Here is a 144,179-nt window from a genome sequence, read left to right as displayed (position 1 = left end):
GGACTCTCCTCTGTTGAGTGATTCCAGTTGCTTTTCTATTCCTTGGACGCTTATTTCGATGTCAGCCATTTTTTCGTTCGTGCGGTGACTTAGAGAAGGAACTGTAGTGCGGTCTTCCTCTGTGAGTCAGGACAATCTGATCAGTTTGGAGCTCGGTGTACGGTAGAGAACTGGTACCAGAAGATCATGTGACCTTCGACCTCTGTCGTATGACGGTGAAGTGGTCTGTTTGTGCCAAGCATTTGTATGGAATCGCACTGTAAGATGGGTCGACGCAGATGCATGACAGAACGGCGGAAAGGAGATATTGTGTTTGGATGTGCCCATGTTCGTCTATTTGCACGCGGATTTTTGAACGTATACTGTGTACGAACATTGTGAATTACCTCGAAGGTAACGGTCTATTGACACACATTCAGCTACGACTCAGAAAATGTCGTTCTTGTGAAACACAACTAGCTTTTTATTCGCACGAAATAATGAAAGCTATCTACAGGCAATCGCACATTGATTCCGTAGTTATAGATTTCCAGAAGAGTTCTGACACCGTTCCTCACAAGTGACTTCTAACCAAACTGCGTGCCTATGGAGTATCGCTTCAGGTGGGCGACTAGATTCGTAATTTCCCGTCAGAAAGGTCACAGTTCGCAGTAATCTGCGGATAATAATCGAGGAAAACAAAAATGATTTCCGGCGTTCCCCAGAGAAGTTGTAATTAGAATGTTTAGGTTTTTATGTTGGTAATGTCACGTAGCGCTCTGTATGAAAATCACTGGCTGTGCTGTGAGCAGTCTGTGGCTGGTTGGCATTGTTGGAATATTCGCTATTGTAGTGTTGGGCAGTTGGATGTGAAAAGCGCGTAGCGTTGCGCAGTTGGAGGTGAGCCGCCTGCAGTGGTGGATATGGGCAGAGAGATGGCAGAGTTTTGAGAGCGGATGATCTGGACGTGTGTCCGTCAGAAAGAGTAAATTTGTAAAACTGGATGCCTAGCAGAGTTATTGCCTTCAGTAGTTAGAATCTTTTATGTAGCTGGCAGTGTTGGCGCTCGCTGTATTGCAGTAGTTCGAGTAACGAAGATTGTTGTGAGGTAAGTGAATCAGGACAGGTATAGGTTATTGTTATTCAGGGCCTTTCTTTTGTAGGGATTACTGAAAGTCAGATTGAGTTGCGCTAAAAATATTGTGTGTCAGTTTAGTGTTGATCAAAATAAGTAAAGAGAGAAACATCTGAGTACATTCAGTTTTGCTCAGCTGTTTGAAAATCAAATAATGTAAGGGGTTTACCAGCAGAGTAATTCATTAATTTTTAGAAGGGGATGTTTCAAAGTGTTGAAGGCCCTCTGCTGTTCTAATCAACGTAAATGATTTAGGAGAGAGTACAAGCAGCTCTCTTCGATTTTTTGTAGATGATGCTGTCATTTACTGTCTAATAAAGCCTTCAGAACCAATTGAAAAATGACTTACACTGTTGCGAAAAGTGGAAATTGTCTCTCGGTAAGGAAAAATGTGCGGTTATCTACATGAGTACGAAAAGAAATCAATTAAATTTCGATTATACCGTAAATCACGCAAACTGAAAGGCTGTTAATTAGACTAAACACCTAGCAATTACAGTTACGAAGAATTTAAATTGGAAGGACCATACAGATAATGTTGTGGGGAAGACAAACCAGTGACTGCGTTTTATTGGCAGAGAATTTAGAAAATGCAACAGGTCTGCTGAAGAGATTGCCTACATTACGCTTGTTCGTCCTATGCTAGGGTACTGTGATGCTGTATGGGATCCTCACCATATAGAGGTGAAGGACGAAATCGAAAACATTTAAAGAAATACAGCTCGTTTTGTATCATCGCGAAATAGGGGAGATAGTGTCCCAGATATATAAATGAGTTGGAATGACAATCTTTAAAACAAAGGCGTTTTTCGTTGCGACGAGATCTTGCCAAGTGTCTGAATGTGAAAATATTTTACTGTCGTCAACCCATATAGAAGAAGCACGCCCGGTTGGCCGTGCGGTCAAACGCACTGTTTTCCGAACGGGAATGCGTGCCGGTCGCCGGCACGAATCCGCCCGGCGGATTAGTGTCGAGGTCCGGTGTGCCGGCCAGTCTGTGGATGGTTTGTAAGACGGTTTTCCGTCTGCCTCGGCGAATGCGGGTTGGTTCCGCTTATTTCGCCTCAGCTACACTATGTCGGCGATTGCTGGGCAAACACTTTCTCCACGTAAGCGTACACCGTAATTACTCCCCCACGCAAACATTGAGGTTACACTCACCTAGTGTGAGACGTTCCCGGGAGGGTCCACTGGGGGCCGAACCGCACGATAACCCTGGGCTCGGTGTGTGGAGGCGGTGAGGTGAGCGGACTGCAGTGGCCTGTTGTGGGGTTGTGAAGAACTGACGGCTACGGCGGAGACGAAGCCTCTCAGTCGTTTCTAGGTCCCCATTTCAATACAATACAATAGATATAGGCGAAATGATCGTCATAATTAAATAAGAGAAATCAGAGCTCGTACTGCCGTAAGGCAGCGGAAGGAGTAGACGGTTATGTGTATGCGCCGTTACTTTGGTTTTCACATTTTGACATGGTTTTTGCATTTTTATAAATATCATTTTCGAGTATGTTACGATTATTTGAATATAGGTCCCGACCCGAAATTAGTCATCGAGTAAATAAAAAAAACGGAAATTTGCTACTTTGGCTTGTTTCTCGTTGCACTGACTTACAGAACTTGATGACCTAAAATTATTCCAGCATGCTGGAAGTTCCCTGACAGGATTAGACGCTGTCGGTGAATACATGTCCATTTCAGCCAGTTTCCGAGCGAACATTGCGAAGAGAACTACATGCAATGGAAATTTGGAGCAAGATGCCTCACAAAATATAATTATTCACAGCGGTGCATAAAGCATAATACAGAAACAGTATTTAACTCGGGGCGTATAGCGTGGTCAGACCGGCCACTATTTTGCCTCATTTTAAATGGTAAGGCGTCCAGTGCCCGGTGTGATATTTAACCAACAGTGTGTGGACGGTGTACCTCAGGCCGTAGATGGTTCTCTGATGTTTTGAGGTGTTGCAAGCAAGAGAAACTCCAGCACTGGTCGTATATATTTGAAACGGTTTTTATTATCGCATGTCGATTTCAGTCACCGAGATATCATATTCAGTGATAAAATAAAATAAAAACACACAAAGTCAAACCTGAACGATCAATGCACAAACATATGTATCAATTTATGATAGAGAATATTGAGTTTTACAAGGTAAAATACATACCAAGATTAAGTCCAGTGGACTCATATAATCATGCACAAAATATAACTTCAAACTCAACGAACAGTCGATGACGCAGAGCACTCATTTCTGAGAGTCCTTCGTAGGCTGGTTTGTTCCCCAAGTTAAAAAATGAGACGTCCATCAGACGTTAACAGACTTTTAAGTGACCGCTTATTTGGAGCCACGATAGTTGCTCACAATATGAGAAGGTTTTCCACATATTTTATCTGTACTCATATCCGTCGCTGACTTGGTCCTCATTGTATTCGGAATCAATCGTAACATCAAACTATGTTACTATATTTTTCATAATACACATTTCTTAGCATAAAAAGTTAATATTAACATCACGAAAGGCTCACTGTATCAATACATTTAGTGGTCAGGATGTGCAGGTAAATACTTGTAAAATGGTTTGTCCGTAATATAAACAATGGTCTAGTTAAAGAATAAACAGCCTTTCATTTGTAATTTGTCTACATTATCGTGTATATACCTTGTAAAGTGGCACTGAAATAGATTTATTGGGGTTTGACACGCAGAGGGCATAGTTGTATGATCTTGTTCTGACTTTCAGTTCCAGGGGGACAAGACATTTTAATAAGAATTAAATGACTGCTACACTTTTATTGATGATATCATGCTCTCTTCAACACATATTTTTAGGAAATACTATTGTATTCGAGCATAAGCAATTCGAAATTACTGTTAATTCAATTCAACAACCTTGTTGCCACAAGGTGCGTTCGTATTATCTTGCACTATGTTTTATGGCAATATATCATTAACTCTATAATTCCGATTTTTATTTAATATAAATCTCTGAACAACCTATTGCCTTCCACTATACAAGTGTATTACACAAAGAGAGAGCTCATGACGTCCCCCTCAAACATGGAGGTTAGCTGCGTAGGTTTTTTGTAAGCAGGTGGCTCAGTTTGAATCTCACGTGCTAGTTGGCATGTTCTTCACTATAAGCTCCAATGTTTGACGATACATTTTGTGCATAATTATATGAGCCCACTGGATTTAGTCTTGGTATGTATTTTATCTTGTAAAACTCAATGATCTCTATTGAAGAGTAACACATTGTAAGATTCCCTGCCATTATTATATACCCTCAGCTCACAAAAAAATTAGTATAATTCAAATAGTCAGGATTAATAGGGTACTGAAATGAAATATTGTCCTTTTGAGACTTAGTTTATTACAAATTCAATACGTGCATTCTAAGAACTAGCATGCAGATAAAATTATATAAAAAATCCACCAAACAAAATACGTGATGACGGATGATGTTGATGGTTGACAAAGTTAATAAAGCGGAAGGGAGTCAATCTAAAACGATGTCTCCCGCAAGGTAGTGGCAACAACGCATTCTGACTATTGTGAGGTACTGACCGAGATTATGAAGCACTAGCTGAACATTAGTACAAAATAGGTTGGTTGAAATACAGGCTTGCAGGTCAGACGAAAACTGCCATTAGGCCCAGGCTAACGTCTGCTCACCACTGAACGACCCAACGAGTGATGTAGAAACAAACAGTAGCAGAGCAGCTGCAAAGGCCGCGGCCAGTCTACCCTCGCTCCGAAATGTGCCGAGAATCAAGGCTGGCGCACCGAAAGAACCAATACTGTCTTCTTTGGCGGCTCTCCGCCAATTTGTCGAACGCACAACGTACTTCGACCAAATTGCCCAGTCTGTCCTCTATCGTGGACATCCACCGAATGCCACGAAAATCTCTCCTCTCTTCCCTCCTCGACACCAACTCCTCGTGGAGTCGCCAAACATCGTCCCTCCAATGGCCGAGCTGCATTCACAAATTGCGCCAGTGGCATATTTATAACACCATGCCAGAGCTCTCGCCAAGACACAGCATAGAGGTATTCCTCCAATGAAAAAGCTTGCCACCATAATCTAGGCTCTCCCCTGCTAAACCTGACGCCAGAGAAACGTGCGTGCATTCCACACCTGCGGCAGACAATGCTCTCCTTCCCAGGGCAAATCATAAAGCTCTGTCGGTCGCACATCCGAGGTGGACAATAAGCCTTCAGAATGCAAGTTGCTGGCCATTGTCCTCCTGAAGACGAGGCTGCCCTCATGGGCCACCATTATGGCGAGGTGCCACCTCCATTCACAACCAAAGCGGTCACAGGCCATATCTCCCTGCCATCCTCAACAACGCAGAAAAATTCTAGTGTCACAATTATTATTGGTAGCAGCAAACAAGCTCTTGTCATGCCCTGTCATACCTACAATTACTCATCAAATGTGTGTGAATTCCTATGGGACCAAACTGCTAAGGTCATCGGTCCCTAGACTTACACACTACTTAAACAAACTTGTGCTAAGAACTACACCCATCCCCATTTCCGAGGGAGGACTCGAACTCCCGACGGGAGGGACCGCGAATTACTCGTCTTGATGACTCGCTACACAGCAGAGATAGCCGCAATGCCTCTGCAGGAACTACGTAATTAACAATAGGTGAAAGATGACGTGCCCGAACGGTCGCCATCTTTCAGGTATGTTAGGTTTGACTTTGGGTGTTTTTATTTCATTTTAGCGATGAAGATGATCACTCTGCCATCTCCTCGGGAGGTATAAGTAGGGGGAAGCAATATATTCGATACCTCATCCAGAAACGCACCCTCTCGAAACCTGGACACCGCGATGCAGTGCGCCTCTCTTGCAGAGTCTGCCACTTGAGTTTGCTAAACATCTCCGTAACGCTGTCACGCTTACCAAATAACCCTGTGACGAAACGCGCCGCTCTGTTTTGGATCTTCTCTACCTCCTCTGTCACCCCGGCCTGGTACGGATCCCACACTGATGAGCAATACTCAAATATAGGTCGAACGAGTGTTTTGTAAGCCACCTCCTTTGTTGATGGACTACATTTCTAAGGACTCTCCCAATGAATTTCAACCTGGCACCCGGCTTACCAACAATTAATTTTGTATGCTGCCTATTCAAATTTTGCACCATTCGCAAAATAGTGGCGCTAGTAGCGCCACAATGAGGATGCAAATCAGGTTTGCTTTAAACACGCGCTTTAACGTTCGTGAGCGTTTGTTACCTTTGAGACTGGACAGGATGAGTTGATGATGTCTTTAAGCCGACAAAGACGCCATTATCAACATCTGATGGTTCAAATGGCTCTGAGCACTATGGGACTTAACTTCTAAGGTCATCAGTCCCCTAGAACTTAGAACTACTTAAACCTAACTAACCTAAGGACATCACACACATCCATGCCCGAGGCAGGATTCGAACCTGCGACCGTAGCGGTCGCGCGGTTCCAGACTGTAGCGCCTAGAAGCGCTCGGCCACTCTGGCCGGCTCAACATCTGAGTTTGAACGAGATCGTGTAATTGAACTTTGAGAAGCTGGATGTTCCTTCTGCGATATTTCAGATAGACTTGGCAGGAATATAGCTACTGTACATGCTTGCTGGCAGCGATTGTCACGAGAGTGTACGGTCGCAAGAAGACCGTGCTGGAGAGAGCCGCGTGGCACTACCGAGAGAGGATACCATCGTGTTTGGTATCGCTCCGGCGGATCGTACTGCATTTGCAGCAGCAATTTGCGCAGTTTCTGGCATCATTGTGACACAAAGAACTGTTACAAATCAGTTATTCTGAGGAAACTCTGAGCCAGATGCCCTGTGGCGTGTATTCCACTGACCCCGTACCATTGTCATTTGCGACCTCACTGATGTCAAGCGAGGGCTCATTGGAGAGCAGGGTGGAGGTCTGTTGTGTTTTGTGATGATAGCTGGTACTGCCTCGGTGGCAGTAATGGCCGATGTGTTGGTCAGGAGGAGGCCATTTGAGGGCCTTCAAACAACCTGTCTGCATACCAGACACACTGGACCCATACCTGGAGTTAAGGTCTGGGGTCAGATTTCGTACGACAGTAGGAGCACCCTCGTTGTTATCCCACGCACCCTGACTGCAAATTTGTACATCGGTCTTGTGGTTCGACCTGTTGGCTGACGTTCAAGAACAGCATCCCAAGGGGTGTCTTCCAGCAGAATAACAGTCGCCCACAGGCCGCTGTTGTAATTCAACATGCTCTACTACAGAGTGTCGACATGTTGCCCGCTTGATTGTCGCATCTGTCTCCAGTCGAGTACATATGGGACATCGTCGGACGACAGTTCCAGCGTCTATGTATTGACCGGTCAAGTGCGTCAGGCACGGAACTCCATTCCACAAACTGACATCAGGAACGTGTACAACACAATGCATGCATGTTTGCATTCAACATTCTGGCGGCTACACCGGTTATTAATACACCAACATTGCAAATTTGCAGTGCCTTATCTCGTGCTTACGTTAACCTGTAATCCTGAAATGTTAATCACTTAAATATGTTACCTAGACAAAATTTCATTACTCTAATTAGTATTTAGTGTTGCGATCTTTTTCCGTTCGTGTATTATGGAACAACCCAAAAACACTGTGCCATCATTAAGTGATCAAATCATCATTTTGTGAACAACTTTTGGGAGCTATTTGAATATCCAGAAAGAGTCAAATTACTTCGTGTGTCATCAGCTTCGCGCCAATTGACCATCTAACCAGGTGGTTCGCGTCAAACGATTCAGAGTTAGCTAGGACGGCGGAGAATCAAATAAGTAGGATTACAGTGCACGTATAAGATCGGTAAATAATCTGCAAGCATTCCAGATTATTACTGAATTAAGGGAAGTATAATCTCGCTCGTGAAAGATTAATAACTTTTGCTACTCAGTTGCGAAGTGCCAAAAATTGTTTTTGGACCAGTAGGAACTACTAGTGATTCCTATAGGCGTACATGTTACCACGCGACATTGTTGTTCAGTTTGATATTTTATCTGAAGAAATGTGCAATATAAAACATAGCTGGCATACCTATACATTATGGAACTCATTATTTCTTCGTAATTCCGTTAAAGTCTCACATCAAAAGCAGCGAAGACAAGATCTACGTGCTGGGACGATGAACATCACTTGAAGACGTCGTATTGGTGGACATATTCGAAATTCTGTGTTTTGCTTTGACGCTGTAAGACACGTCTAGGCCTGTCACACGTGCCATTTATGGTAACAAAGAGAAGAGAATACCGCTGATGACTGGCTCTTTCCATGTTCATTTGTGATTGAGTGAATCGCTGTACTGCACTTCCTATCGGTTTCACTCCTGTGTGACTTATGCTATTGAAGTCCTTCCTTTTTCTGAAAATTTTAATCCTTTATTGGGCAGCGTTGCTGTCAAGCAACGTCAAAATTGCACACTGTTTTCTGTGATATCTGTCAATTTTCGTCTCATGGTTATGCTCCCTGTTCCAACGACATTCTGTTCTGTCTGGTGCAAAGTTCATGAATAGTGTGCATTTTTGGCAGACGCAGAGGTAGGTCATGTGGGAATCAGGTACTGGTGTAGCATAAACTTGTTATTTCCTAAGATATGTGTTCCGTTCCATTACAATGCTATATGCTTCTTTGAGAAGGCCTTTGTCAGAATGTAGATGACTCCTTATACCGGAAGTTTTCGGCTGAAATTGCTGATGATTTTTGTTCAAAAACTTAGCAGTGTCTGACATCGAACCTGTAAACCAGTGCACTACCCCTGAACTACTTATCATACGCAAAAATATCTGTATATCATTCTGCAACGTCTGAAGATGGTTCTCAAAATGGCTCTGACCACTATGGGACTTAACATCTGAGCTGGCCGTAGTGGCCGAGCGGTTCTAGGCGCTACAGTCTGGAACCGCGCGACCGCAACGGTCGCAGGTTCGAATCCTACCTCGGGCATGGATGTGTGTGATGTCCTTAGGTTATTTAGGTTTAAGTAGTTCTAAGTTCTAGGGAACTGATTACCTCAGAAGTTGAGTCCCATAGTGCTCAGAGCCATTTGAACCATTTAACATCTGAGGTCATCAGTCCCATAGAACTTAGAACTACTTAAATCTAACTAACCTAAGGACATCACGCACATCCATGCCCGAGGCAGGATTCGAACCTGCGACCGTAGAATATGAAAAAGATTTATGTTGTGTTTCTTTGATCATTCTAAGGCCGTTTCGATTTTACACGAGAGCCGTGCAGGTGCCATTCTAAGTGAAACACTGGTTCAGCATCAGGAAAGATAGCGTTACATCAGCTTTGCTTTCCACACGTGTATACATAGCTCATAATCACAAAGTCTAGACTGTCACTCTCCGCCGTGAAAATCGACAGTACAAACATTGTTAGCCGCTTGTACGTTGTTGACATAAACTTGTTGACTGCAAGCAAAGAACAACTTCTGTTGTTGATCATGAAAGTAAAGAAAGAGTGAGAGGTTATTGCCGAGGAAAAACAGAAAAAAACATAGTGACTGCAGAGCACACTGATGCTAATAACAACGCCGAAGAAACTACAGGAGTAAAAAATTGTATTATTTCATAAATTAGGTCTTCAAAGGTGATTGTCATTGGTACATAATCCGACAGTTTGCACTAAGAGTTGCTATCAGCTACCAAAGTACCTAGAAGAGTAAGAACATCAGAATGTTAACTGAATTCATAATGATCGCTAAGAATTTTTCCCCACAACTGACTTTGGTAATCAATGTGGACTCTGGAGAAGGGCAACTAGGGATAAATAGACAAATTCTAAGTTAAGTTTTAGGTCATTTACTGATCCAGAAACAGCATAAAGCATCTCAGATCCGATCATACCAAAAACTTTTGCATAAGGACACAATGCTGAGAATATGTTTAGTATACTTTGGCTTCATAAGCAAAAGTACTAGGGACGATGAGCCACCGAAGAGGAACTGGCGACTGTCGAGGGATAGACAGCACCAAACGAAATAAAAATAAATAAATAAAAAAATAGCTGACCTGAAACAAATTAAAGAAGAGCTGATCCATCGAACACCCAAATCGCCTTCGGCTACACTAGAGAACTGAGCTAATAATTCAGATTATTTTAGGAAGAAACGAGGCTTTAGCTACACAGTAATTCGTATCTTTCAAATGGACCATTAGGTAACAATTAACTGAAACTGAAGAAAGGATTACGATAGAGGACGGATGGATAGTTTTGAGATACGAAATAGGAAGGCAACAGAGGATCAAACAGACAAAAAAAAAATAAAAACAAGGTCCCGTAAAACACGAGACTTTAAATTTAATCAACTAAAAAACATGAAATATAAAAATGGAGCAAATGAAGCAGTAAAAAAGCAATTCAGACGCCTAAAAACTGAGATTGAGAGAAAATACAAAACAGCAAAGCAGAAATGGCTAGAGGAGAAATGCAAAGCTGTAGACGCATGCAAGAGTACGGGGAAAGACAGATGCTGCCTGTAGCAGAAAAGAGAAGCATCCGTATGGTTATTAAGACCTCAGTTGGTAAGCTAGCTTTAAGCAAAGAAAGTAAGTTCAAGGAACCTACGGAAATGCAGCCGGGTAACGTCCTTGACAACCGCGGATATTTCAACAGGTCAACATCCCGTCATTTGCACAGCACGAACTACACGAGAGATCGTGGTGCATGGCAACTCACACCCTTGGTGGGCGAGTAAACGAAGAAGCCAAAAGACGACGAATGCAGGGAGACAACGCACACCTTTAGCATCAGCACTCTCAGGGTTCCGTACGAACTTAATTCTGTATGTACAGTTAATGGCAATTACAATAATAATTTCGTTACCTCCATGAGGCCCACAGCGCTGTTTTCGGTGCTCAAGTCGATCCCGTGTGACTTCAGGAAAGCATTTCACACCGTCTCACACTGCAGCTTAGTGAAAAAAATACGAGCTTGTCAAGTATCGGAGCAGATCTGCGACTGGATTTAAGACTTCCTTGCATATAGAACTTACCACTTCGCTGTTAACGGAAAAAAATCGACAGATGTAAAGGTTATTTCCGAAGTACCCCAGTGAAGGGTGATAGGACCGTTACTGTTTACGGTATATATAAATGATCTAGAAGAAAGCGTCGGATACTCTCTAAGGCTGTTCGCAGGTGATGCGGTTGTCTATAACAAAGTAGCAGCGCCAGAAGATAGTAACGATTTGCAGACTGACCGCCAGTGAATTGATGAATAGTGCACGCTCTGGCAATATAAACTGAACGAAAATAAATGTAACATTTGGCGCATACGTAGTAGAAGAAATCCAGTACTTTACAGCGACACTATTGATGACCAACGCTGGAAACAGCATCTACCGTAAAATATCTAGGAGCAACTATCCGTGGCGACCTCAAGTGGAATGACCATATAAAACAAATAGTGGGAAAATCAGATGCCAGACTCATATTCCTAGCAAGAATCTTAAGGAAATTTAACTCATCCACGAAGTACGTGGCTTATAAAGCGCTTTTTCGGCCGATTCTTGAGTATTGTTCATCTGTCTGGGATCCCTGCCAGGCAGGACTGATAGAAGAGATAGAGAACATCCAACGAAGAGCGGCGAGTTTCGCCACGGGAGCGTTTACCAGGCACGAGAGCGTTACGGATATGCTCAACAACCTCCATTGGCAGACACTACAAGAGAGGCGTAGAGAACCACGGAGACATTTACTATAGAAATTTTCAGGGAACTCTTTCTGGAAAGAGTAGGACAGCATGCTATTTATTCCCCCCCCCCTCCCCCCCCCCCCCCACACACACACACATATGTCTCGCGAAAAGACCACGAGGAAAAAATTCGAGAAATTAGAACCAATACAGAGGCTTACCGACAATTATTCTTCCCACGCGCTCTTCGCGAGTGGAACAGCGGTGAGGGCTCAGTTAGTGGTACGAAAAGAGCCCTCCTCCACACACCTTTAGGTGGCTTGCGTAGCATGACGTGGATGTAGACTTGCGTGTCTCTAACCTACACCAGTTAGCCAGCCAGGGAAAGGTGAGCTACAGCTTAACGCGGAATCTGAACCACTTGTATCTGGAGGCTCCTTTTAGAGTTGAGAGTTGAAAACTAAGATAAAACGAAGACCGAAAAATTAATGGTGTAACCGAGATTCTGTCCCGCAAGCTCTTGGTTGCCAAGTACACGCCTTACCGCTAACCCACCAGGTCGGACATTTATAGACAACTTCATCTATAGGTTTTATGTGTACGTTTGCGAGTATCAAAATGAGTGACGGATACGGCCCTATCTGTGGACTGCGCTGATTTAGAAGCTTAATTTTTTTTACACCACCAAGGAAGCCTAGATCTCGGTATTTGACGTAAATTTTAACTTGATACCTATACTCGTTCCTGACAAAACAATGCTTTAACAGACAGACAGACAACAAATGGCAAAAAAATATTCGCATTTAATTACAAATTCATAATTTTCGGATTTTTTTCCTTTACTTGCATTGTGCAGCGTTGATTCTTGTCAAATTTCATGATTCTAGGTCAACGAATGTAGCCTATAGATTTTGACGAGTGACCTAGCATGTATTAAAATATGTTACATAAATAGGCGTACCTTTTGAGCGTATTTATTTAGAAACTTAATTTTTTTGCACTGCCAAGGGACCGTAGACCTTATTGCCTGAAATAAATTTCAACTTGATACTGATACCAGTTCCTGAGAAAACGTGGTCTTAGCAGACGGAAGAGAATAAATGACAAAAAAACTATTTTTATGTGAAATAATTACAAAATAACAATTTTCAGATTTTTTGCTTCAGTCGTAATGTGAAACCTTGCTTCTTGCCAAATTTCATGATTCTAGGTCAACAGGCCATGAGAGTTTGCGAGGATGAAATCTGTTACATAAATGGCCGCATATTTTGATTGTATTGACTTACAAGCATAAATTTTTCACACCGCCGAAGGACCACAGACCTTAGTGCCTGAAATAAATTTGAGTTTTCATACCTCTACCCGTTCCTGCCAGACGGGCAGACAGATGGACAGACCGCAACTAAGTGATCCTACAAGGCTTCAGTTGTTAACGACTGACGTCAGGGCGCTAAAAATAATCAAAGTCAGACGTTATCGATAGTGAAATATTAAAAAACAACGGGTGAGCAAGTAGTGATAACTCTGTCCCTCTGCTGTTTGACCGGGAAGGTGGAGTAGTATTCCATGCAGAACTGAAACAAAAAACCTCCGTCTTTAGAAGCTCACTTACTAGTTTAATTTCAACAGTTTCCTTAACCACACTATCCAGCAACTTGAGGTGCATGCCAAAATCTCTGTGTTATTTTATTGCATCGGATGTCCTGCAACAAAGCAGTTGCTGCAATAATAGGTATCCAGAATGAGATTTTCACTCTGCAGCGGAGTGTGCGCTGATATGAAACTTCCTGGCAGATTAAAACTGTGTACCGGACCGAGACTCGAACTCGGGACCTTTGTCTTTCGCGGGCAGGTGCTCTACCATCTCAGCTACCCAAGCACGAGTCACGCCCCCTCCTCACAGCTTCACTTCTGCCAGTACCTCGCCTCCTACCTTCCAAACTTTACAGAAGCTCTCCTGCGTACCTTGCAGAACTAGCACTCCTGAAAGAAAGGAGAGCTTCTGTAAAGTTACCGTACTGATCTGAATGAACATCTTGTAGTTGAACAGAACTATAACTGAGAGCTCCACCCTCCTCCCCAACGCTCTTCCCCCTCCCCCTCTCCCCAGAAAAAAAATTATCCACCGCTCTGGTATACTTTGCTGTACACTAAAGAGCCAGAGAAGCTGGTGCACCCGCCTAACGTCGTCTAGGGCCCCCGCGACCACACAGAAGTGCAGCAACACGACGTGGCACGGACTCGATTAATGTCTGAAGTAGTGCTGGAGGGAACTGACACCATGAATCCTGCAGGGCTGTCCATAAACCCGTAATAGCACGAGGGGACGGAGATCTCTTATGAACAGCAAGTTCCAAGGCATCCCAAATATGCTCAATAATGTTCGTGTCTGTGGAGTTTGGTGACCAGCGGAAGTGTTTAAACTCAGAAGAGTGATACTGGAGCCAATCTGTAGCAATTCTGGAAATGTGGGGTGTCGCATTGTCCTGCTGGAACCGCCCGAGTCCGTCGGAATGCACAATGGATATGAATGGATGCACGTCATCAGGCAGGATGCTTACCTACGTGTCACCTATCAGAGTCGTATCTAGACGTACCAGGGTTCCCATATTACTCCAACTGCATACACCCCACACCATTACAGAGCCTCCATCAGCTTGAACAGTCCCCTGCCAACCTGCAGGGTCTCTGAATTTATGAGATTGTCTCCGCTCGAGACTCGTCCGACCAGGCAACATGTTTCCAGTCATCAACAGTCCAATGTCGTTGCTGAAGGGCCCAGATAAGGTGTAAAGCTTTGTATCAAGGGTACATGCGTGGGACTTCGGCTCCGAAAGCCCATACCGATGATATTTCGTTGAATGGTTCACATGCTGACACTTTTTGATGGCCCAGGACTGAAATCTGCAGCAATTTGCGGAAGGGCTGCACTTCGGTCATGTTGACCGATTCTCTCCAATCGTCGTTGGTCCCGTTCTTGTAGTATATTTTTCCACTCGCAGCGATGTTGGAGATTTGATGTTGTACTGCATTCCTGATATTCACGGTACGCTCGTGAAATGGTCGTAAGGGAGAATCGCTACCTCGGAGATGCTGTGTCCCATCGCTCGAGCACCAACTGTAACACCACGTTCAAACTCACTTAAATCTTGATAACGTGCCATTGTAGCAGCAGTAACAGATCTAACAACTACGCCAGACATTTGTTGTCTTATTAAGGCGCTACTGACCGCAGTGCCGTAACGATGTGGGAGACCCGCACCGCTGTACTAGGCAACGTCCTAGTGGAGTTGGTTTGCCATTGCCTTCCTCCGACCGTAATGGGGATGAATGATGATTATGAAGACGACACAACAACACCCAGTCATCTCGAGGCAGGAAAAAATCTCCGACGCAGCCGGGAATCAAACCCGGGACCCCATGCGCGGGAAGCGAGAACGCTACCGCAAGACCACTAGCTGCGGACGACGGCACAAATTGAAAAGAAAAATTAAAGATACCCTCAAGCCTCGAAACATAATTAAGGCAGTACCAGAAAGAATTATTCGATCTGGTAAGTCTATATTTCTGAAGCTAGCAAACATATACAATGAGTTTTGTTTTTTGATGAACGGGAAACTCAAGATCTTTTTTGATACTTTTTCATAGGTGTTCAATCTGCCCCCCTTGAGATGCACAGCATATATCAATGCGGCACTCTGCAGCGAGCATGTCTTGAGTTACAGCTTCCACTGCTGATGCTATACGATATCTCAGTTCATTCGTTGTTGTTGGTAACGGAGGCACATAAACAGAATCTTTTAAAAAACCCCACCAGAAATAATCGCATACAGTCAGGTCCGCTGACTTTGGAGGCCAATAATATAAGACTGAATCATTTGGTCCAGTGCGACCGAACCATCGTTCAGTAGGTCTTTGATTTAAAAATTCCCGCAGTTCCAGACTCCAGTGTGGCAGTACCCTATCCTGTTGGTAAATGAAGTCGTTCGAAACAGTCTCCAACTATGGGAAAAGTAAGTTCTCAAGCATATCTAGATGTGTGCCTCCTGTAACAGTGTTCTCGGCAGAGAAAAGTGGACCAGACACCTTTTCCCTAGAAACTGCACAAAACATATTAAGTTTTGAAGAGTCACTCTCATGCGATCGTCTAATGCTCTGTGCCATAGGAGGATCACCATGCCTAGTACGAAAGTCACTCTGAACAGTTATTACTGACCCGCACTGCGCAAAACGTAGAACAAAAACGCTTTCTGTTGTCCCGACACCATTCTTACTGGAACTGAAGTGGACACACACTGCTGCTATCTAGGAGGAACCATGTAAAAATGGAGAGTTTTCCCTTTGCAACAATACATTGTTCACACACGTATCACAAATAACATAATAGTTCTGATTTTTTTCAATGGAATGATTCTTTTTGATACATCATGGACATTTTGGGTAGGAAAAAGAAGAGTTGATCAATGGAGGCCGACAGACAGCAGACACCTGACACAAGTAGGTGTGAGTAATGTCAGACTTAGCTAAAGGTCCATGTGGTGGCCGTCCACATATTCCCAAGAAGGTGCCTGCTAGTGGGACTACACTTTGTCTGCACTCTCTCCTACTGACCAGACTGGCATTGGTGACCCCACCAGGAGCAAAGTTCAGTAGATCACTGAGACACACAAACCCCCCACCACCCTACCACCATCACCACCACCACCACCAACGTTGAGGTGGTAGTCCGTGGGGAGGATAAGTGGGCAAAATTTAATTTACAGCTAATAACTGCCATATCTTAACGTGAGAGACTTTACACCCACAAAAACGTAACAGAGAGAGAGAGAGAGAGAGAAGGGAAGAAAATTTGACTACATAGTTGTAGAATGGGGGAAGGCGGGGAGGGGAGTGTGGTTGGACCACGTGTCCACCCTCCTCCTCCCCCCCTCCCCGTATCTACGCTCTCGATTTAAACATAGGTTCCAAGGGAGAGGTAATGGGCGTGCCCCCGTGAGCTGCGCCTATTGTAACGGACAGATGAACAGCAGTGCGGCCAAGGCCGAGCAGAGTGGCGCGGAGGCTGACCTCTGGCCGGGCCGGCGTTTAGCGGTGCGTTTCCTGTGCAGCCGCCGCCGCTGTTACCAAACACGACGGCCTCGCTGGATCGCGGAGCCAACAGCGGCCCAGCGGTTCTGAGGGTCACAGTTTATGTTTTGTGAAGGTGGTTCGCTACGTCTCATAAATTTAAAAAGCATCACAGCTCATCACCAAGAGCTGCTGATAAATACTTCTTCATCACAACCGGTTTCAGTCCGCAGACCATCATCAGGTGCTTCAAGAAAGTTAAATCAACTTTCCCTGAGGTAGCGGAAGTCATGGGAAAGCGATATGCACATATACATATGGCGGTAGTATCCTGTACATAGGATATAAAAGGGCAGCACATTGGCAGAGCTGTCATTTGCACACAGGTGATTCATGTGAAAGGGTGTCCGACGTAATTATGCCCCCACGACGGGAATTAAAAGAGTCTGAACGAGGAATGGTAGTTAGAGCTATACGCATCGGACATTCCATTTCGGATATCGTTAAGGAACTCAGTATTCCAAGATTCACAATGTCAGGAGCGTACCGAGACCATTAAATTTAAGGCGTTATCTCTCACCACGGACAACGCATTGGCCGAAAGCCTTCACTTAACGACCGAGAGCAGCAGCGTTTGCGTAGAGTTGTCAGTGCTAACAGACAAGCAACACTACGTGAAATAACCGTAGAAATCAATGTGGGACGTACAACGATCGTACCCATTAGCACACTGCAGAGAAATTTGGCGTTAATGAGCTATGGCAGCAGACGACCGACGCGAGTGTCTTTGCTAACAGCACAACACCTTCAGCGCCTCTCCTGGGTTCGTGACGATATCGATTGGACCCTTGATGACTGGAAAACCGTGACGTGGTCAGATGAGTCTCGATTTCGGTTGGTATGAGCTGATAGCAGGGTTGAAGTGTTGCATAAACCCCACGAAGACATGGACCGAAGTTGTCAACAAGGCACTGTGCAAGTTGGTGGTGGCTCCATAGTGGTGTGGGCTATGTTTACATGGCATGGACTGGGTTCTCTGGTCCATCTGAACCGATCATTGACGTGAAATGTTTTTGTTCCGTTATTTGGAGATCGATTGCAGCTATTCATGGACTTCATGTTGCCAACGGTGGAATTTTTATGGATGACAATACATCATGTCACGAAACCACAATTGTTGTTCGTGATTGGTTTGAAGAACATTCTGGACAGCTCGAGCGAACGATTCCGCCACCCTGACTGCTGACATGAATCCCCTCGAACATTAATGGAGGGTCAGTTCGTGCACATATTCCTGCACCGCCAACACTTTCGTAATTATGAGCGGCTACAGAGGCAGAATTGCTCAATATTTTGCAGGGGACTTCCAACGACTTGCTGAGTCCATGCCACGACCACACCATATTGGGAGGTATCCCATGACTTTTGTCATCTCAGTGTCTGCCCAATCCATCAACAATGTGCAGACGTTGCAGGAGCATCTGACCAACGCATCTGAAGCAGTCCGAACGCAGCCAAGGTATTGAGACGAAGAACTTAATGATTTGCGGTAGACCAGTTAAGTTTTCCGTCAGCGTCGGAAATAATATTTTTACTAGCGACTAGTTTCGAACGTTTCCGTTCATTCTCAAACTATGTATTTAGTTGTAACATTATGGTCTATGAGAAACATATCATACGGACACATAATAAACAAATGGAGGAGCCTGTCAAGTACGTTTTTATGTTTAAACAACTAATGACGACTATCCAATTTCGAGTGTAACGCCAGTCGAATTTCGAGTGTATCAAGACAATCGTAATACAGTCACGTAACATTTGTTATATTGAGCTGATGTAAAAAGAAATGTATTACGTACAGTGTAACATTACAAATGCAGGTATGTCACAATTGATTTAGTGCACTGCTGTTATCTGTGTCACAAAAAGTTTGAAAATGTTGTATTTCACGTTTTGTTAATTACATTGTACCTTCTAATTTAATTAATGATTTGAGAACAAACGAAAATGTTCGAAATTAGTCACTAATAAAAATATTATTTGCTACTCTGACGGAAATCATAATTAATATATTACAAATATATTGCGTTGCTGAATCTAATTTCACACAATGTTGGAATTACGGAAGTCCTTAAGGATTTGCCAGAGCGGTGATAGCCACATGCAGCACTGCCTATGGTAAACCTTTCTAAGTAACAGACAGATGGGAGTGAGAGGACAGACTGAATCATATGTCAGGAGGTAATGGAATGCGGACATATCATTATAGGAAGCATTCTTCTAGTTTTGAACAATACCACTCCCGTAGGAATAAGTGACACTTTCTTTTAAATAGCATGTATACTCAGAAGTATGCGTCACTATAAAACCAAATCCTTAGTAAGTACGTTTCTTTTAAACAGTGGGACTTTAATGGCACTGAAAATATCGAAAGAAACCAAAACAAAGCTCAAAAACAGTTAAACCTACGTAGCAAAGTAGAGAAAACTTTAAACGGAACCATTTTCTATTAGGCCTAAACGCGATTGTTATGAATGTCAATTGAAATACATAATTAACTGTAACTATTCAGTTTTATTGATCTTCCACTACACGTTTCGGAGGATTATACCCGCGCATCAGGTGGATTTATTTAAATTAAGGAGATATAGACGTTTTAACAGACGATTTTTCTGCTGCCCACTCCACTACTCTACTATAGAAAGAGTATGTGGAATCAATACCATTAAAAAAATAGCTTGTGAACATTGACAGCAGCGCCACCGGTTTTCCAGAAATCGTAAATATAAATCCACGAAGATGTGGAAAAAGATCGCTAAACAGTGATCGTTACAGTTATACGAGTATTTGTGTTGAAAGTAGAGTATACTTCAGTTCCCTTATTGTTAGTTGATACGGATGAGATGTTGGTTATTTTCTAGTAAGTTAACCCGTGCTCGTGAGCCTGTAGCACTCTCAGTAATGAGCTACATAATTGTGAAGTTGCTCTCGGCTTCTTCAGACAGCCTCGAGCAAAGCTGGTGACTAATGCGTGAACGCGGAGTTAATTGGAGAAATAGGACGGCCAGCCGGCTATTCTGGGCGAAAACAGTCCGCGGACGATTCCTCGCACTGTCTGTGGTCCGGTGCGGTATCTGAGGATCATTTCACAGTGCCCAACTATCCTCGTAGTGGTTATCTAACTAAGCTGCTGCAATAAAAGGTGCGAGGCACTCTCTCACATCTTTCTCATTGTTTCCATTTTTACCGAAAGTTTCATCCGTGTCCTTCTCACACAGAGATTAGACGAGTGTGTTTTACCCTCTGACTTACAGGGGATGGACAAAATAATTTGAAAAGTGGTAGTCATTGGACTGTTGTGTTTGACAGTCAACAACGCAGGTAAGTCACGTGTCGCGCTGGGCTGTGTGTGTTCAGTAGGCACTAGGCATCAGTGCAGGTTGTTTACGAGTAGTGCACACTTCGTATTTGCATTCGGAGGCCGAGGTCGACGTGCGATGAAAGACCTTACAGAGTTCCAAAGAGGGCAGATTGTGGGGGCCCGATTAGCTGGAGCGTGAGTAACCAAAACAGCAACTTACTGAATGTTTCAACAGCAACTGTTTCAACAGTCTTGACAACCTACAAAAAAACACGGAAAAACATCATCGTGTAAACGTAATAGTGGGTGCAAATCAAAACTAAATGACAAAGATCGTCGTACGCTAATACGAAATATTCATGGACGAGCTGCTATACCGAAATCATTAGTGACGACAACGAACCCAAAGAAGCGAAAAACATGGTGTCAGGAGCATAAATCCTGAACGGTTAACCAGTGGAAAAGGATCATATGGTCCGACGAGTCAACGTTTTCGTTATTTTCAACGTCCGGCCGGGTTTACGTCTGGACAACGCCAAAAGAAGGCTACAATCCTGATTGCTTGATTCCAACGGTTAAGCGTGGAGGTTTAAGTGTTATGTTGTGGCCAGCCATATCATGATATTCTACTGGTCCCATCATTACTCTCAAAGGCCTTGTTAAACCAACGATTGTGTGAACATTTTAGGTGATCAGGTGCAGCTCATGATTCAAACGTTGTTCCCCAACAATGATGCCATACTTCAGGACGATAATGCACCCATTGACACAGCCAGGACAGTACAATCGTGGTATGAGGAGCATGCAACTGAGCTTCAGCGTCTTCCCTGGCCAGCACGGTCCCCGAACTTGAACATTATCGAACCCTTGTCGGCGGTATTGGAGCGCAGACTCCGGAGCAGATTTCCGCCTCCCTCGTCACTGCAGTAATTAGAAGAGGTTCTGATCGAAGAATGGCGTATCATTGCACTGGATACAATACAATCATTATACGCCAGTATTCCAAGAAGAATCGCAGCTGTATTACGGGCAAATAGGAGTCCATCCCCTTATTAACAAACCATTCCCTAGTAAGCACCCGCAACACAACGTTGCATGGACTCGAATAATGTTTGAAGTAGTGCTGGAGGCAAGTGACACCATGAATCCTGCAGGGCTGTCCATAAATCCGTAAGAGTATGAGGTGGTGGTGACCTGTTCTGAACAGCACGTTGCAAGACATCCCAGATGTACTCAATAATGTTCATGTCTGGGGAGTCTGGTTGCCAGCAGAAGTGTTTAAACTCAGAAGAGTGTTCCTGGAGCCATCCTGTAGCAATTCCGGCCTTGTGGGGTTCGCACTTGGTTCAAATGGCTCTGAGCACTATGGGACTCAACTTCTGAGGTCATTAGTCCCCTAGAACTTAGAACTAGTTAAACCTAACTAACCTACGGACATCACACACGTCCATGCCCGAGGCAGGATTCGAACCTGCGACCGTAGCGGTCTCGCGGTTCCAGACTGCAGCGCCTAGAACCGCAGGGCCACTTCGGCCGGCGGGTTGGCACTGTTCTGCTGGAATTGCCCAAGTTCGTCGGAATGCACAATGGCCATGAATCGATGTAGGTGATCAGAAAGGATGCTTACGTACGTGCCACCTGTCAGACTGTATCTAGGCGTATCAGGGGTCCCATATAACTCCAACTGCATACGCCCCAAACCATTAGAGAGTGTCCACTAGCTTGAACAGTCCCCTGCTGACATGGATTCATGAGGTTGTCTCCATACCCTTATACGTCCATCCGCACTATACAGTTTGAAATGAGACTCGTGCGACCAGACAACATATTTCCAGTCATCAACAGGCCAATGTCTGTGTTGACAGGCCCAGGCGAGGCGTAAAACTTTGTGTCGAGCAATCATCAAGGGTACACGCGTGGGCCTTCGGCTCCGAAAGCCCATATCGATGATATTTGGTTGAATGGTTCGCACACTGACACTTGGTGATGGCCCAGAATTGAAATCTGCTGCAATTTGCGGAAGGTTTGCACTTTTGTCACGTTGAACGATTCTCTTCAGTCGTCGTTGGTCCCGTTCTTGCAGGATCTTTTTCCGGCCGCAGCGATGTTGGGGATTAGATGTTTTACCGGATTCTTGATATTCACAGTACACTCGTGAAATGGTCGTACGGGAATATCCGCACTTCATCGCTACTATCTGTTGGCTCCGACGTCGTCCAGTAGAGTGGTACCATGCAGCTATACAGGCCCTTCCAGTAAGGTGGCGTAAGGTCGTCACATTGAAAGAAAATTATGTTGATAACTAGGGTTTTGTAGCCAAAAGAGTGGGGAATAATATGATATAGTAAAATCCTGAGAAAACCAACACGCTTTCAGAAAAAAGTTGTATTACTTATTGAACGCTCCTCGTACAAGTATGAAGTAAGAACTAAAGAAAAATGGACTCGTTATATTAAACATTATCGATAATATCAAGTGAGAGGGGCTGCTGCAACTCCACAGTGCCCATGAGGGAATCTCCACTCTGTCCATACTTCGTTGATTGGGAGGCTCTTGAGAAATGTGTCAGCTGCCCTAATCTGTGTGCTTTACGGTTGCTTTCCTCGCGACGAGTGTCTGCCTCTGGTGGAATTTTGATTGTACAATTATGAGCAACTGATAGAGAAAGCTGCTGTGTTGGAGAGAGCGCTCTTGCAAATTAGAACAGTACAGTGTGTGACGTGACTGCATGCAGTCAGATGACCTGTGTACGGACACCTAAGTTTTCAGAATATCTGGGTGTCCAGTTATGCTGGCTACTGTTGCGATATATATAGGGATCGTATCAACCCCTTCCGCATCATCTACAGCCTGAAGATGGCGCACTGAGACGCCGAAACTGGTTGCAACAAAATAAATAAAATCATAAGGATGGCTGTAGGCGTTTTATTTTCGTTGCTTCAGTTTCCTGAGGGTAGCACAGTACACTTCAGAGTTGAACGTTCCACCATGAGGGAGACATCAAACAGAATAATTCTTTCACAGTCCTCGAAGACCGTCGCCTGAATTTTCCGGCTGAGAGTGCGGCTTTGAACTTTTTTTGGAGGAGACGTAATGTGGCGCCATTCCATGGATTGCCTTCTTGTTTCCGGTTAGAACAGATGAACCTTAATGTTATTCCCTGTGACGATATTCTACAAAAAATTGTCGCGATCAGCCTTGTAACGCGCAAGCAGTTGCGCACAGATGGTCCATCATTATGCCCAGCGGGCATACACCTTTAGGTATCCCAACTGGTGGACGAGTGTGTCAGTGCTACCAACGGAGACGTCCAGTTGTGCAGCGAGGTGTTTGACTTTGACCTGTCGGTCACGTCGAATGAGAGTGTCCACACGTCACAACATTGCAGAAATCACAGCTGTGTGCGACGGGCCAGCACGTGGGAGATCGGACAGGTTCGCGCGACCTTGTTGCGATGATGAGAGACGTCTCGCTCACGACTCACCGTGCTTTTGTTTACTGTCTGGTCTCCGTAGACGTTCTGTAAGCGCCAGTGAACACCTGCGATGCTCTCTTTTTTAGCACAAAGAAACTCAATGACAGCTCTCTGCTTGGAACGCACCTCTGTTACAGATGGCTTTTTGAATGCTACGTATAGCGCCGCCAGTTATCGGAACGCCAGGAAACCATAGGGGCTGCAATGCGAATATTCCACGGTCTCATTACAAATTCCGCATATTTTCAGCCGAAGCTGACCGAGAAAAAAATGTGCTGCATTACTTACTGAACGCCCCTCGTACAACATACAATGTTTAAGCTTAATATCAGTTGCCTTCACCTAGTTAATAACAAAGATACAAAAACCTTTGTATAGAACTGGGCGCTACACAGTTCCAGTGGCTTGGTGTGTAGCTGTTGTGCGCATTCTCACATTGGGAGCTGCACGCGAAGTTGCAGGTGAGAGGGGCACTGTCGGTTCCGCAGTGTCTGGTGGAAAGTAGATTTTTTTTTCGTTTTTTTCTCTCCGCGTGTTGTGCTTAACCGTGTACCGTTTTTTTGAAAGACATTTGAGGAATAAGACTATTATCTTGCTTCCAGTTATTCTATTTGATTCACTTCTTCAGTTCTTTTATTTTTCAGATAATTTTAACTACAAGTTTGCATCCCCAAGAAGGAAGTTCTGTGACTGTAAGCTTAATTTTTCACAGCTGTCTCTCAAAGAGAATATTGACAAAAGAGGTCATTCAACACTTGGTATCCTAGTATCAGAGACAGCATAGGTAACAACATGAAATATATTGTCAGCTTTAATTCTGTATGGTTCGAACGGAAAAGTTGGCTTTGCGGCTGTGTAGTAAAAAGTGCATTGTTTTGCTTTCCCTGTTTGCAGCAAGGAGGTGATGTCACGTGGACAAAAAATGGTTTTAGAAATATACACAAAATGAAAGAAAAAACTAATAAACGTTGAACTCAGAGAAGCACGTTGATTTCACTGTCACTTTTAGGAATGGTTAGTGTTAAGGAGAAACTTGGTTAATCACACAGACTTTCAATGAACGAGCATAATATAAAGATTAAAAAGGATTGTAAAATTTTGTCCAGGTTAATATACTGCATTCTCTTTTGTGAAGACATTGAAACTCCTTTACGTTGACATGATGAAAAAGACGGTTCAGTAAAATAGGGGGTATTTGGAGAACTACTCATTTTTGTATTCTAAATAGATTCAGATTTGGATAATCACTTGAAAACCGGTGCCACCTTCAAACACTATTCAGAATGAGTAAGTTGGTTGCCTCTAAATACCCCCAAAAACAAACGTTTTTCGTATTAGGTGCACTGTGCTGCCACTTACTGCCAGGTGCTCCATATCAGCGACCTCAGTAGTTTCTAGACGTCGTGAGAGTGCAGAATAGGGCGCTCTGCGGAACTCACGGACTTCGAACGTGGTCAGGTGACTGGGTGGCACTTGAGTCATATGTCTGTACTCGAGATTTCCACACTCCTGAACATCCCTAGGTCACACTGTTTCCGATGTGATAGTGAAGTGGAAACGTGAAGAGGCACATACAGAACAAAAGCGTACAGGCCGACCACGTCTGTTGACAGAGACCGCCGACAGTTGAAGAGGGTCGTAATGTGTAATCGGCAGACATCTATCCAGACCATCATACAGGAATTCCAAACTGCATCAGGATCTATCTCATGTACTCTGACAGTTGGGTGGGAGGTGAGAAAACTTGGATTTCATGGTAGAGCGGCTGCTCATTAGCCACACATCACGCCAGTAAATGCCAAACGACGCCTCGCTTAGTGTAAGGAGTGTAAACATTGGACGACTGAACAGTGGAAATGCGTTGTGTGGAGTGGCGAATTACGGTACACAATGGGGCGACACGATGGCTGGGTCTGGGTATGGCTAATGCCTGGTGAACGTCATTGCTAGGGTGCGTAGTGCCAACAGCAAAATTCGGAGGTGATGGTGTTATGGTGTGATCCTGTTTTTCACGGAGGGGGCTTGCACCCCTTGTTGTTTTGCATGGCACAATCACAACACAGGCCTACATTGATGTTTTAAGCATCTTCTTGCTTCCCACTGTTGAAGAGCAATCCGGGGATGGCGATTATATCTTTCAACACGAACGAGCATCTGTTCATAATGCACGGCCTGTGGCGGAGCGATTGCACGACAATAACATCCCTGTAATGGACTGGTCTGCACAGAGTCCTGACCTGAATCCTATAGAACACCTCTGGGATGTTTTGGAATGCCGACTTCGTGCCAGGCCTCACAGACCGACGTCGATACCTCTCCTCAGTGCAGCACTCAGTGAAGAATGGGTTGCCATTTCCCAAGAAACCTTCCAGCACATGACTGAACGTATGCCTGCGAGAGTGGAAGCTGTCATCAAGGCTAAGACTGGTGCAACACCATATTGAATTCCAGCATTACCGATGGAGGGCGCCACGGACTGGTAAGTCATTTTCAGCCAGGTGTCCGGATACTTTGGTCACATAGTGTAGTAGATAAGGACGGGAACTGAAAAAGACTCTTTTGTAGCTCTCACGCCTAATGACGCAACAAACGTTTCGGAACGCACTTCAATGGTTCTTTTTCTATGGTACGTACTGAATGGAGAAATATCTGAGCGTTTTTGGAGATTCTTTATTTCAGAAAATCAAATTTCAGATGGCGTATCAAAGAACGGATTTTAGAGTAATAGGAGATAATGCTTCACGGAAATGGACAAAAACTGATAGGTCAGACATTTGTTATGCAAATGTCATGTAAGGCAAAAAAGCAAGAGTTCAAGCCAAAATCCAACCAGCTTATAGTAATGCGTTTTTCATTCAATGTTATGCACATCACGTAATTTAATAATGAGAAATACAGCAAATATTACGCAAAGCGAAAGAATATTTTTTTTTCTAACATTCTGGCTATTCCAACACTCTTCTCAAGATCACCGCAACATGTGTCCATTCTTAAGAAGCATATGGACGTCAGCATTCCAGTCCATCTTTTACAAGTTGGTACTTAAACACACGGATCAGAAACAGAACTTCATGAAAATTTCCAACCTTTAAAAAGCAACCTTACTGAAAATTAATGAACATCAAAAGCAGATTAAACCACAGCAGAAGCAACAGGAATTTTAAATTACCTCAATGATGATAATTTCAAGTTTCGGTTAGGGTTTTTCCAAAAGATTATGCTTCATTTTGAAATAGCTTAGAACCAATTGCAGTCTCCAGAAATTAGATAATGGATATAAAAGAGAATTCGAAATTGCTATAGCCGTCCAGTGTGGCCGAACGCTAGGTGTTTCAGGCTGGAACCGCGCGACCGCTACGGTCGCAGGCTCGAATCCTGCCTCTGACATGGATGTGTGTGATGTCCTTAGGTTACTTAGGTTTAAGTAGTTATAAGTTCTAGGGGACTGATGACCTCAGATGTTAAGTCCCATAGTGCTCAGAGCTATTTGAACATTTTTGAAACTGCTATTTTAAGAAACTCACTGTGAATCCTTCAAAGACACTCTTGATAGAAGGAATTATGTCACTATATATGTGTTGATATAATGGAGAGAGATACTGCCAGCAAACCCTTAGCAACGGCTAAATTGTTAAGCAAGAAATGCTTCGCTAGTTTTAAGAATGATCATCCTACAGAAGATATAGTACTGACCACTGAAGCACATCCGATGAGCAGTAGTCTGCAACACGACACGTTAACAGGACGTGTAGAACAGCGGAACCATAATAAATTATTTAAATGGCAGAAAGGTAGCGTACACTTGGGCCCAACAGCGTCCTCTTCTATGTGACCGCACAGATCAGTGTTACGCAATGGTCGGTCAGTGCGGAGTCGTCAGACGAAGTGGAGACGTGACGGGCATGGATGTGTGTGATGTCCTTAGGTTTAAGGTCTGATGACCTTAGATGTTAAGTCCCATATATATAAATAAAACACATTTTTAAATAAAAGATAACCTTTATTACATACTATTATACAAGGTCATATCACCAACAATTTTACATTTTATATCAATACCTCTACCACGAATAAAAATACAAATACACTCCTGGAAATGGAAAAAAAGAACACATTGACACCGGTGTGTCAGACCCACCATACTTGCTCCGGACACTGCGAGAGGGCTGTACAAGCAATGATCACACGCACGGCACAGCGGACACACCAGGAAACGCGGTGTTGGCCGTCGAATGGCGCTAGCTGCGCAGCATTTGTGCACCGCCGCCGTCAGTGTCAGCCAGTTTGCCGTGGCATACGGAGTTCCATCGCAGTCTTTAACACTGGTAGCATGCCGCGACAGCGTGGACGTGAACCGTATGTGCAGTTGACGGACTTTGAGCGAGGGCGTATAGTGGGCATGCGGGAGGCCGGGTGGACGTACCGCCGAATTCCTCAACACGTGGGGCGTGAGGTCTCCACAGTACATCGATGTTGTCGCCAGTGGTCGGCGGAAGGTGCACGTGCCCGTCGACCTGGGACCGGACCGCAGCGACGCACGGATGCACGCCAAGACCGTAGGATCCTATGCAGTGCCGTAGGGGACCACACCGCCACTTCCCAGCAAATTAGGGACACTGTTGCTCCTGGGGTATCGGCGAGGACCATTCGCAACCGTCTCCATGAAGCTGGGCTACGGTCCCGCACACCGTTAGGCCGTCTTCCGCTCACGCCCCAACATCGTGCAGCCCGCCTCCAGTGGTGTCGCGACAGGCGTGAATGGAGGGACGAATGGAGACGTGTCGCCTTCAGCGATGAGAGTCGCTTCTGTCTTGGTGCCAATGATGGTCGTATGTGTGTTTGGCGCCGTGCAGGTGAGCGCCACAATCAGGACTGCATACGACCGAGGCACACAGGGCCAACACCCGGCATCATGGTGTGGGGAGCGATCTCCTACACTGGCCGTACACCACTGGTGATCGTCGAGGGGACACTGAATAGTGCACGGTACATCCAAACCGTCATCGAACCCATCGTTCTACCATTCCTAGACCGGCAAGGGAACTTGCTGTTCCAACAGGACAATGCACGTCCGCATGTATCCCGTGCCACCCAACGTGCTCTAGAAAGTGTAAGTCAACTACCCTGGCCAGCAAGATCTCCGGATCTGTCCCCCATTGAGCATGTTTGGGACTGGATGAAGCGTCGTCTCACGCGGTCTGCATGTCCAGCACGAACGCTGGTCCAACTGAGGCGCCAGGTGGAAATGGCATGGCAAGCCGTTCCACAGGACTACATCCAGCATCTCTACGATCGTCTCCATGGGAGAATAGCAGCCTGCATTGCTGCGAAAGGTGGATATACACTGTACTAGTGCCGACATTGTGCATGCTCTGTTGCCTGTGTCTATGTGCCTGTGGTTCTGTCAGTGTGATCATGTGATGTATCTGACCCCAGGAATGTGTCAATAAAGTTTCCCCTTCCTGGGACAACGAATTCACGGTGTTCTTATTTCAATTTCCAGGAGTGTATTATCATCATGTAAAAGCTTACAGGACTTCCTAGTCCTAACACATAATGGTTTATCAATAAAAAAAATTGTAGATGTTTCTCCAACACCACGCACTTGAGACATAGTCATCAAGAATGTCCGATAACCGAGAACATCACGAGGAGGAACCTGCTCCAACGACGTAGCAGTAGACTTAGTAGTAGAATCAATTCGAATTACTGCAACAGTGAACCAGCACTGACCAACTGGATTATCAGTAACAGACAAAGTAAAGTCAAAACGACCTCCTCGAAACACAGTCTGTCCCTTTAGTACATCAGCTAAAACGGACGAACTGACATTCATGTTATATTCGGTCTCCACATCTAAGATAGATTTTGAACCACTCGGAAACGTGAAACCAAGTGCCACCGTGCCGCGTCGACATCACAGAGCGAATAATCGGCATGCGAGTGCGTTCGAACGGGGCAGAGTGATTGGTTTCCGGGAGGCGAGTCCGCTGTTCCATGACACTGCAGCCCATACAGGCCACGCTGCTTCATCAGTGAGGCGTATGTACAATCATTGGAGCAAAGACAGCCTTAACAGTGCCGACAGGGCACTGGACGATACACCGTGACCACAGCGCGAGACGACCGCCATCTTGTCCGCTTGGCTGTGATCGGCAGGACAGCTTGACCCACAAGTTGGTGCGATGCTGGAGCACTGCAACAGATGTGGACAAGTTTGCGTCGACAGTGTGACGTCGTCTTCTGCGGGCTGGACTGGTAGCACGCACACCATAGCGTCAGCTGCCATTGGCGTGCTGAGTGGCAAAATGTAGTGTTTTAAGACGAATTCCACTTCAACTTGTACAGTACCGGCCGCATACGCGTTCGACACCACTGTGGTAAACGTAGTTGGGCAGATCATATTGTTGAGCGGCATAGCGGACAAATGCCAAGGGTGATGGTTTGGGGCGGCATTGCCCATAACACGCGATGTTGCCGCCTACGTCTTGAGGGCAGTCTGAGGAGCTACCGCTACATCAGGGAGATCTTACAGCCCGAGACACTGCCCCTAATGCAGGCCATTCCACCTGCCATACTTCAGTACAACAACACTCTGCCCGTTCGCCTACGATGTCGCCCATAGAACACGTCTTGGATATGAACTGTCGGCTACATCTGCATCTACATCTACATGGATACTCTGAAAATCATATTTAAGTGCCTGGCAGAGGGTTCATCGAACCACCTTCACAATTCTCTATTATTCCAATCTCGCATAGCGCGCGGAAAGAATGAACACCTATATCTTTCCGTACGAGCTCTCATTTCCCTTATTTTATCTTGGTGATCGTTCCTCCCTATGTAGGTCGGTGTCAAGAAAAAATTTTCACATTCGGAGGAGAAAGTTGGTGACTGGAATTTCGTGATAAAGATTCCGTCGCAACGAAAAACGCCTTTCTTTTAATGATGTCCAGCCCAAATCTCTCTCCCATATTTCGCGATAATACAAAACGTGTTGCTTTCTTTGAATTTTTTTCGATGTACTCCGTCAGTCCTATCTGGTAAGGATCTAAGGATCCCACACCGCGCAGCAGTATTCTAAAAGAGGACGGACAAGCGTAGTGTAGGCAGTCTCCTTAGTAGATCTGTTACATTTTCTAAGTGTCCTGCCAATGAAACGCAGTCTTTGGTTAGCCTTCCCCACAACATTTTCTATGTGTTCCTTCCAATTTAAGTTGTTCGTAACTGTAATATCTAGGTATTTAGTTGAATTTACGGCATTTAGATTAGACTGATTTATTGTGTACGTTCAGATCGTCCTCCAGCCACAGAGAACTAGCCTACAACGACGTGGCAGGGTATTCCCCAGCAGCACACTCAGGCACTCTTTGAACCCTTGCCGTCATGTCTAGCGGCTCTGACTGCAGCAGGTGGTGGCGCTACTCCGTAACGAATTTCCATAGTTAGACTGCACGTACAGGCCTGTAATGCTAATCAATTTTGTAGTGTCATATACCTAATCGGTGGAACCAGTTTCAGCCGGCCAGAGTGGCCGAGAGGCTCTAGGCGCTGCAGTCTGGAACCGCGCGACCGCTGCGGTCGCAGGTTCGAATCCTGCCTCGGGCATGGCTGTGTGTGATGTCCTTAGGTTAGTTAGGTTTAAGTAGCTCTAAGTTCTGGGGAACTGATGACCTCAGAAGTTAAATCCCACAGTGCTCAGAGCCATTTTTTGAATAAATTTCGTTGTAATCACATCTCTAGGTCTTGGTGTTTCACTTTTTCAAAACAGTAGTGTATATTGTAAATTTGATGGTATTCATGAATATTACAAATAACTGAGCTGCTGAAATTTATCTTGGTAAAGTATCTAGACAATGCTCTTAATGAAATTACGAAAGTGATTTAAAATCCACTTCACAGTTCCCACAGCTACGTCAGAGGCAGAACGCTGTTTTTCAACATTGAAAAGAATAAGAACTTTTCTGAAAAGGTCTATGATTTCGCAAAGTCTTAAATACACTTGCAATGCTTTCAATTTTCTCGGATGTCATTCAGAAATCAAAGATACAGTTAATGATCTTTTTGTACAAATTAAAACAAGAATAATGGACTTCCCTTTTACATGAATAGACCGTCCGCCCCCGGCAGCTGAGTGGCAGCCGGCACGGTAACTCAGCGTGTTCGGTCAGAGGGCTTCCCGCTCTCTGTAATAAAAAACTTGGGCAAACGAATCAACGTTCAACTTGAACGGATGTCTTGTGACGTCCACCCAGACCAAACGCAACGAACAATACAAAGAAAGAAGTGGTCAGCGCGACATAACGTCAATCCTAAATGCCCGGTTTCGATTCCCGGCGGGTTCGGAGATTTTTCTCTGCTCAGGCACTGGGTGTTGTGTTGTCCTAATCATCATCAATTCATCCCCACTGACGCGCAAGTCGCTGAAGTGGCGTCAAATCGAAAGACTTGCACCCGGCGAATGGTCTACCCGACGGGAGGCCCTAGTCACCCGACTTTTACATTTTACACTCCTGGAAATGGCAAAAAGAACACATTGACACCGGTGTGTCAGACCCACCATACTTGCTCCGGACACTGCGAGAGGGCTGTACAAGCAATGATCACACGCACGGCACAGCGGACACACCAGGAACCGCGGTGTTGGCCGTCGAATGGCGCTAGCTGCGCAGCATTTGTGCACCGCCGCCGTCAGTGTCAGCCAGTTTGCCGTGACATACGGAGCTCCATCGCAGTCTTTAACACTGGTAGCATGCCGCGACAGCGTGGACGTGAACCGTATGTGCAGTTGACGGACTTTGAGAGAGGGCGTATAGTGGGCATGCGGGAGGCCGGGTGGACGTACCGCCGAATTGCTCAACACGTGGGGCGTGAGGTCTCCACAGTACATCGATGTTGTCGCCAGTGGTCGGCGGAAGGTGCACGTGCCCGTCGACCTGGGACCGGACCGCAGCGACGCACGGATGCACGCCAAGACCGTAGGATCCTACGCAGTGCCGTAGGGGACCACACCGCCACTTCCCAGCAAATTAGGGACACTGTTGCTCCTGGGGTATCGGCGAGGACCATTCGCAACCGTCTCCATGAAGCTGGGCTACGGTCCCGCACACCGTTAGGCCGTCTTCCGCTCACGCCCCAACATCGTGCAGCCCGCCTCCATTGGTGTAGCGACAGGCGTGAATGGAGGGACGAATGGAGACGTGTCGTCTTCAGCGATGAGAGTCGCTTCTGCCTTGGTGCCAATGATGGTCGTATGTGTGTTTGGCGCCGTGCAGGTGAGCGCCACAATCAGGACTGCATACGACCGAGGCACACAGGGCCAACACCCGGCATCATGGTGTGGGGAGCGATCTCCTACACTGGCCGTACACCACTGGTGATCGTCGAGGGGACACTGAATAGTGCACGGTACATCCAAACCGTCATCGAACCCTTCATTCTACCATTCCTAGACCGGCAAGGGAACTTGCTGTTCCAACAGGACAATGCACGTCCGCATGTATCCCGTGCCACCCAACGTGCTCTAGAAGGTGTAAGTCAACTACCCTGGCCAGCAAGATCTCCGGATCTGTCCCCCATTGAGCATGTTTGGGACTGGATGAAGCGTCGTCTCACGCGGTCTGCACGTCCAGCACGAACGCTGGTCCAACTGAGGCGCCAGGTGGAAATGGCATGGCAAGCCGTTCCACAGGACTACATCCAGCATCTCTACGATCGTCTCCATGGGAGAATAGCAGCCTGCATTGCTGCGAAAGGTGGATATACACTGTACTAGTGCCGACATTGTGCATGCTCTGTTGCCTGTGTCCATGTGCTTGTGGTTCTGTCAGTGTGATCATGTGATGTATCTGACCCCAGGAATGTGTCAATAAAGTTTCCCCTTCCTGGGACAATGAATTCACGGTGTTCTTATTTCAATTTCCAGGAGTGTATTTTTTAATGAATATACCAAGATTACAGTAAGGTTACTTTTATCAATTTCCTGAGTAAATTTTCTTCTTATATATATATATATATATATATATATATATATATATATATAAAATCCCGGAACCCCGCTGCTTTCAGCTACATCTACATCTACATCCACACTCCGCAAGCCACCTGACGGTGTGTGGCGGAGGGTACCTTGAGTACCTCTACCGGTTCTCCCTTCTATTCCAGTCTCGTATTGTTCGTGGAAAGAAAGATTGTCGGTATGCTTCTGTGTGGGCTCTAATCTCTCTGATTTTATCCTGATGGTCTCTTCGCGAGATATACGTAGGAGGAGCAATATACTTCCTGACTCTTCGGTGAAGGTATGTTCTCGAAACTTTAACAAAAGCCCGTACCGAGCTACTGAGCGTCTCTCCTGCGGAGTCTTCCACTGGAGTTTATCCATCATCTCCGTAACGATTTCGCGATTACTAAATGATCCTGTAACGAAGCGCGCTGCTCTCCGTTGGATCTTCTTTATCTCTTCTATCGTCCGTAGCACGTGGTCGTGCGATAGCGTTCTCGCTTCCCACGACCGGGTTCCCGGGTTCAATTCCCGGCGGGGTCAGAGATTTTCTCTGCCTCGTGATGACTGGGAGTTGTGTGCTGTCCTTAGGTTAGTTAGGTTTAAGTAATTCTAAGCTTTAGGGGACTGATGACCATAGATGTTAAGTCCCATCGTGCTCAGAGCCATTTGAACCATTTTTATCTCTTCTATCAACCCTATCTGGTACGGATCCCACACTGCTCAGCAGTATTCAAGGAGTGGGCGAACAAGCGTACTGTAACCTACTTCCTTTGTTTTCGGATTGCATTTCCTTAGGATTCTTCCAATGAATCTCAGCCTGGCATCTGCTTTACCAACGATCAACTTTATATGATCATTCCATTTTAAATCACTCCTAATGCGTACTCCCAGATAATTTGTGGAATTAACTGCTTCCAGTTACTGACCTGCTATTTCGTAGCTAAATGATAAGGGATCTATCTTTCTATGTATTCGCAGCACATTACACTTGTCTACATTGAGATTCAATTGCCATTCCCTGCATCATGCGTCAATTCGCTGCAGATCCTCCTGCATTTCAGTACAATTTTCCATTGTTAAAACCTCTCGATACACCACAGCATGATCTGCAAAAAGCCTCAGTGAACTTCCGATGTCATCCACAAGTTCATTTATATACATTGTGAATAGCAACGGTCCTATGACACTTCCCTGCGGCACACCTGAAATCACTCTTACTTCGGAAGACTTCTCTCCATTGAGAATGACATGCTGCGTTCTGTTATCTAGGAACTCTTCAATCCAATCACACAGTTAGTCTGATAGTCCATATGCTCTTACTTTGTTCATTAAACGACTGTGGGGAACTGTATCGAACGCCTTGCGGAAGTCAAGAAACACTGCATCTGCCTGTGAACCCGTGTGCTACGAGCCGCCACTGCATACAGTTGAGATTTACTTATATACACGAGCCCTGCTGACCGGTTTTCGGCATTTTGCATCCGTTCTGCAGGTAAGGTCAGTCTGCCCCGACACTAAGAAACCAACATTTGCATAAAATGCCTGTATTCCCATTGAACTGCGGATTCACGGAGCGGGATCAGTAAACCCAGCCTTTAGTTGTGCCCTGTTACCGCACCAGTCCTACAGTCATGTGGCAGCTGTCCAGTGTGACGTCCACGTGACGGTCAACACGCAGCTCACGCCAGTACGCGATCAAGGTCTTTGCCGTCGACGCCGGCAGCGGCGGCGGCAGCGCCACGGCACAGTTCTGGCCAAGATCCCAGGAGCAGCACTAAATCTGCTCTAAGCGACGGCGTCGGTGGGTATGGGCTCCCACACGCAGACCGAGGCACACTTCCTTCAGATGTTCTATTCACTCAGTCGTGGCTTAGAATATACTTGACGCAATTAACTGCATGGATGGAATTACTAGTATTCCTCTTATAGCTTCAGTAGTCAGTACAGAACCCAGTAAGTTGTCCTCGACGGCGAGTGCTCATCAGAGACAAGAGTATCGTGAGGAGTGTTCCAGGGAAGTGAGACAGGACCTCTGATCTACATAATGATCTGGAGGACAGCGTAAGCAGTAATCTGCGGCTGTTTGCTGACGATGTAGCGTATGGGAAGGTGTCATCGTTGAGTGACTGTAGGAGGATGTAAGATGACTCAGACAAAATTTCTAGTTGGTGTGAAAAACATAGAAAAAGTAAGGTAATGCATATGAGTAGGAAAAATAAACTCATAATGTACGAATGCAGTATTCCTAGTGTGCTGCTTGCCACAGTGACGCCGATTAAATAGCAAGGCGTAACCTAGCGTTGCACAGCAATATGAAATGGAATGAGCATGTAAGGATTGTAGTGCAGAACTAGACCTATATCTCTAACGTCGATCAGTTGTAGGATTTTGGAACACGTATTTTGTTCGAATATAATGACTTTTCTGGAGACTAGAAACCTACTCTGTAGGAATCAGCATGGGTTTCGAAAAAGACGATCGTGTGAAACCCAGCTCGCGCTATTCGTCCACGAGACTCAGAGGGCCATAGACATGGGTTCACAGGTAGTTGCCGTGTTTCTTGACTTCCGCAAGGCGTTCGATACAGTTCCCCACAGTCATTTAATGAACAAAGTAAGAGCATATGGACTATCAGAGCAATTGTGTGATTGGATTGAGGAGTTCCTAGATAACAGAACGCAGCATGTCATTCTCAATGGAGAGAAGTCTTCCAAAGTAAGAGTGATTTCAGGTGTGCCGCAGGGGAGTGCCATAGGACCGTTGCTATTCACAATATACATAAATGACCTGGTGGATGACATCGGACGTTCACTGAGGCTTTTTGCAGATGATGCTGTGGTGTATCGAGAGGTTGTAACAATGGAAAATTGTACTGAAATGCAGGAGGATCTGCAGTGAATTGACGCATGGTACAGGGAATGGCAATTGAATCTCAATGTGGACAAGTGTAATGTGCTACGAATACATAGAAATAAAGATCCTTTATTGTTTAGCTACTATATAGCAGGTCAGCAACTGGAAGCAGTTAATTCCATAGATTATCTGGGAGTAGGCATTAGGAGGGATTAAAAATGTAATGACCATATAAATTTGATCGTCGGTAAAGCAGATGCCAGACTGAGGTTCATTGGAAGAATACTAAGGAAATGCAATCCGAAAACAAAGGAAGTAGGTTACAGTACACTTGTTCGCCCACTGCTTGAATATTGCTCACCAGTGTGGGATCCGTACCAGATAGGGTTGATAGAAGAAATAGATAAGATCCAATGGAGAGCAGCGCGCTTCGTTACAGGATCATTTAGTAGTTGCGAAAGCGTTACGGTGATGACTGATAAACTCCAGAGGAAGACTCTGCAAGAGAGACGTTGAGTAGCTCAGTACGGGCTTTTGTTGAAGATTCGAGAACATGCCTTCACCGAGGAATCAAGCAGCATATTGCTCCCTCCTACGTATATCTCGCGAAGAGACCATGAGGATAAAATCAGAGAGATTAGAGCCCACACAGAGGCATACCGACAATCTTTCTTTCCACGAAAAATACGAGACTGGAATAGAAGGGAGAACCGATAGAGGTACTCAAGGCACCCTCCGCCACACACCGTCATGTGGCTTGCGGGATATGGATGTAGATGTAGATGGAGAGTTGACTTCAGTTTATTGGAAGAATTTTAGGAAAGTGTGGTTCATCTGACACGGAGACCGCATATAGAACATAACCCATTGTTGAGTACCGTTCGAGTGTTTGGGATCCGCACCAGGTCGGATTAAAGGAATACATCAAAGGAATTCAGAGGTGGGCTGCTAGATTTGTTGCTGATAGGTTCGAACAATACGCAAGTATTTCAGAGGTGCTTCTGGAACACAAATTGGAATCACTGCAGGAACGTGTTTTTTTTCTTTTTTTTTTCTTTTTGAGGAGCTCTATTGAGAAAATGTCGATAATGTGTATTTGAGGCCACCTGCAGTACTATTCTACTGCAGCCAACGTACGTTTTGTGTAAGAGCCATGAAGATTAGAGAAACAGGGCTATAGTACGGAGTTATATTGACAGTCTTTTTCCCTCACTGTATTTGCGGGTAGAAATTACTAGTTGTGGTACAGGGTATCCTCCGGCACGCACCATACGCTGGCTTACGGAGTATCTATGTATTTAAAATGCAGAAACATTTTTCCAAATAACTAATTCTAAATCTACTTTTAACCTAAAACAAATGACCAGTTATATATGTAATTTGTGTGGTGATAACAGGTGTAAAATTTAAACTTTCATAATGAAAAATGTAATTCTTATTGAAATATCCCAGGCTACTGTGTAGTGGTCAAATTAATTTCATAGAGAATGTTTGGTCTTCATCGGTTTACATCATAGCCCCATGGACAGCTGTAGAAAGAGAGAAATAGATTGATCAAACTGGTACAGAAAAAACTTTGTAGCCATGAGACCATCAGATTCAATTTGACAATATCATGAGAAATGATAGACTGCTACTCACCACATAGAGGAGACTTTGAGTAACGTACATTCACAACAAAACGACTACTAAACATATGAACTTTCAACCTAAGGGTCTTCTTCTATTGTGCAAAAGACACACGCATTCATGCGAGCACAACACACACACACACACACACACACACACATACACACACACACACACTTCAGAAATGACAATTGAATAACCTATTATTGGCCGGCTTTATGAATGGGATCTTGAACTTCAGCCATGAAACAACAGCAGGAACTGCTAAACGGCTGTTGGTAACCTAACTGTCGTACAGTGGCAAACGAGGCTATACTTTCACTAAGTTTCCACAGTTTAAGCTAATAATCCTGTACGCGATTTACGTCGTCAGTGAAACTGTCTCTCTCTCTCTCTCTCTCTCTCTCTCTCCTGTTCGTCTCTGCGTTGCTGGTCAGTTCACTGTGTTTACTCAACTCGTCGCTTAATGGCACAGGTCCTATCATCATCCTGAGCCAAGGTGTGGCCTATGTAGCGTAATCAGAACGTTGACAAGTTGGGCTGTGGTCTACTAAGTCATCTTTAACGGAGTTCAAAGGATAAAGTCTCCTTGGTAGCTTAGCACAGGTGATACTGAAACGAAGAGGAAAGGTTTCCGCATGTCCATTCTTACGATCGATTGTCCTTAGGATTTCGACTGTTCCCTTAGTTAGTAAAATGAAACACCTGCGCCGGCCGCGGTGGCCGTGCGGTTCTGGCGCTGCAGTCCGGAACCGCGGGACTGCTACGGTCGCAGGTTCGAATCCTGCCTCGGGCATGGGTGTGTGTGATGTCCTTAGGTTAGTTAGGTTTAATTAGTTCTAAGTTCTAGGGGACTTATGACCTAAGATGTTGAGTCCCATAGTGCTCAGAGCCATTTGAACCATTTTTGAAACACCTGCAGCCTTAGTTTTGATGTTATTTTATTATTTGACAATCAGTTTCGGTGACTCAATACACCATATTCAGACCTTAGCTGATACTGACGGGATGACCTTCGATCGTATACACGACCCCGTCAGTGGCCAACATCTATGAACTGGCTTCCGTAGAATACTGTAACAGCGATGTTTGTCTGGAATTATTGACGGTTGTAGACACAACGTGTCATTCATAGATGTCGACCACTGATGGGATCGTGTATATGATCAGAGTTCACCCCTTCACCCCCTTTAGCATACTAGAGCCTGAAGATGGCGTATTAAGTCACCGAAAATTGATTGCCATATAATAAAATAACATCAAAACAACGGCTGCTGGTGTTTCATTTTACTACGTAAGAGGGGAGATGTTGTGATTCTCAGGAAATCAATAATTGTGCAAATTTACAGATTCAATTCAGAAACAGTTTCCTCAATAGTTTAATCTTCCTATAAAGCAACTAAATCCGTCCTACATCTTTCGATTCCCTTGACTAACCACTGAGCCATATGTTTTATAGAAACTAGAATATTCGTAGTTTGCACAAAACAGATGCCTCATTAAGTCTAGCCAAGGAGATCGAAAGATATAAGACGAATTGAGATGCTTTACAGGGAGTTAGTTGGGAGGATACAGATACTCTTCATATCGAAAAGCAAACAATCTTTTACGGGAACTGTGAGACAGGACACTAATCGGGTATGGTATTTTGTGTGAGTAATACTCCAGCTGCCAATGTATCTGGGTTTACGTCAATGGCTCCAAGCATTGGAGTATTAACAACAGATATGAAGTTATGTAAAATGTCATTTGTCAGCTGCCATGCGCCCACAGAAGGAAGCACGTCCCAAGTGAAGAATGTGTTCTATGCGGAATTGGAGGTAGGCATGGATTCGATCCCGAATAGCAATTGTCAAGTCGTACCGGTTGATATGAATGCTAAAGTGAGAAGAGAAGACGTATTCCATTTAACAACCGGAAAAAGTAGTTTACGTGAACTCAGCAACGACAACGGCATCAGATTCATGACCTTGGCAACATCAACAGAACATTTCCAACGGAAGCATATACATAAAGGAACTTGGGTGTCACAAAATGATAAAACAGTTAATCAGATAGATCAGTCTACACTTGACGTCAATTGAAAGAACTGGATGGTAGATGTATACACAGCACTGGGTGCAGAATGCGGGAGCGATAACTTCCTAGTAAAATTTCAACCCACAGCCAGAGTTAGAAACAATCTCAAGAAATTAGTACGTTATCACGTCGATGTGCTCAAAGATATTAAAGACAAATTTCAAGTCCAGCCCAGCAACCGCTTTGAATTTCTGTAGGAAGAGAATTCACAACAGAACCCAGCAGAAGTGTGGAAAGAAGTCAAAGGTGCAGTAAATGAGGTCAAAGGAAGCAAATCAGGGGCAAGGTAATTTGGTTTGGGGACTAAAGCATTAAGGCATTATCCAAGAGAAGGGAAACTAAGTAAAGCTGGCTACGAGGGGCAGATTTTGCGCAAGACAAAGCAGAGTTCGAAGAAGTACAGACAACTATCCAAGCAATACTGAGGAGAGCAAAGAGAATGCACGACAAAGGAATGATTGAGGAGGATCAGCAAGATTTCTTGGGACAAGAGGCGCAAAAGAAGCACCTTAAAGTTAACTTCTTTATGAATGGACCCAAGAGCCACCAAAAATTCGGCAAGAACAATAATGTGCCATACTCACCAATAAGCATTGGGTAAACAATCTATATATTCAACAGAGCAAACAATACAGGTTGGTGGTAGAGAATTTGAAAGAACACATGGTTTACTTAATTTAATATTACAAAGAGCCCAAAAATCTGAAAATTTTTTACAAAAGACCTAGGAATGTGTAGCGATATCTTAAATTTGAATCATGTGAATTAGGAAGCCGATGGGAGGCTGAAAAGCACAAGCAGTGTGAAATACAAAACAATTACTAAACCGACATTAGGTGCCAGACATAGCATCCCACTACTGTCTCGGGCGTCTCCAGACAGATTATAGACGTATTCCCAAGGAAACTGTCTCTCTCTCTCTCTCTCTCTCTCTCTCTCTCTTTATATACAGGGTGTTCCATATATCTTGACCACACTAAATAACTGTTTGTCCAGATGCAAATTACAAAATGTTTCAATAAAATGTTGTTTAGCTGTCAAAGAGACATCAATCAGCATGGTTGCCTTCGTTGTAGCTTTGTTTTTTAGAAATGTAGTAACAGTGATATGACTTTTTAAAATGGCACCCTGTATTTTTTATTCGGTAATTAATTTCCTCTTCTAAATACCTATTCAAAAATGTATCACAGTGTACCATTCACTGAAACACAGCGCTTGTGCACAACACAACATTGGCGTTGACGCTCCCATCACTTAGTGCAGATAGTCTGGGTAATGGAACACATCCACGTGCTGACGTTGACAGGAGACAAATGTAGACATAAGCAGAATTCACACCCGTCATATCGTCAACCACCGTCAGTTGAAGAGTTGGGTGAATAGAATGTACACCAACGAAGAGAAGGTAGAAATGCTACTCATCTATGGGGAATCTAAGTTAGCAGAACAGGAATTGCAATACTGTTTTCTCATGTATGGGTACATTTTGTACAGTAGTTTAGCCCTTTTAAATACTGTTGTGTACAGTAGGCATACAATAAAGGCTGTCCTTCCTACAAACTGCATCGACATAACGTTTCTTCTATTGTTGTTGTTGCCGGTGGTGTTGGTGTTGAAGGTAAGCGAAATGCTATGCAGGCAGCGGAACTGTACAGTGAGCTATATCCTGGCAAGAACCCACCTTCCCGACGGAGGTTTTCTCGTCTTGTTGCGACGCTTCAGGAAACAGAAGTTTCAACCCGCGACAACGCGATCGTCGTAGCACTCGCACACACGAAGCTGCCGACGCTACTGTTCTCGCTTCCGTTGCTACGAATCCACATGTGAGCACACGACAGCTTGAACACGAGATTGGCATTCCTAAAACCAGTGTACATCGTATTCTTACACGTCACTAGTTCCATCCTTACCATGTACACCCACATCAAAAATTGCATGGGAATGATTTCCAGAATCGTGTACAGTTCTGTCAGTGGGCACAGCAGCAAATCCTCGCCAAACCGAACTTCTTCTCCAATGCTCTATTTACCGATGAATGTTCCTTCTCCAACAAAGGACAGGTAAATACAAGGAACATGCATTATTGGTCCAGCGACAACCCACAATGGCTTAGACAGGTGGAACATCAGCGTCAATGGAGAGTTAACGTCAGGCGTGGGATGCTTGGTAATACAATTATTGGCCCTCATTTCATCAATGGTAGTCTAAACGGCACAGCGTATGCCAACTTCCTCAGGCGAATTCTTCCTCCTCTTCTGGACGAAGTGCCGCTAAGAATCAGAATGCTTATGTGGTATCAGCACGATGGATGTCCAGCACATAGTGTCTTGCGTGCACATCGTGCTCTGAACCGAAGGTATCCTGCCAGATGGATTTGTCGAGAAGGAACAGTTACTTGGCCTGCTAGGTCTCCTGATTTAAATGCTCTGGACATTTTTCTTTGCGGATGCATTAAAGACGTTGTCTATCGCGATATTCCAACAACTCCAGAGAACATGCAGGAACGTATCGTACTTGCTTCTAATTCTCTTCAGTAGGCAGCACTGGAAGTAGTAAATACTTACTTCATTCAACGAGTGCACAAGTGTATCGGTGTCCAGGGTCACCACTTTGAGCATCTTTGAATGTTCTACTCCTGGGAAATGGTACAGGAGAGTCAAAGTCAATTTTGTGTTATGCTTTTACTTTGTTTTCGGTTGTTTTCTGACAACTCCAGAAAGTGGACGAGTTTGTGATCCCGGGCTCAAAGTCAATGTTGTGTTATGTAATTAACAACGTTGTGTTTCAGTGAATGGTACACTGTGATACATTTCTGAATAGGTTTTTATTTAGGACAAGAAATGAATTACCGAATAAAGAACACAGGGTACCATTTAAAAAAGTCGTACCGCTGCTCATATCTTTGTAAAGAACAAAGCTACAACGAAGGCAATCATGCTGATTGATGTCCCCCTGACGGCTAAAGAACATTTGCTTGAAACATTTTGTAATTTGCATCTGGACAAACAGTTATTTAGGGTGGTCAAGATAAATGGGACAATATATATATATATATATATATATATATATATATATATATATATATAGAGAGAGAGAGAGAGAGAGAGAGAGAGAGAGAGAGAGAGATTCTACGGGAATACGTTTACAATCAAGGATCAGATATAAGGACTTTTGTCGTCACAGCGTCACAATGTAAAATACATCTTCTTCTTCTTTGTGTTCAGGGATATAAATAGAGCGAGGCTGCATGGTAATCAGACACGCTGATTGCTCAGCTACAGAGCTACGGTATATATATTGTTAAAGGTGTCAAATTATAGCTCACGACTTGAGAAACTCCCAAAGTTTTTCTCACAAAACACACCTCACCTTACTCTCAAGGAGTCTCTCTTAGACTTCACTCATAACGACAACAGGATTTGACCCCTTGTCCAATGCAGTTGCAAGTGAAAGATTTGGAGTCCATTCACGTTGAGCAGTTTGTGTGCAAGCTGTAGTTCTGCAATATTATACAATGCCCGACATAAAAAAATCATTCGGCCGACGTGAAGACCAAAGATCTACGTAATATAAAACAGCATCTCCATAGGTTAGAGATTACTGTCATTCTTTCCAGATATAGAAGTACAAGCTTCGATTACTAGAGACTCAGAAATATATTTTTTTCTTCCATGAGTCAGCCAATACTCGTGAGTCCAAATGAAAATAAAAATAAGTTTTGGAAAATATGGATAAAAATTTTATTCAGTTAAAACAATCTTGGTGTTTTGTAAGAGTGCTGAGTCAACGTATGCCGGTATATGGCGATGGCATAGGCACCACTGACGTCAGAGCCAGCAGCTAGCGTATATAAGAGGAGTACCAGCAGCCCACTGCCGGTCATACCACTTGACAATGGCCAAGGAGTGCTTGACCGAAAGCTCGTGTAATTTTAATCACTTCACGCACCTGAAACCTCAGAACTTTTTATACAGTCTTGGCGTTTGTTTCTGAAGGTCGTCTATACCGACAGTAGCTCTGTGTCACTCTTTTTTTTTTTAATTATTCAGTTTCGTTCATGTTGACTTCATTGAAGTTAAAGCCGATTTTGCACGTATACCATCGTAGATAAACGAAAAAAAAGACGTTTGGGAAAATCAAATTGTCGAACTCCCTATAGAGCCTTCTTCTGGGAACTGTCTGCACATGCACACAGTCAGTCTTTGAGTAATTTAAGAACAGTATTTCTTGTGTTTATTGCCACAAATGCTAGTGACTGATACAGCATTTCGATTACTAACTGTAATTGTGACTGGCATAAGTGCAGTAGCATTACCCACTTCCCCCCCGAGGAAAATAAAAAAGAATTATAACAGAACAGTACAAAACTAAAAGTCACTATGCCTAATTTCACAGCCACGTCAGCTATACATAGCTGCTATGTCCCTGCTACAGAAGAAAGCAATGAGGATCATTACTTCTAGCAAAGAATTGCTCATTGTAAACTACTCTTAGCTAAACTCTGGGCTGTGACTGTTTACAGTCAATATATGTTCAGATGCCTCATTCACGTGAAGCTGAACCATAACACACACAGCAAGAGCCATCAGATTTACCGCTACGTTATCCAGAATAAGGGCAGGCCAAGATGTCGATTGACCAAGACACATGGTAGATCCTCAGTAGCGGCCATGAACATGAATGTTTGTTACACTCTGCTGACGATTTATTTCTAATTATAGAAAATGACTACCTAACTTGCAACTAGGTTCTACGACACGAACAACAATACTGATAATTGTGTTCCTAATGTTATTAAAATGTCCATTTTATTGTTACATTATTTTTGTAGATTCATGTCTGCATTAGATAATTACTTCAAAATCTGGAGACTCCAACCCAGTGTGAGTAAAACAGAAGTGTATTGCTTCCATTTAAATAATCGGTTGCCGAACGTAAAATTGGAAGTAAGTTTCAGAGGCAGAATTCTTCGTCATAATTGGAACCCAAAATATCTTGGTGTCACCTGGACCGTACACTGTGCTTCAGACAACGCCTTCTTAACTTAGCTCAAAAGTTGAGGACTCGAAACAACATCCTCCATAAGCTATGCGGAACTACCTGGGGATCTTCAGCAACCACCCTGCGATCTTCAGCTCTGGGCTTGGTGTACTCAAGTGCTGAGTATTGTGCACCTGTTTGGATGAACTGTCATCATACAAGGCTTGTTGACACCCAGCTGAATACGACAATGCGCATAATATCTGGCCAATCAGGTCTACTCCAGTTTATTGGCTTCCACTGTTAACCGGTATAATGCCTCCTGATCTACGCAGATGTACTGCCCTTATGAGAGAATTTCACAAGATCTACAGGAATTTTAACCTACCCGTGCATAGCGACCTGCCACTTTTAAATCGTAAGAGGCTGAAATCACGCCATCCAACTCTGTGCGGTGCTGCTGACATGGTTGCTAAGGGTTTCAAACCTCCTGAAGAGTGGAAAGGTCGGTGGGAAGCAGTGACAGATGTGCGCCTGCATAACATCTTCTCAGGTGTTAAACTTCCAAGTGGATTCGACCTACCACGCAAGACCTGGACTACTCCCAACAGAATCCGTACCGGCCATGGCCGATGCAGGGATTATCTCTTTTAAGTGGAACAAGCTGCCTAATCCAGCCTGTGGCTGTGGGGCGCCATACCAGACTGTTCACCACATTGTCAGTGAATGCTGGATTCGAGCCTATCACGGTGCTGAAGAGGACTTCCTGCTAGCAACTCCAGATGCAGTGCGCTGGATTGAAGGACTGGATATTCAGTTGTAAAGACAAACTTAAGTTTCTTGTGTGTCAATAAGTACATATGTATACGTAATTTAATTTTATGATATGTCTGCATTAATCATACGCTAAATAAATGTAGATTCATATGATCCTGACATAATCCACCTAGTCGTAACAGATCAATGACGTTGCACTGCTGATAACTTATACAGTAATACGAAGACGTATGTATAATACCTACAGATAGTTCTGACACCAATTCGACACCAGGGGAGACTCTTTCGTGGTTGGCAACGGAAAGAAATTCCACATATTCTTGTCCTCTCCTGGTATCTGGTGACTTTTTTCCTTGTTGATTTTTGTTGCGTGGGCATTAGACCATGGTGTAAGGCATGTTTCTGCTCCTCATGTCCAGTAACAAAAGCCATTAGGGATGGAAATACCTGTACCGTGCATTGTATGAACAGACTTTTCATTCATTTGAGAATTATAATCATATCTAGAAATGATTATTTTCGATTCTAGTAAAAAACGGTGGCGTAACAGCTACTTGTTTGTTTGTGCTTGTGTATGTGTGTGTGTGAGAGAGAGAGACAGAGAGAGAGAGAGAGAGAGATGGGCGAGGAGTGGAGGGGGCAAGGAAACCTATTCATTGATTTCATCTATTGTGAATTAGACATATTAGACGTATTTCAACAAAACCATTAATCAAATATGTATATCGACGCAGTGGAAGGTGTCAGCTAGTCACGGACATGTTTTCTACAAAAAAAAAATACATTAATATTAAATGTAACTGTGGGACCAATTTAAAGGTACTGATTCTTGGAAATAATTTCGTTCCTTTAATCTTGAAAAAGGCATCGCATAGCTGGGAAGAAATTTGTTCTATTTTTTGTCTGAGACAGCTTGCGACTTCAGATTTGCATAGAACCGCAATAACAATTGACCATCGATAAAATTATTATTATTTTAGAAACTCTTTGCAACTCTTTGAAAAGGGACCTCCAAAAATTTTACACATGATTTCCAATTGTAGATTTCCGTTCCTCATTTCAGGAAACAAATTATTCCAGGACATCCAAAAGATTAATTTTCTCATCCCTGTCTTGATGAACGTAAAGAACAAGTAAATGGGTGAGTATCGCCTGTATTATTGTTCATCTGAGCCAAGTTTTAAGTCGTCGCAAGGTGCTGAACGACCTCTTAGGGGATGATCGGTTGACGATACTGGAATTGTTATTATCAGAATGATCAGGCGAATAACTTCCTGAAATAGTTCTTTAACCCTGCCACGTTCAGTAGTAATTGAATAGAGGATACAGTACAGGATCACACATCAATCGTAATGATTTACAGCATTCTGAGCTCTGCATGAGGCCTGTCCAGGATTAGGTCTACTGTATGTACCCCATGCAAGTATTCCAAACGTCGTTTAGACGGAAGATTTCTTTGAGAAGACATAACAAGTCTCCCTTCAAGATAGAATAGTCGATTTAGATCCACTTGGTTGAGCCTTCGATCAATCTCGTTCAGAAACCGATCCAGAATTTCTAACAAACCTTTCTTAAATCTTCGTTCCTCAGACAATTTTTTTGTATATCTCAAACACGTTGATATTTTCCTTTGCTGTGAGATATTAGGGTCTGTTAGATTTAGGATTTTAGAACAATCTTTTGTATGGTTGAGGGTTTGGATTTACTCATGTTTTTTCACTAATCAGTTTTGTTTCGTTTATTTGTACGATTTGTAAATACCACTGCCTTTTACAAGAGCCTGAAAATTATTTGCGTGGGTGACCAGAAAGCGATGGAGGGCATGCTGCCCACAAACTCACTCCAGTCTACAAATAGACCACTCAGCTCGCCGAAACTGAAATAAAATATTCTAACTGTTTATGTACAATATAGTCCACCGGAGTCAGGAGATACGACGATTAGTGCAGGCGTACTGAAGTGCAGTTAATTACTCGCCTTAAAAGTGGTGAATAAGCTACACTAACTGCAACACGATTTTCTACAACTATATGTAGCACACAGAATTAGAAATATAAAAACAAAAATACAGGCTATCCAGCAAATTATTATCCTCACAAGTTCACTTTTACACATTTGCACAATTTTTTTTGCAATAACTATTTCGCTCGAAAAACACTCAAGCCAGTTGTCTTGAACGCCATCCGAGGCTTGATATGCCTAGACACGGCTACAGTTACGGTGTATTCCGAACAGTAACGACACAGACGTGCAACTGACGACGATCGAATCACTGTTTTCAAGCCACTACGTTGTTCGTTATGGTGCGGACGGCATACGGAACTCATGCAGTTAGAATACCTTCAGTGTCTGCAGCAGTGCCCACGCTTTTTGACTACAAAATCATTTATATCTCCGTTAGTTGAAGACTAAAAACTTTTCCAATTTTTCTTCGAGCAAAGCTATACTTTATTCGTGTTCTGTACAGATCTCCGTTCGATAACTCTGAAAATCTTGCTTCTAGAATTTTTCTAACGAAACCAAAAGTAGATTGTGACCTCTGAACTATTTCTTCTGCCCTCTGTACCTTTGTCAATTTATAGAATCATGATGCAAAATGTACAGCTTTCTCATTACATATATTAAATATAGTGTTGTACCTTAATTATAAAGGTTAGTTAATCTAACATGCTTTCATAAATTTTAGTTCAAAAATCAGTTTTTAGAGAATAACTTGAAAAATAAAAGAAGTAACGCGATATGAATCTCTAGGTAACGTTTTTATATAAAAATGAACCAAAATTCAAAAGCATAACTTTGTACTTTTAATATTACGCACTTTTGAATTTTCGTAAAAAGTGGATTTTTGTGGAAACCAAACAGTGGATCATGCTGAAACTCAAAACATTCAACATTGGCATAGTTTTGCATACTCTGCCCAAGTTTTGTCACTTTATTAAACATTTCATTTTACTCTGAATAGATGTGCGGTCCTTTGAGCTGCACAGACATGCATTAGGCGCTGCCGTCTTGATCTAGGCAGGGCGGGGGGAAAACCTATCTCTCGGTCGCCACTATAGATATGTAGATACAGAGCTGGCTTCCCCACACTTTGGCTTTCTCTAACATGATATCAGACACTTCTGCAGACCCAGAGGTGTTTTTAGAACGTCTACAGAATGTTTCACACAGACTTCATTAACACGCTCTAAAACAAAAAACGGCGCTCCACGAAGAAATTATCCGAATGGAATGGAAAGCGGTAGATGTGATGTACATGTACAGACAATAAATGGTTACAATTTCAGAAAATTTGGATGATTTATTCAAGAGAAAGAGCTTCATAAACTGAACAGTTCAATAACGCGTTGGTCCAACTCTGACCCTTATGCAGGCAGTTATTCAGCATGACACTGATTGGTCGATTTGTCCTCCTGAAGGATGTAGTGCCAAATTCTTTCCATTTGGCGCGTTAGATCTTCAGAATCTCGATCCAGTTGGAGGACCCTGCCCATAACGCTCCAAACATTTTCAATTGGGAGAGATCTATCGACCTTGCTGGTCAAGGAAGGGTTTGGCAAGCACGAAGACAAGCAGTAGAAACACTCGTCATGTACCGGAGGGCATTATCTTGCTGAAATATAAGCTCAGGATGGCTCGCCATGAAGGGCAACAAAACGGTATAGAATACAATCGACATCGCTGTGCTGTTAGGGTGTGGCAGATGACAACCAGAGGGGTCCTGTCATAAAATGAAATGGTTCCTCAGACCATCAGTCCTGGTCGTCAGGCTGTATGGTGGGGTGACATTCAGGTTGCTTTCCGAACACTGTTTGTGCCGTCTCCAGACACATCGTCGAGGCTCAGTTGGTGCTCATCACAGACAATTCTACTCCAATAAATGAGATTCCTGGCCGAATGTGCCGCACACCACAGTTGGTGTGCACAGGTCGGTGGTAGTCAGTGTAAGGGGTGCCGTGAGCTCAATTCCCTTTCTGTGAGCTGCATATTAATGATTCTTACCGTCACTGAAGCGCCAGTCGCACATCGAATGATGATAACGATGAATCCAGGGCTCTGAGTGTCTTTGACGATTGCTTGGTCCCCTCATTCTGCCGCCTCTGTAGGTCGAGAGCTTCCTTCTTGAGACTGTGTCCAGCATGGTTCATCCAATACCGCCAGCCCAGTTCTTCGCTTAGCCCAAACGGGTGAAAAGCAGCTGTCATATAAATACAGACTCAAACATTTCCAACAACTTCACATAGGCTTGCTGGACTGTGTGTCTTCCATCACCAACTGAGTTCCATACATACAATACTTTGGTCACTATTTTCTGAACTCGGTCATAGTTTTGCTAAAATGTTTAAAAGATTTTACCGTTACAGCTCAAAAGTCGAACACAGTGGAATCGGCTGTTTAAATTTCGGATCTGGATTCGTCTTGTCAATGCCCGATAGTATCACAACATCTGTGTACACGATTTTCCTCCTTGCACTTTCCAGAGCTACACTATGTGATCAAAAGTGTCCGGACACCTGGCTGAAAATGACTTACAAGGTCGTGGCGCCCTCCAACGATAATGCTGCAATGGCAGCCGTTTCTTCACGGAGTACTGCAATGAGGAGAGGTATCGATGTCGGCCGGTAAGGCCTGGCACGAAGTCGGCGTTCCAAAACATTCTAAAGGTGTTCTATAAGATTCAGGTCAGGACTCTGTGCAGGACAGTCCATTACAGGGATGTTATTGTCGTGTAACCACTCCTCCACAGGCCGTGCATTATAACACGTGCTCGATCGTGTTGAAAGATGCAGTCGCCACCCCCGAACTCCTCTTCAACAGTGAAAAGCGAGAAGGTGCTTAAAACATCAATGAAGCTCTGTGCTGTGATAGTGCCACGCAGAACTACAAGGGGTGCAAGCCCCATCCATGAAAAACGCGACCACACCATAACACCACCGCCTCCGAATTTTACTGTTGGCATTACGCACACTGGCAGATGACATTTTCCGGGCATTCGCCATATCCTCACCCCGCCATCGGATCGCCGCATTGTATACTGTGATTCGTCACTCCACACAACGTTTTTCCACTGTTCAATCGTCCGATGTTAACGCTCCTTGCACCAAGCGAGGCGTCGTTTGGCTTTTACCGGCATGATATGTGGCTTATGGGCAGCCGCTCGACCACGAAATCCAAGTTTTCTCACCTCCCGCCTAACTGTCATAGTACTTGCAGTGGATCCCGATGCGGTTTAGAATTACTGTGTGATGGTCTGGATAGATGTCTTGCTATTACACATTCGACCCTCTTCAATTGTCGGCGGTCTCTGTCAGTCAACAGACGTGGTCGACCTGTACGCTTTTGTGCTGTACGTGTCCCTTCACGTTTCCACTTCACTCCTAACATCGGAAACAGTGGACCAAGGGATATTTAGGAGCGTGGAAATCTCGCGTACAGGCGTATTACACAAGTGAACCGAATCATCTGACCACGTTCAAAGTCCGCGAAGCACCCCAATCTGCTCTGTTACGATGTATAATCAATACTGAGATCGCTGATATGGAGTACTTGGCAGTAGGTGGCAACACAATGCACCTAATATGAAAAATGTATGTTTTTGGGGGTGTCCGGGTACTTTTTATCACGTAGTGTATATCTGAGACATCTTTCACAGTTACCAAGAGACCACACAATGGATCACAGCTTCTTGAACCTTCGTGTAGTGCAAACTCCAAACAATGATTCCTGCAGTTGGTGTAACATCTCTTGGCACCTTCGTCCCACCCAGACATAAAGATGCACAATCGAAACGATTGATGCTTCGAAACTCAATTCCAATCGAGAGTCTTAAAAGGATGTATTTAATAGTAGTTGCCGCTGTTTGTGCCCTGGAATCCGGTAGACTGTATAAACCCAGAAAAAGCTTTTACTTCGCATACACAAAGAGTGAACTACTCCTGGCTGGCCATGTGCGTCGTTGTATTTGACACAACTCCGTAAAATAGAGAATTATTTATTTGCTGCACAATGCCTCGTTGGATCATGTGAGCCACAGTTTCCACTATTTCGTTTAGCATCGCTGGCGCCAGCAAAGTGTCGCGGCGGTCCAGTTCAGTTCTGTTCTTTCTCTCATCGTCAAGTGTCATAAGAGTTCCAGTAATCGTTTCATGACCTCTCAGTGGATTTCCAGTTTTGTAGAGGAACCTGAGTGAACTGAAAATTACTAGTAAAAGGTTCTAACTTAATTGGCCAGCACATGTCGCGCGTGTTACTCTGTCACAAGTCAGCTGTTTTCATGTCACTGGATATTTGCCACATTCTCTCGATGAAAAGACAAATCTCGCGTATTTTTGAACTATTCCTTATCCTTTTTCCAATTGCAAAAACCTTCTTTGAGAAAAGCTCTTTCAATCGAGGGCCTTCTATTCCTCGCTATCTGGATAGGCTCATATAATACGGTCATAGCAGAGCACACTGACACTCTTTTCTTCGTAATATAGCCACGGGTACAACAGAAACCATTCCGATTTACGGTATCCTCGATTCCTTTGTATAAACAAGTGGTAGGACAGAACAGAATGTAACCTGACAGATAATAACTTCAAGGATGTGACAGGGTGTTTCAGTTACTTATAAGCGAAAATTGTTGTCAACCGAAATACAAGTGGCATATTCGCTGACATACATTATAATTTTTATCACTGGCTCTGCCTGAAATTTTTTCCACTTCTCCGGTTGGCATTCAATATGCAGAAAGACAATTACAAAATCATGAAAGACACTGACAGGATTCATCAACGGCACGTCAAACTGGGAACATGAGCGTTCCACCACACCCGCAAACGTTTACAGCGATTCACCGGCGACTTGGCAAAACAGGCTCGTTAGCAGGATATCATGGTGATACTGTAAGACCTCGAACACGACGGGACGCTGCAATTGAAGAGACTGTTCTCGAGCGCTTCGAGGAAGCACCTACGACAAGTACTCGAGCTGTTGGATACGACATGGGGGTCACGCTTCGGTTAGTCAGGGAGGTTTTGAGGGATGACGGCCAGCATCCACTTAGTTTCCACCCTGTCCAAGGCCTAAATCCTATGGCGGACTATGGACACAGGCTAGGGTTTTGCCAGTGGTTTCTGCGACGTGTTGCACGAGATCCCCACTTCCCCGCCTTTGTGTTGTTTACCGACGAGTGCACCTTCCATCGGTATGGCCTTTACAACACTCAAAACGTTCATTACTGGGCAAGGGGAAACCCTCACGTCACGTACATCCACGGACACCAGGAACGATTTTCGTCAACATTTGCACAAGCATTGTGGGTGACCATCTGATTGGATCGGTCCGTCTACCTCCTCGTCTTACTGGGGAAAATTACTTCCACTTTTTGCAAAAAACTCTACCCGGCCTGCTGGAAGATGCTCCCCCTGGACATAGGGCTACGCATGTGGTTGTAGCATGGTGGGGCGCCCGCACATAACAGTTGTGCTGTGTGCGGATATTTAAATGAACTCTTCGCCGGCTGGGTAATTGGCAGAGGTGCTCGTAGGATATGGCCCCCGCGATCACCAGACCTCACGCCACCGGGATTTTTCCTGTGAGGATTCTTCAAGGTTCCAGTTCACTCATCCGCACGAGAATCACCTAGAAACGAAGAGGAATTAATAGATCGCATTCAACATGCCACCAATCACATCGGAGCAATGCCAGGAATCTTTGAAAGAGTTCGGCAAAACACCGTTCCACGTTACCAAGTTTGTGTCGCATCAGACGGTCGCCAGATCGAGCACCTGCTTTAAGTAAACAATGTCCTAGCTACAAAAAAAGGCCCTTTTCAGGGCCGACACTATTTGTAAAAGACTTTCTGTTCGCGAACTAACAGCTGGTAACGGGTTTGTTCCCTGGTATGTCTTATCATGAAACTACAACGGATGTGTCGGGACCCCGGCGGATTCGCCCCCAGAGTGGAAGGCTGGCGCGCTACCGCCGAGCGTGCGGGCCGTCTTGGATAAATCGCAATCTCCGAAGGCAAAGCTTTCGCGGTCATGCGTTGTCCAGAGCATCCGACAACAGGGCAATCCTGCGGCCAATTGGAGCGCGTGGCGCCAATAAAATTTCGTGACACAATTTTTCTCCACCCCGTATATGGATGGACCTCTGCTTGCCTATCATTAGTTAGTACGTGAACAACACCGACCATTCCTGTCGTGTATATTTACAGGTGATGAGAAATGATGTCTTTGTGCCAATATAAGGAAAAGAAAGGAATGGTTGAGCCCAAATAAAGCACCAACTTCCCGTACAAAAAACTGCGCGGGCATTCACAAAAGATAATGTTATGCACCTGGTGAAACAGCGACGGGATGGTGTACTACGAATTGCTTCCCCGAGGTGTAACCATCACTGCTAACATTTATTGTCAACAACTGAGATATTTTGCACACGCAATCCAAGAACGATGACCAGGAAGACTGCGTAAAGTGATGCTACTCCATCATAATGCCCGCCCACATTCTCTTAGACTGACAAAAAAAACTATACAGGAGTAAGGTTGGAAAGTCGTTCCGCACCCACCTTACTCACCTGATCTTGCACCTCCAGATTTTCACCTTTTCCGCTCTCTTTCGAACAAGTGTCAAGGAACTTCCTTTCCGGGTGAAAATGCGTTACGAACATGCCTCGACGAGTTCGTCTCAAAACCGCGTGATTTGTTCAGCCACCATAGTTAATATGATTTCAAGAACATAAAGTAAAATGCCTTAAAATTTTCAACCTGTAGCGATCCAAATACATTCCATCGGTTGTCAAAATTTCTCCACCCCGTATATGGATGGACCTCTGCTTGCTTATCATTAGTTAGTACGTGAACAACACCGACCATTCCTGTCGTGTATATTTACAGGTGATGAGAAATGATGTCTTTGTGCCAATATAAGGAAAAGAAAGGAATGGTTGAGCCCAAATAAAGCACCAACTTCCCGTACAAAAAACTGCGCGGGCATTCACAAAAGATAATGTTATGCACCTGGTGAAACAGCGACGGGATGGTGTACTACGAATTGCTTCCCCGAGGTGTAACCATCACTGCTAACATTTATTGTCAACAACTGAGATATTTTGCACACGCAATCCAAGAACGATGACCAGGAAGACTGCGTAAAGTGATGCTACTCCATCATAATGCCCGCCCACATTCTCTTAGACTGACAAAAAAAACTATACAGGAGTAAGGTTGGAAAGTCGTTCCGCACCCACCTTACTCACCTGATCTTGCACCTCCAGATTTTCACCTTTTCCGCTCTCTTTCGAACAAGTGTCAAGGAACTTCCTTTCCGGGTGAAAATGCGTTACGAACATGCCTCGACGAGTTCGTCTCAAAACCGCGTGATTTGTACAGCCACCATAGTTAATATGATTTCAAGAACATAAAGTAAAATGCCTTAAAATTTTCAACCTGTAGCGATCCAAATACATTCCATCGGTTGTCAAAATTTCTCCACCCCGTATATGGATGGACCTCTGCTTGCTTATCATTAGTTAGTACGTGAACAACACCGACCATTCCTGTCGTGTATATTTACAGGTGATGAGAAATGATGTCTTTGTGCCAATATAAGGAAAAGAAAGGAATGGTTGAGCCCAAATAAAGCACCAACTTCCCGTACAAAAAACTGCGCGGGCATTCACAAAAGATAATGTTATGCACCTGGTGAAACAGCGACGGGATGGTGTACTACGAATTGCTTCCCCGAGGTGTAACCATCACTGCTAACATTTATTGTCAACAACTGAGATATCTTGCACACGCAATCCAAGAACGATGACCAGGAAGACTGCGTAAAGTGATGCTACTCCATCATAATGCCCGCCTACATTCTCTTAGACTGACAAAAAGTCTTTCTGATCCAACAGAAACTTGTGTACAGAGCAAACTGCAACATGATTGAGCATCTGCTGTGACATTCTTGAGCCTAGATGACTTTAGTCGTCGTAGAGCAGTGAAATTGCATTCTGCATCGCAGCTTGAAGCTGTACACAAACGCTTAAGTCTTGCCAAAACTTAAACATTACCAACTAATTCTCGCATTTTTTTTACATAGACACCAAAACATCTTTTGTGTCTTTCAGGAACTTTTGGTAGTGTCGTAGACGAAAGAGTTCGAGTTCTGAACACCAATTTCCGTGTGTGAAGCTTCCAAATCATGTCCTTCCTTTTTTTCCGACACTTTTTTCAAGGAAACCTATTTCTTCATGCCAGTTTGGTCAAGTATTCGATATCGAAGCCCTTGGGCAGCCGTATCAATGATTTCAAAATATTACTGCCCGTAAAGTTCAAGTGATACAATTATGTGGATCTGTGCCATCCTCCTACAAAATCTGTGCCATCCTCCTACAAACTTACAGCGAAACAAAGAAGATTCGTGCTTATCTACTTCGATCCATCACTTGTAATCACACCAAAACAATTCATTAAAACTTCGAAAATTGTCTTTTCAGCGGATCTAATAAGTGAATTTGCTTTACTGGCACATTAGCAAATCCTGTAAAACATTACTTTTTAATGCTCAAGAGCTTTTAGTATGTATAATTAGTTAAGCTTGAATATATATGTTCAAGGGTGTCTTTTTTTGTCAACTAAGAGTCAAACAATGGAAATTGCTTTCCACGTCCCTCCCACTCACAGCCGTTGACGCCTTGGTGAACAGTGAAGGAGAATATATCACTGATGGCTGAAGTGTCTGTTGTATTTATTAAATCTAAGGAAAAATGCTTCGAACTTACACAGAAACCAATACCAAATGTAGCGGATCAACGCGTAAGGAAGTTTTAGCATTAATTTACGGCAGTGGATTGCAGCCATGCCCGCAAATCAGTTGCGGTCTTGTTGATAATAACTTTGTGCACCATGAAGTAGCAAAGTGTGTCGAACAAACATGGGTGCAAGAGTTGCCCAAACGGCGTGTTGCCCAAACGGCGTGTTGCCCAAACGGCGTGCTCAACGAGGCTGCGAGTAACTCTTGCCACTAACTGCCATCAAAACCAGCGTACTAGTGCTAACCTAATGTGTGTCAGTATGTGAACTGAAGAGGCATATTCGTTAAACATATGCGCACTATCGAGTATAAATAGTGGGCACTCAGTAGCAGTGTCAAAGCTCTCTTGGACAATGGTGCTGTGCTACAGGGCGGCTACATGAAGCTGCCAGAGGAGGAACACGTTTCCAGACTGTGGTAGGGCCACAGCTTATCCCTCTGTGTTCGCAAGGGACTCACCAGGAAAGTACTTGGGCTCGAACAAACACAAATACACCAAAATCGTGTGAGAAATAATGTAAAGGTCTCTTATTGCACTAGTGATACTCCCGCATCTGCAAAACTCTGCAGTCGTCCGTTAGAGGCCGCATTGCACACTGACCTGCCGGTACGCCAGTCGGAACCAGTAGGGACGGTCAGTGCGCCTCTGAAGTTGCGTTTTGTGACATTATTTGTGTATTGAAGCGTCAGATGGCTCGGCGATTGGTAATCAATCCTGCTAATGTATTGCGATTGGTTGAGATGAAGTTACGAGGAACCCTTCTTCGTTAAGATGGTATTGGTGTAGAAGACGAATCATTCGCATGTTTTCTGGTATCTATTATAGTGCAGAAATATGAGCATAAGTTAGAAACAGATACTGTTGTAACACTAACACATAATGATGATGATAGGGATGATAATGACGAACAACTCATTGCAAACGGTAGTGCTACGGCAAGTGCGGGAAGAGGCGATGGAAGCAGTGACAGTGAATACCAACCGTCTCCCAAGAAGAAGGTTAAAGTTGCAAGTATCATCACGGCGTTTGATGACAAAACACTGGAGAACATGTACGATGATTATTACGCAAGAGGTTTCGACACATACGACAAGCTTCTGAAAAGATACCCTAAACTGAAGTCTAAAAGCAATATTAAAAACATACTGGATTACGTGGCAAAGAAAAGAGAAGGAAATACAGTTTTCAAAGGAAATCGTACACTACTGTTCAAGACCATCAAGGAGCGTGTAATGGCGAAATTCGATGAAGCACGAGAATGCGGTTCCGCCGTTCATTATTGGCATTTACAACATTGGGCATTGGACGTAGCCAGAAATCTCGGGTGTACAAACTTTACAGCATCACTAGGATTTATTACTAATTTGAAAAAGGAGTTTAGGATAACATCACGCCGTATCACTATGCCCCAAGCACGAAAAGATAAGGATGACGAAGAAGAGCTGATTGAAAGAGCTCAAACGTTTGTTGCTGACGTCAATGAGCAGATCACGAGAGAAAACATCGATATTAGTTCTGTATGGAACTGTGATCAGAGTCAGTTCAACTATGAACTTACTTGTGACAGAACACTATCCATGAAAGGGGAGAGAGACACTGACGCGATGTTGCAATCAGTTAACTGTGCAACACCTAGTTACACGATCGATGTTGCTATATCAATGGACGGACGATTGGCAGAAAAACTCAATATTCGCTTCCAAAAATCCAGTGGAAAGTTTGGACCCCGCGTGTCAAGGGAAATAGAAACGCGGTGCCCTCCAAATGTCGTCGTCGATGCAAGTGTGAGTGGGAAGATGACGAAACAACATCTGAAGACGTTTTTTCTGTCAGTTTTGAATCCACATTTGTCGAGAAAGTCAGTAGTACTTTGTGACTCGTGGTTCAAATGGTTCAAATGGCTCTGAGCACTATGGGACTTAACAGCTGAGGCCATCAGTCCCCTAGAACTTAGAACTACTTAAACCTAAGGACATCACACACATACATACCCGAGTCAGGATTCGAACCTGCGACCGTAGCGGTCGTGCGGTTCAGACTGAAGCGCCTAGAACCGCTCGGCCACTCCGTCCGGCTGTGACTCCTGGTCTGGACATAAGGATGAACGAGTACTACTGGAAGCATCTGGCGGAAAACATGTAGATTTAAAAATCATTCCGCCTAAAACTACAAAATATGCACAACCTCTGGATGTGTATTTCTTCAGGCAATATAAAATAAATGCCAAGGGAATAACAGACTTCATTAAACTACGTTCCAGTAATATGCAGCCGAAATTGCACGACAGATTCTTTATCATGAATATGCATTCTGTCATTTACAATCAGTTATCTCCGGGAATATACAGACTAATGCTTCGTTACGCGTGGCAGAACGCTGGCTACGATATTGGTGAACCAGTGAACAACTTCAAAAGTGTCATTGACGTGGCGTTCAACACTGAAATTATAGAATGTGCAAATACGCCATGCGATCAGCTCGCATTTCTTCACTGTGCGTTTTGCAGTCATTCGTATTGCTCGGAGTATTTTATTGACATTCCGCATTTACATTTATAGTTAAGATTGCTGCATTGCGTATGGCGTCTGCAATTACATCTGTAGTGATATCTAGAGCATGACTGCAGAAAAACGACACCCACCAGCACATTCAGAGGTACATAATGGTCCTGTAACCAAACGTTCATACAGATCTGTTTGTTCGAGCCCAAGCACTTTCCTGGTCAGATCCAGCCAGCAGCGGGCCAGAGCAGGCCTTCCAGCAGAAAAGTAAACTCCTGCCCGGAGGCAGGGAGAGGAGGGGGGAGTAGCATCCTGGCTGCTGCAAAGGCCGTACACCCACCAGCATCTGTCTTCCACCATCGGAGGGAGCAGCTCAGCGTGGAGGGAGTGACGCTTGTCAACGGAGGCCGCTGCAGGGCCATCATCAAAGAGTTCGATGCTGGGGTAGTGTGCCTCGTCGTGGCTGTCACAACTGGGCCATGAGCAACGGGACTGTGCCCTCAGTAAAGCTGAGTGACCAAACCACCAAGTGAGCGGAATCCGGCGTGAGCAGCACGACGGACACCTGTGCCGCATGAGGCAAAGGAAAACAAAATATGAACAGATTGCCACACCGTCTCTCTGGAGCCGTGACTTGCCCTGTGCCCCACCCCTCAGCCTCCACACCAGCATCCCTGCACCTCTGGCGACTTTATCTGGTGTCGGAGAAGTGGGCATCGTTTTTGCAGTATGGCATTCGGATCCACCACCTCCATTTGGATACAGCAGTGGAAAGGTGTGATTAGTGACGAACAGTTTTGTTTTCGAATGTCTAGTCTAACAACCCTACACAACAAAGGTCAAAAATTAATTATGATTGTAGTGTTGCTCACGCTGCTAAATATTGCATTTTCGGGCAACAACAAAGTTATATTATGTGGCAGGTGTCATTAGAGTACAGTTAATAAAGTCATTTCATGAAATAATGGATAAACTAGGCACTCATCTTTTCGTGATTCCCACGCTAGTCTCGTTGTGAACTCATGGCTCAATCGTCGAAAATCTAGGTGGTGATGATTCCAAGCTCGGATGCAAAGAGGCCTAGGTGTTATTCTGCGATGTTCAAAAGTTTTATACATGTGTTTCATAAACCATTCTTGAAGATTAAACTCTTGCAAGTTAGCACAATCGTGATGTAAAAAAAGTAATCAGCACTCCGAATTTAAGTTACACTTCTTTTTTATTAGTTTTGTTGCAATATCACGTAACTCACAGTATAAAATATACTTGAAAATATCTTCCTCACTGTTAAAGTTCACATTTCATAAACTGACTACAATTTGCGTCTTTTCAACATGACACGCCCAAAAATCAGAGTTACAAATACGTCAAAGATCATAGTGACAAAAGAAAGAATTCACATAAGAATAATGTCATTGCAATATAAACATATCGATGTATCAAAGTACCTTTACATTAATGAAGTCAAATCTGAATGTTGTCTCAGAAATATGTTAACTACTTTACAGAAACACAGTAGAGTATTGCTAGTATCGAGAGGTTGAGGTGAGGTGCCGTAATGGTTACGTAATTCAAGTACCATTACAGTAGGAAGTGTGGGAGGTGCAGAGTTACATACGTAGGATTTTTAAAAGTGATATGTGGTTATTACAGAATTATTTGGAGAAGCATTGAAGTATTGTTTTGTTGTGTATCTTAGTGAGATCTGAGTGTGAGGAACCTGCTGTTTTTTTGCTGTCTCACGGGGGTGCAACTCCTGAACCTTTGGTATCTGTAAGCCTCGTATTCAGTTTGCGGCACTAGAGTATTATATTTGTCGCCGTTTCAGCCACAGTACATATCAATGTTTTGAGTCTATGTGGTAAGACGTAGGAATTAAGGTTGTTTTTGTTTGATGTTGTGTTTTAGTGGTTTACAATCGTAAGTTGAGGAATAGTGGCGCGACCAGGTGGAGGAGTTTTTCATTTTGTGGTTGTGTGGTTTCTGATTTGGGATGCTGAAGGATGAAAGCAGCACAGTGGCAGAGTCAGAGATGCAAGGTGTGTCAGAACCTGAGGTACTGCGGGTGTTACTGGAAAAGCTAGCTCAAATAACAGTAAATAATACGCATTTAAATAATCACCCAGCTGAGTACTAATTTGTTACAGCCGAGTTGGTACTTGCTGAAGTGCAGAAAGAACTGCCGCCAGGGTTACATTAGGTAGTGGAACCTGGCAAGCAAAACCTACCATTTTACTATCACGTGGTATCGGTGGAAGTAAAGACTGACCAAACATGAGTATCCATTCTGGATCGATGCATGCGAAATTCCAGTGTTATATTACCCATCTGTGGGAGTGGAAGCGAGGATTGAGGGATGTTGCTATTCTCGGCAGACAGAGACAGGTCCGCCGAAATTCCAAGATAAGAATGTCAAAATTGAAACAGAAGAAGGATCACTTTGTGTCCATCCAGAGTGATGCACTTCGATGTGAATGTACGTGCAGTTCAATTGTTTCTATCCAGACAGAAGAAGATAGATTGCCCAAGAGATACAGTGAAACCCAAGCTCAGGCTACACTGAGTCGTGCTGCATCAGGCTTACTCCACCTTCGAATGTCTGGTGGTAGTAGCAAACTGCTATGAGCAGGGTGGAGTCTTGGAAGATAGACACCTAAAACTCAGAGGAAGTGGATAATGATTAATGGGGCTGCATACAAGGTAATAGGACCAACTTCACATCTAATGGCGTCCATTTCAGGGGCCACACAATTGAACATCACACAGCCAAAGCTGTACTGGGCAGAGGCAACGTTAGGATTTTTGCCCAAACGAAATATAACCTTTCCGATTCAGACTTTGAAGCCGGGCCTAATACAATCTGTGGTTCAAATAGTCACCACGGAAGAGGGACGTATCTCAGCCGAGCAGCTGATGCAGCATGTTATGCGTTACAGAGAAGAATAGCACCAGGAATAGTCCTTCTGAACGCCACCATGCAGAGTGCCACAGTGGTCCTGACTCTGTTACACGTTGCTTTCATTCTTATAAGGAGGATAGCCAGCAAACAAAAGGAACCATCATGGTACAAATCCCAGTGGGTAAAATACCAAGGCCATGAGAGAAAGGAACTCCAGAATTTTTTGTGCCTAGTGCTTAAGTAAAAGTGTAACATTAGTATTCACGTGCTTGTAGGTGAGCGAAACCCCAGAGTATCACAATGTGGTATACAGGGTGTTACAAAAAGGTACGGCCAAACTTTCAGGAAACATTCCTCACACACAAATAAAGAAAAGATGTTATGTGGACATGTGTCCGGAAACGCTTAATTTCCATGTTAGAGCTCATTTTAGTTTCGTCGGTATGTACTGTACTTCCTCGATTCACCGCCACATGTGTGGGCTGACGAGAACCCGCACACAATTGTGCAATCACGTCATCAACACAGATTTTCTGTGAACGTTTGGGCAGGTATTGTTGGTGATGTCTTGATTGGGCCCCATATTCTTCCACCTACGCTCAATGGAGCACGTTATCATGATTTCATACGGGATACTCTTTGCTAGAACATGTGCCTTTACAAGTACGACACAACATGTGGTTCATGCACGATGCAGCTCCTGCACATTTCAGTCGAAGTGTTCGTACGCTTCTCAACAACAGATTCGGTGACCGATGGGTTGGTAGAGGCGGACCAATTCCATGGCCTCCGCGCTCTCCTGACCTCAACCCTCTTGACTTTCATTTATGGGGGCATTTGAAAGCTCTTGTCTACGTAACCCCGGTACCAAATGTAGAGACTCTTCATCCTCGTATTGTGGACGGCTGTGATACAATACGCCATTCTCCAGGGCTGCATCAGCGCATCAGGGATTCCATGCGATGGAGGGTGGATGCATTTATCCTCGCTAACGGAGGACATTTTGAACATTTCCTGTAACAAAGTGTTTGAAGTCACGTTGGTACGTTCTGTTGCTGTGTGTTTCCATTCCATGATTTATGTGATTTGAAGAGAAGTAATAAAATGAGCTCTAACATGGAAAGTAAGCGTTTCCGGACACATGTCCACATAACATATTTTCTTTCTTTGTGTGTGAGGAATGTTTCCTGAAAGTTTGGCCGTACCTTTTTGTAACACCCTGTATGTTATCATGAACACTTGCAGAAGGCACGTAATAGATTAGATTGTGCTGAAGAGAAACCCGTGGTACTAAGGATTATGTAACAGCTGTTAGAGGTCGACCCAGAGACTGGGTCTTCCCATAGGCGAAAATATTGTAGTGTGTCACCCCATAACGTAGTTTTAGTGTGAATTTATGGCAGTGGATTGCAATCGTACCCATAAGTAAGAAGTGGAATTGCTGATAGTAACTTTGTGTAATGTGAAGTAGCAAAATATGTTGGGCCGACATGGATGCAAGAGTTGCCAAAACAGCACACTCAGTGGGATTGCAAGTAACTCTTGCCGCAAACTTCCATCAAAACCAGGACTGGCGCTAACCTAATGGTTGTCAGTACGTGACTCGAAGAGGCGCATTCGCAAAACGTATGCGCACCGCCAAAGCTACATGGGTGGCGACTTGAGGCTACCGACGGAGGATCACAGTTCCAGTCTGTGGCAGGCTCATTGTTCGACCGTCCGAGTTCGCAAGGGACTTGGAACTAGCCAGCAGAAAACCAGACCAGCAGAACAGTCGACTCCTGCCCAGAAGCAGGTGAGGTCACATCCCGGCTGGTGCAGAGGACATCCAACCACCAGCATCCACCTTCCGCCATCGCGGGGAGCAGGTCGGCATGGCACGAGTGCCATTTGTCACCGGTGGTCGCTGTGCGACCTTCATCAAAGAGTTTGCTGTTGGGGGAAGCGTGCCTCGCCGGGGCTGTCACAACAGGGCCACAGGCAACAGGGTTGCGTCCTCAGCAAAAGGAGAGCGACCAAACTACAGAGTGAGCGGAATTCGACGTGAGTGGGACAATGGACACATGTAATCCCTGAAGCAAAGGAAAATCAGATGTTAACAGAGTGCTGCAGCGTCTCTGCATCCGTGAGCTGACCTCTGTCCCGTCCCCCATCCTCTGCTCCAGCATCCCCGTACATCTGGCGACTTCAACAGTGACGTAAACGTTTTGTTCACAAATGTCAGGAGGTGGTCACAGCGAGATTTCAGATTTTCTGCTTGGGAAACTGCAGCAATAAGGCCGGTACTAAAATTTCTTTAGCTAGTAACTGGCGACCTATATGCCAGTTTGAACTATTTCACATTTCAAAATAAAACATTTCAGTAAATATTCCTAAAACTGAAAAATATTTAATGTAGGTTCTTAGTCGTTAGGTGAAGGTTAAATATCTTTCAATGCATCTTTAAAGTCTATATGTGGATTAAATCCTCAGACTCTACAAATTTGCGGACATCATAGATGCCGGAACTCATTAGAACGGAAGTTGTGTCCAACAATTCTGTATTATTTGCGTCATCAAAGATCTTCATTTTCTTTGTAGTAGTTTGTTGAGGAGCTACACATACCCCCATCATTTATTATGGTCAGGTGTCAGGCTCTTCAGCTGTACTATTGAGCTGCCATAGCATGAATATTCATCCATAGTTTTCAAAACACTTTTCATGAATTCCTGGTATATTATTCTGTTTTCCTACTTTGAAACATGCAATGCCTTATTCTTTACAGCAGCGTCATCAGAAACTTTAATACTCGACGCTCAGGGCGTCTCATTTCAAATTTTTATTCAAAAAACCTTTAGAAGTGGCGTTCCATACGATTTTTGTTTGCCTGTAATCATCTATAGATTTACGCGTGCTTCTTTTGGAGTCAGCAGACATTATTGAACAAAAATCTCTTCACAGCACAACCTCAACACACTGCACTATGAGACACACAAACGTCCCAGCTGTCTGTCTTCTGCAAAAATCACACATTCCCACCGAAGGCGAGAAGCAATCCATTTTATGCACGGCCTCCATTTCCAAGAAATTACGCATGCACAAATGTTTTTATAATGCCATTGTATCCTGATGATGAGGTATCGCCTCAAAACATGTCAGTAAACAAATAATTTAGCAGTCAACAAATTTTGTGATTGGCACCGGTATCTGAAAGCCTTTTCATAATTTTGAAAGTCAACGACTATTAATGGTCAATATAGCTTTAAATTATGAAAATGTGGAACGCTGAGAAATGTTGAGTACATGCATTTCAAATCAAATATCTGCCAGACAAATTACCATACAACGACAGTAGCAGTGTAACTTGGTGTATCATTAAAACCAAAATGTTAAAGTTATAAGATTTGGCGACCGAGGACAACAACACAATAATTACCTGTGAAACAATTGTGCAGTGGTCCAGTAACACCCACTACATCGAATCAACAGTTCATGGGGCACTCCACAAAGCAGGACATGTCATTACAACACTTTAGGTAATTTCCCCAGTCCTTCACAAGTTTCATTTTACTCTCCACATAGGAGGCAGTACTATGTAAAAAATAAAAAAATAAAAAGAATTAAAAACCTTTTGCTCAGGCTGAAAGAAAAGTAACTGACAAAACCCATCTTCCCTTTAGCCTTATGTGTCAAACATTACACTCGAGCAAGGAAGATTGGACCTGTAAGGCTGACAATTAAAAAATTATTACTTGAAACATTCTTCACTGCAGCTTGGACAGTATGTACTTGGCAGTTTGAAGCATAACTACAATTCATGTCAATACTCCACACTACACCAACAGGGGTTGATAGATTTCAAACTTTCCAGAAAAACTTGGCAACCACACTTCATGACCACAGATTTTTTACGCAATGATAGATTGTCCATTCACCCCCAACACTGTTCCTCATGGCAAAAAAAGTAAATAAAAACGATGCCCCAACTGCCGCATGCTGGCAATAAAAGTTCCTTGGAAATCTCAGTGTGAAGACTGCTTGGACACATCCACCCTCCAGCTCTACATCTACATAGATACTCCGCAAGCCACCATACAGTGCGTGGTGGAGGGTAACCTGTACCACTACTTGTCATTTCCTTTCCTGTTCCCTTAGCGAACAGAGCGAGGCAAACAGAGCCTCCATAAAAGCCCTAATTTCTGGTATCTTACCTTCATGGTCCTTATGCACGATGTATGTTGGTGGCAGTAGAATCGTTCGGCAGTCAGCGTCCAGTGCCAGGGATTTCCACTTGAGTTCCTGAAGCGTCACTATAACACTTATATATTGCTCAGACCTACCGGTAACAAATATAACTTGACGCCTCTGAATTGGTTCAATGTCTTCCTTCAATCCCACCTGGCACGGACACCAAACACTCGAGTAGTACTCAAGAATAGGTCACACCAGGGTCCTATATACGGTCTCCTTTACAGGTGAACCACTCTCATCTAAAATTCTCCCAATAAACCGAAGTCGATCATTTGTCTTCCCCACCACAGTTATCAATTGCTCGTTCCATCTCATATTGCTTTGCAACGATACGCCCAGATATTTAAATGACTTGACTGTGCCAAGCTAGATACCAGTAATACTGTATCCGAATATTACAGGTTTGATCCTCCTACTCACCCGCATTACCTTATGTTTTTCCACATTTAGGGCTAGCTGCCATTCAACACATCAACTGAAATTTTGTCGAAGTCGTCTTGTATCTTCCTACGGTCACTCAACTTTGAAACCTTACTGTACAACACGGCATCATCAGCAAAAAACCGCCGGTTGCTGCAAACCCCGTCAGCCAAATCATGTGTGTATGCAGAGAACAACAGCGGTCCTATCACACTTCCCTGGGGCACTTCGGACGATCTCCTTGTCTCTGATGGGCACTCGACATCCAGGACAACATATTGGGTTCTACTATATAAGAGGTGTTCGCAGCCACTCGCATAACAGTGAACTTATTCAATATGCCGATACCTTTGTTAACAGCCTGCAATAGGGCACCGTGTCAAATGCTTTCCGGAAATCTAGAAATATGGAATCTGCCTGTTGCCCTTCATCCATGGTTCGGAGTGTATCATGTGTGAAAAGGGCAAGCTGAGATTTGCACGAGCAATGCTTTTTAAAACCATGCTCGTTTGTGGACATAAGCTTCTCAGTCTCAAGAAAGATTATTATATTCGAGCTGAGAATATGTTCAAGGATTCTGAAGCAAACAGAAGTTAGGTATATTGCTCTGTAATTTTACAGGTCCGTTCTTTTACCTTTCTTATACAGGGTGTCCCATTAATCTTGACCACCCTAAATAACTATTTGCCCAGATGCAAATTACAAAATGTTTCAAGCAAATGTTCTTTAGCCATCAGGGCACATCAATCAGCATGATTGACTTCGTTGTAGCTTTGCTTTTTACAAAGATATGAACAGCGGCATGGCTTTTTTAAACAGCACCCCGTATTTTTTATTCGGTAATTCATTTCCTCTCCTAAAGACCTATTCAAACATGTATCACAGTGTATCATTCACCGAAACACAACGTTATTAATGACATAACACAACATTGACTTTGAGCCCGGGGTCATAAACTCATGCACTTGCTGGAGTTGTCAGAAAACAAATGAAAACCAAGTAAAAACATGACACAAAACTTTGACTCTCCTATACCATTGCCCAGGAGTAGAACATTCAAAGGTGCTCAAAGTGGTGACCATGGACACCCATACACTTGTGCACTCGTTGAATGAAAGAATTATTTACTGCTTCTAGTGTTGCCTGCTAAAGAGAATTATAAGCAAGCACGATACATTCCTGCAAGTCCTCAGGAGTTGTTGTAATAACGCGATAGACAACGTCTTTAATGCATCCCCAAAGAAAAAAGTCCAGAGGATTTAAATCAGGAGACCTAGCAGGCCAAGTAACTGTTCCTCCTCGAATAATCCATCTGGCAGGATACCTTCGGTTCAGAACACGACGTGCACGCAAGGCATTATGTGCTGGACATCCATCGTGTTGATATCACATAGGCATTCTGGTTCTTAGCGGCACTTCATCCAGGAGAGGAGGAAGGATTCGTCTGAGGAAGTTGGCATACGCTGTGCTGTTTAGACTACCATTGATTAAATAAGGGCCAATAATTGTAGTACCAAGCATCCCACACCAGACGTTAGCTCTCCGTTGACGCTAATGTTCCACCTGCGTAAGCCATTGTGGGTTGTCGCTGGACCAATAATGCATGTTCCTTGTATTTAACTGTCATTTATTTGAGAAGGAACATTCATCGGTAAGTAGGACATTGGAGAAGTAGTTCGGGCTGGCGAGGATTTGCTGCTGCGCCCACCTACAGAACTGTAGACGATTCTGGAAATCATTCCCATGCAATTCTTGATGTGGTTGTGCATGGTAAGGATGGAACTAATGACGTGTAAGACTATGATGTACACTGGTTTTATGAGTGCCAATCTCGTGTTCAAGCTCTCGTGTGCTCACATGTGGATTCATAGCAACGGAAGCGAGAACAGTAACTCCGGCAGCTTCGTGTGTGCGAGTGCTACGACTAAACTACTGTACTAAATGTATCCGTACATAAGTAAACAGTATTGCAATTACTGTTCTTCTAACTTACATTCCCCATAGATGAGTAGCATTTCTACCTTCTCTTCTTTGGTGTACATCCTACTCACGCGACTCTTGAACTGACGATGGTTGACGGAATGATGGATGTGCATTCAGTATGTTTACCTTTGTCCTCTGTCAACGCCAGCACGTGTATGTGTTCCATTACCCCCAGTACCTGCCTGCACTAATCGCTGGGAGCGTCAACGTCAATGTTATGTAATTAATAACGTTTTTTTTCGTGATAATTTTGGAATAGGTCTTTAGGTTAGGAAATTTAATTACCGAATAAAAAATTAAGGTGCCATTTTAAATACCACTGTTCGTATGCTTGCAAAAAAAAAAAAAAAAAAATACAAGTAAGCCAATATTGCTGATTGATGTCCCCCTGACGGGTAATAAGTATTTGCTTGAAACATTTTGTAATTTGAATCTGGACAAACAGTTATTTAGGGTGGTCAAGATAAATGGGGCACCCCTGTATACTGGAATCACTAGCGCTTTTTCCAGTCTCTTGGGACTTAGCGCGGGGCGAGACATCCACGATAAATGCAAGATAGCTCAGGGACCAATGCCACACAATACTCTCTGTAAAATCGAACTTGGATTCCATCCGGACCTGGTGACTTACTTGCTTTCAAATATTTCGATTGTTTCTCTACGCCAGGGATGTTTCTTACAATGTCGTTCACACGGGAGTGTCACACAGTCAAATGGTGGTATGTTTGTACGATTCTCCTGGGTGAACGATTTCTAGAACGTGAAATTTAAAACTTTGGCTTTCATTTTGCTGTCTTCAACTGCCATAACAGACTGGTCACAAAGGGACTGAATGGAAGCCTGAGATCCGCTTAGTTATTTTACGTAAGACCAGAACTGTCTATGCGCGAAGCATACAGCTACCACCGTCACACCTAAGCAAAATATCTGCCAGAGGACCCAGAACTTAAATACGTTCTCTGGCAGATATTTTTCTTGGGTGTATGCTACGCGCATAGATCTTTTCACAGACGCACGAATCTGTACTAACCCTCACTTATCATCTGTGCGTTCTCTTTTGAACCGTGAGTGCAACAGTCTCTGCTTTCTCAGCATCGTCCGAATTTCGTTGTTAAACAATATTGGATCTTTTCCCCAGACCACAATTTACGATCTTCTTAAGTTTTGCCCATAATTCCTCTACATCCATCTTACTGGAACTAAGTGATGCCAATTCACTGTCTAGGTGAGAGGAAGTAACTCCTTATCTGCTCTATCTAGCGGAAACACACTCCTAGCCTTCTTGGTTGACTTATTAACTTTCGTAATCATAGTTGCTATAATGACATCACGATCGCTAATACTAATATTGTCGATAAGGTCCGGCCTATTTCTATGTACAAGGTCGAAGATATTTCCATTGCGTGTGGGCTGCTGAGCTAACTGCTCAAGACAGTCTTCAGAAAACGTACTCAAAAGTATTTCGCATGACTGTCTGAACCCCGCAATGAATCCGTAGACATCCAAGTCTATACTTGGTAGGTTTACGTCGCCACCAATTAGTTCAAATGGCTCTGAGCACTATGGGACTTAACATCTGAGGTCATCAGTGCCCTAGAACTTAGAACTACTTAAACCTAACTAACCTAAGGACATCACACACATCCATGCCCGAGGTAGGATTCGAACCTGCGACCGCAGCAGCCGCGCGGTTCCGGACTGCAACGCCTAGAACCGCGTGGCCACCGTGGTCGGCAACGAATTAGTATTGCACGACATGGGTATTTACGCGCTATTGGCCGTAGACTTCCTTTGATTGACTTTAGAACTGTCACAGCAGAATCGGGTGGCCGGTAAGAAAACACCCAACAATTAACTTCGTTTCACCTACACCTGTGTAGTAACTGGATTAGTTCATTGTCACACTCCACTCCGACCTCAATCAAGACAATATTTTTGTCAACTGCAATGAACGTTCCCCCTGCTACAGCCTCTAATCTGTCTTTCCGATATACTTTCCACAACTCGCTAAACATCTCAGATCTTCCCACTACAGATTTCAGCTAGATCTTAGTCCCAACAATAATCTTATGCGCGGGAACTTTCCTGGAGGGCAGTAGATTCAGGAACTTTATAACGAACACTTGGTTTACTGACACGATTATAACAGTCGAAGTGTCTTTATTCTGAAAGCTGTTTGACTTCCCTTGCTGCATATCGACTGGCGAGTGTTCATCAAGGCACCTGAAACAACTACCTAGCGTAAAACACCCTCATGTGCACTCGAAGTATTCTGCAATCCGAATAGCTGCTTCCGTTGTGTAGTGCACCCCTGACCTATCGAGGGGAGTCCTACAAATCCCCTCACAATAACACAGGTCTAGAAATCTGCAGTCAAGGCCGTCACAGAGTCGACAAAGCCTCTGGTTGAGACCCTCCACTTGGCTCCAAACCAAAGGACCCTGATCAACTCTCAGAACGACGCTGCAAATTGCGAGCTCTGCTTGCACCCCGTACACGAGGACAGCAGACTTCACCACCTCCGCCAGCTGCCTGTATGAACTTAGCATCACCTCAGAAGTCAGTGGCGACGTAAACCACATCTTGCAGTCTACTGCACCCTGCACAATCGATAGCCACAGGCAAGGCCACCTCCACATCTCACATCTCGGAATGACAACACCCCGGCAGACATACCGAATGCACACTGGCTTGCTTTCTAGCCCTGAACGCGCTATCTGCCTAACGTGCTGCATAACATGCCTAAGTTGGAGCTCTCAATAATTAGTAAACCCCTCCCCCGTGTGCCTGCTGAAGGAGCACTCCATTGTACACCCATTTGATAAGTTTAAACAATGTCAGTACTATGCTATTCTTCCACTGCAACAACCGTTATATGTCTTCAGGTGCACATATTTCACTTCAGCACAACTCTTATTTTTCAAAGTTGAAAATAATGACAAACACAAGGGAGGGAGATTGGAGCTTAACATCACATTGACGATGTCATTTGAGGCTTAACATCAAATTGGTAAAGTTTTTGTGTGTAACAGTAAATTAAGTCTCAGTGGGAAACAGATTTTTTCATAATGTGTCACTCCCTAAAGAAATGCACAGCCTACCTGTAGTGTAGTAGGAGTGGGAAAAATATTTACTTATCGTGTAACAGACACTGAAAATTACTTTGAGAACAGTGGTATATTTATAGCAGTCCCTGAGCTGTATATACAGCTAAAACATGTTGGATGACAGCACTACCACAGTAGCTGTTGCAAAGCAAGGTAGTGAAAGAAATTGTGGCTGCCAAATTGTGTTTAAAAAAATTGAGAAAAACCACTGACAGCATTTTACAGGATGGAGGCACACAGCTGTCAGTCTCAATTCCATAAGTTTTTATTATGCTTGCAAATCTAGATTTCAGCTATAAATGTCAATCTTCAGTGTATTTTCATTACCATTCAACACTCATGGCAGCTCATGTCAACAAATGTTCTTACAGCTGTATAGGCAGGACCCTGAGCTCCTCCGTGACTAACTTGCCACAAGTCTGTTGAATGGAAATAGAAAACGCACTGAAGATGGCTATAGCTGAAATCTATATTTCCAAACATGATAAAAACTAATGAGATTGCACCTGACTTGTGCGACTCTCCTCCCTTACAATCAACAGTCAATATGCACAGTGGTTCCTGAAGGAATCAAAGTTGGCATTTTACAGATCATCGTCAAACAACATGTCATGTCATGGAAGACGTGATCACAATGTGTGCCAGATACTGAGGTGATGGTGGGTGAGAGGATGTCATCATTACCTTTTCGTCAAGTGGGCTATGTAGCAAGCACAGAATTTTCACCTTCGTTGCTTCATTTTTATACTGTGGAAAGTATATTGTACAGCTTTCATCACAAGCAAGCGCACACTACAGCAAAATTTCATGTGAATACATTATAGAAATAAGTTTTCTGTTTGGAGTGTTTCCAACAGTCCTTAACATTCAATTGAGATTTTTCCTTTCTTTTTGCATTTCCAAGATATTTATATTTGTTTAAAATGGATTAAAAATGTGAATATGAAGTATCCTGAAAATACAAGTTCAGTAAAGACCCATTCACAAATAGTTTTAGAAAATTTAAAACAATTTGTATCCTTTGTGGATTTTTGAATCTTAAGGTGAAAGCTACACCATAATCCTAATCCATAAATCAAGCTAATTTCCACTTTTTAAAAAGGGCTTCGCACAGTGCAACATGCAGTCAACTTTTTACCACCCCTGCCCTTTTTGTGGCAGTGGGGTGCATTTTAATAAAGTGGAATTTACTAACGTTACTTTGCCACAGGGCCATATGATCTATGCATCAAAGGCTGGAGCTCACTTTTGCGAGTGAAAAGTTAACAGAACGGCCAGATTTCTTCACTTAAATTTATGCTCCGGTCCTCAAATTTTCTCAATGTTTCTACAATAATGAAGTATAGGTGACAGCAAACTGTTCCACAGTAGGTATTGTGCAGTTCATCGAAGCTGCACCTGCCATGAATTCCAACAAGTTTTAATTCAAAACAGAATGAAACTACCTTTGCTATGTAAACAGTGGCAATGTATAGTGGTTAACTTTTTGGTCACATGCACTTTGTGGCTTGACCCAAAGTTAACAAGGGTATGGTGTATAAGAATCGCTGGTGTATAAATAATATGGCACAAACATTCTAGAAAAATTATCTGGCATACTTGCCACTATCTTTCTCTACCAGAGAAGACATATTGTCATATTCAGTACAAGGTATATAAGTCAACATTTAATGTTTACAAGTCGTCAATACCAAATCTTGTTTCACTTTATTAGTCTTAATTTCTGGTAATGTAAAAGTAGCCTGCTTTCCTCATTGTACATAGTTCTTACCAGCACGGATTCTTCCCTGTGTGAAACACTATGAATGCTGGATACAGAACATTATCAAACCTATAAATTTCTAGTGTTGTTTATTATTTTGAAGTGTTTCAGCTATGAGGTTATCAGGTTATCTGTCCATCCTCAGCAATCTGCCAAAAAGAAATGTAGTGTGAGGGAATGTTTCAAAGCTTTCAAAATTTGATAGTACTATTACTTTTAGATTTTTCTTTTAATACTTCATCTACAATTCCAAATGGAGAAACAAATCTACTAACAATTATGAAAGTATTATTGTGTAATATACCAGAAGGACAATAGATGAACACGACTCTGCTCAGGGGCAGAGCACCTCCCCTAAAAAAAGCACCCTCCCCCCACAGTGGGACCAAAACTGCTTTAAAAGGTAACTTCTGTCAATATTCGGCAAAGTACTTATTTTTATATAATGGAACTTGTATGAACATCCATTTACATGTCTCTACACACCAATTTAGAAAATGCAGCACAAAAATGACATTAGAATAGTACTACTTGGTTGTGAATTATAGATCACCATAGTTTCACAAAGCCAAAAGTATACTGCAATTAAAAATGCCACAGTACAACACTAAGCTGGACAGCTGTGAAACACTGCTACCTTTGACACTACATGTGCACTGAAAGAAAAAAAAATTAATGTCTGTTGTGTTCTACATTGATCCCAAATCACTTTGAACTGTTATCTCAACTAGCTTTTGAAACATCAAAGCACTGTGTTAGCAAACCAGTGTTCACAAATTTCTTGTTTACTGTATAGAATTCCACTTCCACACTGAATGCTTTACCCATTCTTATTGCAAAAGATATTTCACAAAAACAACCAGGCCTACTAAAAGATCTTGCACATTAACCATAAACTGAGCAGTAACAAACAATAGATTAATGACCTGAATTTTTTTTACTTCTGTATATGTGTTTTTATGGTTTGTACCTTTTCCCTAATCTAGATGTGTGGGGACACACACACACACACACACACACACACACACACACACACGGCCCCAACTAAGGTTAAAGGAAAATGAGGGTTCTGTTTCATAAAAAATGCAACTTTAATACAAATTTTATTAGCTAAGCTATTGGTTACACAATACTATTCACAAACTAATTATTTACAATATGTATGCAGGCCCACAGAACAGGCAGACAATATAGCATTGTACTAAAACGTACAAAATACAGATTGGAAAATAATAATGTTTACAAATAAAAATTAAATCTTTAATTAAATTTATTACAAATATAGACAAGAACGAGATAGTGACACTGTCACCATTTTGTTATATTCAGTCAACATTGCCACATTCTCACATAACATTCTTGCAGCAATTTAAGGAAAATCTAGACACACACACTTGCACAGAAGAGCAGATTCACTCTCAGATCACACAGCATAAAAGGAACACACACTCTTTACAACAGTCTTTTCATGTAACTGCCAAACCAACAAAGAACGAAAAATGATAATCACATTCTACATGGAAAAGATGAATGAATCTGCATTGCAAGTAGGAGAACAGACTTCACTTAAACAGCTTTAACCATAAAATACCCCCACATTAACATTCAATTTGGCAATGTATCATATAAAATGTCTCTGACACTTTGCGAGAGAACATCAGGGAATTTAATATCAAATGAAACCAACAAGTCCCCTTTCCTGCTTGGTTCCTTTGGGAATGGCAGACCATGACCCTGAATGCGCTTCACTGTAGTTGGTTTCACTATCTCATTTGTGAGATTTATAGGAATTTTTTCGCCTGTCAGCGTAGGAACCTGGACGACAGTTCCACATAACGCCTGAAAGAGGACAATTATCATTCAGATTGGGTTGTATTAAATTGCGAGTACATAGTATTTAATACCAGAGACCAAATGAACATAAATACTAAATAAATAAAAAACTTACCTGTTTCAAAGTAATTTTTGAAGTGAAGCGGATGTCACTTCCTTCTCTCTTGAAAAGAGGATGTGGCTTGTCTCTTATTATGAAAACAATATCAGCTGGAATTTTGTTTCGGCCTTGGTCCCCTTCACGCTGGAAGGTAATTTTCGTACCTGCCTTCCAACCAGGTTTCACACTTATTGTCAACACTTTATCCTCTTTACGTGTAGAACCATCAGGCTGCAAAACCTTCCTTGATATCTTCATTTTCTTGGTGCAACCTCGCAGAATGTCCTCTAATGTTACATATAAATCATGTTCAATTGGAGCATCCTGTATTTTGTCCTTGCTACGAGTAGGAGATCCACCAGGATGGTAGTTGAAAGAATGAGATCTGAAAGCAGGACCACCTGATTTCATGCCCATTGAGGTAAATGGATCATCTAACTCCATGTCATCAAAGATTCTGTTGCCACCAGGCCCACTCATTTCAAAGAAAGCTTGGAATGGGCTTGAAGACCCGAAGAACTGGGCAAATGTTGCACGTGGATCGCCGTGGAATGTGTAAGTGAATCCAGGTCCACCACCTTCAGCTGCACCAGGTGCACCTCCCTTCAGCCCTTCCTCGCCGTATTTGTCATACACGTCTCTCTTCTTTTTATCACTTAAAACTTCATAGGCTTCAGCTACCTCCTTAAACCTTTCCTCTGCACCTGGGCTCTTATTTTTGTCAGGATGGTACTTCAGAGCCAACTTGCGGTAAGCTTTTTTAATTTCATCATCTGTGGCACTTTTGGGGACTCCCAGGATTTTGTAATAATCTTTCCCCATCTTCAACCTGCAACAAAAGAATGACCCATGTCAAAATTATATTAATCAATACTTACAGTATCCTGAAGAACTAACTACAAGTTATCACGAACAAGTCATCAGGTATGATTGTCTACTACCTTATAGTAGTAAATTTGTCTCCGTCAGATGGAAATTTTCTCATTGTTATAAGGAGTTGATTTTCTTTTATCAAGTCTGCATATTCTGGACATCAATCATTGCTAATGCATTCACATTCATTTGCTATGACTGGAAGTTGAAATAGAATAAAACAAAGCCTAAACCACACCAGCTCCCACATGTGACAATTCAAATATGGGAAATATTTGACACTGCTCTTGATACTGTGAGCAACTGTGACAACATGATACATGATCGATAAATATAAACACTATGGAGATCCCTGCATCTTCTGTATTATTGCTATTTACACTTATATTTCTGACGTAGCTAAAGGAAATGCAATCACTTGAACCAATTCTTAATTAGTGCTCTCATCAATTTTGTCTATTGAAGTGGTTTTCTGAAAGAGGATATAAATTACTGCTCTCATCAATTTTGCCTATCAAAGTATTTTGGTGAAAGAGGATACAAAGTTACCTCCATTTACGTAACAGTGATAGTAATGTTCTTTCCATTTTGACATGTTTGCAGCTAACTGCAGATAAAAGGAAATAGTAAATGATGCCTGCATATGCTTGCAACACAGGATTTACAAACCATTATTACTGCAGTTAATAATTCTTCCTGTACAAGATAAATGTTATTTCAATAATGAAGTGTCATTTAGGCATGTCTGATATTTTTCGAGATTTCAAATTGTGCTTGAGAATGGCTATATAGTGGAAATCATGATTGTGCGAAATAAATTAATAAAATTCTGTAGTCAAATAGGGGAAATTTAAAAAAGAAAAAAACTGTCACGGGATTTAATCAAACTGTTCAGGTCCTTCACTGAAATCCAAAATTTTGTTTCGTGTGAAATTGTGGTAAAAGAACTTTTTATATCTAAATGTAATGTTCTCCTTACGAGAGAGAGTACTAACAAGTATTTCCAACAATTTACAAATTAATGGCAAGTACTACAATTGATGGAGCTGGAGTATGTACCATGGACCAATGATTTTTTAAAAGTGTACAGCCTAGTAATAACAACTCTTACTGTCTGCAGCTGGCAGGATAGTATTACAACTACACTATCATACCAGTTCCTTCGTCATTTAGGTCCAATGTTTTCTTTATACTTAAGATCCCAAAATCAAACAAGAAAGGACATTGTCAAAATGAATGTTAAACTGGAGTGTTTTCATGGCCTAGCAAAAGAACTCTTAGACAATGAGAACAGTATGCATAAACATTTAATCACATAAAGAGATTGACTTCCCATCCAGACTAACTCAGAAACTACTACAAACCTAATTTTTACTGCACTCAACTGCTACCTCTACTAACCTAATACATTAGGGAGAAATGCCCATCAACATGCGTCATTCAAAACATTATGCCAGCTGAAGTGGGACTCAAAAATGAATAAGTTGTGGCAGTAAATTATAATGACTCTGTATGAAGTGATTTACAGGATGCATTTAGAACTCACCCCTAATCTGCCACTTCACTGGTGAAAATGCCTGCTTCAGGCAATATGTTTCTATTACTGTGGCCAAGTTGGTAACATACAGCTAGGTAACCAAAAAAGGTGCCTGACAACAGCCAATGCGCCTCAACATGCTTTGAGAACCAAAATTTTAAGATTTGAAAACTGTTGTCCCAAGCTTTTCTATTGCTCTCCACCACCTGTTGGAATATATTAAGTACTAGACAAACCGGCAATTGCAACAAATGTAATAGACTTAAGATTTACATCACAATTTCCTTCTCCCTATTCTGCCCATCTCCTCCTCTGATATTCTCCTCCTTCCTCTGTTCTATGCCCACCCCTCTTCCCCCCTACCTCTGTGACTTTTTGAGCCTTGTTTATTGTTATTAAAAACAAAACCTCACTTAGAGTGGGTAAAATGGTTGGGATCATTGGTATACACAGTACAAGACAGATCTCTACAGATACTTTTCAGTTAACAGGAAGGCTGTACACAATGCCACCTGGAAGTTTAGTATCATGAAGAAAACTGAAGTAACTCTGTGAAGAACATTTCAAAATTTTTGATAATTTCACACACTGTCTTGTCTGTATATAGTTGCATAGATGAGACATCTGTGATTAATGTGGATTGTCATGACTAAAGTGTAATAGTTGTGCAGTAACTGAAACATATTGCTGACTGCAATTTGTTCTGAAATTACCACACATCCTGAGGTTGTGGTTAAATTGGGACAGAAGAGGAACTAACTTTGCCCACTACAGTCCCCATGGCTGACTAAAACCTACTGTCATGTTCCCATCACAACTCTATAGCTAAACTCCAAAAGCCATCTTGCAGTGTGTGGCTGAGAGTAATTTGTCTACCACCACCACTTCCTTTCTTTCTTGTTCCAGTCATGAATTGTTCACAGGAATAACTGCTCGTAAGCCTTAATGTGGGCCAAGTCTATATAATTTTATCTTCACTGTCCTAGATACACATAGCAGGAATCAATATACTTTTGCTGACTTCTACAAATGCACCCTGTCGGAACTTTAAACAGTAAGCCACATTGTGACGCAGAATGCGTTTCTTGCAGTGCCTGCCAGTGGAATCTGCTGAGCATCTCCAGCATGCTTTCACACGTAATAAACAAAACACTAATGAAATGTGCAGCTCTTTTTTTAATCTTCTCCATTTTCCCTGTCGGCCTTATCTGGAATAGATTACACAGATGAGCAATATTCAAATATTGGTCAAACAAGGGTTTTTGTGAGCTATCTACACTGCGAGTTGATTAAACTTCCTGAAGATTCTTCCAGTGAATCTGACTTGCATCTGTCTTAGCTGCAATCAATTTTAGGTGATTGTTCCACTTTAAATTGCCCGATACGCACACTCCTAGGTATTTTGTGACTGCTTCCACTGATTGTTTTGCAATCATGTAGGCATACTGTAATTTGTCTTTCTGACTATTTATCCACAATATGGGGCATGGCCAAAGTTATTTTTATACCTGAAGATTTCTCTCCACTGAGAGTGGCATGCTGTGATCTGTTTGCTAGAAACTCTCCAACCTGAACACAGTGTTGGTCTGATTTTCAGTATGTGCATATTTTGTTCACTATATGGCAGTGCAGAACTATTGAATAACTTACGGAAATCAGGGAACACGACATCCACCTGGGTGAGAGTATCTACTGATGCCAATAAAAATACGTAAATTGCAGCACCACTACTTTTATCTCTGCTTACCTATGAATGGCAACTTCAAATTAAATACGAAGAGTGTTAATTGTAACTACTTGGTACATGTTAACAGCACAAACTTTGTCCAAGAACATTACACACTTCTGAAAAATTTAATAGTAAGTTAAGGGAGAAAATTATTAAAGGCGAGAGACACATTAAGATGTGTATGTGCAACTGCAGTATCACTCAAAATCTAAAAGTGCCACCATATCTGTATGTATACGCAATGTTTACTACTGTATGTACACACAATGTTTACTATCCCCGCACCTTTAACACTTTAAACAAATCTGTTTCCAAGTGCTTCACACAATGCAAGTTCTTTTTACATACATTCTTGAAGAATTAAATATGTGTAACTTAAGTACAACCACAAATGTTACCTTGTAGATTGCATAAGAAACATTCTCACCTACAAAAATGTTAATACCTGAATAGTTTTTTTTTTCCTTTCTCATAGTTTATTGAGCACATTCCCACAAAATATAAAACTTTTGTCACTCCACATATAATATTACAGCAGTATTACCCATTTATCTCTTATTTCCATAACAGAAATTAAAAACTTGACACTACGTAGCAAGAATTTATGATTAATGATAAATCGAGAAATAGTAGTACAGTGTACACTGCTCTTTTAAAATGTTGGTAAAGATACTATGATACTATGAAAACCTACAGTTCCTAACTCTAAGCACCTCTTCAGGTTCAAACATATACAATCTTAAACCCATATATGTAAAATGCATTTCACATTTTCAACATTAAATCGCACAGATTTCACAATATTGACCTATGTCGCAACCTACTATATTTGCTGTACATGCGAGTAGCAGACGAATCAGGATAAGAATATAGTATACCCATACTGAATAATCAATTTTCATAATTATCAAAAGATGGAATGATAGCAACCATATCCCACATTTACTATTAGTGTGTAACAATGGAACCAATTCCTATTAATTAGCATGTAGCCAAGCACCTTTATTATTTAAATGTCACTGCACATTTAACACACCTATGTTGTCAATGCAGGTATGTTAGTCAAAAAGAAAGTATGTGATAACATCCTTAGCCGCCATTTACTAGCAAACAATTATGCAAAATATGTTAATAACTTACGAAAGTTGAGAATATAATGAAGTTTTACTGTAAATTAGTGAACAAAATAAATTTATCCATATGAAATCTCCCCATAAATTACTTATCCCAATAACTGCCCCCCCCACCCCCCAAATCCTCATTGCTACAAACAAAATACAAACTGTCAACCTTACAACATCCCATTGCTCCAGTTTCCCCAACAGCCCTACAAGACAGCATTGTCAAGATCAATGTGTGTCCTATTAGGAGTATCAGAACACCTAGTAACAGTGATATGCAAATACTATTTCTACTTAACTTTGAATGTTTCAATTTGTCTGCTATGACAATTTCACAGCAAAACAACTAATATGCTGCCTAAAATACAGAAACAATTTTACATGGATAAACCATGAATTGTCAATGTATACGCAGTCACAATACCCAAGTTCCATGAAAGACTATTCTTTTTCCATCACAAGCTAGACAAATATACACTTGCAGTTACCCATGCAGTAACAGTTTATAATTTAATCATCACACCTCATTAGCATATGCAGTTGGGAAAGCTAACAAATGTGAATGCCAAATACAGATTTTGCTAATAGAATGGTCTGTGGTGACGACTAACGTCACAAAAATAAATTGCGTAGCGTGTTCAGAAAACATATTTGGTAATGGAAAAATCAGTTATTTTGAAATTATGCACAAATACAATACACAAAATACGAAAATTTCAAGGGGTCGGGCCACGGAGTATCTTTTACCCACACCTAATTTCCGGAATCTTCCAAGATCCATAACTTATCTGATTTTTCAGATATTTACAGCTTTGATTCCATTGTCACGCTGTCGCAACCTCAGGTGCTAATATAAAAGCAGTACTATGCGCGTTGTTTTAATGTGGTTACTCTATTAACTTAAAGTCAAGACTTGGGAATACACATTGGGGGCAATACGGATACTATCATCAAAACATTGCATTTTTCGCGCAGATATCGATTTATCACATTATCATGTGGTGTCAACTGCTTTATTGACGACGTCCTGAAGGGTAACATCATACTGCACACAAATTCTACGAAAGACTAATCACTTCTGTTGGAGATACTGATTCTGCCATAAAAGCTTACCAACAGTAAATGTAAACAAGATCAAAATATGACGTAACCTAACCATTTAGAACTATAAATAACTTGTTGAAAGCTCTGCTACTGTAACTTCTACCACAAACCATTCTCGGTTGGAATTTACAACGAACTATCTCCTTTATTGGCTAATGTTTTCTTTAATATGCCTATTGTGAGAGAATGAATACGACCTTAGAATAAATGTGACATTAGATGCAATTAGTTTGTTTAGCACGAGAGCAATTACATAATTTGATATGAGCGCCTATATAAACTAACTTGCCCTAAATTTTTACTGTTATATCATGATACCTGCCACGTAATTTTTTATGCGACACGTTACGTGGAATTATCTCCGTCAAAACTGCAACGTCTAAACTTTTCGAAGTGCATTACGCAGATAATACAAAGAGAGGAAAAAATGGCAAAGGACAGTGAATAATCCAATGCACTCTGAACGTACGATAACATAAAATGGCTCTACAAAGGAAGCGAAACTTCGCACCCAACCAATACGATCAACCTTTTCCTCAAATATTAAAATATAATTCATTTTCACTCACATTTACGACGAAGAACTAAAATAGTTCGGTCTTGCTTCACTGCAACACACTGCGAATCATTACTCAGCAGAGAACACAGTAGCATCCATTTTTAAAATATAAATAAAAGCGTCTAAAATAACATATGGGAGTACTTACGATTTACAACGATGTAGAAGATTCTGCAAATAATTTAAACAAACACACGAGCGACAGCACAACTCACACGACTTCGTCAAACTAAACCCTTACGCGCTTCTGCTCCGTGCATATATACCCACACTCTTCGAGAATATTCCGGAAGCGTCTGTACGCTGGCAGATTTCCAACACGGCAAAGATAACATTTGGAAAGATGTACTCAACGTTTCGATTATCGATATTTTACCTTCGAGCTGTCTGGTGTAACATCCTTGTTGCTGAAGTGCTTCTACCTGTCGGCAAAGAAACGATACTAAGTTTTGCCTTAGTCAGGTTTTATGCAAATATAATGCGGGAGGTACGGATAAACTGGTTGGAAGTTGAGCGTTGAGCGCCGTAGATTAAGCAGGATGAATGTAAGCTGTGAAGTCAAATGTAGCGATAGATATGAAATGCAGTTTGTTAATATAATGTGGTTAATATTATTAAATGATGTTGATATGTTTTGTTTCTTTCAGATTGAAATTTTCGCTGCCCAAGATTCAAAACGTACCGGAACTCTCGATAATGTAAGTCACTGTAAAATTATTACGGAAATTATCAGCATCAAAACTTTATTTCAGAAGTGGGGCCCATATTGCTCTATTTTGCTATTTCCTGTGGTTACTTAGTTAAGGAATTTATATTAAAATAATAAAATGCTAATACAGATTCTAAACAATGCATATGATTGACCATCTCCAAGAATCTGAGAAATCATGTTTAATGGGAATAATTATCACGCCCAAGAAAAAGGAAACAAAGTCGTTACTATGTTTTTTCTGGTAGCGCTGTTTGTTGCGTGGTCAAGAATATTTGATAGAATTCGTAATTGACAGCATGCTGATAGCTGCTGATTTCAAAGTAAGATTTAGCGGCAAAAAAGCATTAAGGAAAGGTTTCGGAATATGTCAAGTTAGCACATAAATGAAGCTCTAATGTGCGCTAGAATGTTGCACGAGATGGTGTTGGAACACTTAAGTTTCCCATTCAAAAAGGAAAAAAGAAAAACCTAGCTTTTCGGTGTTTATTGATCAGCAGACGTGGAGTTACCAAGACCACCGTGTGCAAAATAAAATAACTTTCAAACTTATTATTTATTCAACAGAATATGGTTCAAAGTTGTTGATAATGATACCTCATGCAAAAGTCTTTCTGGAGACCTACACGTTCTTGCTCTTATGCTAATACATTTCCTGCCTAGTGGTATCTGTGGTTGATAAGAGGAGTGTACTGAAGATGAACTGGGCAGTTGACAGCCATAATATCGGAAGTAAAACCTAGTTACAAAATACATTTGCCCAGTGTACTTTTATTGAAAGTGTATGTGGTGTAAATATGACTGGTCACGCAGTCTGTGAATACTGTCAGACTGTGCCAAACGTTTACCAAAAGCTGTAAACACAATACACATTGACACAAATCCACATGATTGTGGATGTGCAACCTTATAATACTTGATAAATGTAACAGGTTACAGTGATTAATACTTTCAGCTGAAACTCAGAGCTATCAAGTTTGAGCCTAACTTTAAATGTTGACATTTAAAGTCCATAAGGATCTAGTTGATCTAGTCCTCTTCAAACCCCAAATCAGGAATTTGATGAAATGGACAGGATCGTTCCTATCATTAGTGTTGATAGGAAGAAAAGTTTTGTAGAGTTGATCTCTCAGAAACACTTTAAAGTTGTAGATGAGAAAGCAGTAAACATGTGGCACCTTGCAGGTTTACCTTATACTGCTGGATAGTTGTTGATTTATTATTAACTGTGTCGCTAATTCCAGTATAGAATATTAAATACAAGCTGCTGTTAACTATGTGGGTTTCCAACATTATGAAACTAGGTATCTTTCAGTTTGAACGGGAAGTGACTGCATCTGTCCCAACATTAGAAGTGGGACATCATTGCTCAAATCAACCCCATCTTTCCCTACAGTTCCTAAAAATATAATTGCTTTATACGTATTTAGATGTGTTCTCAGTCAATTGTCGTGGGAATTTTGCTGTTTATTGTGGTAGATTAAAGCAGCAGCAACCTCTGTATTCAACAGGTTCGTCATCAAAAAGTCAGGGATGAGTCATTCCATGCCAAATCAAACTATCTGCCAACCTGACCCTTTCAGATTTTCATCAAATTTTGTGTGTTCATTGCCCATGAGAATGAAAAATGTCAAATTTCATCATTTTAGCACAACTACGACAAATGTAATGGCCGCCGGAAAAATCGAAAAATGTATGTAATTTGACAATCACTGCTGATACTAACCGCTGTAACTTCTAGATCTGTGAAACAGGTAATTTTGGGAAGTGCTACGAAGATTTCAAATAGAAAAGTCAAGTTGGGATGACATTTGGAGATACAAATTAATATCTACAGCTATGTGATACAATAAAGCAATACTAATTGAATGCAAACTGCAACAAAATGGCACAGACTACTGAGAAACATGTTAACAATTAAAACACTGTTGTGATAGCAACACACATTAAGATAGCAAGATAAACTGGACAATAACGAGCATTTGCAATATGCAAGGTAACAGGCTATGACCTCGGACTTCCAGGAGGCAAAATGTGATATTATCATCTCTACCAAATGTGTGGAATGCATGGCAAGTGGATTAAAATTTATACAAATGTATAAAGACCTACCATGCCTCAGTGCTGGCTAGCAAGAGATCACTGTGCATATTTTGGCAAGTGATCACTGTGGATCTTTTGGTGAATGGACAGATATGTCACATGCAGTTCTCACATCGGCCTTCGTAAGAATGTCTGTCTTGTCCACAGTAAAGATGACAGGTTTCTTGGAGTATTCAGATGAAGTTGAACAGCCATTATGATGCAGAAAGTTTTCAGAATACACCCAAGGCAACAGTGACCTTCATGCGTGCATGCAGCAAACTCAGTAATATCACTGAGGTATGACACTTGTTGTGGCCCCACGTTATTTGATATGTGGTTAATTGGAGAAAAACTTTATGGTCTTTGGGAATAACACATTGTAGCTTATGGATACCTGCACTAGTGCAAACCTGTGCAAATTTCTCTTGAAGGAGAGCCGCATCATCACATTATTAGTTCTTTAACGAAAGTCGCACACAGTAATGTTCTTGTAACACCATTCAGACAACTGTCTTCTCATCTGAGAGTTGTAGAGGCACCGCAGAGTGGCACAGGACGCATGTCTGAGTGATACCATTATTATTATTATTATTATTATTATTACGGTCATTTTCCGTGCGGTGTGACAAGCAAATGCCACACTGAACAATCATTGAAATCGCTGATCAAAAGACACGTTTGCAAAATTGTTGCGGGTTTTGTAAAGGGCCACAGCACCATCTGAAAAGTAGTAAATGTACCCGAGTGTTCTATGAAAATGAGATATCGTGAAGTTTACCAAATGATGTTGGATAGGCTGAACACTCAGAGGAAATATAATCAATTGCATGATATTGTGGATGTCTATAATAAATAGCGAATGGATGAATGGTGGCCTGTGTGATGATCCAGTGGTACCTCTCTCATCCTGCAGTGTAAATGCCAAATTCTCTGCAAAATCTTTCAACAACGTATCCATTGTCACAAAGTGTCTTCCAGCTGGTGAAGAAATTCAGACAATTGGGTGGTTATAAAGGAGTGCAGAGCAGCCCCCTCCACCTCTGGCCCAAGAAGTCTTCCACAGAAGATAGAAGAGTGAAGGAAGTTGTTGTATATATGCACAGTTTGTATGTTGTTTCATCAATACCATTTTCATCAAACAGCTCTCCTGGGTATCTCATGAGACACTGTACCTGGGCAGTTCTCATATGTTGACATATTACTTCTGCTGTGCGAGATAGCAATTGATCTTGGCAATACTGTGTACATGTTAAGTAGAAAGTCTGCTTCTCATGTCAACTCTTTCAATCTGTAACCTTCCAACATGAGCTTCACAGTTTGGTGAATACTGCAGATACACACACTGTCAGTACCAGTTGCACCAGACAGAAAACAGTTCTTGGACCATAACTGGCAAATTTTGGATAATGCTTCTTTCATGGCCTCGATGTTTATCTTAGTGCTTGATACAGCTCATTTGGGTTTCCTTACACCAGTAATCTCTATTTATGAACTGTGGAATCGTTTTCCTTGAGAAAAACAAAATCTTTTTTCCCAGCAAACAGCAGCTGTTGTAGAATTTTGTCATAGAGTTCACAATATGTTCACTTAGGTCACAGATTAGGAGTTACTAAGATACATCTTTGGCTAGTTGTTTTGCCTTTCTCACGAAATAGTTTGAGGCTCCAAAGCCATATTTAGTGCTTTGAATGCCTTAACCTTTTGGAAGAAGTGTCAACATTTGGATCTGCTCACTGATTATGGTGCTAGTACTGAATTTCCCTTTCACTTGCATTATAATTTCAGATTCCACATTTGTTTCACCCACTCCAATTTTTTTTTTTTTTTTTTTTTTTTTTTTACTTTGCAGTAGTGCTCTCTCTCTCTTTCTCTCTCTCTCTCTCTCTCTCTCTCTCTCTCTCTCTCTCTCTCTCTCTCTCTCTCCCCCCCCCACCCCCCCTGCAGTAGTGCTCTCTCTCTCTCTCCCCCCCCCCTCCCCCTTCTTCACCAGGGATTTGCCAAGGGATAACACACAGTCATTTGTTACAAGTAAAGCAATGTGTAGGACAACAGACATGTCTGACATGCCAGAGGAGTAATGAAGGTTTGGAATTCCTGTCTGTGTAGTTGGTTCAGTGACAGGCATTGTTTGTGTGTCATATTTTTACTACATCTATCACATATTTTGTGGTCTGTCATTCCTCATCATAGCGACAAAACACATTTTCCCTGTGAATAATAAAATAGCTTGTTACTGGCTTGTTCATATTGTTACCTACTGTGTGTTGCTATCACATCATCTTTTTAACTGTTAACATGTTGTCAATACTTTGTCATTTAGTTGCAGTTTGCATTCAATTTATACGCTTTTATTCTATCACATTACTGTATGTGTTAATTTGTATCTCCTAATCCAGATGGCATCCTGAATTCATTTTTTTACTATGTTGTGCAGTGCAACATGAAGGTGCAAATATTTTTCAAAAATTTTGAAGATATGTTTTGAGACATTCAGGATAAACGTCACTGACCTTACTCATGTATATTGTTTCAATGTTGCCATGTTGGATATAATTTGAAAGCTTGTTCCTAGCTCTTTCCAAAATTACCTGTTTCGTAGTTCTGTCTCTACTAGAACAGAAGTTACAGCCATGTGTGTCAACAATGTTAGTTGAATTTTCCGTGCATTTTTAAAAATCAGGACAGCCATTAGTTTTTGTAGATGTTAGTTCTAAAATTTTGCAATTTTCATTCCCGCAATGTGTGCAATGAACACACCAAAGTTGACAAAAATTGGACATGGTTGCGTTGAAAATTGTACTTTCCTGTGTTGATTTGGCATGTAATGACCCCGATTTCACATGTACTGGTAAGACTTTTGAGGAATCTATTTTCTACAATTACTGTGATTTACATGCATCAGAAAAACTTGAATGAAATGATAAAAGTGTGTTAACTGTCAATGTCAATTAAATTCACCAACAGCCCTGTATCTTAAGATGTTATTTTATTTTATTTTGAAGGCTATCAGTTTCATGACTTCACTACACCATCTTCAGGCTCCATACGCATCTCTCCAAATAAACAAAAATGTCATATAGAGCCATAAATCTCTGGAGGTCATTAATTCAATTGTTACACTAGTGTTTCATTCAAAGACTTGATAGTAACTCACTGAAACACTAGTGTAACGATTGAATTCACGACATCCAGAGATTATGGCTCTATATGACATTTTTGTTTGTTTGGAGAGATATATATGGAACCTGGAGATAGCACAGTGAAACGCTAAAACTGGTGGCCTTTAAAATAAAATAAAATAAAATAAAATTGTAAGATAAACGGCTGTTGGTGAATTTAATTGATATTGACAGTTACTTAACTAGCCGATGTCTCCTGTCCATGTTGAACCAAGAGAGGCAAAGTCTGTTAACTTTTCAATAAGCAAAGTTATTTATATTTTATTGATATATTGCTGTCATTATAATGCAAAGAATATTTTTGATAGTTTGTTTATCAGCATGTAAGTTTTTTATAAACAAATTAATGTAAATTTCAGGTGAGTCCCTCAAGCAACATAAGAAACATCAAGAAACAGATTGAGGAGTTGAGGCCAAAGTTATACCCTGATAGGCAGTCAGTCAGACTTGAACCAAAGGGAAAGACATTGAAGGATGAAGAGACTGTGAGCTCATTGGGATTAGGAAATGGATCTAAACTGTACGTAAAAGATCTTGGGCCTCAAATAGGGTGGAAAACCGTTTTCTTAGCAGAGTATGCTGGTCCACTTGCAGTGTACTTGTGGATTTATCAGAGACCATGGCTGTTCTATGGTTCAGATGCTGCAGCACTACAACCACATCCTGTAGTTCAGTATGTATTTTATTCCAATATAAATTTTCATTTTATTTCGGTCTTTATTGGTTTGAGAGTAATTTACTTGGTCTTAACACTTACCAGGCAGAAAGGGACTTATAAAATTATTACTATATCACCAAGTCTGAGTGGGGAAAAAAGACTTGTCAACTTTCATTTCTGATACCATCTTACTGCAGCTTATGATCAACATTTTTCTAAACTTGTGTTCACACAGTGTTTTTTGTGTGCAAATTTTAATAACCTTCACAGTAATGTCCCCAAAGATAAAGCCACAAGGTGACGACCTTAAGAGAAAGAAAAGACCTTAGAAATGAAGCATAAAATCATTGAAAAATACGAACAGGGTGTGAGCGTTGCTGATTCAGCACGCACATACAGTTGGTCTACATAAACTATTTGCACTGTCCTCAAGAATGAGGACAATATTATGCAGATAGATGCTTCAAAAGGGAGTGACAATAATATCTAAACAGCAGTTTTATATTCTGGACGATGTTGAAAGGTTGCTCCTCACATGGATAAATGAAAAACAATTGCAAGGTGACACTATTAACAAGATAATCATTTGTGAGAAGGCAAGAATGATTTTCATTAACTTCGTTAAGAAGATACAAAGAAGGCTGCTTTGTATGCTGAAAATCATCACCCCAATAAAGCAGTGGCTACATATGCTACAAATTTATTTGATGATAATGCTGTGTCGCATTTTTGTCAAAAGTTGGTGTCAGCTGAAAAAATGTTTACAGATACCTTCCTAGAAAAAAGAACTAGTTCAGTATAGTGAATAATAAGGTGCATAATAATGTACGAGGGTTGTACCAAAAGTAATGTTTCCATATTTTTTACAAATAGAAAACATTCTTTATCATTATTAATTTATACATCATTCAAAAGCTTACAATTTTGTCTATTTTTCAACATGGTCTCCTTTTTTGACACACTTTTGAAGATGGTGCTCCAGCTTTTGTATTACGAAGTCAAAGAAGTCTCCCGCCAACTCGTTGAGGAAGTGTGTGACCTCTGCTCGGACTTCGTCACTCTTGAAGCGTTTGCCACCAAAGTGTTCCTTTAGCTTGGGGAAGAGGTGATAATCGCTGGGGCTAAATCTGGGTTTATGGGGGATGGGGCATAACAGTCCACCCAAATTTCTTCAAAAGCTCCTGTGTTTGATGAATGGTGTGGAGTCTAGTATTGACGTGAAGAAGCACTACTCCCTCCATCAGTTGTCCTCTCCAGTGATTCTGGATTTCTTGCTGAAGTTTGGTTAATGTTTCACAACATATGTCTGAGTTTATTGTCTTCCCAGGTTGCATGAAATCGATGAGTAGTACCCCCTTTTGACCCCAAATCACAGTCGCCATAACCTTTCCTGCCGACTGCGTTTGTTCCAGTTTCTTTGGTGACGGTGAACCGGAGTGACGCCGCTGATGACTGTTGTGTTGTTTCGGGGGTGTGACGATAGTCCAACAACATTCTGCTTGTTGCCTCCCCCTTCACATTGTTGAAGAAACTTGCAAGCAGTCAAGTTGTTGCTCCTTGTGTCCGTCAGTCAGCATCCACACACTTTTCGATAACCCAACGTTTCTGTTAAAGGTTTTTCAATAGTGTTGTGGGAAGCTTAGGAATGCCTTCAAGTTCATGGACAGTGACCTTCCGATCTTTGAGCAGCTCACTGTTGATCTCCTGGACGATCGCATCCAGGACTGGCAGTCTTCCACTCCATTCATCATCATGAACTTCTGTGCAATCCTCAGAAAAAGCCCTGCACTCTTCACAATAAACCTCAGTCAGTTGCCAATGAATCTCCATGGGCAGTAACTTCTTTGGGTGGAGAAACCGGATTACTGCTCGAACCTCGCACTTGGTGGGAGCGGCGATCAGCATTTCCACCTCTGATGGCTGCTAAGACAACACTGAGCGACGCTTCAAATTGCGGACATGTGGGCTCGAGACTGGGGGAACCTCTGCGCACGGCACTGTTATCGGATTTAGCCTAGCATCTTCCCTCGAGGCTGTAGCTGATTGGGAACCTTACTTTTGGTACAACCCTCGTATGTATAATTTTCTTTGAATAAATGTCATGAATAAGATAAAACTTTTTGTACTTTTTCTAAAATCATATTGGCAAAGCAAAATAATTTGTGGGCAGACCAACTAAAATTATTTGTTTACTTTGTACTGCACTTGTGTGTTTTGATGGTTTAAACCCGAACAGGGTTGGAAGATCAGTAAAGAGAAAATTCTTGATCCGTTACTGGTTTTGTCTGCTTCACCATTGACTCGGTAATAGAAAAAAAGAGCCATCACCTTGTATTTCTTAAAACTGTAAAACCCAAATTATGCCATCAGTGTAAGATTTAGTTGATTCTGCTTCCCTCCACGTCTTATTTCCTCGCAGTAGTCTCTGTGGAGTGTGATCCACACTTATAATTTTTACTGGGACTGTTACACGTGTAGTAGGGAGCAACCTATTAAATCTATAGACATACTCAGCAACCTGTTGTGAAGTGCATGGTAGAGGGTACTTCCCATTGAATCAGTTATTAGGGCTTCCTCCCATTCCATTCACATATGGAGTGCAGGAAGAGAACACTAGTTTAATCTTGTCTTTGCTCGTTGTAGGGGAGCCATACAAAAATGGTTGTAGTATCTTCAGAGATTCATCAGTTAAAGCTGGTTCTTGAAACTTGCTAGTGGGCTTTCTGAGGATAGTTTGTGTCTATCTTGAAGTGTCTGCCATTTCACTTTGTTCAGCATATCTGTGACCTTCCTCGGAGTGTAGTAAACCTGTGCTATCCTTCAATATGTACATTTCATATCCCCTGTTAGTCCTATTTTGTGCAGGTCCCACACACTTCAGCAATGTTGTAGAATGGATGGCATGAGTGATTTGTGAGCAATCTCACTGGTAGACTGATGTTATTTCCCGGGTATTCTACCATTGGACCAAAGTTTGTCACCTGCTTTACCTGCATGTGCATTCGTTGCATTTTATATCCCTAGAGTGTGTTGCACGCAGGTATTTGTATGAGTTGACAGCTCCCAATTGGGACTCATTAATACTTTAATCATAGGATACTGCACAGTTGTACATTTTTGCCACTCTTTGTACCACTTTGGAAGGTTATCGAGATCTGATTGAATGTGTGTGCAGGTTTTTTTCAGATAGTAGATTATAGAAAAATGCAATGCATCATTAATGAAGTCTGAGGTTCACTGCAGGATCATTACTGTACAACAGAAACAGCAAGGGTCCCAAAACAGTTTCATGGGGCAGTTCCAGAAGTTACACCTACATCTGTCAATGGCACACTGTCAGTCTGTCCTTCCTACCAAGAAATCAGTTCAGTCACAAATTTCACTTTATGCACCATACAATTGTACTTCCAGTTCAGTAATAAGCTTAGCTATGGTACTGCTTCAAAAACCTCCTGTTAGTCGAGAAATACTATATGTACCAGACTGGCTTGATCTATGTATCAGGATGTCATATGAGAAAAGTGAGTTTTGTTTTATGAGCAATGTTTTTGGAATATGTGGTGGTTGTCTTAGAGGTGGTCATTCTATTTGAGAAACCTATTACTGAACCTGCTCCTGTAGCCAGTGTCACCAATGCATGTTTGTGTAGTGGGGCTCAATTCAGAGATAAGCCAGTCTGAAATCACGAATGAAATTTTCAGTGCCTGTGTATAGCCAGAAGGTGAGGAGAGGTGAAGTGTGATGTCCCTGGTCACCAGACTTTGCACCAATATCCTGGGTTAAATTACAAACATCTCTGCAATCTCTCATGAAGTGAGGTCATGTGACACTGTTGGCTGTGGTCTGTCCATCAGGTGGGGACTTTAAGCTCGGCAGTCTCATTGGTGGTACTCAAGAGCAGTAGGCGAGGTGCCAACACTGGACTTCACACTCTCCCTTCTCTCATCATCATACAAACATACATAACACCACATTATATGCATCCATTACATTCACATACAATGACAAAATATGTGTTGGACACAACTTCCCCACATCTACAAGGAAAGGGGCCATTGTGGTGGCGGAAGAAAACCTACCTAACTGGGCGATTGAACCTACCCTTTGGAGTCACCCAGCTATCAGTGCCTTAAGACTGATATCCCCCGCCCCAAGATTCTACAATAAATTGATGTCAGGTGTATTGGACAGTCCTCCTGTGATTCACTATTTCTACCCTTCTTGTAGATGGGTGAGAGCTGTGCTTTCTTCCAACTACTTGACACAGATGAATTTTTTGCCATTCAGGTGTGTATTTGCTAATCAGTCTAACTGAAACTAAAATGTGTGTACAATGCTGGAGCTGACGGCTGATAGATAATGTCCGTACATTTTTGTTGTGCAGTATTTTTATTACCTGTGATGTCATTATACTAGTATAGGCGTATTAAGTTATAAATTGGTGCAGTGTGGAAATACGTTGAACTAGGAAATCTATTTGGGTGGCACTGTGAAGAGCTTGCAGAGCAGTACTTAGCATCTAAAGTGAGACAATAAAAATACTGGTGGAATATAAGTGAAAACCTGTATTAAACAAAAATTACAAAATAATGAAAAGGTATCATCTTGTACAACTGGGAAATGTGCTTGGAATTACAGAATATGCATGGGAAAGGAAAGCTCACATCAATGGGAGTCCAAGGAATCAAAAAAAATCCAGTCTTGAGCAGATGGGAGAGCTATGGGTGTGTAGGGGGGGACGGCGGTTCAGAGGGCCACATAGCTGGCCCATCTGGCATACAGCAGCCAGCAAGAATCTTGGAGACTTGTCTCATATGCCCCCCCCCCCCCCCTTTCTCACAGACTTTAATGTTAATATTGACAGTGATAAAACAGTGCTGGGTGATTTCATCCTCACACAATTTGGTGTTGTGCCCATGATGATTCCTGCCACAGCACTCAGCAACACAAGCATCGATAGGACTTTCACTAGACACTTGTATTCGTTGCATTATGAGATGTACACATGTTACTTTAACTATTACAGACACCTGCTCATTCTGTAAATGTAGGACTAATTCATGCTGTAACCATTACACTACTCTGCATTGCATTAATGAACAGTAATATGGAAAAGATAGATTGCTACTCACTGAATGATGTAGGCACTGAGTCAGATAGGCACAATGGGCATAAAATAGTTGGATCCTTCTATCACCCACCAGACTTATCTCCAGGTGTAACCAAAAACTTCAGAGAAAATCTCAGTTCACCTGTGACTAAGTTCCCCAATCATACTGTAATCATTGGTGGAGACATATTAGTCCAACAATTAATTAGGAAAATTGTAGTTTTATTAGTGGTGGGCATGATAAGACATCCACTGATGGCATCCTGTGAAATGTGTCTTCTCTGAAAACTGTCTAGAACAGATTGCTGGGAATGCCACTCATGATGGAAATACATTGGATCTAATGGCAACAAACTGACCTGACCTTTTTGAGGATGTCCACATTGAAACTGGTATCAGTGACTATGATGCGGTTCTGACAGAAGTGATTACCAAAGTACAAAAGGACAACTAAAACAAACAGAAAGATACATATCTGCAGGAAACTAGATAAAAGGTTAGTAGTGTTGTATCTCAATGAGAAACTATAGCTCAAGTTAATGAGGAACTATAGCTCAAGCTTAACAGAATAGTTGACCATGTACTGGATAGGTATATACCCAGTAGAACAATTCATAATGGGTGGGACCCTCAATGGTATACGGTCACTTTAAAGAAACCTGTAAAGGAACAGAGATTACTGCACAATAGGTGTAAAACAAGGCATAGGACTACAGCTACAGAGATGCTGAATGGAACGTGTTTGGCTGTCAAGGGAGCAATGTGTGATGGTTTTGATGACTACTGCAGCAGAATATTGTCAAATGATATTTCACAAACCCAAATAAATTTTGCCAAACAATGGAAAAGAAATTTTGGTCATACATAAAGGCTGTTAGTTGCACCAAAGTTAGTGCTCAGTCCCTAGTGAATCCCCCCAGGGGGTCCACAACTTTTTTGTGGATACGTGCGTAGCGAGCACGGGACCCCGAGCTAATGTGGCCCTCTTTCCTTTCGGGGCTGCATACCTTCCTTTTCCGCATCCTTCCCCATCCCCCATCTTCGTCCCCCCTCACCTCCGCCTCTTTCTTTCCCTTTCTCCCCCTCTGGGAGTATGTTTTGTGCCTACGTCCGGAGACGGACGCTCGAAAATGTAACACATTCTTCACTTTCTCTGGTTGCAAGTCTTCGTCCTTCCTTTGTCCTTCTCTTTTCCTTACCTCTTCTCTTTACCCTTTTCTCTGCTGCGGCATTTGAGACCTCTCTTCTCTCCTTTCCCTTTTGTTGTTCCTCCCTTTCTCTTTTTTCCTCCCTGTGCTTGTCTGAAGGCCGATCCACACATTTCCATGCGTAGCCGGTGACGGGGCAACGCGTAATTCCCCGCACCGGGTAGACAGGTAGGACACGTACGTGCCACCTGGTAACGGCCAGGCCCAGGGAGGGGTGATTACTCAAGCTGATGCCTTCTGAAAGTGCCGATTGGTCCCTCCGTCCATTTCTCGGGAGGTGTGACCTGAGGTGTGAACAATCACCTAAGCCGGGAGTGCCCTCAGAGAGGCCCCCCCACAAGGGAGGACCGCGCCATCGGCGACGCCGGTAATCATGGGGTATACTTCTGCAATGGTTTCCTCATCTTCTACTATGTCTGCTCACAAGCGTAAGTTCAATGAGTCTCAGCCACAGACAGTTCTTCCATCGTTGCCACAGTCCCTTGTTGTTTCTCGGTCTGACAAAGGTCACGACTTCTCCACGGTCAACCTTTTCATTATTCAGAAAGGTGTCGATGCAATTGCAGGTCCTGTAAAGTCTTGTTCCAGATTACGAAATTGCTCCTTGTTGTTAGAAACAGTCAGTGCCCTCCAGGCACAAAAATTGCTGCGTACTTCACTGCTACACACCTTCCCAGTCCGGGTGGAAGCGCACCGCACTTTAAATTCCTCAAGTCGGGTCGTTTATAGACGCTCCCTCAACTGATTGTCTGGTGAGGAAATTCAACACTACCTTTCTGACCAGGGCGTAACGGCTGTTAGTCATGAAAAGGGTTGACACAAACATCGTTCCAACCCGTACTGTCTTCTTGACATTTGACAGAGGTCAACTCCCATCGACCAAAAAAGCGGGCTATGAGATAATTTCCATTCGCCCTTACATACCAAACCCTATGCGTTGCTATCGGTGTCAGCGGTTCAATCATACCAGCCAGTCCTGTTCCAATCCGGCCAAATGTGTTACTTGTGGCAAGGATGCCCATGAGGGTGCTTGTCCACCTCGATCCCTTCGTTGCGTTAACTGTATGGGTGACCACGCTGCTTCCTCTAGAGATTGCCCCATTTTTAAAGACGGAAAAACTCATTCAGGAAATCAGAGTGAAGGAAAAGGTGTCGGGCTTTGCTGCTCAAAAATTATTCGCCAGTCGAAAGCCCACTGTGCCTCAGACAAGTCAATACAGCACTGTCCTTGCCTCTCCTCGGCCAACAAAGGAGGCAGCCACGCAGACTTGTGATCTCACCTTTAGTGCCACGGTCGTCAGATCAGCCAGCGCAAAGATCGCCCATTCAACCTCCCCACTCTCGCCTGCTCACGCTATGGCTCACCCTTCATCGGGTTCTGCTAAATCTTGAGCCCAAAAGTCAGACACCAGGACTTCCAAAAAAGAGCCTACTTGTGAAGATTTTTTATGTACCCCAACTTCACAACCATCGGTTCCTCCCATCTAAACATCCTGTTTCCAAGAAAGCTAATAAGAAACCCAGTTCCTCTCCTTCTCCGCCACGGCGTGTCTCATCTACAGCACCACCTGGCGGTAGCCGCCCTCAGCCGTCTTCTGTGTCGCCGAGGCGCACTGCTGGCGGCCGATCAACCGGCAGATCGCTGGTGGCAGGAGCTGCTCCTGAACAACCTATGGATCAGGATCTTCTGCCTTCGGCTGAATGCCATTCCATGCTGACGGTCGCAAGCTCTGAGCAGTCGTTGAGTTGAGGGGAACCTTGGTCACATTCTTCCATTTTCTGTCCACCCTATGTCCATTATCCATTGGAATATCCATGGCATTCAAGTCAATAGGGATGAATTGTCGATCCTCTTACGATCCTACTCGCCGGTCATCTTCTGTCTTCAGGAAACAAAGCTGCGACCCCACGACCGCTTTGTTTTCCCCCATTTTCAGTCAGTCCGATTTGATCTCCCCTTTGTTGAAGGCACTCCAGCACATGTAGGACTCATGATTCTTCTCCGTGATACTCTCCATTATCACCCAATCGCCTGAACAGTTCCTTCCAAGCTGTCGCTGTGCATCTTTCCCTTTCTGGATACACCTTCTCTCTTTGTACTGTATACATTCCATCGTTCACACCAATGGCACGAGCTGATCTCCTTCATCTTCTTGGTCAGCTTCCGCCCCCTATTTGCTGGTTGGGGACTTCAATGCCCACCACCTGCTTTGGGGATCTCCACATCCTTGTCCGCGTGGCTCACTATTGATAGATGTCTTCCACCAAGCAGATCTTGTTTGGCTCAACACTGGGGATCCTACATTTTTGTCTGCCTCCACGACAAATATCCCTCATTTGGACCTTTCGGTCGGTACTGTTCCGCTAGCTCGGCGCTTCGAATGGTTCGCCCTTGCTGATACACACTCGAGTGACCACTTTCCATGTGTCCTTCGATTGCAGCCACAACTGCCGTATATGCGCCTGCGACACTAGAAGTTTGCCCAAGCCGATTGGACACTTTCTTTGTCTCTAGCGACATTCGATGACTGTCACTTTCCTAGCGTCGACGATGAGGTCACTCATATTACAGAGGTTATTCTTACAGCTGCGGAACGTTCAATACCTCGCACTTCCGAATTGCCCCGGCGCCCCCCGGTTCCTTGGTGGAACGAGGCATGCCGTGACCCAATACGTGAGCGGCGACGTGCTCTTTGCGTTTTCAGACACCATCCTACTTTGGCCAACTGTATCTGCTATAAGCAGTTCCGTGCGCGATGCTGTCGCGTCATCCGCGATAGCAAGAAGGCAAGCTGGGACTTCTTTACTAGCTCATTTAACACCTTCACTCCCTCTTCGGAAGTTTGGAGTCGGATTCGACGGTTATCTGGTGCACCTAGTTTCTTCGCGGTCTCTGGGCTCACTGTCGCGCATGATACATAAGTGGACCCCGACGCAATTTCGAACTCATTGGGTCAACACTTTGCTGAGATTTCAAGCTCTACAAATTACCCGCCAGCGTTTCTCCCGAAGAAACGTGCAGCGGAAGTGCAACCTCTTGCTTTCTCCTCTCAAAATCGTGAAAGCTATAATACTGTTTTCTCAATGCGGGAACTCCAACATGCACTGTCTTCTTCTCGCTCCTCCGCCCCAGGACCGGATGGTGTCACATCCAAATGTTGCTGCATTTATCATACCATAGTCCGCGTTACCTCCTTCGCCTTTATAATCGAATTTGGACTGACAGTACTCAAACATCTCCCCTCTAGTAGCTATCACCCCATTTGTCTCACGAGTAGTGTGTGTAAGGTTTTGGAGCGTATGGTGAATTGCCGTTTAGCTTGGTGGCTGGAGTCCCACAGTCTTTAAACACCTGCCCAATGCGGTTTCCGAAAGCATCGTTCTGCAGTTTACCATCTTGTTGCTCTCTCCACTTACATCATGAACAATTTTCTCCGAAAACGCCAAACAGTAGCAATATTTTTCGATCTGGAGAGAGCATACAATACCTGTTGGAGGGCAGGCATCCTCTGCACACTGTTCTCTTGGGGCTTTCGAGGTCAGCTGCCCCTTTTTCTTCACGAATTTATGGCAGAGTGCAGGTGAACTCTCCCAAGAAAACGGGGTACCCCAGGGCTCCGTGCTGAGTGTTGTACTGTTTGCCATCGCCATAAATCCAATTATGGATTGTCTCCTTCCTGATGTCTCGGGCTCCCTCTTTATGGACGATTTTGCGATCTACTACAGCTTTCAACGGACCATAATTTTTGGCTTCGTACGTAGTTTCTTCCACCTTCCTTACATCTAGGACCTGTCAACCTTCTGTTTTCGGACGTTGCTAAATTCTTGGGTCTAATGTTTGACAGAAAACTGTGCTGGTCCTCCCACGTTTCCTATCTTTCGGCTTGCTGTTTGCGATCCCTCAACACCCTCCGTGTCCTGAATGGTACCTCCTGGGGAGCGGACCGAGTGGTCCTTTTCCGCCTCTATCGTGCCTTAGTACGCTCGAAATTGGATTATGGAAGCATAGTCTACTCCTCTGCTCGGCCGTCTATTCTTCGATGTCTCGACTCTATCCACCACCATGAATTACGTTTAGTGTATGGAGCTTTTTACACCAGCCCTGTGGAAAGCCTTTCTGAGATCAAACATGATGACGTATCTTGGACAGAATTACCTCCTCAATACCAACCAGCATGGATTCCGAAAACATCGATCTTGTGAAATACGACTCGCACTTTTCTCACGTGACATACTGAAGTTTTGGATCAAGGGAGTTAAGTAGATGCAGTATTTCTTGATTTCCGAAAAGTATTTGAGTCAGTGCCACACCTAAGCTTGTTGTCAAAAGTATGATCGGATGGGGTATCAAGTGAAATTTGTGATTTGATTGAGGACTGTTTGGAAGGGAGGATGCAGCATGTTATCTTGGATGGAGAGTCATAGTCACATGTAGAATTATCTTCAGGTGTGCACCAGGGAAGTGTGGTGGGACCCTTGCTGTTCATGTTGTATATTAATGACATTGCAGACAGCATTAACAGCAACATCAGGCTTTTTGCAGATGATTCAGTTACCTGTAATGAAGTACGAGGGCAGTTCAATAAGTAATGCAACACATTTTTTTTTCTGAAACAGGGGTTGTTTTATTCAGCATTGAAATACACCAGATTATTCCCCAATCTTTTAGCTACACAACACTATTTTTCAGCGTAATCTCCATTCAATGCTACGGCCTTACGCCACCTTGAAATGAGGGCCTGTATGCCTGCACGATACCATTCCACTGGTCGATGTCGGAGCCAACGTCGTACTGCATCAATAACTTCTTCATCATCCGCGTAGTGCCTCCCACGGATTGCGTCCTTCATTGGGCCAAACATGTGGAAATCCGACGGTGCGAGATCGGGGCTGTAGGGTGCATGAGGATGAACAGTCCACTGAAGTTTTGTGAGCTCCTCTCGGGTGCGAAGACTTGTGTGAGGTCTTGCGTTGTCATGAAGAAGGAGAAGTTCGTTCAGATTTTTGTGCCTACGAACACGCTGAAGTCGTTTCTTCAATTTCTGAAGAGTAGCACAATACACTTCAGAGTTGATCGTTTGACCATGGGGAAGGACATCGAACAGAATAACCCCTTCAGCGTCCCAGAAGACTGTAACCATGACTTTACCGGCTGAGGGTATGGCTTTAAACTTTTTCTTGGTAGGGGAATGGGTGTGGCGCCACTCCATTGATTGCCGTTTTGTTTCAGGTTCGAAGTGATGAACCCATGTTTCATCGCCTGTAACAATCTTTGACAAGAAATTGTCACCCTCAGCCACATGACGAGCAAGCAATTCCACACAGATGGTTCTTCTTTGCTCTTTATGGTGTTCGGTTAGACAACGAGGGACCCAACGGGAACAAACCTTTGAATATCCCAACTGGTGAACAATTGTGACAGCACTACCAACAGAGATGTCAAGTTGAGCACTGAGTTGTTTGATGGTGATCCGTCGATCATTTCGAACGAGTGTGTTCGCACGCTCCGCCATTGCAGGAGTCACAGCTGTGCACGGCCGGCCCGCACGCGGGAGATCAGACAGTCTTGCTTGACCTTGCGGCGATGATGACACACGCTTTGCCCAACGACTCACCATGCTTTTGTCCACTGCCAGATCACCGTAGACATTCTGCAAGCGCCTATGAATATCTGAGATGCCCTGGTTTTCTGCCAAAAGAAACTCGATCACTGCCCGTTGTTTGCAACGCACATCCGTTACAGACGCCATTTTAACAGCTCCGTACAGTGCTGCCACCTGTCGGAAGTCAATGAAACTATACGAGACGAAGCGGGAATGTTTGAAAATATTCCACAAGAAATTTCCGGTTGTTTCAACCAAAATTGGGCGAGAAAAAAAAATGTGTTGCATTACTTATTGAACTGCCCTCGTACTATCGGAAAGATGCTGCATAAATATCCATTCAGATCTCGATAAGTTTTCAACTTGGTGCAAAGATGGGCAACTTGCTCTAAATTTTCAGAAATGTAAAATTTTGCACTTCACAAAATGATAAAGCATAGTATCCTATGACTATACTATTAATGAGTCACTGTTGGCTGGAGTCGGCCAACCCATACAAGTACCTGGGCATAATACCTTGTAGCGATATGTAATGGAATGATCATGTAGGTTCAGTCGTGGGTAAAGTGGATGTAAGACTTCTGTTCATTGGTAGAATGATGGGGAAATGCCATCAGTCTACAAAGGAGATTATTTACAAATCACTCGTGCGATCGGTTCTAGAATATTGCTCAAGAGCGTTGGGTCTGTACCAGACATAACTGACAAGGGATATTTAATGTCTACAGAGGAGGACAGCACAGATGGTCATAGGTTTGTTTATTCTGTGGGTGAGTGTCACAGAGTTATTGAAGGAACTGAACTAGAAGACACTTGAAGATTATTAATAAACTTTCTCAGATAGTTTGTCAAGAACCTGCTTTAAGTGATTACTCAAGGAATATACTACAAACCCCTACATTTCCCTCGCAGAGGGATTTGTGAGGATAAGTAGAATAATTACTACACTCACACAGATGCATCCAATCAATCATTCTTCCTGCACTCCATATGTGAATGGTGCAGGCAGAAACCTTGGTAACTGATACAATAGGACGCAACCTCAGCTCTGCTCCTCATGGTGGCTTGCAGAGTATAGATGTAGATGTAGAATGATAATGAATGCTAAAAATATTTTAGTGTTTGGACAACGTCTTTTTTTCTGAAGTTGAAAACACACATTGACACAGGCACATCTCATACACAGATGGCCACGGTCTCCAGGCAATAAGTTTTCTACTTCAGAATGGGGACTTTGTCCAAAAACTAAAATATTTCTAGCATTCTTTTCCATTGTGCTTGGTGGCAGCTCAACTTGTGATATATACGGTGAGTAGCAATCTATCCTTTCCATATTCTTACTATTCCATCCTGGACTTTCCACTGCAGTAAAGAAATTGATAATTAAATTACATATTAAAATGAAGCAGTTGTTAAAATCGTATCCTGATGTTCTCACAAAAAATCTGTGGCATGGACTCAAGCTGCACACACAGAATTTTCTTCCTTTTTTTCTCCCAGGGGGTCTACTGATATTATGGGCAAAAGAGGGGCTAACTTGGCTAAAAATTCTGTACAGAATCTGATAGGGGTTGCATCTTTGGTCTGCACTAAGCAGTGATTTCAGCTGTTTCCCAGTGCCACTTGCACAAATGTCACTCACCTTTGCAATGGTATAAGCAGTAAACTGGGGTGTACATCTAATTTTTTTAGTAAAGGAACTTTTGGAAATGGAGTTCAGTATTTCTGCTTTAGTTCTGCTGGCCTCAGTTTCAATTCCTGTTTCATCCGCCAGTGTCTGGATGAGATCTTTATTGCCACTGATAGCCTTTTCAAATGACCAGAATGTCGTTGGATTTTGTGACATCTTTCAATAACAGTAGTCACACATTGTCTACTATAGTAGTTGTTAAAGGCTTTGCACATTGTAGAATTGGCAGCCAGATGTGTTAAATTTAGCATTTCATTATCTGTATGTAGCTCTCTGCTTTGTCTTACATGTATGCAGTAGTTGATGTTCCTTCACAAAGACTGAGCACTGCAGAAGTTCCCTCATACCCACAAATGTTCTACTGGATTACATATCTATCCAGTACATGGTCTACTAATCATTAAAACTTGAGCCATAATTCTACACTTTCTGAAGATGATTGTTTAAAGTTTATCTCTGAGATATGACACTACTTCCTCTTCATCTAGGGTTTTAATTGTCTTTGGCATTTCGCTAATCATTGTTGTTACAATTCCCTTATGGCCACTGATAGTTTAATATGTTTGTTTGCATGGCCATCTTCCACGGCAGCTGTTGAAATCAGTTGTTATTGGTTTTCTGTCTTGAGTTTGCTGCAATTTAATTAAAGAGAATTACACCAGATGTGTTTCGCTTTTATTGATTAAGCATCTTCCGTGATTATTGTTTTTTTCTTCATGTTCTCCACACAACTGCTTCTTCCCTCCTCGCTAACAGCAGTTTATGTGAAAAGACTTCGTTTCACATATGCACTTGGCAGTTTTTACCATTCTGCGGTATTTCTTGCATTGCATTTGGATTATTTACACTTCACCTTTGCGACCTGAAGTTATGTGCATTTCTCATCCTGCACATTATAAACACTGTAATATTGAGTAGTGTGAGAAATACTCACAACTCCAGTTCAGTTTACAATGATGAAGCAAAAATAACCAAAATGCACCACAAGAAATACTGCAGAGTGGCAAAAACTGCCAAGTGCATATGTGAAACCAAGTCTCTTGAAGTCAACCACTGCTAGCAAGGTCTGGTGTAGGTCTAATTCTCTGTAATTAAAAATTGCAGTAAGTTCAAGATGGAAAACAAGCAATAACTGATACTAGTTTAAAATCAGACATTCTCAAAGTGGTCAGATACAGATATATTTGTTGCCATTAGATTTAGTATAGTCCCATCACAAATTGATTCCCAAAAAATCTCTTCTAGGTAGTCTCTGAAGAATGCATTGTTTCACAAATCTTGGTAGATTTGAGTTTCTTGTCTGAGACAAATACACCACCTCTGTTACCCAGTAGCCTAATTTTCGATATACATTTAAATCCTGTTAATGCATTGTGCAATCCAAACAGCACTGCTGACCATCAGTCCACAAGTCCATTGCATGCCACATTATAGAGGCCTTAAGGGGTGTTGTAGGCGTTCAACAATGCAGTTTGCAACTGCACAAAATGAAGTCCTTGTCGTTTGTATCTTGTACAGCTTGACCATTGCAAGAAATATTTCTGCCTCCCGTTGCTGAACCTGGTCAGAAGTCACTTGTGGGGAGGGGAGGAGGATAGCCAAAACATGAAATTCAATAGCAGTTGAATGTGCACTCCACTTTCTCAGAGGTTTGTGTTTCCTGTGGATTACTTCGGCCACATAATGTACCTTTGTCACCACAAGGCAGTCCCATTAGTTGTGTGAGACTGCGTGTCAACCTACTAATGATGTGTGAGAATTGTGATTCTAGGATGTCAGAATTTCTGAGTGGAGCTCATATGTATCATGTTGCAAACTTTTAGTGGGGAGTGGAGGTCTTAGTCAGTGTACGGTAGTCCTTCTGTGTACTTTCAACACTCAGTACAGATTTTCAGATAGCTGAATCCAGGTAGAGGTCAAAACCCATCATAGTATAAGGGCGAGCAATGTGGCCTCTGTTAACATGCTGACTTGTCACTTTATATCCACTCCTCAGTACCTGGCAGTGGCATGTGATGCGAGTGCAGGACCGTCTTGCCCTTCAGCAAGTCCTTTAACTCCTTGTCATCAGATCTGCAGAGTCCACAGCTGGTTAAATGCTTTCCACTCTAAACAAAGAATAGGCAATGGCTCTTTTTGAACCACTGGAGTTTAGAGTATCTGTTGCAAATTTCAAAATAAAATTTAATTGGGTTGCAGTGCAGAATAGTTATTTTGTGGCTCCAAAACTGGGAAGTCAGTGGCTGATGGTGTGTATATAATGTGAAAGCATGTCCTCCCGCAATGAATTGGAAGTATCTGCTTCATAGGCTCTGCTAAGTTCTGTGTAAAATTGTGACCAAGAGTGATGCTTCTCTGTGATATCCCTGGAGAAGAAATCCAAAATTTTCCTGTACCCATTTACATTTTGTTGTAGCACAGCAATGACATTGTGGGATGGGGCATTGGAAAAAATCGCAAGAGGGGGCTTGGGCAATCTGATTCACAAGGAGGGTAGCTTGCATAAGGCTTATCTGGGAGCCTTCAAAAGCTGTCTGTAGCTTATTGGTCCAAGTGACAAAGGTGAAAATATGCAGTTTGGGGCCAGAGAGAATGGCATGGAGTGTCACCTGGGTCCCAGGAACTTGGGTTACAGAAGATAAGTTTCAGCCCCAGATACTGACACATTGTGCATTGTTGAAGGGGATAGGTAAGTTGTAATTGCCATAATGTGCTCAGCTTGTGGATATGTACCAGTCACAGAAACTCAGAATCCTAAGAATGCGTTAGCACCAATGACAGATTTGAGGATTCTGTACCTTTTAAACCATAGGAAAACTGTACACAGTTGTCCGTAATGTTACTCCGAGGATAAAACACACACACACACACACACACACACACACACACACACACACACACACACACACACACACACACACACGTACACGTACACGTACACACGTGAAATAGAAGTCGAATCCCCTCAAAACTTAATTGATAAAGCACTGAAAAGTCTGTGCCACCTTCTGTACGACATACATCATGGCTGAAAATTCAGATAGTTAAAAGAGGTTAGTTACTGCAGTTTTAATGATGGTCTCAGTTGCCACAGTGCTTGGTTATAAACTTTTAATACTTCCAACATAGAGAAAATGGAGCATACCAGTTGTCACTCAAAATCTCCTATGTGGTGCATGGGGTACAGGTTTTCAATCGTCTGAATACTGAGTTGCCACCAAAGGGGCACCAGCTGTTTGTTTTCTTTTGTACCAGGAGGAGAGAACCCCAGTTCCTTTCTGATGGTCATGCCTTACCTGCTTGTATCATTGCACAGGATTCTGCTTTTGCTGTACAGAGTTTGCTGGGGAGGGGGGGGGGGTTAATGTCTGGGCCATTTGAAAGCAAAAGGACAGGTTGTGGTCCTAATGTGAAGCACTGTTGAGTGGTGGGACTGTGATATTTGTGTAGATAGGAGTAAACTGTTTGCAGTTATTGTGTTGTAATTTGTGTGCCGTTGCCATTGCATGTGCCTCTAATACACACAATTCTGGGTCAGTATCTATCAGAAACTGCATATTAGTGGTTCTGTTTGTTAGCACTAAATGTTGAGATAGTTTCCCAAGTTGTTGCTAATATACTTACTCATCGTATGTGGAAGGCTGCCATTCGTATGTCCCACCCAGGAATATGACAATGTGCACTTAAATACACTGCTGATAAAACAACCGTGGTGTAAACACTTATTCTGATCTAGGAAGAACCACATGCTAGATTGTCTTTGAGATGGCTCGCAGTCTTGTCATTTGTATATGCCAAGCAATGTAAATTGTTGAGATGTGAGATGGTGATGGCTCTGCCAGGCCATTAATTGGGAATTGCAGACTGATCTTGTAGCTGTCCATCTTCTCTCTAGTGGGCATTGCCTACAGAGTGATGGCCTCAATTACTTTGCCTGCGATCTCTTGACATCTAGCTGGAGTTCATCTCGTTCATTACCAAGAGCAGGATGTGGTGCATCTACAGCAAATGAGACATCTATATGGATCATAGGCGTAAGCAAGGTGCAGGGGTGTTGCAGAAACGTTGACAGCTTCCTGCTGCCAGTTTCATTCATTTGCATAATTTATTCTAAGCTTTGCATGAGAGCAAAATCCACCAAATGTGCTTGTCATTCCATGCGTCATTCTCTCTGGAGGCAGACATGTTAGTGATAAGGTGGGTAAGCTTGCCCATAGAGCAGCCATCATATTTGCATATTTGGTGGTCATGTTATCCTAGTGGTGACATAATTTTACATGTTTGTGAACTGTAGGAATAGATAATCTATAAAGAGTGCTAGTGTTGTAAGTGCGATGTGTTTCACTCGTACTGCTGGGAAGGTCCCAGAGGGTTGAGGCAGGAGATAAAACTCATCGAAAACTTCAGGCCATAGGCAGGTTGAGACAGGGTCATGCATGGGGCCACAGGTAAAGGTGGTGTTGACTGCTGGCAGTCAGTGTCTGAGTGCCTGGACACCAGCTTCCCTAGGTGCATGACTGTGGCAACTCCTGTAGCTGCATCATAGGTGGTCACTCTGACTTTGACCATATTTGTGGCTGCTCCTGGTGTCACTGCTGCAGTGTGGCCTCTGTTCCATGTTGTACCGCTGCTGATTGCACAGTAGCTGCTGCTGTTTCATCAGTTGTTGCTGGTGCCGTAATTGTTGCTGTAGATGTTCTAATGGTTGTTGTTGATACGTGATAGTTCTATTAGGGTTGCTACATAGTAGGTACTTAATAAACAGTTAACTTCACCTAAAGACTTTTTATTGGTGTGTAGAACTAAATGATATCTACCTGTCACATATATTATCATTTCCTGGTTATTCCATGTTACACATGTTACACATGTCAGGCAGCCTCGCACATTTAATCCTTACACTATGGCAGGTAGCCATTTACTTGCTACTGGAGAGTGTGGTCTTTCCAGCAATGGTCTTTCACAACATTGCCAATGGATAGGTGTGGAGTGGTCTGCAATCTGAAATCACTACATCATATCTTCCTCCCATTATGAGAGCATTTAAAATCATCTTTGTTGAATACATTGCTGAGACTTCTAATTGTCAGTAATGCTTAGAATATGAAGTTGAAACATTTGTGGATAAGTTCATAATTCAGTAATTTTCTGGCAGGCAGGTAGTGCACTGAGAATTCCTTATATTCACTTCCCATTTCTTATTGAGATATTCGGAAAAATTGTCATGTAAAATTTTTCAGCTGGTATGAACAGAGATTGCCCAAGGGCACTGCTTTCTGGTAGTCATTTATGTCTTGCACCAAAAGTTGGCAGCGTAACGTTTTAAACCCAGTTTTTTTTTTTTTTTTTTTTTTTTTTTTTTTTTTTTTTTTTCAGTAACTCAGATGTGAAAGTGGGTAGTAAGTTGATAGTAAATACTCCATATAATTGTACTTGCATTAATAAGCATTAATGTGGGACTGAGTTAATCTCTTTTCTGAAGCCATGACTTCCAAAATGTCATGCGGAAAGGTGCAAGTTCTGTTTCTCACAACTGATAGTTTCCAGAATCCACAGTATTCTGTGTGGAACAACTCATTCTGTTAGAGAATTCATTAAATTCCAGCTCAGATTATCTTCTAAGACTCTGCAACAGATACATGTGTCACACATTGGATATGGGTCACTGGGTCACTTCTGCTACCTGTTTGTAGGTAGGTATGGCCTGTACTTGCTTCCAGCTACCGGGCAAAGTTTTTTTTTTTTTTTTTTTCTTTCTTCTTCAAAGTATCTATGGCATATTGCGATTAAAAGAGGGAATAATTTGGTCCCAAATTCTTGACTGATATGGATACGGTCAATGCCATGGACCTTGATTTCAGTGATTAAACCTGTGTCTTCAAACAACTTGTATTGTTACTGTTTCGAAGGAGAGTTAAGAGAAGGGGTATGGTGGACACATCTGCCCAACATCTTTCAAAATCTTGTTAAAGAACACTTCATTCTGCATGAAAAATAGTAAGTAATATGAGTACGTAATGTGTCACTCGCATACTTATATGTTCAATATTATTTTAACAATTTTCTTGTGCTGATCTGCTGCTGCTATGTATTCACCTCATAATGAAAATGAATAAAATTAAGCAAGTGAATTATTATGAAATGAAGTTAACAATTTTCCATGTAAAACTTAATCATGCCAGTTCGGTTAAAGAATAGTACATCTCCTGCAGGTGTACTTCACTTTACCAGTTAAAACTTCACAATCTGATGAAAATAACATAATAATTAGATAGTGCTGTACTACTTCTTTAATGATGGACTCATTAATTTCACACATTTACACTGCATTTGTGAATTACAACATAAAAATGTTCAAAACAGAAACATTTCTGGCACCAGCTGCAGGAAAGAAACTGCACAATGTGATGCAATGAACAAAGCATGTTTCCAATGTCAAACCAGTATTTCACAATCCTCTTACTCACTCTGTTGCATAGTACTTCACACTCGGGCATGACACGACTGCAGTCGGGTAAAATGAGTAACAAACAAGAGATAGGCATAGAAGTTTAAAAACTGTACTTTCAAAAGGTTGTAACTATGTACAAACAGAATTATGGCCCAAATTTTTGTCTGGGTTCAATTGCTGGTTCTTATATCTTGCAATATCATGCTGTTTTCTTCTTAAAATGTGAGGTCAAGGCGGTTGTGATTTGTTGAAAGTTCAGTCATTGGTGATGATGGACATATATACTACAAAAAACTATCAGTGCATAGGACTGGGTCAGTACTTAAAATTACCTATCGACTGTTCAGTGGCAAAATTAATTTAATTGTAGCACAAAACACAGTTCATATTTACATGAATTCGTCACATTTCATGCTAAACATAATCATTTAGTAATTCTAAATATAATCCTTTAGTAATTCATTATAGTGGATTACACTTAATTATTTAATTTAATCCAGTCCATAACAAGCATTGCCATGCAATGTTTAACAGTCACTCATTTTGATGACAGTGACTTTTTGCAAATGTCAATGCACATACTTTGATATACAGAATGTGCATGAATATGGTGTGAACCAACACGGAGTGCACCCAACATAGGTCTTACTGGTGGGCTTTCTAGCAGCGAACTTTTGGGTGATGTCAGACTGCTTTAGGGGCATATGAATGAGTGGTTGTTTTTAAACTACATTATGCTTTGAAAATTGGCTAGGCTGTATTTTACTGTTTTGTATGAACTTAAAGAGCAGACAGGACTAGATTGTAGACAGTGTTGCTGGTTAGAAATTCAGGAAAGTACTTGGAAACTACTAATCTTCCATGATGTGGCTCCCTAATTTACATGTCTGATTGCCATATGATAAACTGGGGTAAATTACCTGAAATTATTACTGAGTTACTTAATTAGTGCTGTGAACAATATTATACAGAAGTATGTACTCGAAAATAAGTTTAACAGTCGTTATGGTAAAAACTACAGTCAAAATTGGTAGTGACTCAGAAATTAAAGTTTAATTATTTTGAAAGATAATTACAGTAGTTGTAGGCAAATTAAAATATGTCACTGGAGAGTCAGAATGCAGGTTTTGCATGTTGCAGACTGTAGTACTTAAATCACTTAATAATATTTCCAAATTATGAGTGTACAATTGAAAACTGATTATATCAACATAAACAGAACAATGAAAATAAGTCTGAATAATAAAATTCAAGATAAATTAATCTAAATAAGATATAGAGGTTTTTGTGTCATTTGCCAATAGATAAAAACTGATTATATCAACATAAACAGAACAATGAAAATAAGTCTGAATAATAAAATTCAAGATAAATTAATCTAAATAAGATATAGAGGTTTTTGTGTCATTTGCCAATAGATAAATTTATTGAAAATAAGAAAAAAATTGGTTATTATTGGGAATAGAAAAGGCATAACAGATGAGAAGAATCCAGTATGCTATGTGACATTGACAGTAATAGCACTCACCTCTGCAGTGCTGCAGTAGTTAAATTCGGGCTTCGTAATCATGTGAGGGTAGGCTGAAAAGAAATGCACACGTACTTGTAGGACATGAACGAAACAGCTAGAAAGATTGGACAAAAAGTACATTTAAAAAATTCTTAAGCTTTAAAATCATACTAATTTTTTCACACGGTTACCGTTCAGTCTACCCTATTTCTCCCGACCTATGAAAAGGTAACATTCCAGCACAAACTTTCTTCCAACTTTTCTTAAGTCAAGCTCTTTACAACTGCCTTCACCTCATCGTCCAGGTGTAACGATTATGCTTGAGGTCTGTCTTGAGTAGAAAAAAATAAAGATCGCAACGTCTAGAGAGTAAGGAGGTTATGGAGTCATTTCAAACTTAGTTTTCGTGGAGCCTCTTCAGTTCCGTGCGAGGTGTGTAGGCAAGGATTGTCCTGTTGCAAGATTATTGGCACTAGGCTGCCTCAAAAGCTATATTTTGCAAGGTGAGGAAATTTGTCTGAGCATGCTGTGGAGTACACCTGCGTCTTTCACTGTCCAGTGTGGCCCAAGGGCTGCTATGTGAAATGTTTTCCGAGGCCTTGAGGCAGTGCATGTCAGAATGTAAAAAATGAAAGTGACTCTTCTTATACTTAGACAACTGTACACGATAGTGATAAGAGAAATATCTTCAGTGAAAATATTGTGCTATTGAAATAGAGAAATATTTAAACTTTCTTAAATTTGGTTTTCACGCTACTCAATATTTATCACAACATATCTCCTAAACTATGTGTCGTACAGCAACATAATTTTATAGTTAGTTACAGTAGTTCATGTTGATAATGTGTGCACACTTTCTGGCCAATAGAGTTGCTGACAGTGAGATAATAAATTAAAATGTCACATGGCAAGGAATTTTTTGCAAACCAACATCAAAATACAGTAAGCAGCAAATCGTTTTCCTTCACATTTTCTGTGGGGGATCAAAGTGAGGAAAAGTTTTGTAAAGATTTGAATTTATTTTAAATTTTGCTGGAAGTTGGTCACACAGTTTCCCCTAGATGAGACAATATTGTGTGGTTCATTGACGCGACGTGAGTTCCAGCATGCTATGAGGAACATCTTGTTGTTATAAGTGCAGTGCAGTGCGACAGTAGAAGTAAAGGCAAAACATGCAGTGGAGTGATTGATATAAGAACTTGTTAATTTTGGCACTCTGAAAATATATGGAAGCTAGGGAAGAGGAGGAAATTTGGGAAGAGTACTCGGGAAGTGCAAAGCAGTCACACAGATCTTCTTAAATTATGAATAAGAATGAGCATCAAACATTGTAGTAACAATAGTTTCTTGTTGTAGAGGAATGCCAGTTCCCAATGCCTTGTGTAACACACACAGTATCAGAAATTAAGAACTGACCAAGGACAACATGGTACCGTTGGTAGGTGCTGGCAGTTACACCAGAGTTGATGGATTCACTGACCAACTTAATCATTGTTCACAGTACTGATCATGATAACAACAACATCCAACTCACTACAGCACTGAACTCCTTTTACGTTTAGTTTCTCAACTCGGTGTCAGCCATGTTCGATAAAATATTCGTTTCAGATACAAATTCAGTAAGCAGCTCATGCTATAGAGCAGAGAAGTGGTCAGCTGACATATCTGGCGAATGTTACAGTAATAGGATTGGAAGAATTACCTATTCTCTTGCTGCTTGTGTGCACAAAACAAATACTCTAGTTAGCAACTAGTAGTTGCTACTGCTCAGACTTACTAGCTCCTCCAACCAAGCAAATCACTGTGATGTGTGGGACATATTCCTCCTGAAGGCCGTAAGTATTTCCTGCAAGTAGAGCCCCCAGTGGCATTGTGTTACCCACACCATAGGAACAGTTTGGTATGTTGGCATTGTGCGAGTAGGGGGCGCATTTTACACAGTATGTTGTGGGAATTTGCCACAGCTAGGAAAACATAGCTTAATATGTTAAAACTCAACAGTGGAACTGTTTTAGGGTATTACTGTTGCACTCTTACCAGACAATTAGTCACATAGACTCTGTGAGCATCTTGGGATGCAGTCAAGATTTTTCCCTTCCCCCCAGATGGTTATTTTGAACCAATTCACCTGAAGAGAAGACAGAAGTCGACATTCAGCACTCTCTTTTCCTCTTCAGGGCCATGATGGTGGACACACAGCTCGCCTACATCTAGTGGATTCTCTGCAAATCATACTGAAGTGTGTCTCGGAGGGTTCATCGAACTGCTTTCACACTAATTCTCTGTTGTTCCACTCTCGAACAGCTTGTGGAAGAAACATACCCATGTCTTTCATGTAAGCTCTGATTTCCCTCCCCATGTAAGTCAGCATCAACAAAATATTTTCGCACCCCGAGGAGAAAGTTGGAAGTCAAAATTTCATGAGAAAATCCTGGAGCAAATGAAAAATGCCTTTGTTTTAATGATTTCCACCCGAAATTCTGTATCGTGTTTGTGACACTCTCTCCCCCCTATTTCTCAATAGTATAAAATGTCCTACTCTTCTTTGTACTTTCTCAATGTACTCTGTTAATCCTATCTGGTAAGGATCCCACATTGAACAGCAATACCCCAAATGATGATGGACAAGCATAGTGTAGGCAGCCTCTTTAGTAGATCTGCTGTGTTGCGCCAATAAAATGCAGTCTTCATTCACCTTCCCCACAACATTTTCTGTGTGTTCTTTTCAATTAAAGTTGTTTGTAATTCCTAAGTATTTAGGTTAATTTGCAACTTTTAGATTTGATTGATTTACGGTGTAACGAAGTTTAACAGATCCCTTTTAGCACTCAGGCAGATGACCTCAAGCTTTTCATTATTTAGGATCAATTGCAAATTTTCGCGGCATACAGATACCTTACCTAAATCATTTTGCAATTGGTTTTGATGTTCTGATGACTTTGTTGTTGTTGTTGTTGTTGTTGATGCAGCTCTCCATGCTACTCTAGCCTGTGCAAGCTTTTTCATCTCCCAGTACCTACTGCAACCTACATCCTTCTGAATCTGCTTAGTGTATTCATCTCTTGGTCTCCCTCTACGATTTTTACCCTCCACGCTGCCCTCCAATACTAAATTGGTGATCCCTTGATGCCTCAGAACATGTCCTACCAACCGATCCCTTCTTCTGGTCAAGTTGTGCCACAAACTTCTCTTCTCCCCAATCCTATTCAATACTTCCTCATTAGTTATGTGATCTACCCATCTAATCTTCTGCATTCTTCTGTAGCACCACATTTCGAAAGCTTCTATTCTCTTCTTGTCCAAACTATTTATCGTCCATGTTTCACTTCCATACATGGCTACACTCCATACGAATACTTTCAGAAATGACTTCCTGACATTTAAATCAATACTGGATGTTAACAAATTTCTCTTCTTCAGAAACGCTTTCCTTGCCATTGCCAGCCCACATTTTATATCCTCTCTACTTCGACCATCATCAGTTATTTTGCTCCCCAAATAGCGAAACTCCTTTACTACTTAAAGTGCCTCATTTCCTAATCTAATTCCCTCGGCATCACCCGACTTAGACTACATTCCATTATCCTTGTTTTGCTTTTGTTGATGTTCATCTTATATCCTCCTTTCAAGACACTGTCCATTCCATTCAACTGCTCTTCCAAGTCCTTTGCTGTCTCTGACAGAATTACAATGTCATCGGCGAACCTCAAAGTTTTTATTTCTTCTCCATGAATTTTAATACCTACTCCGAATTTTTCTTTTGTTTCCTTTACTGCTTGCTCAATATACAGATTGAACAACATCGGGGAGAGGCTACAACCCTGTCTTACTCCCTTCCCAACCACTGCTTCCCTTTCATGTCCCTCGACTCTTATAACTGCTATCTGGTTTCTGTACAAATTGTAAATAGCCTTTCGCTCCCTGTATTTTACCCCTGCCACCTTTAGAATTTGAAAGAGAGTATTCCAGTCAACATTGTCAAAAGCTTTCTCTAAGTCTACAAATGCTAGAAACGTAGGTTTGCCTTTTCTTAATCTTTCTTCTAAGATAAGTCGTAAGGTCAGTATTGCCTCACGTGTTCCAGTGTTTCTACGGAATCCAAACTGATCTTCCCCGAGGTTGGCTTCTACTAGTTTTTCCATTCGTCTGTAAAGAATTCGTGTTAGTATTTTGCAGCTGTGACTTTTTAAGCTGATAGTTTGGTAATTTTCACATCTGTCAACACCTGCTTTCTTTGGGATTGGAATTATTATATTCTTCTTGAAGTCTGAGGGTATTTCGCCTGTTTCATACATCTTGCTCACCAGATGGTAGAGTTTTGTCAGGACTGGCTCTCCCACGGCCGTCAGTAGTTCCAATGGAATATTGTCTACTCCGGGGGCCTTGTTTCAACTCAGGTCTTTCAGTGCTCTGTCAAACTCTTCACGCAGTATCGTATCTCCCATTTCATCTTCATCTACATCCTCTTCCATTTCCATAATATTGTCCTCAAGTACATCGCCCTTGTATAGACCCTCTATATACTCCTTCCACCTTTCTGCTTTCCTTTCTTTGCTTAGAACTGGGTTTCCATCTGAGCTCTTGATATTCATACAAGTCGTTCTCTTACCTCCAAAGGTCTCTTTAATTTTCCTGTAGGCGGTATCTATCTTACCCCTAGTGAGATAGGCCTCTACATCCTTACAGTTGTCCTCTAGCCAACCCTGCTTAGCCATTTTGCACTTCCTGTCGATCTCATTTTTGAGACGTTTGTATTCCTTTTTGCCTGTTTCACTTACTGCATTTTTATATTTTCTCCTTTCATCAATTAAATTCAATATTTCTTCTGTTACCCAAGGATTTCTACTAGCCCTCGTCTTTTTACCTACTTGATCCTCTGCTGCCTTCACTACTTCATCCCTCAAAGCTACCCATTCTTCTTCTACTGTATTTATTTCCCCCATTCCAGTCAATTGCTCCCTTATGCTCTCCCTGAATCTGTGTACAACCTCTGGTTCTTTTAGTTTATCCAGGTCCCATCTCCTTAAATTCCCACCTTTTTGCAGTTTCTTCAGTTTTAATCTACAGGTCATAACCAATAGATTGTGGTCAGAGTCCACATCTGCCCCTGGAAATGTCTTACAATTTAAAACCTGGTTCCTAAATCTCTGTCTTACCATTATATAATCTATCTGATACCTTTTAGTATCTCCAGGGTTCTTCCATGTATACAACCTTCTTTCATGATTCTTAAACCAAGTGTTAGTTATGATTATGTTGTGCTCTGTGCAAAATTCTACCAGGCGGCTTCCTCTTTCATTTCTGTCCCGCAATCCATATTCACCTACAAGTAGAGAGGATATAAAATGTAGGCTGGCAATGGCAAGGAAAGCGTTTCTGAAGAAGAGAAATTTGTTAACATCCAGTATTGATTTAAGTGTCAGAAAGTCATTTCTGAAAGTATTCGTATGGAGTGTAGCCATGTATGGAAGTGAAACATGGACGATAAATAGTTTGGACAAGAAGAGAATAGAAGCTTTCGAAATGTGGTGCTACAGAAGAATGCTGAAGATTAGATGGGTAGATCACGTAACTAATGAGGAAGTATTGAATAGGATTGGGGAGAAGAGAAGTTTGTGGCACAACTTGACCAGAAGAAGGGATCGGTTGGTAGGACATGTTCTGAGGCATCAAGGGATCACCAATTTAGTATTGGAGGGCAGCGTGGAGGGTAAAAATCGTAGAGGGAGACCAAGAGATGAATACGCTAAGCAGATTCAGAAGGATGTAGGTTGCAGTAGGTACTGGGAGATGAAAAAGCTTGCACAGGATAGAGTAGCATGGAGAGCTGCATCAAACCAGTCTCAGGACTGAAGACCACAACAACAACAACATATGTTTCCTTCTCTCCCTTTTCCTACACTCGAATTCCAGTCACCCATGACTATTAAATTTTCGTCTCCCTTCACAATCTGAATAATTTCATTTATTTCATCATACATTTCTTCAATTTCTTCGTCATCTGCAGAGCTAGTTGGCATATAAACTTGTACTACTATAGTAGGTGTGGGCTTCGTATCTATCTTGGCCACAATAATGCGTTCACTATGCTGTTTGTAGTAGCTTACCGGCATTCCTATTTTCCTATTCATTATTAAACCTATTCCTGCATTACCCCTATTTGATTTTGTGTTTATAACCCTGTAGTCACCTGACCAGAAGTCTTGTTCCTCCTGCCACCGAACTTCACTAATTCCCACTATATCTAACTTCAACCTATCCATTTCCCTTTTTAAATTTTCTAACCTACCTGCCCGATTAAGGGATCTGACATTCCACGCTCTGATCCGTAGAACGCCAGTTTTCTTTCTCCTGATAACGACATCCTCTTGAGTAGTCCCCGCCCGGAGATCCGAATGGGGGACTATTTTACCTCCGGAATATTTTACCCAAGAGGACGCCATCATCATTTAACCACACAGTAAAGCTGCATGCCCTCAGGAAAAATTACGGCTGTAGTTTCCCCTTGCTTTCAGCCGTTCGCAGTACCAGCACAGCAAGGCCGTTTTGGTTATTGTTACAAGGCCCGATCAGTCAATCATCCAGACTGTTGCCCTTGCAACTACTGAAAAGGCTGCTGCCCCTCTTCAGGAACCACACGTTTGTCTGGCCTCTCAACAGATACCCCTCCGTTGTGGTTGCACCTACGGTACGGCTATCTGTATCGCTGAGGCACGCAAGCCTCCCCACCAACGGCAAGGTCCATGGTTCATGGGGGGGCTGATGACTTTACTAGATGATAAATGACAGCATCGTCTGCAAGCAACCTAAGACGGCTGCTCAGATTGTCTCTTAAATCATTTATCTTTGTAAGGAACAGCAGAGGGCACTACCTTGGACAATGCCAGAAATCACTTCTGTTTTACTCCATGACTTTTCATCAGTTATACAAACTGTGACCTCTCTGACAGGAAATCGTGGATCCAGTCACATAACTGAGAAGATATTCCATAAGCACACAATTTGATTACAAGCCACTTGTAGGTATGGTGTCAAAAGCCTTCTGAAAATCTAGAAATGTGGAATCAGTTTGAAATCCATTGTTGATAGCACTTAACACTTCGTAACAGCAAAGAGCAAGTTCTTTCACAAGAATGATGTTTTAAATCCCTGTTGACTGTGTGTCAATATTCCACTCTTTGAGAGGTAATTCATAATATTCTAAAATTCTACTGCACATCACCATTAATGATACGGGCCTGTAATTTAGTGGATTGCTCCTATTGCCTTTCTTGAATATTTGTGTGACCTGTGTAACTTTCCAATTTTTGGGTACTGATCTTACATCAAACAAGCAGTTGTATATGATTAAGTATGGAGTTATTGTATCAGCATACTCTGAAATGAACCTAATTGCTGTACAATCTGGTCTGGAAGGCTTGCTTTTATTAAGAGGTTTAAATGGCTTCACTACTCGGAGGATGTCTACTTCTAAGTTAAAACATTATTTATTGCTAAGAGGTCAGGTGTGTTTTCACAACCATTTACTGTTTGAGTGCTCTCATGAAGTATGTGCTCGAGTGGTCTCATGAACTATGTGCTCAAAATAATTTTCAGAGAATGCATTTAGTACAATATCGGATGATACATGCATACCTCCTGATTTAAACATGTATTTTCACCAACATATCAAGAGTAAATTGAAGTTACCACCAACTGAAATTATGAGTCAAGTACATGTTTGATATTAGACTTAAGTTTTCACTTCAGTTTCACTACAATATAAACTACTTCGAACAGCAACAAATATGCTACTGTCAACTATATTTAGCCTATCCTTTCTGTCTCTAGTGTTAGCCAGCTTTCATACTTACAAGATTTGAGTATCAGTGCTTCCTATTAGCGCTTGGACTCTGGCAACACAGCCAACACAGCTATGGCAATTTACGACTGTTATGCTGATGCTTCCTAGATCTACAGGGTGTTACAAAAAGGTACGGCCAAACTTTCAGGAAGCATTCCTCACACACAAAGAAAGAAAATATGTTATGTGGACATGTCTGGAAACGCTTACTTTCCATGTTAGAGCTCATTTTATTACTTCTCTTCAAATCACATTAATCATGGAATGGAAACACACAGCAACAGAACTTACCAGTGTGACTTCAAACACTTTGTTACAGGAAATGTTCAAAATGTCCGTTAGCGAGGATACATGCATCCACCCTCCATCGCATGGAATCACTGATGCACTGATGCAGCCGTGGAGACTGGCATATTGTATCACAACCGTCCACAATACGAGCACGAAGAGTCTCTACATTTGGTACTGGGGTTGCGTAAACAAGAGCTTTCAAATGCCCCCATAAATGAAAGTCAAGAGGGTTGAGGTCAGGAGAGCGAGGAGGCCATGGAATTGGTCCGCCTCTACCAATCCATCGGTCACTGAATCTGTTGTTGAGAAGTGTACGAACACTTCGACTGAAATGTGCAGGAGCTCCATCTTAACCCGGATGAAATCATAACGTGCTCCATTGAGCATAGGTGGAAGAACATGGGGCCCAATCAACACATCACCAACAATGCCTGCCCAAACGTTCACAGAAAATCTGTGTTGATGACGTGATTGCACAATTGTGTGCGGATTCTCGTCAGCCCACACCTGTTGATTGTGAAAATTTACAATTTGATCACGTTGGAATGAACCCTCATCCGTAAAGAGACCATTTGCACTGAAATGAGGATTGACACATTGGTGGATGAACCATTCGCAGAAGTCTACCCATGGAGGCCAATCAGCTGCTGATAGTGCCTGCAGACGCTGTACATCGTACGGAAAGAACTGGTTCTCCCGTAGCACTCTCCATACAGTGACGTGGTCAACGTTACCTTGTACAGCAGCAACTTCTCTGACGCTGACATTAGGGTTATCGTCAAGTGCACAAAGAATTGCCTCGTCCATTACAGGTGTCCTCGTCGTTCTAGGTCTTCCCCAGTCGCGAGTCATAGGCTGGAATGTTCCGTGCTCCCTAAGACGCCGATCAATTGCTTCGAAGGTCTTCCTGTCGGGACACCTTCATTCTAGAAATCTGTCTCGATACAAATGTGCCGCGCCACGGCTATTGCCCCGTGCTAATCTATACATCAAATGGGCATCTGCCAACTCTGCATTTGTAAACATTGCACTGACTGCAAAACCATGTTCGTGATGAACACTAACCTGTTGATGCTACGTACTGATGTACTTGATGCTAGTACTGTAGAGCTATGAGTCGCATGTCAACACAAGCATCGAAGTCAACATTACCTTCCTTCAATTGGGCCAACTGGCGGTGAATCGAGGAAGTACAGTACATACTGACGAAATTAAAATGAGCTCTAACATGGAAATTGTTTCCGGACACGTGTCCACATAACATCTTTTCTTTATTTGTGTGTGAGAAATGTTTCCTGTAAGTTTGGCCGTACCTTTTTGTAACACCCTGTATATCCTTCCTCTGTTTGGCCTGCACCCATTAAGACTGAAGACCTTTTTGTGTTTCCCAAGGCAGTTTAACCTAAGAGACCACCCAGTACACGCCACACAGCACCCATTGCCTGTGTAGCTACCTCTATGTGCAATGGACTCTTGACGTATTTAGTACAAGCTTTGGTGCAAGTTGAGTAATCTGCAGCCCCTGATTCAGACCCTCCATTTGAGTCTGTACCAGGGGTCTGCAATAGGTCCTGTTGACTGTGCTGCAAATGGTCAGCTCTGCTTTCATCTTGTGGAGATAACTAGCAGCCTTTACCACTTCAGATACTGTTCAAAACCTGAGGGAATCTCTTCCAATCCAAAGTGACACACACCACTGGTATCAAAATGAGCCACCACCTGAAATTGGCTGCACCCTGTGTCCTTCATGGCATCTATAACGTCCAATTCCACATCTGGACTCCACCTCGTATGCACACGGAGTGCACAGTGGCTTTCTTCCCCTCCTTGGCATGTGGTCACCCATAACACCTAACAGTGGAGCTTCCAGCAATCAATAATCCCACCTGTGTGCCTGTCTGGATCCTGCAGGCTGAGAGGTTTTCTATGAAACAGGACAAGCAACTTCATGTGGCTGAGGGACATGGTCAGCCACAGATAGCTTAGTCTGCTACATGCCGAGATGATCTCTCACCCGACCACAGGTGTGGGGTCAGCCTCAATGCATGCAGTAACTGGGCATGCCACCAGTGTGGGCTGACTGGCAGACATGTGGGTCATGCTGGGCGTCAGTTGGATCCCTGCGGTCAGCCCACAAAATTCATGCCCATCCACTGTGGCCTCAAGCTATGTAACCAAAGCCAACACAGGCTGGAACTGAGAGCAAAGTGTCACCACCAAATCGGCTTGCATCCGCATGCTACAGTCACAGTCCCTGTCTCTACTAAAGATGGCAGAAAACTACACTACACAGACAAACAAACAGCTATTGACACATGCTGTGCAAATCTACGGTAGACACTAATGAAAATGCAACAACTGTGTCTTTGTGAATTAGATTAACACGCAGAGATTCAAAAACTGAATACCGAAGCACACTCATCCCTTGTCACATTATTCTAATTGACATCATGTCCTTTGTCATGGTAGCTTTGCAAAAGTTGCTTGCAGCATTCCAGTTGAATTTTTTTGTTCTTTCCTGAAAGACAGCGTAGTACTTACCCTTGGTGCACAGATTTTGCAGAATTCTAGTTGTAAATAGCTGACACTTCCCTTGGATATTCCAGTGTGGTTTGAGATACGCTTTTGAGTGAATCACCAATCATTTTGAATCAAATTGTTGATGAATTTGCAGTTTTTATTGTCTGTGGCAATGATGGACAGCTGTTTTGTCTTTCACCAACAATTATAGCTTTCCGCGGCTTCATAAAATTTTACAGTAGTGCAAAGATTTCCCACTTGCTTTAAATGTTGAGAAATATAAAGCTGTGCTTTTCACCCCCCCCCCACCCCCCCACCCCCCCCAAAAAAAAAAAAAGAGAGAGAGAGAGAGAGAGAGAGAGAGAGAGAGAGAGAGAGAGAGAGAGAGCGCTACTACCAGGCTACAATATCAGTGGGTTGAAACTGTTATCATTTCACTCTCAACAAATATCCATATGTAACATTTTATGTGGATTAGAAATGAAATAATCTCATAGGTATTGTTATAGGTAAGGCAGATGGTAGTGTTCGGTTCATGGGTAGAATACTTAAAAACTAGTCAGTCAGTCTACAAAAGACATTGCTTTCAACACTCCCTTGCAACCCATCAAAATATTTTTCGAATGTGTGTCATCCATACCAAATAGGAGTAGCAGAGGACATTGTACATAAAGAAATAAGGGCATCATGAATGATGAAAGATTTGTTTTATCTGCAGTAGAGTGTAATAAAAATGTTCAAAAACCTGCATAGACAAACAAAAATTATCCCACAAAACCTTAGAAAGTTTCAAGAAACAGTATTAATGAAGTATGTGTTATGCTATCTGTAAGAGAAACCATAACTATGTAATATTATTGAAAATGGTAGCCTTTTGTACAGTATACACTTTCCTACAAGTTTTACTAGGTTGAATTTAGTTTAGGTGATCCAGAGCCCCTCGGGATTTTAATTTTTGGTCATATCTATGAAACTCAATGTGTAAATACTAATTTTTTTTTTACAGTATTGCAGCAGCATGCTGGTCTCTGCATTATGTCAAAAGGCTGCTGGAAACCATATTTGTACATCGGTTCTCTCATTCTACTATGCCCCTACGTAACTTGTTCAAGAACTGCACATATTATTGGGGTTTTGCTGCATATGTTGCATATCATATCAATCATCCACTGTATACTGCTCCAAGCAATATCCAGATTTATTCATCATTAGCTGTTTTCTTGGTAAGTAGTAAGATTTTAGTGATTACTTGTGACATATTTTAAAAAGTGAGAGACAGCCCCTCACACTGCAATTTAGACTTTAGTATGCTTCTCTATCTGCCCCAACATCTTAATCGTTCATTTATCAAGCATACTGCAAGAGAATGTATTTTTCTTCATTTCCACCTTCCTGGTTGTTAAGATAGTTAGGTATGGTGAAGATCCAGCATGGTTCAGTACCAATATTAGATTATTTTATTGTAACAATGAGAGCTGCATACAACTAAATTCCTAGTTGAGAAACAAAACCGGAATGTCCAGCAAGGTGTAATGACAGTTACACTACAAAGGTGTGTGGAGAAAATAGCCAGACTTTACATGCTGAACTGTCAAAAAATCTTTGAAAATTTTGGTCCTCCATAAAATCAGCCAATGAAGAAATTTTTATTCCATGTGAACACCTTGCCTAACACCACTGAATTGCAAACACTACATTCTGTCTTCCGAACTACATCCCCAAAAAGATCACAATGCAGAAATGGAACTGACAGTGGAACCAGTTCAAAATGCTAGAAAGAAGGGATACATGACTTGATGAGTGTTTGCTAAATTCTGTATTGAATATGTGGAGCAGCCTGCCCCATTTGCCAGCATCAGTTTGCCATTGGTTATTGCAACAGGACAAGCAACTTCATGTGGATGAGGGACATGGTACCTGTATACTGCTGTTTCCAGGTACACATGATTGAAATTCCACATTGAAGCAAAAAGAACTAGAACAGTTTTTTGGAATGTTCATTACAGGTACCAAAATTTTGTCACATGTAACAGTGACACGTGAAAAAGGCAGTTGTCAAAGTATGGTGAAACTCTGCAGAGAGGGTACTAGTATAAGAAGTGCCAATTTTGTGTATGGAAGGATGACAAGGATTTGAAAAACAATTTGTCCATTACGAAATCAAATATTTTATTCTAAATTCTTTTTTCAACAATTAGAAAGATTACATCTGACATCAGACAATTAGAAGGAATTAACCAAGATTTATATATGAAAGTTTTTGTGCCATCTTACATCGGCATGACAGTGGCTTTCCACATGTTCCTCTTTACCATCTCAAAAATGGAGAAAACTTGTTTGTCAGGTTGAAGCCTCCATCTCACTTGTTGCAAGAGGTTATCTTTTGTATACTTCTCTGCAGGATGAGGTGAATTTTACTTCAGAAGTAGTCTATGGAAATAACATTTACGACTTTGATTTTACCATATAATTATTGCTTTTACCTACTAACAGTTTTTTGAGCTATCTTGCTAATTAATCATAAATTCCCAGGAATTTATGAATTTTGGAAAGATTTAAAGTGCATGTTTTCATCTTCTAGTACATATGGCATTATGCCATAATAAAGAACCAAACATGAGGTAAAACAGTACTGGTACTCCAAGAAAATTTACATTCCGAAAACCACACTGAAAAGCTTAATATCACGTCAAGACCTACTTCATTTGGAATCTGGACATACCAATGTGCACTATAAGCCAAATTATGAATTTTAATATGGTTCACGAAATTCTGATGCTCTTGGAGTATCCTCTGATTTTTTTTCTTTTATGACATAATGTAAGATCTTTAAAGTTTTACACGTACGAACATAGGGGCTCCCTTGGTCATCGTAGCTGTGCAAGTGTGGCGACGCATGTTATCTGGTGCTCTCTGGCAACTGATGAAACGAACCTATTTTTAACAGGTCGCAGGAAAATATTGTGAATGGTGGTTTCAAAAGCATTAAGCCTAATTGACAAAACGACATTGGGTTGCGCCACTCATTGCGTAGAAAGAGTTACATGCAGATGGTTTCATGTATGACTGTAGACACAGCAACACAAGTATGCACTTCAGTTACATTGTTTTGTGGGTTCCTGAGTTGTCTTAAATGAAAGTTTTGGCAGCTGCACGTCGCTCATGTTGTGATGGAGCAAAAGTTCGTTGTGTGGAACCAGTGCATAACAAAAAATAAGAAACGTGTTTCGATTTGTGGCGGGATGAAAACGTCAGCTCAGTTGCTCAGCAACCTTGTGGAAATAATTTGTAATGAAGACACAAGAAGTTCTTTTAATTATCTTAGAATGACACCAGAACTGTTAAAGTTTCTTCTTAATGGAGTTAATTATGTGATAAGGAAAAGATACTGTAGTGCATGAAGCACTGTCATTAGAACTGAAATTACATATCACATTGTGTGCATTACAATCGAGAACACTCTGAATGCTAGAAGATGCAGTTTTAGTTGACGACACTTTTCATTAACAGTAATAATTATTAACATTAATTTCCAGTAATAATTATCAACATTAACAGCCATAATTGTTCAGAGCAGGCTGCATTAAGAAGAGAATGGGTTGCAAATTATTGTCTTGAAGATAGATCTGCACAGTGGCAATATTCCAAAATTCAAATATATGTGCTGTGACATTTTAAAGAGATGGATATTGATTAAAGCATGCAGCTTCTTGATTTTGTGTATCCTTCCCTCGTGTCAACACTATTCCATAAAAAAGAGTAAGTCAACTCAAACGATGGGATTTTAGTCTTGTAGACGAGAGCATTTCCACAGCCAGAATTGTACTGGGTTGTATTTTCTTAACTAAGTTGTATATGTGCTCCTAATTCAATAAATTGTACCCTGCAGCTCAGGTATTGTCAAACCATTTATGTTCTGATCACACATGACGATCTCGGGGGCATCAATATGTTGCTTATTTTTTTTTAATCAGCATCACTGAAATCCCACAAACGTCTGTGCAAAGCATAGATATTCGCAAAGCGAACATTATTTTCCATTCCGCACTTCATATTTGTTTGTCCACACTCTGTGACATACACAAACTCAATACTCTGGCAACTAGTGCCGCCAAATTTGGAACACATCGAAAGCGTTTAGTTTCACTGAGTTGGGCAAACACGCGGGGCCTGAAATTTAGCAACTTCACTAATTTTAAGCCATCGCAGAACTGTATGAGGTTCAAGTAAAACATGATACCCATTTTTTGTTATTGTTATTGACCTGATGAAATGAATAAAACGTATTCCAGACGTGTATTTGCAGTAGTTTCCCAGAACATCCAGAGAAGAAAAGACGCAATTTCATAAAATTTTTAATTTATTAACGACTTGGCTCAATTTGTTTTTGTAAATTACACACAACTGCACAAAGTTTTCGACAGAAGTTGTAGAGAATTTAATTTTGGAAAAATGATGGTAATAGTGTATGAATGTCAGATAATCTGCTTTTATTAATACCCTAGCACGTGTGAATTCATATTAAACCGGAAAAAAGAAAGCTCAATGTATTTAACAATAAATGTTAAAAAATGTCTCCACCGACTTCAATGCATTTAGTTGTGCGTGTATAAACAGATTTCGTTGTTCGTTCCAGTTTCACAGGGTTGTTCTTAGTGTTGTAAAATTCCCGGGAATTTAAAATTGAAGAAATATTCCCAGGGAACATTGCCGGCAATATTTCCAAAATTCATAAATTCCTGGTAATTTATGATTAATTAGCAAGATAGCTCAAAAAACTATTAATAGGTAAAAACAGTTAATTATATGGTAAAATCAAACTCAATAGCTGAAATATATTTTAAGATAAAATTTTAATTAAATAAAATTCCTGGGAATTTATAATTTTAAAAATTAAATTGCTCAAATTAATAGGTCAGTGTGGTATTACGTGATTTAAAAAAACATGAACACACTTGTATGTTCCAAAAATATTGTAATTGAATAAAATCATTAGAAAAGAACCAGAATGTAAAATCTTATAAAAATCAAATTAAAACTACTAAAAGGCAAAAGATTTAATACAGCATCTTTATTTTCCATATTCAATCGTTTTTAAAGTTCCATAGACACTGTCAGTCTCAATGTCCATTAAATCATCTTGATCCTCCTCCTCTTCTACATTTCCAAAAAAAAAAAAAAAATTTAGTCACTTGACATGATCTCATCATCTTCTTCAATCTCAGGATTTCATCTTCTTCTTCCTGTCCTCCTGTTTCCTCTGGGTTGTCTTCTGCTTGCTTGCTTGCTTGTTTCTTTCTTCTTCTCTTTTGGAGGTGGAGCATTCAAGAGCTTCCAGTTGTAAGAAAGAAATGTCAGGTTTGGCGCTCACTCAGAAGAAATACAGTTTCTTTTCTTAGAATGCAACCAAGAAAACTTACTAAATGTACGCTTTGTGGCAGCTGAAGTTACTGGTGCCCCCAATATTCTTATGGCTAGATGTGCCAAGTCGCAGGTACCTATCAACCTCATCCACCATAATAGAGGCCTGATAATTTTATCCTTATCGTCCATCCTTTCCCAAAGAAACTTTCTTGAAAATAAGCCTTCCTTGCCTCTGTAGTCGGCTAAACTTCCTCTTACTTTTAAGACGTCCAAACCCATATGCTGAGCACAATCACAAACAAAACCTATGGTGTCTAGTAGTTCTGTAGGGTTGAACAAACTTCCCTGCATTTTAGGGTCCAGCCTAAATGCTGCAAGATGGATTGGTCGAATCCCAAATTTTTTCTCTCGATGACCTTCTCCATGACTGTCTCTTCTTCTGATTTTTGCATGGATGATGTTGGTAAGTTTTCCTTCATACTTTGCTCTAGTTCATTTAATTTTCTGGCCACTCTATGTATTTGTGGGTCATTTGATTCAATGGATGTGATAAGATCAACAATTAGTTTCAGCAGATTTATTATTTTTTCTATTCTAACCCAAAACACAGCATTGTTTAGTAGTTTTCTTTTAATGGATGGGTCTAGATCAGCCTTTTCATTGATGATGGCCAGTGTTTGGAGGACCACTTTGTTCGATTGCAAGCTCTCCAAAGGATTGGTTCAGCATCTCCTGCAAAAAAAAATTATTAATGATAATGAACGATTTACTAAAGGCACAACAAAGAATAAAAACTATTAACTTGTGCCATCTAAAAAGTTTTTATTACTTTTAAGAAATGGGATAAACATAACAGTACTTTTTGCTTTATTTCCAATCCCGAGTAAAAATTATGAAGAAAATAATCGATATATCACAACTACACCTACAGTGTACACAAACTACTTCCGCTTTACACAAACTACTTTCGTAATTTGCCTTCTTAATACAATGAAATACATACAACATTCTTAATGTTCAACACCATAAAAACAATTTATACCTACAGTATAATAAGATACAAAAAAGACTACTATAAATGCCCGTTTTCATACCAAAGAATAGTAGGCCTTAAACAATTTGAACTTATATTTGTTTGGTTATCCATGTGATCAAAAAATGCAGTTATTCTTCTTGATAAACTTGGGCTGTAAAAAGAAGTCCCAAACGGTCCGTTCTTTCTTGACCATTTTGTAACAATGAAGAAAAACACAATAATGAACAAAATAGGAAGCGGCCTACTCAAAGGTATTTGAGTCACTTGCCGCTTAAATGTTAAAATTTCACTCTCTCATCTCACACAAAGTTCTAATTAAACTGGTTCTTTAACTTGCAAACATACTTGTCAACTGAAAAAAAGTATGACTCTCTCTGAAAGCTGCAATAATGTAGGGTTTCTTTTTTTTTTTTTTTTTTTTTTTTTTTTTTTTTTTTTTTTTTTTTTTTTGAAATATTCCCTCTTTTGTCTTCTAAGAATGAAATTTCCCAATTACAACTCATTGTAATTAAATTACACTTAAGACCTACAAGGTGCTATCCAAAATTTTCGGAACTGGTGCTGCTATCTGTTGAACACATTATCTTTGGTCCCCCAGGGGGTCCACAACTCTTTTGTGGACACGTGCGTAGCGAGCACGGGACCCTGAGCTAATGTGGCCCTCCTTCCTTTCCGGGCTGCATACCTTCCCTTCCCTTTCCGCATCCTTCCCCATCCCCCATCTTCGCCCCCCCCCCCCCCCCCCCCCCCCCTCTGGCTCTTTCCTTCCCTTTCTCCCCCTCTGGGAGTATGGTTTGTGCCTACGTCCGGAGACGGACGCTCGAAACTATTCCAAATTCCTTGCTTTCTACACTTGCAAGTCCTCGTCCTTCCTCTGTCCTTCTCTTTTCCTTCCCTCTTCTCTTTACCTTTTCTCCGCTGCGGCGTTTGAGACCCCCCTCTTCTTTCCTTTCCCTTTCTCTTTTTTCCTCCCTGTGCGTGTCTGAAGGCCGACCCACGCACTTCCATGCGTAGCCGGTGGCGGGGTAACGCGTAATTCCCCGCCCCGGGTAGACAGGTAGGACACGTACGTACCCCCTGGTAACGGCCAGGCCCAGGGAGGGGTGATTACCCGAGCTGATACCTTCCGAAAGTGCCGATTGGTCCCTCCGTCCGTTTGTCGGGAGGTGTGACCTGAGGTGTGAACAATCACCTAAGGCGGGTGTGCCCTCAGTGAGGGCCCCCACAAGGGAGGAGCGCGCCATCGGAGACGCCGGTAATCATGGGGGTTTCTTCCGCAATGGTTTCCTCACCTTCCACTATGTCTGCTCACAAACGTAAGTTCACTGAGTCTCAGCCACAGTCAGTTCTTCCATCGTTGCCACAGTTCCTTGTTGTTTCTCGGTCTGACGAAGGTCACGACTTCTCCACGGTCAACCCTTTCATTATTCAGAAAGGTGTCGACGCAATTGCAGGTCCTGTAAAGTCTTGTTCCAGATTACGGAATGGCACCCTGTTGTTAGAAACACACAGTGCCCTCCAGGCACAAAAATTGCTGCGTACTTCTCTGCTCCACACCTTCCCTGTCCGGGTGGAACCGCACCATACCTTAAATTCCTCGTGTGGAGTCGTTTATACACGCTCCCTCTATGGATTGTCTGACGAAGAAATTCAGCACTACCTGTCTGACCAGGGCGTAACGGCTGTTCATAGGGTTACGAAAAGGGTTGACACGAACATCATTCCAACCCGCACTGTCTTCTTGACATTTGACAAAGTTCAACTCCCATCGAAAACCAAAGCAGGCTGAGATAATTTCCATTCGCCCTTACGTCCCAAACCCTACGTGGTGCTATCGATGTCAGCGGTTCAATCACACCAGCCAGTCCTGTTACAATCCGGCCAAATGTGTTACGTGTGGCAAGGATGCCCATGAGGGTGCTTGTCCACCTCCATCCCCTCGCTGCATCAACTGTATGGGTGACCACGCTGCTTCCTCTCGAGATTGTCCCGTTTTTAAGGACGAAAAGCTCATCCAGGAAATTAGAGTAAAGGAAAAGGTGTCGACCTTTGCTGCTCGAAAATTATTTGCCAGTCGACAGCCCACCATGCCTCAGAAAGGAACATACAGCACTGTCCTTGCTTCTCCTCGGCCAACGAAGGAGGCAGCCACGCAGACTTGCGACCTCACCTTTAGTGCCACGGTCGTCCGATCGGCCAGCGCAAAGATCGCCCGTTCAACCTCACCACTTTCGCCTGCCCACTCTATGGCTCACCCTTCGTCAGGTTCTGCTAAATCTCGAGCCCAAAAGTCAGACGCCAAGTCTTCGAAAAAAGAGCATACTCGTGAAGAGTTTTTACGTACCGCAACTTCACAACCATCGGTTCCTCCTTCATCTAAACATCATACTTCCAAGAAGGCTACAACGAAACCCAGTTCCTCTCCTTCTCCGCCAAGGCGTGTCCCATCTACAGCACCACCTGGCGGAAATCGCCCTCGGCCGTCTTCTGTGTCGCCGAGGCGCACTGCTGGTGGCCAGTCAACCGGCCGATCGCTGGTGGCAGGAGCTGCTCCTGACCAACCTATGGATCAGGATCTTCTGCCTTCGACTGAATGCCATTCCATGCTGTCGGTCGCAAGCTCTGAGCAGTCGTTGAGTTGACAGCGACCATGGTCACATTCCTCCATTTTCTGTTCACCCTATGTCCATTATCCACTGGAATATCCGCGGCATTCGAGCCAATCGGGATGAATTGTCGATCCTCTTACGATCCTACTCGCCGGTCCTCTTCTGTCTTCAGGAAACAAAGCTGCGTCCCCATGACCGCTTTGTTCTCCCTCATTTTCAGTCCGTTCGATATGATCTCCCCTCTGTCGAAGGCACTCCAGCACATGGAGGACTCATCATTCTTCTCCATGAAACTCTCCATTATCACCCAATCCATTTAAACACTTCCTTCCAAGCTGTCGCCGTCCGTCTTTCCCTTTCTCTCTTTGTACGGTATACATTCCATCGTCCACACCAATGGCACGAGCTGATCTCCTTCATCTTCTTGGTCAGCTTCCACCTCCCTATTTGCTGGTTGGGGACTTCAATGCCCACCACCCGCTTTGGGGATCTCCACATCCTTGTCCACGTGGTTCACTATTGCTAGACGTCTTCCACCAAGCGGATCTAGTTTGCCTCAACACTGGGGGGTCCCCACATTTTTGTCTGCCTCCACGACCAATTTATCTCATTTGGACCTTGCGGTCGGTACTGTTCCGCTAGCTCGGCGCTTCGAATGGTTCGCTCTTGATGATACACACTCGAGTGACCACTTTCCATGTGTCCTTAGACTGCAGCCTCAACTGCCATATATGCGCTCGCGACGCTGGAAGTTTGCCCAAGCCAATTGGACACTTTTTTCGTCTCTAGTGACATTCGATGACCGTCGCTTTCCTAGCGTCGACGATGAGGTCACATATTTTACCAACGTTATTCTTACAGCTGCGGAACGTTCAATACCACGCACCTCCGAATTGCCCCGGCGCCCCCGCAGTTCCTTGGTGGAACGAGGCATGCCGTGACGCAATACGTGAGCGGCGAAGTGCTCTTCGCATTTTCCGTCACCATCCAACTTTGGCCAACTGTATCCGATATAAGCAGCTCCGTGCGCGATGCCGTCGCGTCATCCGCGATAGCAAGAAGGCAAGCTGGAAATTCTTTATTAGCTCATTTAACACCTTCACTCCCTCCTCGGAAGTTTGGAGTTGGCTTCGACGGTTCTCAGGCGCGCCTAGTTTCTCCCCGGTCTCTGGGCTCACTGTAGTGCATGATACCTTAGTGGACCCCGTCGCAATTTCTAACTCATTGAGTCAGCACTTTGCTGAGATTTCGAGCTCTTCAAATTACCCGCCAGCGTTTCTCCCGAAGAAGCGTGCAGCGGAAGTGCGACATCTTGCTTTCTCCTCTCAAAATCACGAAAGCTACAATACTGTTTTCTCCATGCGGGAACTCCAACATGCCCTCTCTTCTTCTCGATCCTCCGCCCCAGGACCGGATGGTATCCATGTCCAAATGTTGCTGCATTTATCAACCCATAGTCTGCGTTACCTCCTTCGCCTTTATAATCGAATTTGGACCGACAGTACCTTTCCCAGACGATGGCGGGAAGCTATTGTCGTTCCCGTTCCGAAACCTGGAAAGGACAAACATCTCCCCTCTAGCTATCGCCCCATTTCTCTCACGAGTAGTGTCTGTAAGGTTTTGGAGCGTATGGTGAATTACCGTTTAGCTTGGTGGCTGGAATCCCGCAGTCTTTTAACACCAGCCCAATGCGGATTCCGAAAGCATCGTTCTGCAGTTGACCATCTTGTTGCTCTCTCCACTTATATCATGAACAATTTTCTCCGGAAACGCCAAACGGTAGCAATATTTTTTGATCTGGAGAGAGCATACGATACCTGTTGGAGGACAGGCATCCTCCGCACACTGTTCTCTTGGGGCTTTCGAGGCCGGCTGCCCCTTTTTCTTTGCGAATTTATGGCAGAGCGCACATTTAGCGTGCGGGTGAACACTATTCTCTCCCGTACTTTCTCCCAAGAAAACGGGGTACCCCAGGGCTCCGTGCTGAGTGTTGTACTGTTTGCCATCGCCATAAATCCAATTATGGATTGTCTCCTTCCTGATGTCTCGGGCTCCCTCTTTGTGGACGATTTTGCGATCTACTACAGCTCTCAACGGACCCGCCTTCTTGAAAGACGTCTTCAAGGATGTCTCAATCGCCTCCACTCGTGGAGCATCGAAACCGGCTTCCGTTTCTCACCCAGTAAGACCGTTTGTGTCAATTTTTGGCGACGTAAGGAGTTTCTTCCGCCCTCCTTACATCTAGGTCCTGTCACCCTTCCGTTTTCAGACGTCGCTAAATTCTTGGGTCTTATGTTTGACAGAAAACTGTGCTGGTCCTCCCACGTTTCCTATCTTTCGGCTCGCTGTCTGCGATCCCTTAACACCCTCCGTGTCCTGAATGGTACCTCCTGGGGAGCGGACAGAGTGGTCCTTCTCCACCTCTATCGCGCCTTAGTGCGCTCGAAATTGGACTATGGAAGCATAGTCTACTCCTCTGCTCGGCCGTCTATTCTTCGGCGTCTCGACTCTATCCACCACCGTGGATTACGTTTAGTGTCTGGAGCTTTTTACACCAGCCCTGTGGAAAGCCTTTATGCTGAGACTGCTGAACCTCCGCTGTCCAATCGGCGTACAGTCCTTCTGAGTCGTAATGCTAGCCATCTGTCTTCCATGCCTGCTAATCCAGCCCATGACCTTTTTTTCGACGCCTCCTTTGATGTAGGGTATGCAGGCCGCTCCTCCTCCCTACTACCCCCGGGAGTCCGCTTCCGTCAGCTGCTCCATTCTCTTTCCTTCCGCTTTCCTAAAACCTTCTTGACAACTTGGGGTACAGCACCGCCTTGGCTCCGTCCCCGGATCTGCTTGCTCCGTGACCTTTGTCAATTTCTTAAGGATGGTACCCCTACACTTGTTTATCGTCGGGCATTTGCTGCTCTATGTGCACAAATGACGGACGCCACATTTATTTACACAGACGGCTCGAAAACATCGTTAGGTGTAGGGAGTGCCTATATTGTTGGCGACACCCCAAATCACTTTCGGCTTCCCGACCAGTGTTCGATTTATACTGCGGAGCTTTACGCTGTTCTCCAGGCTGTCCACTACATCCGCCGCCATCAGCCGATACAGTACGTAATCTGCTCAGATTCTCTCAGCTCTCTCCTCAGTCTCCAAGCTCTTTACCCTGTGCACCCTCTGGTCCACCGGATTCAGGACTGTCTGCGCTTGCTCCACCTGGGGGGCGTCTCGGTGGCGTTCCTCTGGCTCCCGGGACACGCTGGTATCTGTGGGAATGAGGCGGCCGATATAGCGGCCAAGGCTGCAGTCTCTCTTCCTCGGCCAGCTATTCAGTCGCTTCCCTTCATCGATCTACGGAGCGGTTTATGTCGCAACGTTGCTCATTTATGGCATGCGCATTGGTCAACACTTCCCCATAATAAATTGCGGGAAGTGAAAGCCCTTCCTTGCGCTTGGACCTCTTCCTCCCGAATGCGTCGTCGGGAGGAGGTAATTTTAGCTAGACTCCGGATAGGGCACTGTCTTTTTAGCCATCGACATCTTTTAAGCGGCGATCCTCCCCCACTCTGTCCCCACTGCTCTCAGCTGTGGACGGTAAGACACCTTTTAATTGAATGCCCCTATTTTAATCCGTTACGCTCCCGTCTACAGCTATCGCCTGATCTATCGTTTATTTTAGCAGATGACACGCGCTCAGCCGACCGCGTTCTCCAGTTTATTCGTGACAGTGAAATGATGTCAGTCATTTGAAGCTTTTTTTGAGGACAACCACCCCCTTTCTGTAGTAGATTTTTAAGCATTCCTTCTGTTTTTAGTTTCTCCAATTTTATGACTTTGTTCCCATTGCTGCTGGTTTTCAATTTCGGTTTTTTACTGTTTCCTAAGTCACGGGCTGGGCGCTAATGACCATAGAAGTTTTGCGCCCTAAAACCACAAAAAAAAAAAAAACTTATCTTTGGACTAATAGTCACCATCACCCTCGAAGTAGTTCCCATCCGCATGTACAAACTGGTCCCAGCACTTCCGCCACTGCTCAAATGTTTTCTGGAAGTGCTGTTCTTTGAGGGTGGTTATCACTGCCAGCGATGCTTCTTGAATCCTCTCTAGTGTCGAACCGATGACCTTTCAACTTGAGTTTCAGTTTTGGAAATAGCACGAAGTCACAAGGTGCCAAATCTGGCGAGTACATTGGGTGGGGTACAACCGCCATGTTGTTTTTTCCCAAAAAGGTCCTGGTTAGCAAGGACGTGTGGCAGGACACGTTGTCATGATGCAGCAGCCAGTTCCCTAGACGCCAGAGTTTGTGCCGTTGTGGCTGCACGTTTTCTTCACGGAGCCGTCACAAAATGTCACAGTAGTACATGGAATTCACTGTTTGGTTGAGTGGGACGAATTCTTTGTGCATGATTCCCTTGGTATCAAAGAAAACGATGATCACGCTCTTCACGTGTCTCACTTTTTTTTGGGTCTTGGAGAACCTGGGCTGTTCCACTGGGACGATTGTTGCTTTGTCTCTGGGTCATAACCGTAAATCCAGCTCTCGTCGTTGGTGATAACCCGAGACAAGAAGGTTGGATCATCAGATGTGGTCTGACTAAGGTCCACGTACACTTAAACACTCTGTGCCTTCTGATCGGCAGTTAAGATCCTTGGTACAAATTTTGCGGTGACACGATGCATGACCAATTCATCAGTCAACATTTGTTGACATGTCTCATAACCAATACCCACTTCATCTGCAAGGTCTTGAATGGTTCGACTTCGATTCACAGGAACCAATTGTTGAAGTTTGGCAACAATGTCTGGCTTTGTGCGACTAACAGGCCTTCCAGTGTAAGCATCACCTTAAACGTCTTTACGACCAACCCTGAACCTGGCATGCCACTCTCACATGCTTACGGCTTATGCTCTGTCCCCCAAACACTTGTTGAATCATTGCAAGTCTCTCCGTAGTTTTTTCCTGAGATTCGCACAAAATTTGATACACATGCACAGTTCTGTTTGCGGATCCATCGTAAAATCACCACACACCAAACACAGAGTATACGGAAATCACTGTGGACATGGACCACGTACTCCCAGCTGAATGCCACTCTGCACGCTGACTCATCAGATATGCAGCCCTCGCAACCTAGCGGTGCAAACATATACTACTACTCCTTTCCAGATGGTAGCACCAGTCCTGAAAATTTTGGATTCCACCTCATAAACCATGGTTATAATCAACTTAATTAGCTTTTTTATTTTAATACTTCTTTTTATTTGAGCACTCTTACTTATTTTAAATTATAAATAAAATATTTGGATAGGTTTTATGTTCAGGTTTATATGGATCTGGACTAAACATCTTTGTGTGAAATAAACACATTTTTTGGTTTTCAGTGTTTTAAATATCAAAGAATTAGCCCTAGAACTGCCAACATCGAAATAATCAACATTTTAAAAAAAAAAAAAAAAAGTTTATAAGATTGATATGCCATCTGAGTAACTAAAATACACTTGGAATTTTGTTTATTCAATTTTTTTAAGTTTTCAGTTGATGTTAGGAATATTTCAGGCTAAAAAGTTTCTTTTAAATTCGTGCGAATTTTGTAAACTGTAGTCACTGAAAATGGCATTTTTGGGGAAAAATTACAGCTGAGATTTAAGATGGTAAAATATTAACAATTCTAAAAGTGATAGTGAAAATGATATTTTTGGAAAATAAATTTATAAATCATAATTCATCACAGGAAATGAGTTTTTGAATTCTGAAAGGAAAAGAAAAAAAATGACCTAGTCATTCGTTTGGAAAAATTAAAAATACTTCAGATCACAGCCAGTTGAGAATTACACCTCCAGAGAAATATTTTGTAAGTTTAGGTTTCATTCAGAGAAATATGGGGGTTACAACTAGCCAAAAAATAGGCTTAGTGAAAATTTTAATTAATTATTTTTCCCACCAGACTTATGGTAAATGATGATTTGCATGGAATTTGCAAGGAAATTAATGCATGGAATGATAAATCTTGGATTAAAATGGCTGAATTTACTTTGTAAACCTAGATCAGTTTGGATTCCATAGAAATGTTGGAACAGGTGAGGCAATACTGACCTTACGCCTTATCTTAGAAGAAAGTTAAGGAAAAGCAAACCTACTTTTCTAGCATATGTAGACTTAGAGAAATCTTTTGACAATGTTGACTGAAATACGCTCTTTCAAATTCTAAAGGTGGCAGGGGTAAAATACATGGAGCGAAAGGCTATTTACAGCTTGTGCAGAAAGCAGATGGCAGTTATGAGTCGAGGGGGCATGAAAGGGAAGCAGTGATTGGGAAGGGAGTGAGACAGGGTTGTAGCCTCTCCCCGATGTTATTCAATCTGTATATTGAGCAAGCAGTAAAGGAAACAAAAGAAAAATTCGGAGTAGGTATTAAAATCCATGGAGAAGAAATAAAAACTTTGAGGTTCGCCGATGACATTGTAATCCTGTCAGAGACAGCAGAGGACTTGGAAGAGCTGTTGAACGGAATGGGCAGTCTGTTGAAGGGAAGGTATAAGATGAATATCAACAAAAGCAAAACGAGGATCATGGAATGTAGCCGAATTAAATTGGGTGATGCTGAGGGGATTCGATTAGGAAATGAGACGCTTAAAGTAGTAAAGGAGTTTTGCTATTTGGGGAGGAAAATAACTGATGATGGTCGAAGTAGAGAAGATATAAAATGTAGACTGGCAATGGCAAGGAAAGCATTTCTGAGGAAGAGGAATTTGTTAACATCGAGTATAGATTTAAGTGTCAGGAAGTCGTTTCTGAAAGTATTTGTATGGAGTGTAGCCATGTATGGAAGTGAAACATGGACAATAAATAGTTTGGACAGGAAGAGAATAGAAGCTTTCGAAATGTGGTGCTACAGGAGAATACTGAAGATTAGATGGGTAGATCACATAACTAAGGAGGAGGTATAGAACAGAATTGAGGAGAAGAGGAGTTTGTGGCACAACTTGACAAGAAGAAGGGACCGGTTGGTAGGGCATGTTCTGAGGCATCAAGGGATCACAAATTTAGCATTGGAGGGCAGCGTGGAGGGTAAAAATCGTAGAGGGAGAGCAAGAGATGAATACGCTTAGCAGATTCAGAAGGATGTAGGTTGCAGTAAGTACTGGGAGATGGAAAAAGCTTGCACAGGATAGAGTAGCATGGAGAGCTGCATCAAACCAGTTTCAGGACTGAAGGTAACAACAACAACCTAGATTTAAGGTTCTCTAACTGTTAATAAGTGTTAAAACATTCAAAATCTAAAAATTTTCATAAATTCCCAATTTTTGGGAATCTTCCCGGACCAAGGAGATATTCCTGGCAATATTCCCATTTTATAAGTTCCCTCCCACTGGGAATATACCTGGCCGACACCACTACTCATGTGTATTGACTTTGTCCTCATAAATTATGTCTTTCATCCCTCTCCATGCACAAAAATCCATCGGTTTTAAATCGGGCGAAGTTCTGAGAGTTTCGTTTTCTGAAGTGCTGATAAATTCTCCCCCAGTGTATAAAACCATAGCCATTCAAAGTATTGACAACTTTTCAGTTCCGAGGGAAAGTATACTGTCACTCAACACGGAAAAAGTGTGTTTTCACCGAGGAGAAAATTCATTTTTAACTGGTAATAATCCAGAAATTTTTTTTCTTTGCCCACATATACACCCTGTTGCAGATTTATGCCAGTGGGAAAGTGGAGCCTGGCCAAGATGCTCCACGGTCACCAGCCGAGCCTTTCACCCTCCTGCATGTGCTCATGCCACCCCACCAACTCAGTTGGCTCAACCCTCATCATGGTTTGCTCCTAGCCTTGCAGTCTGCCAACCTAAGTAGATTCCAGACACTGTCCACAGCTGCCAAGGCCACTGCCTCTGTATTGTATGCACCAGTTATGGGCCGGTGGCACGCCACCACAAATAGCTGCATCCTCAAGCCACAGCAAGGGCCACATTTCCACCAGTCCTCCTCCTTCATTAGTCACCATCTCGGCCTCGTGGGGCATCCATACTGCATAAGCAGGCGCGCCCTCTTTGTGGGTGTTTCCACCTTCTGCCTCTCCTGATGGTTGCAGCCCCTCCAGCTGAAGCTGCTGGGCCTTCCTGCAGTGCCTTGCTGCCACTGGCAATTCCTCTGCCAGCTGGACTAGTGCCTTCAACACCAGTGCCCCCAACTGAGTAGATGGCTAGCACAGAATCTCCTTCCGCCACCGCTGTCATCACCTGCAGTATCCCCTGCTGAGGCCATGGATGTTTAAACAGTCAACCCATTGCCCACATCTGGACACCACCCTCTTACCAAGGGGAAGGGATGCTATAACCCTGTACGTAATACTTCAGAGACGTGCCCACAGCACCAGATCACAAGTGCGCTACACTTCGAATATTCCACCCAAGGGCATCTGCGTGGGCCGACCATCAGAGGCTGCCTGTGGTGGGCCACATGACTTGTGCATGTGGCACTTCATCTGCTGTGCTGTCTAGAGGAGCTCTCCTCTTAATGATCTCAGCACAGCAGGCACTTACACTTATATTGTGTTTGTACTTATTATCAGCAACTGCTTGTATCAGTATCTGTATTGTTTCTATGTATGTCTGTATTGCCACATGTTGTTACTGATATGTGGGAGAAGAATAAACTTTGGTTCATTGTGGCCATGCTGCTGTTTGGGTACAATACTTACCCTTGGCATTCTCATCAAACAAATATATTTGAGAACGATTGAAGAAATCGTTGTGCCATCAGTTTTTTTAATATATATATATATATATATATATATATATATATATATATATATATATATATATATATGTGTGTGTAATGCTCTCTATTTCTGCTTCCAGGTTTGTGAACTTGGTAATCTGAGCATTCATGTGGCTTTACGGAACCTTCGGCCACCAGGCACAACAATCAGAAAAATTCCAGTTGCCACAGGCAATCCTTTCACGACACTGTTCAATTTAGTGTCTTGCCCAAATTATACATATGAATTTGGAAGTTGGTTTGCATTTTCTGTTATGACCAGTTGTTTACCAGGTAAGATGGTTGCTAGTGATATAGTAAGTATCAAACAAAATAAAACTGAAATGCTTAGAACAACATGTTGCATACTGTGCTTTCCGTGTGTGTGAATTGCCCCCCGTTCTTGGAACAGTTATGATGTTGCATTTTTATTTCTTTAACTTTGAAAGAAAATATATAATAGTACAAAAAGCAGTAGTTGGTTTATTTGTATATCATATTATCAGAGGCATACAATATGAGCATTATGGCAGCCAAATTAAAATTGGGATTTGACATTATAGTACTGAAAACTAGAATTCGGCAACATCGAACATGCTAATGATAGATTTTGTAAAGTCATAAGCAGTACAGAAGGCCGAATGTAAACAGCGCAGAACAGTGGTCCGTGTAGAAGTCACTTAGCTGTCTCTGCTGTGCTGCTGGTTCTTGTCACAGATCAATAGTTACTTGAAGAAATGTGTTTTCAATGTGAAGTATGTGTTTTATACTGAATGTGACACTTAGCAGCACTGTTATTATAATTGGTAGTATAAATAAAAGTAGCATGCCATTTGACGATTGTCAGTACATGGATTTGTTAATTATGGACAACAGTGATACTTGTAGTGTTCATAGCTTAAATATTAAAAGGCTTGAATATGCTAAATGGTAAACCCGGTTGATATTCATCAGTGTCTTCATCACTAAGGTAGTGACAGATATTCAAGAATTTAGAGTGTGAAATATGCAGCACACTAGAGAACTATCTGCTTCAATGTGTGCTGAGATTGTCTGGAAACCGGTTCGTTTGCGTACAAGTCCTTCATAAATATCATAGCATTAGCAACTTACTAATGGTTATTGATGCTACATTAAACTCACATTGTTTTGAAATGTAAAAGTTGATCATTTATGTCCAAAAAATGTGATAGTAATGCAACAATGGAAGGTCCATATCAACAATTATGAAATGAATAGATTCCTACTCACTGTTAAGATGACACATTGAGTTGCAGACAGGCAAAAAGAAAAAATTGTTACACACTAAGCTTTTTGGCCCAAGCCTTCTTGGAAAGTGGCATTCTGGTGTGTGTCTCTGTGCATAACAGTCTTTTTGTTGTGCATGCCTGCAACTCAATATGTTATCTTAAGTGGTGAGTTAAAAAAATAAAAGGATCTTTAAAATAGTTAGAATTTCTTGCACTGGAGTATTTTATTTCTGACTGAAACGTTATTACTGGTTGAAACTTCTCTGTTCTGGGCATCTATTAATTACTGTTTAAAATTTCTTCAGTTGACTTAGATTGAAAATGTGGAAAGCATTCAAAAAGAAAATGAATTCTGCTTTTTTGTTGCAGCTGGAATTTTTGCTCTTGCTGGTCTGTACCAGATGTCTGTCTGGGCTATTGGAAAGCACAGAGCTTACAAAAAAGACTTCAGCAACTATCCTCGAAATCGTAAAGCAATCTTGCCTTTCCTCATTTGAGGAAAAAATTATCAATGACTGGGATTAACCATCAGAAGAAATGTGTTCTATCATTCCACATTAGTGGATAGTTGTTTTGGTTTTGGTTATGTGTGTATGTTTTTTAGCATGACTTGTAACAATATCAGTACAAATAAATATATTGTTGGTTGTAGTTCAATGTCTGGGAACAGTTTCCTAATATGTTGTATGTGTAAAATAATCTTAATGGCACTGTGTTTATCACATTCATGTAGCTACTGATCAAAGATCTTACATACAGTAGTTTAAAACTACTTTTGACTTCACAGTTTTTGTGTGTTTATCTTTGTTTGTGTTGTTCGTAGAACTTGCAGTGTATTCTATATTTTGATGAACCATTGAAAAAAACTAACAATTGTGGTAGGTTGATCAGATCATCTGGATAAATGTGATGGTAGCCTTTAACAAATGTGGGTTGCAGAATATATCATAATTGTATTCTAAATAGCAGTTATCTTCTCAGTGCAGAACAGGCATTATATCTTAATTTCCACAGTGTAAAAATAGAATATCTGTGTTGTATGTTCTGTCTATCCTTGTATAAAAATTTGGCTTGTACTCTACTCTACTCCATTCCACTCCTCTTCTGTAGCTACAATCTTACTTGCATAGTGACAGACTTTACAGATGATTTTTCTTTTTGTGAAACAACTAGTGAGACTAGCTAAGCATTTATTAACAAATTATTTGCAGTGTTATTTGGTGGTACTGTATGTTGTTTCAAAAAAAAATAAGGGAAAACATTAATTACTTTAAAAAATGCTTAGTTAAACATTCCCCAAAGAGCATGATCTATGTGTCACACACATTTCTCAGTGGCTGTCTTGAATAAAACATTATCTACAGAATTTGTAGTATACTGTCTATTCTGCATTGTAATTGTTGTATGTAGGGAATCCTGTGCTTGTTTATATAAATAAAACTGCATTCAGAATTCCCATTTGTTGAAGTTCTTTTGAATCAGTCCAGGTGAACAGATTGATTTACATAGAAGAGATTACATAGTCGATCATTTCCTAAATCACACTGTCGTGCAAGTTTCATAAATGGTCACACTGCCAACACACAAAATACTAGAAAAATAAACAGGGTGTATACGACCCGGGACATCCGGGAAAAACCTGGGAATTTTTTTGTCCGGGAGAAAACCGGGAAAAACCCGGGAGTTTTTTAGAATTCCGGGAATTTTTCATTGTTTTAGTTACCAGTTAAATTTTTGTGATTTTAACTGGTATGAACCAATACTTCAACAAAGAATGTTACTGTTTCCCGCTTCTGCAGAATAATACTGCAGCAACAAAACATGAAGGGGGGGGGGGGGGGGGAGAAACTTAAGTCGCAAAGGCATTAGGAAGAATATGCAGTGCTTCCTAACAACAAATTGCCTGCGATGAGCGTGACGTGACAGCTGTTTACATTAGATTCATTTGAGCAGTTGCGGGCGGGCTCTTGCGCATGCACAGTTGAGTCGTGTATGAGTAGTACCTTCACCTGCTTCTGGCTACAGATGTGTGGCTGGGCTAAATTGCTCCGGTTCGGAAATATCGTAGATCCGGGGCTGATGCACAGAGCAGTCCGAGTTGTAGTGGGGAGGTGGGTAGTCTCCACGTGACCTGTGTTTACGTTTAGTGATTTTGCTGTTTCCTCTTCGTTTATTGCTCTCACATTAAAAGAAAACAAAACGGATTTCTATGGCCGGGAGCTACCAAATGAATTAAAATATGTTCGCATAATTACGGAAGGCTCAAATATGTTGTTAGTTTCAGAGCAATGAAGTTATTTTTGTTGGTTTGCTGAAGAGATATAGCTCTTATTAATCTTTTGCGCTGAGGCAGTCAATTTATTTGAAACAAAGTGTTTAATTTCACACTATTGGCTAGTTTCAACTGTCCGCTACATTTCAAGTGCACATTTTCTATCTTCTAGTTCGTACAGCATTATGCCATAATAAAGAACCAAACATGAAATACAGTACTGGTACTCGAGAAAATGTACATCCGAATCTGGACATAGGATTGTGCACTTAAAGCCGAATTATGCATTTTAGTATGGTTCACGAAATTCCGATGCTCTTGAAGTATCCTTTGATGTCTTGTTTGTTTTATGACATGCGGGCTTCCTGCGTCATCGTAGCTGCGCAGGTGCGGTGACGCCTGTTAACTGGCGCTCTCTGGCAACTGCTGAAACGGACCAATTTCTAACAGGTCACGGGAAAATATTGCGAATGGTGGTTTGAAAAGTGTTAATTTCAAAGTAAATTTCCTTTTACGCAAGATAAACTATGTGGGAGAATGTGCAATGAATTTCTTAAATCGGAGAGCGTTTGACTCTCATTTAAAAATCAACGCTTTGAGGACGACCATCTAGAAGAATTTCGAGCCCATATCAGACATTTACGTCGTTATTAAAAATTTTACTGGCACATTTGTGTGGCGTTTGAAGTGTAACACGCGCAAAAAGATCAGCATTATATGTGGAAGCTTAGCTTCTCTTGCAGCTTATTAATTTTCGAGAGCAGTATTATTTGTGAAAGTTGTGTCTTTCTCTTAGCAACACTATGTATTTTAATTTAAACCAATAACTTTGTGTGTGTGTGTGTGTGTGTGTGTGTGTGTGTGTGTGTGTGTGTGTGTGTGTGTGTGTGTCCGCACTACCCAAGAGTGATCTTGCTATTGGTTGACTACATCACGTGTCCTATGCTGTCATCAGTTGGCGAGATCATGTGACATGAGCTATGACTGGCTTACAAAAGCGCGTCGCAATCTCTCTTTCATTGTTCAGAAAGTAACATGCAGTGTTTGGTGGAATCGAATTTATACCTCCGTAACACGAAAAAATGCAGCATACATGTTGCTGCACATCAAAGATCTTTCCAAAACGTGTTTTTTTCCCCCTGGGTTTCGCTTCCTAAAGTGCCGGCAAATTCTACGTCTGTGTAGAAAACCATAAACATTCTAAGGATTTATAAGTTTTACAGTGCCAAGGAAAAGTATACTGTCACTTAACACGGAAAAAGTGTACTTTCACCCGGGAGAAAGTGTATTTTCAACCGGGAAATCCGGGAATTTTTTTTGCTTGTCCATGTATACACCCTGAGGAGAGCTATTAGTTGCTCTATATCATTAGAACCAAAGAAACACACACACACACACACACAGTATACAGTTTATGGAATAATGTTAATACAGTTCACCATTTTATTCCGTCAGTAGCTGAGCCCATC

General features: G+C 42.3%; 2 protein-coding genes across 2 annotated transcripts; one reads left to right on the top strand and one right to left on the bottom strand.

Annotated features, from left to right (window-relative positions):
* Nucleotides 1-74,791: 74,791 nt before the first annotated feature.
* On the bottom strand, nucleotides 74,792-82,865 carry LOC124794858 (dnaJ protein homolog 1). Its single transcript, XM_047258527.1, has 3 exons — nucleotides 82,710-82,865; nucleotides 75,654-76,467; nucleotides 74,792-75,544 (listed from the first exon to the last, which is right to left on the bottom strand). Exons 2-3 carry the CDS (start codon nucleotides 76,458-76,460, stop codon nucleotides 75,311-75,313), a joined length of 1,041 nt encoding a protein of 346 aa, XP_047114483.1. The 5' UTR covers nucleotides 76,461-76,467; nucleotides 82,710-82,865; the 3' UTR covers nucleotides 74,792-75,310.
* A 105-nt stretch (nucleotides 82,866-82,970) lies between these two features.
* LOC124795524 (very-long-chain enoyl-CoA reductase) lies at nucleotides 82,971-141,089 on the top strand. The gene is made up of 6 exons (XM_047259595.1): nucleotides 82,971-83,106; nucleotides 83,209-83,259; nucleotides 88,894-89,207; nucleotides 122,425-122,641; nucleotides 139,290-139,482; nucleotides 140,808-141,089. Exons 1-6 carry the CDS (start codon nucleotides 83,101-83,103, stop codon nucleotides 140,933-140,935), a joined length of 909 nt encoding a protein of 302 aa, XP_047115551.1. The 5' UTR covers nucleotides 82,971-83,100; the 3' UTR covers nucleotides 140,936-141,089.
* Nucleotides 141,090-144,179: the final 3,090 nt, after the last annotated feature.

The sequence above is a fragment of the Schistocerca piceifrons genome, chromosome 4 (assembly GCF_021461385.2).
Source record: "Schistocerca piceifrons isolate TAMUIC-IGC-003096 chromosome 4, iqSchPice1.1, whole genome shotgun sequence".
NCBI classification, from domain to species: Eukaryota; Metazoa; Arthropoda; class Insecta; order Orthoptera; family Acrididae; genus Schistocerca; species Schistocerca piceifrons.
This window is presented reverse-complemented; position numbering and strand designations above follow the sequence as displayed.

Bases quoted from the DNA above. Each gene is read 5' to 3' on its own strand.
- LOC124794858 (XM_047258527.1), bottom strand. From the start codon at position 76,460: ATGGGGAAAGATTATTACAAAATCCTGGGAGTCCCCAAAAGTGCCACA. The intron at 75,545-75,653 runs GTAAGTTTTTTA...GTCCTCTTTCAG, and splicing joins CAAAAATTACTTTGAAACAG to GCGTTATGTGGAACTGTCGT.
- LOC124795524 (XM_047259595.1), top strand. The intron at 89,208-122,424 runs GTATGTATTTTA...TTTTTTTTACAG, and splicing joins CAACCACATCCTGTAGTTCA to TATTGCAGCAGCATGCTGGT. The intron at 122,642-139,289 runs GTAAGTAGTAAG...TTCTGCTTCCAG, and splicing joins CATCATTAGCTGTTTTCTTG to GTTTGTGAACTTGGTAATCT.